General features: G+C 40.3%; 5 protein-coding genes and 1 pseudogene across 7 annotated transcripts; 4 read left to right on the forward strand and 2 right to left on the reverse strand.

The window, feature by feature from the left end:
• Positions 1-9,721: 9,721 nt before the first annotated feature.
• LOC122033789 lies at positions 9,722-12,888 on the reverse strand (annotated as a pseudogene).
• A 37,028-nt stretch (positions 12,889-49,916) lies between these two features.
• LOC122033790 lies at positions 49,917-77,957 on the forward strand. Its single transcript, XM_042592949.1, has 11 exons — positions 49,917-50,151; positions 58,552-58,646; positions 68,576-68,674; positions 70,913-71,044; positions 74,804-74,928; positions 76,487-76,679; positions 76,746-76,855; positions 76,943-77,080; positions 77,495-77,552; positions 77,621-77,780; positions 77,842-77,957. Exons 1-11 carry the CDS (start codon positions 49,917-49,919, stop codon positions 77,955-77,957), a joined length of 1,461 nt encoding a protein of 486 aa, XP_042448883.1.
• A 6,769-nt stretch (positions 77,958-84,726) lies between these two features.
• On the forward strand, positions 84,727-88,675 carry LOC122034941 (serine carboxypeptidase-like 51). Of its 2 annotated transcripts, none has more exons than XM_042594300.1 (13): positions 84,727-84,936; positions 85,024-85,118; positions 85,199-85,306; positions 85,408-85,648; positions 85,733-85,773; positions 85,838-85,905; positions 85,991-86,096; positions 86,167-86,363; positions 86,465-86,534; positions 86,622-86,672; positions 87,815-87,867; positions 87,971-88,112; positions 88,416-88,675. In XM_042594300.1, the coding sequence occupies exons 1-13, from the start codon at positions 84,816-84,818 to the stop codon at positions 88,485-88,487; spliced, it is 1,365 nt and encodes a 454-aa protein (XP_042450234.1). In that variant the 5' UTR covers positions 84,727-84,815; the 3' UTR covers positions 88,488-88,675. The 2 variants fall into 2 exon arrangements, with proteins under 2 accessions (XP_042450234.1, XP_042450233.1); XM_042594299.1 differs by having other exon boundaries at positions 84,730-84,936; positions 85,733-85,776.
• A 2,038-nt stretch (positions 88,676-90,713) lies between these two features.
• Positions 90,714-92,266, reverse strand: LOC122035220 (probable xyloglucan endotransglucosylase/hydrolase protein 32). Its single transcript, XM_042594635.1, has 4 exons — positions 91,887-92,266; positions 91,714-91,814; positions 91,420-91,637; positions 90,714-91,346 (listed from the first exon to the last, which is right to left on the reverse strand). Exons 1-4 carry the CDS (start codon positions 92,092-92,094, stop codon positions 90,980-90,982), a joined length of 894 nt encoding a protein of 297 aa, XP_042450569.1. The 5' UTR covers positions 92,095-92,266; the 3' UTR covers positions 90,714-90,979.
• On the forward strand, positions 92,199-116,029 carry LOC122033791 (probable pectinesterase 15). The gene is made up of 3 exons (XM_042592950.1): positions 92,199-92,264; positions 92,360-92,454; positions 115,594-116,029. The coding sequence occupies exons 1-3, from the start codon at positions 92,199-92,201 to the stop codon at positions 116,027-116,029; spliced, it is 597 nt and encodes a 198-aa protein (XP_042448884.1).
• LOC122034828 (probable pectinesterase 15) lies at positions 115,795-117,210 on the forward strand. Of its 2 annotated transcripts, XM_042594183.1 has the most exons (3): positions 115,795-116,536; positions 116,612-116,871; positions 116,950-117,210. In XM_042594183.1, the coding sequence occupies exons 1-3, from the start codon at positions 116,066-116,068 to the stop codon at positions 117,161-117,163; spliced, it is 945 nt and encodes a 314-aa protein (XP_042450117.1). In that variant the 5' UTR covers positions 115,795-116,065; the 3' UTR covers positions 117,164-117,210. The 2 variants fall into 2 exon arrangements, with proteins under 2 accessions (XP_042450117.1, XP_042450116.1); XM_042594182.1 differs by having other exon boundaries at positions 115,800-116,536; positions 116,612-117,210.
• Positions 117,211-144,179: the final 26,969 nt, after the last annotated feature.

Consider the following 144,179-nt stretch of genomic DNA (forward strand, 5'->3'; position numbering starts at 1 on the left):
GATTTCACCCCTCCTGTCGATGATGGTGATGTTCCTCAGTGTGAGGATATTGATTGATACAGTTTGTTTGTTGACTGTCTGTATTTTGGATGTTATTTGTTAGTCTTTATGTCTGACCTGGATGTTTGCACTTCTGATGCTACTCATGTATTTATGCTACTCATGTATTTATGCTACTCAGTTTTATATTTGCTTGCTCTTTATTATGCTTCATTTTCTATCGGTTATTAATATCCTGTTCACTTGCATGTCTTGTTTGTCCTTTATTTCCTTATTACTGTCTTATAATACACTTAGAGGGAATTCTCAGTGCTTTAAAAAACAGACAGTAAGGGTTAAGGGGGAGTTCTTTAAGTTATCTTACCTTATTCGCACCTTTTCGGTGTTTGACAAAGGGGGAGAAGATAACTAAGCAACTAAGTTTAGATGAATGCAAATTTTGATTTTAGAAGACCCTCACATAGTGTTGTATCCGTCTTAGGGGGAGGATCTTGATTCCCCTAAAATTATGAAAATTTGAACAATTCTGATCTAAACTTAAATCGTGTTGTCAAACAACAAAAAGGGGGAGATTGTTGATACAGTCTGACCTGGCTGTTGTTTGATGTTGACACTGATTTAAGTTTGTATCAGATATTGATTAAACTAAGAATGACTACTGATCGAGGTTGATCAGTTGGGAGGGAAAGTCCTGGTGAGTAAAGCCAGGCAAGGGAAATCCAGATGGGTCAAGACATCTGGTGAAAAGTCCAAGCAGGGAGCTTGGCACGGGAAAAAGTCCAAGTATGGTGACTTGCACGGAAGGTCGGAGAGGGCTCGGTAGCTCGTTCTCCGAACCGGACGGAGTCGGAGAGGGCTCGGTAGCTCGTTCTCCGGACTAGGTCGAGAGGGCTCGGTAGCTCGTTCTCTGGACCGGACGAAGTCGGAGAGGGCTCGGTAGCTCGTTCTCCGGACTAGGTCAACTCGAGGGCCTTTATTGATTACATAACCGGGACCGGCATCTCGATCCAGTTTGAACACATCAAAGGCGAGATAATCAGGTGGCAGATGCTCTGTCACGACTAATCAATTTACTGATTTGGACCGAATGACAGATCCAAGAAATGAGTTGACTAGAGATGGTAGCACCAGCCCAACAAGAGCTAGAGGAGCGACCCAATCACGAGGCTCAAGCACACCTGATAACGACCCTCAAAGCCTGATCAGCCTCGTTGAGCGATACCAAGAACAGCTCAACAAGCTACATGTCTACCCAATTGCGCTCGAGAAAGACCAACAACTCCGACAACACCTTCATGATCTACAACATGGGGCGGCCATCCAAGCCACTGATGCACTCCACAGATTGTATTCGCTGTATCAGCGATTCCTTCACTGCTTTTGATATACCTCATTCATTTATGTGATATAATCCTCTGTGCTGTTAGCTTTTGAGTTTGCAGGTTAACAGGTATCATTCCAAGCCTAATTTCAAATTAAGTTCATAAGAGGAATGCGACAAATGGTCTTTCTGCTGGTTTCAGCGATCAGGCATCAACGGATACTGCTGTGATCTGGCTGCGATCTGCTTGACTCCTGGGGATTGGTTCGAGCTCAGAAGACGCCAGTGATGACTGTGATATCATTGGTGTGAGTTCAGAGCACCAGGTAAGGAGGAAGAGGGATTGGCTGCAGCGCTGATTTGCGCAGTTTTGGACCAGATCGGTGACAGCAGAGATCAGGTTTGAGAAGCAGTAAAAACAGCGAGAGGAGAGAATAGAACAACAACAAGAAAGCTTGAAAGAAAAGTCTATGTTGTTGTGCGAAGTTCTTGAGCTCTCGGGTGAACTGCGATCTCCGTTCTGCTACTGATCCTCGCGTGGTTGTAAGCATTTTTATTCTCCTTTGCCACCGAGTTTCTGTAAGTCTCGTGCTTTAACTTAGATATTTCTTGAGACGCTGTGGGGAGGTTACTCCACCGAGAAGGAGGATTTGTAGCCGGAAGTTATCCGGGGTGCGATCTACCGAAGATCAAGGAGTCGTCCACCTTACGGACACGCCGAGGAGTAGGGGCAAGTTATCCCCGAACCTCGTAAATCCTAGTGTTAGTGTGCTTGTGTTTTTCTTTCCTTTAGTTGTCTAATTCCGCTGTGCTAACAATTATCTGTGTAGAAGTTTTGTTTAAGTTTTTAAAGGGACTATTCACCCCCCTCTAGCCATCTAAGATCCCAACAAGGACTTCTAATACCTAGCTTTACTCACTAGATCTTCACTGCCTAGTCCTGCTAGGACTTTCATTGTCTAACTTCACTCACTAGGGCTTTTTCATTATCTAACCTTTAGTTAGGACTTCCACGACATAACTTCACTCACTAGAGCTTTTCCATTACTTAACCTCTAGTTAAATTTTTTCATTAAATTATCTAACCTCCAGTTAGGACTTCTCGTTGTCTAACATCTAGTTAGGACTTCCTATTATCTAACATTCAGTTTGGACTTTCTCAGACAAGTATCCGGTCCTCCCTTGACCTATTTGACTTTTCTCTCACATGTTGTTAAATATCGAAACTCTAGTTCGAGCCAATTCGAGATTAGTTAAACTGGTCATCCCTGACTCAAGGATGATTGCACTAATAATCTCTCCCTTTTTAATGTTTGACAATATGTTTAAGTTAGGCTAACCCATATTAGCCCAACTCTCTTCTTCATCCCATGTCAAAGTATAAATGAGGGTTTCCTAACTTGAACCCTATATTTTTCTCCCCTTTTGACATACATCAAAAAATCTTCTCCCCAAGATTCATCCTTTTATCATTCAAACTTCACAATGAAGGTCCAATACCCTTCCATTGTCTCTAATGCTCAACCTTAAGCATACATCCATCATTATGCCTTTAAGGAGAACCTTCCCCTTAAAGCATGCTCCAACTTCTATTATTGCAACAACAATAATTTGGAATACTTAAATGTTTAGGAAGTTCCAAAATTTAATCTCATAAGGATCAAAATTTAATTTTGAATCTAAATCTTCTCCTTAACTCTAAATTAGTCTCCTTTAACTATATTTTCTCATTTTCATCAAGAAAATTACCTTGAAATGCTTATCTATGCACTTTATAGGGTTAAAAATAGTTAAATGACCTAAATATGATTTAATGAATTAAAATTAGACCATTTAGTCATACACAACCGCTCCTAATTGATCGGTTTCAATTACCAATTGATTTTGGCATGTGCTAATTGATTGGTGTTATCTCTTAATCGATTATGGCCGTACCAACGATTGGAAACAATTCCCAATAGATTAAAGTGTCTTATTTCTTTGATTTAATTTTAGACCAAAATTTATAAATCTAAAAATAATTCTACGATATTCAAAAAATTATGAAATTTTACGTAGACATTATTTATAACATACTATCAGGGAAAAATAGTTTCTATGAAAATATATCTTATTTTCAAAGAATGATTGAAAATTAGAAATCATTGAAAATTTCAATGTTTCATTCTAACTTTGTATCTACTAATCAATCGTGATTCCTATCAACAAAAAGACTTTACCAAGATTTTTAAAATGATTTTCAAAATAAATTTTCAACCATGATTTTTGGGCTAAATACACATGACTTGTACATTAGTTCTTTTTTCATGATTAGACTTCACAAAATCATTTATTTTGATATAACTAAAACTTAATTAGATACACTAAATCAATATTTTGAGTCTTGTTCATCCTCCTAATATCTCACTTGTATCTAATATGTTCAATACATATACAAGTCAACTCTATAGAGACTTTGTGAGATGTAAAATAGATTTTTTTTTACAACTAAGGGATCATGTATATCTATCTAGGCATTTTAACTTTGATCATCTTACCTAGGATGTCAATTTATGTCATTGTCCTTAATTATAAATAATTTGAAATAATACATGATAATGATTATGACATACATCAAATGAGTATTTTTTTAAAAGAAAAACTATCATAACTAAATGATGTATGTATGACATGACATATAATATTTTTTATAGCAATATGAATGCAAAGTATGATGTCTTAACATATAATAGAGCACACAAAACATGACAAGTATCTCACAAAATGACTTCTAAGATTCTCTAGCTAAGCATCATCAACTAATCTCTAAATTAAAATAAGCCTAAGTTGCCCTCATTTCCTTAGAAAATGTTAAAGTCCCAACTTGGCATTCCTTTGAATTCTATCCTATTTGTGTCAATCTAATCAAGCTCAATACTTCCAAAATTTGATTGATGCACTTTTACTCTTCAAGAGTAAAAATTAACTTTTCATTTTTAAGATTTTACAATATCTTGAAAATTTCTTAAAGTGTCAATTTCACTATAGTTGAGTTAACTATCCTTCCAATTAGAGTTAATACACTCTAAATCTATTTAGTGTGTAGAGAGCAAACTCTTAGAAATTTAAAATCTATTGATGCTTCTTGGGTGTTTTATGTACTCACTAGGGATAACTTTTCTAGATATCTTCTAACGACTTTCCTAGGCTTTTTAAAATCCTTAGTCACACTAGTCTTTTCAAAGTCAACTCTAAGGATAACTTTCTTATAATCTTAACTTGACTCCTAGACCTAAGGTTAGTTTAATAGTCATATGGAACTCTATGGTATGATGACACATCTTCCTTGACTTTGGGTTTATATCCTATACATTTCTTTCCCTTAAATGATTCTTACCTATTTAAGTCTAGGTTTTTTCTTCTTAGACCTTTTGACTTTATTTGTCATTTTCTTAAGAGTCTTCTCTAATTTATCAAGTCTTGAACTTAAGACTTGATTCTCGATCTTTAATTCCTCAATATGGATTTTTCATAATTTCCTTGGATATTTTTCTTCTTAGGAACATATCTAACTTGCCTAAGTTATTTTCTACCTTTCTATCCTTAGGTAGGATTGTTCTAGCATAATATGACCTATAATTCTCCTTAGAATTATCGTGCTTCCTATTTTCATGATAGCATGTTCTAAAATCATAAAAGTTATTTCTAGTATGTATTTTATCATGATTTAAATAAGTATCATTAACAAATGATACCTTAGTTTTGCCCTTAGAAGTTCTCCCTTGATTTGAACTTCCTCATTTTTTCTTGGTTGGATTCCTTCCCTTTGGACATTAATTTCGATAATGTCCCCTTTTTATTGCAAGAGAAACATACAATGTGTTCCTTTCCCTTTCGTATCACGGGGTCGACCTCCTTTGATTCCTCTTTCATCTTAGGTGCCACTTTAGCCTTTTTCTTGACTAATCTTAGACACTTACTCTTGTAATATTTATTCTCCCTACACTCAAAGTATATGATATAATTTTATTTTTACAAATTAAAATGTTTATATCTTATTTACTTGTAGGGGTGACATATGATTCTTCATTTGATCCGGATGTCAATGCTTCTTCTCGTTTTGGTATCAATGAACTATGCTTTCCCTCAATCCTTGAGATGGATCCTTCTTCAACTTCATCCTCGGATGTTGAGCATCTCTCAACCTCCAAAACCTCTTGTTCTTGATCCAATGAGTTTCTCTCTTTAGATTTGGCTTCATTTGGCGCCGAGGTCAAATCTTCATGAAGTTTTGTCAACTTGCTCTATAGCTCCTTGGCACCTTAATATTCTATAATTTTGCACAAGATGTTGCTTGATAAAAAATTAACCAAAAATTTGATTACCTTGTCATTATCCTCTCATCTCTTGATTTGCTACTCGGTTCATTCCTTCTTCTTGAGGAATTTTCCTTTGCTACCCATTGTAGCTTCAAATCCCTTCATTAGAGCAAATCATTGATCTATGTTCATTATGAAGAAAGTTTTTACCCTTGATCTCTAAAGAATGAAGCTTCCCAATCCAAATGGTGAAGGTGCGTAGATGTCGTGATCGAATCCATCTTGAAAAACCATTTTGAAGTTGAGCTCCTTTGATGATGATTATTTGATTTGTTGAAATTTAGGACTTCAACTTTTAACTTCTTCTTCTTCCTCTAGCTCTTACTTATTTTGGCGGTTAGTCCAATGCAGAGCGGTCTCGCTCTGATGCTACTTGTTAGGACATGTAGAAAACTGGAGGGGGTGAATAGCTTTGTTCGCCTCTTTGAACTTGATTTGCAGCAGAAAACTTGAAGCAATGCTAGCACCTTCGTTTTAAGGTGACTAATGCAAGAGTTCACTCCTCACTCTCACAGATGCACTATGAAAACCTCCTTCCCAGAGGCGAAGAAATCTCGTACAAGCTCAAGCACGATAATACAACAAGAAAACACAAACTAGGTTACAATGGAAATCGAAAATGACTTTACAACAATGAACCTTGCTTTGCTTGCTTGTTTTTTTTTACTTTGGTTAGTCTCTTGATACTTGGAAAATGCAACAACACTTCTCGTCAAAACCTCAAGAACCAACCGAAACAAGTCTGCTTCAAATCTTTGTGAAAATCCCTTTTCTAGGGTTACTTTGACGTCTCCTAATCTATTGGTTTACTCTAATCGTTTACCACATCAGCTTGATCATTTAAAACTTATAGAACCACCCTTTTTTACCCTTTTAATCAATTGGTGAGTCATACCAATTAATTCGGCAACTTCCATTCGATTGCCCCAATCAATTTCAAAGTTTTCTGTTCTTCGTGAAAACACTATAGTTGATTAGTCCAATTGCTTAACTCCAATCGATTCCAACAATTCCTATGTTCTTCGTGAAAATCCATCAATCAATTTCTCAATCAATTCTAGCACCTACTATGCTTCGAGAAAATCTACTACCAATCGATTGGTCTAGCCTTAATTGATTCCCCCAAACGATTGCAAGCCCTTTTATTCTCATGCGAAAACACCCTTAATTGATTGTCCCAATTGATTAACATAAGACCTAATCGATTAGTTAATCTAGTCAAAGCCTTACTATGCTTTGCAAATACCTCCCAATCAATTAGGCAATCAGCCTAATCAATTGGAACATGTTCCAATATATTAAGCAATCTACGTAATCAATTGACCTTGGGCTAATCAATTGAGCTAATCGATTGCCCAACCCTAACATCTAAACTTGAGTTTAGAGTTCCTTTTCCCAACCCCTAAAGTCATTCGTGACTAGTTGAGACTTTTCGTTGCCTAACATTTGATCACCCTTGACCTAGCAAGGCTTATGCACGAAGTGTTCAGTCAACCTGTGATCCACTTAGGCTTTTCATCTTGTGTCAACTTCTCATTAGACTTCCAATCACTAAAAGTGCAGTCAACCTTTGATGCACTTGGACTTTTTCCTTGCTTGATAAGACTTTCATTGCTTAGTTATCAACTAGGTCTTCATTGTCTAGCCCCGCTAGGACTTCCATTGTCTAGTTTCCAACTACGTCTTCACTTCCTAACTCCGCTAGGAATTTCATTGCATAACTTCACTCACTAAGTCTTTAGTACGTAGCCTCGCTAGGACTTCCACTACCTAAATTTACTCATTAAGGTTTTTCTGTTGCCTAACCTCCAGTTAGGACTTTCACTACCTACCTTCACTTATTAGGGATTTTTCATTGCGTAACCTCCAGTTAGGACTTCCTATTGTCTAACCTCCAATTAGGATTTCTCATTGTCTAATCTCTAGTTAGGACTTTCCCAGACAAGTATTCAGTCCTCTGTTGACCTGCTTGACTTCCCTCTCACATGTCAAACATCAAAACTAAAACTCGACCAAACTGAAACTTATTCAAACTAGTCAACCCTAACTTAAAGACGATTGCACAAACACCCCCGATAAATTCAACGGGAAGATATTGAATGTTGAGTTTGGTTACCAATGACCAATCAAATCTTCTAGAGCAAAGACCACCAGTACGATCCACGATATGATAGATATGTTGAACTTTGCTTTTGATGAAAGAGGACAACTATAAGGAGATGATGAGCTGCTGTTTAAAGGATGGAATAGAGAAAAGATTGCTACAATTTGGTGGCTGAATATACTGGAGTAGAGGAAGAAAATTTACTGTTATATGCTAAGTAAAAATTAGAAAAAGCTTGCTATTAGGCGCTAGAAGATAGCTAAAAAGAGAATTCTTGATGGAGAAAAGCCAACTTACAAAGCATCTATTGTTGAAGAGGTAGAAGGAGAAGAAATGAGAGAAAGACAAAGAGAATGAAGTGTTGGTGCAGGAAGCACCAGACGATCAAATCTGTGTTTTGATAATGGAAAAGGATTCAAAAGTTAAGATGTCTTGTTGTCTAACAATTTTGAATGGGATTGCAAGAAAGTTCTAAGTGTTCTTAGGCAAAAGTCCTACCTGCGGTTAGGAAGGTGGAAACCCCTAAGGGACGATAACCCTAGATCCTAAGGGGTGGTAACCCTAGGTGGAAAGTCTTGGCGGGTCGAGCTCTTCGGACAAAATCCTAGAGTCGGGGACTCTAGGTTGAAATCCTTGTAGTCGCGGATCGGGTGGAAGTTTGGACGGATCATGGAGAGGACGTCCAACATGAAGATCAGAAGCCTCGGACACTGAGTAAAAGTCCAGTCGGTCTAGAGGACCAGTCTGGTAATAGGTAACTTTTCCTGAGAGGAGTACGTGAGGACGCATTCCTTGAAGAGAGAACAGTAGACATCGGTTCGACCTAGGATTTCTGGAGGCGAAATCCGAAGTAATAACCGGACAGTCCGGAGACTGTCAAAATAACTTATTTCATATTTTATTGTGCTAACTCTATTTTGCAGGATATGTTTTATATTTTGGACTAACGCATCTTGCAGGGAGAGAAAATGACTTAAAAGCCTCGAATGAACAGTTCCCGAGGCGCCCTCCATGGAACTTAGAGGTGCCTTGGGTGCCTTGGTTGAAAGCCTCACGTAGCAAGGCACGAAGGCACCTTCCAAGGAGATGGAAGGTACCCTCCATGGAGCTTGGAGGTGCCTTCAAGTGGATAAGCGGCGCAGGCAACAAAGCTTATCGGCATCACAAAAATGGGGGATAGAACCTTGGTTGAAGGCGCCTTCTATGGAGGTTGGAGGCGCCCTCAATGGCTTACTTAAGCCTAGTTCGAGTAGAGACAAATTAACAATAAGAAATTAGCAAGTCTTCTTCTGTGTGCTGCTCAAAAGATATTCCGACAAAGTCATAGCACTATTCCGGCAACCTAAAGCTCCAATTCCAGATTTCTTAGTTGTTGGTATATTTTTACTACGCTTAATTAACTGTAGTTTAATTTGTAATATTTCGGATTGATAGTGAATTACCCAAAGTAAACACTCAACGAGTGTGAGTCTTGGAGTAGGAGTCGTCACAAGCTCCGAACCAAATAAAATCAACTTGTGTCATTGTTTTCTTTAATTATTCTTATTCCGCTATAATTTACTCGATTCTTTTAAAACGAACAAATTAGTCATGAGCGCTATCCCCCCTCCCCTCCCCTCCCCCTCCCTCCCCCCCAAAAAAAAACTTTTCGATCCTACATGAAGTAGTTTGTTGTCCTTGAAATAAGGAAAAGTAAAGTGATGTCGCACTTGCTATGAGAAAAAAAAAGAAAGAGGAAGAAGAAAAGAAGAGGTGGAATTTGCTACTGCTTTTGAGAATTTGAGAACCCGATTAAGTAGGCGAAAGAAATAGTAGGATGAATGAACCATCACAATTTTGGTCAGAAACATGTTGGGAGTTCTAAATAAGCTACTTTGCAAGCATTAGGATTATAACTCGTCGGAGTAGGTGGTGCAAATACTATGTCCTCTTGATGATCTATGAGAATGTTCCTATCTCCAAGAAGTAGGTGCTTTGAGTGCCACTGCCATGTTGATTCCCAATCGCTCGCAGGTTCATAAATTCTATTCCTTGCACAGGTATTGTGAAGAATAGACTTGATTGTTCCATATTGCTTCTCCTTGAACCTTTAGCAGGTTTAGCTGCAAGTTTTCTCTACGCTTGAAAATTCAGTCATATCATATTACCAAAAGAATTTATATATCTCTATAATAGTATAATATTGTCCATTTTGAGTCTAATCTCTCTTGAATTTATTTTTGGCTATACTCAAAAGATCTCGTACCAATAGAGATATCTTCTATCTTTTAAACCCATGATATTTTCCATATATTTCAAATGTAGAATTTTGATTGTATTTCCAACAATCTTCTTCTCAAACGAAGGACCATTATTATTTTCATGGTCCGAGCCTTTCCTCAAGCATCTGATCACTATTGACCTGATTCGGTCTTCCCTCAAGCATCCAGTCATTATTGACTTGCTCTAGCCCTCTAAGACTTTTTCACGACATAGGATTTATTTCTCAGGATTTCCGTCAAGCATTCGGTTACCCTTGACCTATTTCAACTTTTCACCACCTAGGGGTCATTCCCCAAGGGACTTCCGCCAAGCATCCGGTCACCTTTAACATGTTTGGACTTTTCGCTTAGAGTTCATTCCTCTGGGAGCCCCCACCTCTTTCGTTCAAGGTCATTATTCCACCCACATGGCTTAATCTGGACCATGACTCTGATACCACTTATTAAATCTTGTAAATCCTACTCCACATGAATTATAGAAAACCAACCAGAACTCAAATAATAGGAAATGAAATTGTAGCAAAAGTTAATTACGCTCACCCCAAGCGCCCCTCATATCTCATCTCCAGGTTATGTGAAAGGAGGTAAATCACAGGGTCAGTTTATAGTTGACCGTCAAGTGACTAGGGATGAGAGAAGTTTTTTCCAAGGGGATGCGTCCATCGGAAATTGATCTCTGCCCCAGTATAGCAAATCTGTCACCCTTTAGCCAACTGAACACCCCCGTGGGGACACTAATAGTATATACAATTGTAGCAAAAGTTGATTATGCTCACCTCAACCGTTCTTCACAGCCGGTCCCTAGGTTATGTGACGGGAGGTACATCACAATATTAGCTTATAACCGACCGTCAAGTACTAGCTAGAGGGTGGGAGGAGTTTTTTTTCTTCGAGGACATGCGTTCACCGAAATAATAGGAAATACAAGAATAAGGATCTAGTTCATCAAATCTTATGACAGAATAGAAATTAAGTAAAACTAAAATTCTGAGATGAAGAACCTGAATGTAACAGAATCGATGTCGTCTCAAAAAATGTCACCCGCATACCGAAAATCCTACAAAAGAAGAAGGAGAAGCATATGGTAGTCTTTTGGAGGAGTTGGGGTGATGACACCGAAATCTCTATGTCAATGTGGAATGCAAAAATCAGTCAAATAACTAATCTAACAAGGACCAACCTATATATATAGTGAACCCACATCCGTTATTAACTCATTGATGATAACGAAGCAGACTAATAGGTTTTACACATCTAACCCACATCAGATGCCCCAAACTCTCAATAAGTATAAATTAGATCACTTAATAGATTTGATATTTTAACGGCACGATCCACATGACAGATCACATGCCAGTGTAGTCAATTTCTTTGCCCCAAGAAGCTGAACGTTACAAGCGGACATTTTTGCTAATGCAGACAAACCACCAGCAATGCCCATGAGTTTATCACTGACTGCGCTTCCAACATTGTTGAAAAAAGATAGATCCGCTACCTTAGCGACCCTCCTAGTGCTGGCCCCACGGATATGGAGGGAGGTTTATGCAGATACACAGGCCATAGGCGCATGAACCAACATTGTTGAAAGATTGGGTGCAATATAGCCCATTCTAGTCTCAACTAAATCAAGCACTTTGTATGTGTGTGTGTGTGTGTGTGTTTTTTTTGCAAGGTCGAGAGAACAGGCTCTATCACACACATCAACGATTGTTTTATTCCGATAGTGTTTGGAAAGAAGAGGCCTCCCGCTTGTGGTTGATGCTGCCATAGAAATAATCATAATAATATAAAGCTGAGGGCCTGAGGCATGTCCGAGTATATCTTCTTACATATTTTGACTATCTGGACTAATAGTTAGTAGTCATCCGTGATTTATCTTTTTCATGTTAGCTTAAGGACGGGTTGACAGGGGCGCTAAGGACGAGCAAATAGCCTTTTGCCATGTGAATATAGAAGAAGACCCTCCAAATCAACAAGGGTTAAATCCACTTCATTTCCAATTAATCTTCTTAACAACACGAGCATAATTATCAATTGGATGATGAACAAGGGTCTCGAGCTCTGAAAATTTTCAATATCCACAGATCAAGCATTACAGTCAACAATGAGTTGGTACTCTGGATCATTTTCAATATCTGTTCCTTTCTCTAGTGCATTGTCCACTTTCTGCATGATATCATTGTATCTTAATTTGTGTCTTTTAATTGCAACTTTGAAACACTATCAAGATCAGCATATTTTAGAGATTCAATGTCATCTTCTTCCATAGCTGCAGCATCAGGATCCTCATCATCAAGATGGGCGGCTTCAATGTCAGATGACTCATCAAGATCAGCCAAGAATAATGAATCTGCAAGGCTAATATATAAAAAAATAATTGTCTAATAAACCTATTTATATCTATGATTAAAATAATATATAAAAAACATTATGATAAATATGATAATATATTAGGGTAATAATAAATATATAAATATTATCATGATACTAATCTAAGCATGTTAAATCCTTAATAATTGAAACCAATTTTTAAATAGTTTGAATTACTATCTTTGTTGACTATTGATATGGTAAGTAGAGATAGGAGGGGCATTTTTGTCATTTTACTATAGCAGTCTTTATTAGGGCATCGTAGACGCGTGAAAGGGGGAGGTGGGTTTTGGGACTTCGGGGATTTTTCGGGTGGTCGCCGCCGCCACATGTAGGAGGGGCAGATCTCTGTCCACACACGCCACCGTCGTCGTCACCTTCTCCCTCGTCACCGGCGAGCCACTGCTCACTTTCTCTTCTCTCTCCTTCTCCTCTCACCGGCAGACGCCTCCAGCCGTCGCATCTGCCAGGCATGCCAACGCCACCTTCGCGAGGACGCCGATCGCCACTCCCCTTCTCCTCCTCACGCCTGGATCTTGCCCATGCCACCTCTCTCGTGGAACATAGCCACTGTCAGACGCAGAGTAGAGACCAACGGAGCCTCTCCTCTTCTCCCCCAAATTCGTTCACGCCAGAAACACCACCGCCACCTCCCCCATGATCTATGACACCATCGTGGCGCCCCTCTCTCACGCTCTCTCACCATCGACGCCCATGGGAGCACACTGCTGGAGCATTGCCTCTGAATCCGACCACCGCCGAGGCTGACTGCCCCTTTTCTTCCTCCTCACGCCGCTTCCTCTGCCGACGCTCTGCCGACAATTACCACCCCGCCGATCTCCCCCTGTCCAGCGCTGCCTGCCTCTCTCTCACACCAGCGGCAGCCCATATACCTTCTCCTCCCTCATGCCACTGTTAGCCGACACTGCCTCCAACGGCTTACGCCGCTCATAGCCAGTCGACGATATCTTCAACAGCTAACAATGTCCTCTGGACCGTCCTTGTTATCGCAAGCCCCTCCAATTCATCCGATCGTACATGTTTGACGACGATCCAGCATTCCGCTTGGCCCCTTTGATCTAGTCTGTCTCCAGTTTGTGAGTCATTGTTGTTCTCAGCCTAAGTGTCATTGTCACATTTCAGCCTACGTGCTACTGTCATATTTCGGCCTGTATGCCGCTATCATATCTCGACATAGTACCGCTGTTATATCTCGGCCTACATGCCAATATCATATCCCGATTTGTGTGCTGATGTTAGGTCCTGGCCTCCATGCCGCCTTCTGGGCCCAGGTCGTGTTCGGCTCCATGCCATCAGATCCAACTCCTCATCTGGCTTGCACGCATTTACTCTTCCGGGTCACGACAACTTGAGTGGCGTCTCGACCAGCTCACCGATCCACCAGAGGGTGCTCCCCTGGGCCAGGGTACGTTATCGTACCCACTCTACATTCATTTCATCATTTCACTATTAGCTCATTCCCTATATATTCGTTGGATCTACCTCGAGCATCAGGGTACCAGAGACCGGAATGACCCGGTCGCTGGCTGTAGGTAGCATTGATCAAGGGACTTCTGATGACTTGGTCAACGTAGAATCCATCTCAACATACCCCCTCCGAGCCATTGAGATTTAGTCAATATTCTAGCCACCTCACCCGGCGGTCCATCTGACTCAGTTTTCGGACAGGATCAATTTGGTGTCGTCTGTGGGAATCTTCTCCACCTGTTCTGGAACGTGAAGATGGATGACATCGGAAGGTTCTCTACCATTATCACAACCCCAGAGGATCCTGACGAACATATTATCTTCTCCCCTCGCTCCATGAGTATTCAGGAGTCGAGAGATTGACTTGGAGCTTCAACTAGTTGACAGGTTAGTTTTTTCATTATATTTTTTCCCTGACTCCACAGGTATTCGGGAGTTGAGGGACCGAGACAGATCCTCATGTTAGTACGGCTCCAAGATAAGGTATGTTACAAGCTCTGCTCCCTTTTTACGGTCATAGGATTTGCTATATCTCCCTGATAAGAGAGTAAGATCCTAGTCCCTTAATCAAATACTAGGGCCCTAGATCTTTGATTAGACACTAGGGGCACAACTCCCTGATCAGACACTAGGGGCACAGCTCCCGAATCAGAGACTCGTGGTATAGCTTTTTGATTAGGATTTAGGGGTCTCGCTCTTTGATTACAGGCTAGGGGCTTTACTCTCCAATCAGGGACTAGGGCCTCAGCTCCCTGATCAGGTGTGCCATGGGCTCTACTCAGACTCTGCCACGATCTTCGCATTTGCTGATATCAGGGCTCCGCCTCCCCCGTTCGAGGTCGAGCTATCTCCACTGGTCTCGGTCCAGAGTATCACCATCAGTCTCAGACTAGACTATCATCACTGGTCTTGGACCAGAGTATCACCACCGATCTCGGACCGGACTATCGCCACTGGTCTTGGACTAGAGTATCGCCACCGGTCTCGGACCGGACTATCGCCACTAGTCTCAGATTAGAGTATCGCCATCGGTCTCAGACCGGACTATCGCCACTGGTCTCAGACCAGAGTATCGCCATCAGTCTCGGACCGGAGTATCACCAACAACCTCTCGGTCAGGCTCCATACTCTTGCCCCAGTGAGAGTTGCGAGCAAAGCTCTCGCAACCAATAACCTCTCGGTCGAGCTCCACACTCCTGCCCCAGTGCGAGTTATAAGCGAGCATAGCTCTCGCGACCAACGACCTCTCGATCGGGCTCTAGACTCTCTCTCCAATGCGAGTTATAAGAGAGCACAACTCTCGCGACCAATGACCTCTCGATCGGGCTCCAGACTCTCACCCTAGCGCGAGTTATAAGTGAACACATCCCTCGAGACCAACGACCTCTCGGTCGGATTCCAGACTCTCGACCCAATGCGAGTTATAAGCGAGCATGCTCTTGCGACCAATGACCTCTCGGTCGGGCTCTAGACTCTCACCCTAGTACGAATTATAAGCGAGCACAACTCTCGCAACCAACAACCTCTCGGTCAAGCTCCAGACTCTCATCCTAGTGTAAGTTATAAGCGAGCATGCTCTCGCGACTAACAACCTCTTGGTTGGGCTCCAGACTCTCACCGCAGTGCGAGTTATAAGCGAACATAGCTCTCGCGATCAATGACCACTCGGTCGGGCTCCAGACGCTTGCCCCGGTGCGAGTTATAAGTGAGCATCCTTTCGCGACCAATGACCTCTCAGTTGGTATTCCAGACTCTCGTCCCAGTGCGAGTTATAAGTGATCATTCTCTCATGACCAACGACCTCCCGATCGGCTTCCCAAACTCTTGCCTCAGTGACCAACGACCTCTCAGTTGGGCTCTTGTGACCAATGGCCTCTCAGTTGGTCTCTCCAGATCAATGACCTCTCGGTTGGGCACAACAACTAGTCGGTCGGGTTTGCTCCTCTGTCCAGCACCCACACTCGCCGCTTTGATTGACACTCACTATTCGCGTCTCACTCGGTGCTCTTCCTGACACTGGTTGCTCAGTTATCACTCGTCCCACTCTCCGCTTGGCTCACAGGCTTCGTGCCCACTCGATCTCATGGGTTGCACGCCCACTCAGTGCAGCGACGTTGTTTTTCGACCTCTCGGGATCTGTTCCTAACTCAGCTCACAGGGTTATGCACCCGTTTGCACTTTCGTTCTCACAGAGCTTCGCTCTTGCTCGCACCCAATCCAAAGGCTCTGCCCTCTTTTAATTTCGATCTCTTGAGATCCTTTCCTAACTCAGCTCACAAGGCTCTATACCCGTTTGCACTTTCGTTCTCACTAGCATTGCTCTTGCTCGCACTTGATCCACAAGGCTCTACAAGGCTCTATACTCGTTTGATTTTGATCCCTCGGGATCTGCGCTTGACTCAGGTCACATAGCACGTAAAGTTCGTGCCCACTCAACATTCTTTCAAGCGCCTAGTCACATTCTCCCTATTACCTGGCCGACATTTTTAGGCTGCCTGGTCGCATTTTTCGGCCGCCTCGTCGACATTCTCTTAGCCGAGCCATCAGTATCGCCCGACCATCCATTCAGCCACTCGCTTGTATGGCTTGACATTCTTTCGTCTGCTTTGCATCTGCTCAACAAACACTCGATCGTTTGCTTTGTTCCGTGTATACGCACACTCAGCATTCTTCCATCCGCTTGGCATCTGCTTAGAAAACACTCAGTTGTTCGCTTTGTTGCATTTGGTTGTATGCTCGGCATTCTCCAGGTTGTCGGTCGGCATTGTATCGGTAGCTCACCTGACTTCGACCCAGTCATCTGCTCAACATTGCCCGACCGTCTTCTCGATATCACTCGGTCTCCCTTGGCATTCGACTGATCGCTTACTTGGCATACTCATGGTATTATTTGTTATGTTGATCCGCTCAACATTCCTTACGTCACTCATCTTAGCACACCTTTATTCGATCAATCGCCCCTTAAGCATCCACTCGATCGCCTGCTCAGCTTTCTATTCCTTGTTCAGCTCGGCATCCTGCTTGCCACTTGGTCAGTAATCGTTTGACTTATTGCTCGCTCAACATTACTTTTGCTGCTCACAAGGCATCGTCATGGCTTGTAGGGCATTGTTCTCGTCGCTCATTCAACATTTGCTCGATTGCCTGCACGACATTCTCCCTATCACCCGCTCGACATTCGCTCAATCACCTGCTTGGCATCCGCTTAGCATTATTTTTCATTGCTCGGTCAGCATTGTTTTTCTCGTTGCTCTGCCAGGTGCTCGTCATTCATCACTATTCGTTTGATGTTATACGACAGGCCCAGTGATCTGACTCTTTATTCTGGAGTGATTCCACTTTATTTTAGGTTTGGCATGTTGGACCACTGGTGGGGCCAGCAAGAGGAGGGGTGAATTACCTATCAACAAAAACAACACCCTTCTCATTCTTTTAACTCTAATTAAAAGAAACAATAATAGTAAATTAAATTAACAACTAAAAAGATGAGGCCCAAGATTTACTTGGTTACAACGTAGGTGGTTGTTAATCCAAGGACAATGAAAAAACTCTAAAATATCTCCTTCGATGAAGGCAGAGAAGCCTGTTACACTCGTTAATTACTCAGATAGTTGCTAGGAAATGAATACTGGAGTTAATGTTTATTTCCTAGGTCCAGGGGTCTTTTTATAGCCCCTGAAAAATCTTATCCAGGGCTGGAAGGCGCCTCCAACAGGCTAGAAGGCGCCTCCTGCGAGGTGCCAAAGGAAAAAGCTTTATCCTTTGACAACTACAATATTTTCTTGGTCGAAGGCGCCTTCCATGCATATTGAAGACACCTTCTATGAAAGCTTGAAGGTGCCTTCCAACAGAAGGCTTCAGCAGCTGCCGAACTCCAAGTTTCTTCTCTTGCTCTTTCGCTGCTTCTCTCACTCAGGTGATTTAGGCCAACTGAAATAGGGCTCACCTGAACCCATTTTTCGATCTTCTCCTCGAGCAGACTTCCTCCCCGGCTTCTCATCCCTCAGATCGCTGCGCATAGCCTTCTTGTCTGCCGGTGTACTCTTTCGCAGCATATCATCCCTCGGATGCACCGAACCCCTCGATTCTCTTCCCATGCCATCTTTCTCGCTAGCTGCGTTTTCCGCTCGACTTTCTGTGCTCCTAAGTTCCTGCACACTTAGACACAAAGATCAAATACTAATAGGACCTAACCTGATATGGTTGATCACATCAAAATTGTCATGGGGTTCCAATAATCTCTCTCTTTTTTATGTGATCAAACCCAAGTTAGGGTAAACTATAAAAAGAAATAGTTTTTTTTTAAATTAAAAACTTTGCAAGTACCCTCCCCTAGACTTGTTCTTCACTTCTCCCCTTTTTAATCACATTAAAAAAATAGGGTTCATTAAAATGTCTAAAAAAAATTCAGAAAAAATATTAAGGTGTAAGCCCAAAAATTTAAGTCAAAAGAAAACATTATGAAAATTTTTCTAATTGTTAAAAAAATATGTGATGAAACAATTTCTAAATAATTTCTGATTGAATTTTTGATAAACATTGAAAGCATTAGTTAATTTAAATGCTTAACAGTTAGTCAATTAAATATTCATTTCATTAACTTGGTTTCAGGCTGTGGCAAGCCACTAAGCCTTCTTGGTTATTGGAGCAACAACCACTTTCTAGACAAACCATATTAAAGAAATTAAACATTTAATTTTCTCTCTGAAAGCTCAAAAGAAAATTCAATCTAAATATAATTTTGGAACCTAACATAGGTTCCTTTCTACCGGGTTAATTAAAAATTTAGGGGATTTATAACTTATGGGGATTTTTCTAAGTTGACCCATGTGAAATTGTAAATACTAGTTTAGCCTACTGATAGGTTTAACATTTGAATGATTATAGGTATTTGAGCATGCAAAATTTTGTTTGAATAATTCTAGTTTTTCTTTTAATTTTTCATTTTCTAACTTTAAACTATCAAATAATTCTAATGGGCATGTCTTGGCTAATTGCCTTTTCAAACCAATATTTTCATTTTCTAATTTGCACAAATTTTTAGAAAATATTTTGATAAATTGGAAAGATTGTTCGGGTGAAAAAGCACGTACCTCACTTATCTCATGAACTGATGCCCCCTTCATCAGAGCTTTTCTTTGATGATCCTCCCTTTTCATCGATGCCCATTTTTGAATTACTTTCATCTTCTTCTTGGTGGTCAGCCAGTAGAGCTAGTCTGACATAAGCTTCATCTCGGACTCGGAGGATAACGATTCATCCCATATGACCTTCAAATTCTTGTGTTTTGGTTTGTTACATTTGTCATTCTCCTTCTTCTTTAGTTTGGAGCAATCATCCTTGATGTGCCCTTCTTCATTGCAGTTGTAGAATCAGACCTTCCTTTTATTCCGATAGTCCCTGTTCGTTTGCGACTTAAATTTATTAGGTCAAATAAATTTATTAAATTTCCTTACCAATAGTACCACTTCATTTGTGTCGATGGATGTTTCAAAGTTTGAATCTGGTTCACCCATTTGGTTGGCTTTTAGTGTTTGCACATCTTGATTCATGAAGTTCAAAAGTGGAAAAAAGACTTTCTAATGAACTTATTTTGAGGTCTTTAGATAAATAAAATGAATCGACTATAAATGTCCACTCGAGTGTCCTAAAAAATATGTTTAAAGCATACCTTAATGAATCTTGGTTCGTTACCTTTTCTCTGAGATTCGTGAGTCCAGTGATGAGTTCTTTGATCCTCGAGTGCAGATGTGTAACTATTTCACTTTCTTCCATCCGGAGGTTCGTCAGTTGGTTCTGGAGCAGGTCCCATCTCGCAAGCTTTGCTTCGGATGTTCCTTCGTGCAACTCCAAGAACTTCTCCCAAAGTTCCTTTGCTGATTTGTAATCTCCGATCCGATTTACTTCCTGGGGTGGAAGTACGTTGAGTAGATGGAACTCGACTCGTCCGTTTGCTACGAAATATGCTTGCTCCTTCTTGGTTCATTAGTACTCTTCTTTTTCATTTCCTTGGAGGTCTTTGGGAGCTACAAAATCATATTTAATTATTAATAAAATTTCAAAATCAGTTTAGAAAAATACATCTATATGTTTCTTCCATGACGCAAATTTTCCCTCGAACTTCGGTTGGAAGGTTGTCGGTCTAGCCATTGTTTCAGTGCTTTAGTTGGCGATTAGTCCTTCTGAGGTGGTTGAGCTCTGATACCACTTGTTGAACCACTAGTGGGGCCTGCAAGAGGGGGTGAATTACCTATCAACAAAAACAACACCCTTCCCATTCTTTCAACTCTAATTAAAAGCAACAACAATAGTAAATTAAATTAACAACTAAAAAGACGATGCACAAGATTTACTTGGTTATAACCTAGGTGGTTGTTAATCTAAGGACAATGAAAAAGCTCTAAAAGATTTCCTTCAGTGAAGGCAGAGAAGCCTCTTACACTCGTTAATTGCTCAGACAGTTAATAGGAAATGAATACTAGAGTTAATTTTTATTTCCCAAATCCAGGGGTCTTTTTATAGCCCCTAGAAAATCTTATCCATGGCTGGAAGGCACCTCCAACATACTAGAAGGCGCCTCCAGCAAGGTACCAAAGGATAAAGCTTTATCCTTTGGCAACGACAATATTTGCCTGGTTAAAAGCACCTTCCATGCACATTGAAGGCGCTTTCCAGCAGAAGGTTTTAGCAGTTGCCGAACTCCAAGCTTCTTCTCTTGCTCTTTCGCTGCTCCTCTCACTCAGGTGATTTAGGCCAATCGAAATAGGACTCACCCGAACTCATTTTCTGATCTTCTCCTCGAGCAGACTTCCTCCCCGGCTTTTTGTCCCTCGGACCGCCACGCACATCCTTCTCATACGTCAGTGTACTCTTCCGCAACACATCGTCTCTCGGATGCACCGAGCCCATCAACTCTCTTCCCATGTCATCCTTCTTGCTAGCTACGTCTTTTGCTCTACTTTTAGTGCTCTTAAGCTCCTATACACTTAGACACAGAGATCAAATACTAACAGGACCTAACCTAATTTGGTTGATCACATCAAAACTATCACAGGGTTTCAACATGGTCTAGTCAGTCGGACTTGCGCCTCCTTCGACTAGACTTGAAGGGGAGGCTTGTGATGTGGTAAGTAGAGAGGGGAGGGGTATTTTTTCCATTTTACTGTAGCAGCCCCTTTTAGGGCACTGTAGATGCGTGAAAGGAGGAGGCAGGTTTTGGAGATTCAGGGTTTTTTTGGTGGCCGCCGCCACCACAAGAAGGAGGGGCAGATCTCTCTCTCACACACGCTGCCACCGTCGTCACCTTCTCCCTCTTTGCCGGCGAGCCACCGCTCCCTTAGTCTCCTCTCTCCTTCTCCTCTTGTCGGCAGATGCCTCTAGCCGTCACCTCTGCCAGGCATGCCGACGCCACCTTCGCGAGGACGCCGAACACCACTCCCCTTCCCCTCCTCACGCCGCTAGGATCTTGCCCACGCCGCCTCTCTCGCAGGATGCCGCCACAGACGGAGCCTCTCCTCTTCTCCCCCAAATTCATTCATGCCGGAAATGTCGCAGCCACCTCCCCCGTGATCTCTGACACCATCATGACACCCCTCTCTCACGCTCTCTCGCCATCGCCGCCCACGGGAGCACACCGCTAGAGCATCGCCTCTAACTCCGACCGCCGCCGAGGCTGACTGCCCCTTTTCTTCCTCCTCACGCTGCTTCCGTTGCCATCCCTCTGTCGGCCAGCACTACCCCGCCGCTCTCCCCCTATCCAGTGCTGCCTCCCTCTCTCTCACACCCGCCGGCAACCCATACGCCTTCTCCTCCCTCGTGCCACTGTCGACCGACATTGCCTCCAACAGCTTACGCCGCTCACAGCCAGTCGATGCCATCTTTAGTGGCTAACGTTGTCCTCCAGACCGTCCTTGTTATCGTAAGCCCCTTCGATCCATCTGACCGTACATGTCTGATGATGATCCAACATTCCACTTGGCCCCTTTGATCTAGTCTGTCTCTAGCCTGTGAGCCATTGTTGTTCCCGGCCTAAGTGTCGTTATCACATTTTAACCTACATGCTGCTGTCATATTTCGGCCTACGTGCTGTTGTCATATCTCGGTCTGCGTGTCGATGTCATATCTCGACCTGGTGCCGATGTCATATCCAGGCATGCACATCGATGTTAGGTTTTGCCCTACATGTCGCCTTCTAGGTCCAGGTTGCTTTCAACTTCGTGCCATCAGATCCAGATTCTCATCCGGCTTACACGCATTTACTCTTCCGAGTCACGATAACTCGAGCTACATCCCGACCAGCTCACCGATCCACCATAGAGCGCCCCCCGAGGTCATGGTACGTTATCATACTCACTCTATATTCATTTCAATATTTCACTATTAGTCTGTTCCTTATATATTCGTTGGATCTGCTTCAAGCATTGGGGTATCATAGACCGGGGGTGACCCGATCACTGGCTGCATGTAGTGTTGACCAAAGGATTTCTAATGATTTAGTCAACATAGAAGTCATCTCAACATACCCTCTCCGGACTATAGTGATTCAGTTAACATTCCAGTTACTTCACTCGGCAGTCTGGCTGACTAAATTTCTGGACAGGATCAACTATTATCTTCATTGTCATTAGTTGTTGGGATTGTGAAAAAAATTAGACAGAAGGAGAAAAAAATGATAATCTCAGTTAACCTCATTGATTATCCCTGGGGTGACCGGCCCAGTCCCATGGAAGTTTTCCACCGACCACCAAGGAAATCGAGAAGCACACGCGACGGTCAGCCCAGAAATCCAACATTCTTTGATTACATCCCCTATTTAAGGAAAAATTCTTATAAATACATCATAACTGGAGTTCGAATCATGAGTATCTGGATGACAATCTGAATATCCTATCGTAGTATCATGGCCGCGTGACATAGAGAAGGAGAAAAAGAAGCAACGTGTAGAGGATTGTACGTGAAGTTTGAACTGATTTAACTTAATTAAATTTAATTCAATCATAAACTAAGTCTAACTTATTCAATCATAAATTAAGTCTAAATTAATCTTAGTTTAAATCAATATAATCTTTATTGATAGATTTTGTTCCACAATAATCTGATTTTAATTCAAAATCTTCCATAATTTAATTCATTCATTCATTTATTTTTTTTAAATAAATTCAATATTTAATAAAACTTATATATGAAATAAATAGGACGGATGTTTCTTGAAAAGAAAAATAAGGACGGATCAGGTGGGCTATAACCCAAATAGCCCCTATCCACTGGATCCGTGCTAAACATAATAATTAATTATCATATAATATCTATGTGGATTAAATCTTAAACCTGTCATAGGGTCTTTGTGTAGATCGAGTCTCGATTCAGTCTTGAACCCTGTCATATGACCTTTGCGTTGATCGAGTCATGATATTAATAAATAATGATAAATCAAGTTAGTCCTAGGATCAATTCGATCTTATAAAATTTTTATATTGATTGTAAAATAAATCAAGCGTTCTTGACGGATAGCTAAGAAGTCAAATATTTTTTTTATTACATGTCTTATTTAAAAAAAATTATAAGTTTAACATATCTAAAAATTAAATTGTTAATATATAAATGATAATTTGAATATTCTATTGTTCCCTCGTTACCCAGGGCTATCCACAAATAATGTTTCTTATTCGAGCTGATGACGATAATGCAATATAGTATAACATCATTTAAAATCCAGATTACGATTAGATTCTATCGTTTAAAGATGAATTTATTTCCCATACAGTGCTAGCTCATAGAATATAATCCTCTCTTAAGTTATAATATCAGTGCTATAAATCATAAAGTGCATCAGAAAGTGTCCAACATTAGTTCGTTTGCTTGACTTGTCCGGACTCCGGACAGCATTTAGATCTCTCAGACAGTGAATCAAATATTTAAAATTTAAATCCCAACTACGACATAAGTAAAATTATTTTTTCCAATGTAACTGATCTGATAACGATGGATGTACTTAAAAAAAAAAAAAGTTAAAGTAAGAAAGACGGACTAATGTATAAAATAAAGTAAAATAAAGTTAACTGGAATGTTTAAGTCAGTTGAATAGATTGAGTATGGCCGATAGATCAAGTAGTCGAGCGGGTCAAGTATGGCTGAGTAAATCAAGTATAGTCGAGCGGACGGTACAAGTTTATGAGATAAGTAAGTCATGCATTTCTCGGCCGAGTAAAGATAGTCCTCCAACCATAAAGAAAACTAAGCAACAGCTGGTCTCGCTGACTGAGCTCTACGATCGATCAGACGGAGATAACCAATGACGGTCAGGAAGCAAGGAAAATGATAAGCTAGTAGGTCCGATGGACATTGTCGAGCGGGGGCAGCCCGACCAAGCGAACTCCGGTTGACCGCATATGGCCCCACCAAATATCCTATCATATCCTTTTGGGAATTTATGCCACTGACAGCAGGGCATGTCCAGCAGGTAAATCGTTCTTTAGAAGCTTCCAGGCTATCACATTAGAGGATTACATGACTACATAAGGAATGATGTCAGGAACACTTTTTCAACTTATCTTTTCCTGGGATACCTAGAAAAACATACCTACACACTTTCACCGCTATAAAAGAGGATTCCCATCTAACGAGGAGTATGCGCAACTTCATTTTCTACACACTTTATCTACATGTCTTCATCCTTTGAGATCACCAGAGACTGACTTGAGCATCGGAGGGTCAATGTCGGGAACCCCTTCCAGGCTCAGCACTGACGTTTTTTGTGTTGTAGGACTATGTGGAGTCTTCACCGCGTCAACTTTGGAGTCATATCCCCGGCTTGCCATCTTCATTGTGTTGAGCGATTTCTTCCTCCAAACCGCCTGGGAGCGATTTCTTCCTCCATATCCGCGTCAACTTTTTGTGTTGTAGGGCTATTTGTGGGAACACTACCTGTAGTCGAAATGTGAAAATGGAGGATACTGGATGACTCACCATAGTGACGTTGACACCAAAAAAGTTGGACATGTTGATACAAGCGCGAGCTACAAAGATATTTCCAACAGCAGGCAGTGGTTGGTCGTCGAGCGGACGAGCCCGCGGCGTCGGCAACAGGACAACAAGCAGATCATAGAGGCCGAGTGAAAAACCCTGCCACTCGCCAGTCGAACAACAAATCGGCTGACACATTTGGAGACACACCGAGTGCGTCGATCCCTTATCACCGAGCGATATTCCTCACTCCTTTAGAGGAACAAGACCGAGTAGATAGGGCACAAGGATCTTCATCAGAGGATACACCTGGCCAGGACGAGGGAAAGGGCAAAGCGCCAAGACTCGATGATTCTCTTGAATGGATAAATAGATAGTTCTCGCAGGAAATCCTGAACGATCGGCTGTTGCGACACTACGTTCCATTGACGATCGAAGAATACATGGGGGCGACCAACCCTGAAGACCATCTAATTAAATTCAACAATATGGCAACACTTCATCAGTACACCGACGGAGTCAAATGCTGGGTCTTCCTCACCACGCTCTCTGGATCAGTGCAAAAATGGTTCAGACGGCTACTGATCGGATCGATTTGCAATTTCAAAGACTTCCGCTCCCAAGCAAGGGCCCAAGGAAGCATTACAGACTTACATTAAAAGGTTTAACCAAATGACCATAGAAGTTCCATCAGCCACATCAGAGATCTTGATAAGTTCTTTCTCCCAAGGACTTGTAGAAGGTGAGTTCTTTCGGTCACTCATCCGAAGACCTCCTAGAGACTTTGATCACTTGCTTGGGCAGGCTACCTAGTATATCAATGTTGAAGAGGCCCAGGCGGCTTGGAGGAAGAAATCGCTCCTAGAGCCAGTTGTTGTCTCGGAGCGTCAAATGACCCATACACATCAACCACCAAAGGGGCCATGAGTAGGAACAATACAACAACACCAAGAGCCCCGTACACATGCAGTCCGTCATGTGGAAGTCGAGCGGATGAGGTCCACGAAAGGTCAACCATCGGCGCCGCTCTTCTGCTCTTATCATCGAGTAGCAACGCATAACACCAAAGATTGCTACAGTTCAAGCCGAAGCCCCGCCGAGCGGCTTCACCAAGATCGCACCATTGCTCCCCATCTCATGACCGACATAGTTTCTGCCAATAAGGAGGGTGGTGCGAAGATAGAAGGTCGGCAACTTAGTCGCACCAACAGTCGGCCTAATGTGAAGACTATGAGGGGCTCTCCAGGGCATCAGTTGAACAGTCTCATCCGTCTGCACAGGAAGAGGAGAACCGCAACAACTCCACTTGGGGCAATATAGGTATGATCGCAGGAGGCTCAACTGATGACCACTCCAATCAAGCCCAGAAGTCACATGTCTGGTGTCTCGAAATCCACACCATCGGGTGTAGTAGAGCAATAGCATAAAGACTAGAAATCCCTCGAGGATTAACCACTCGAGAGGACAATGACGACAAAGTTCATTGTGGTGGACATCCCGTCCGCCTACAATGTCATACTCGGTCAACTGGCATTGAATGAATTTCGGGAGGTCATCTTCACATTTTTCTAGAAGATCAAGTTCTCCGTCGAGAACTCGGTCGCTGAAGTAAAGGGCGATCAGTTCAGCGCTTAGCGATCTTACATTGAGATGGTCAAAACTAAGTCGAAAGCCACTTGAAAGGCCCAGCGGCTAGATGTAAACACAATCTTAGAGGAGCCTCCCGTGCTGGTCTACAAAGAAGGGAGGAGGTTCGAGTTGATCCTAGCCGGTCGGAGGCTACTACTTTCATAGCGCCGACCTAGCTGCAAAAAAGAAGGAGGAGCTAGTTGCCTATCTTAGGCAAAATCACTATGTGTTCGTATGGGTGGCACACAAGCTCCCAGGTATTTCACCGACCATACCACAGCACGAGCTACACGTCCGATCGGATACTAGGCCGGTGAAACAAAAGAAAAGAGACTTCATCTCAGAGGAAAATTAGATCATCCTGGCGGAAGTAAAAAAACTACTAGAGGTCGGCCATATATGTGAAGTATAATTCCCGAGCTGGCTAGCTAATGTGGTGCTAGTCTCCAAACCGAGCAATAAATGGTAGATTTGCATTGACTTTCGAGATTTGAACAAGGTCTACCTGAAGGATTACTATCCGCTGTCGCTCATTGATTAGATAGTGGACTCAACGGTGGGCTACAAGTTAATTTGCATGCTGGGTGCGTACCAGGGCTACCACTAAGTGTCATTCGCTAAAACAGACCAAGAGAAGCTTAGCTTCATAACAATCGATAGTACCTTCTGCTATAATGTGATGTCATTTGGACTGAAGAACGTTGGAGCCACCTACTGGAGGCTAATGAACAAGGTGTTCCGAACATGGAGGTATACGTCGATGACATTTTGATAAAAATCCCTCCGAGCCACTGATCTCATCGAGGAGACTTGCTAAACGCTGAGAAGGTACGAAATCAAGCTCAATCCAAGTAAATGCTTGTTTAGAGCAAGGAGCGGGTGCTTCCTCGGTTGCAAGTGAAAGCACTCTATGACATGCCACCTCCACACAACCTAAAGGAAGCTCAATAGTTGACCAGACGGATTACCACCCTATCGAGATTCATATCTAAGTCATCCGATCAGAGTCACCCTTTCTTCAAGGTTCTGCGCTGAGCGACGAAATTCTAATGGGACGCTGAGTCCAATAAGACACTGGAGGAGCTCAAGAATTATCTAACTTCTTTACATGTATTGGCAAAGCCCATCACTAGCGAGCCGCTTTGGATGTACCTGTCGTCCAGAGAATGTGCGATTGGTTCAACATTAGTGTGGCAGAATGCCACTGAATAACAATCAGTGTATTTTTTAAGCCATATATTGAAAGATTCTAAATACCGCTACACCTGTCTCAAGAAGCTAGCATACGGGTTGGTCCTCGCCGCTCGGAGGTTACGCTTATACTTTTTATTGCTATAATGACCTGGCCCCTCGACCCCTTGGGCGGTCCAACTGGCGACCCATTTGGCGGCCCCTTGGCGGTCCCTTGGGCGGCCCAACTGGCGTCCCATTTGGCGACCCCTTATGTCGTGGCCAGTGGATTTTTGCCTTCCCCAGGATTCGAACTCTAGACCTCCAGGATAAGTACTAGAGTTTATGAATCCTAGTAGCCAAGTGAGTGCCGCTCACTTGACTACCAGGATTCATAAACTCTAGTACTTATCCTGGAGGTCTAGAGTTCGAATCCTGGGGAAGGCAAAAATCCACTAGCTAGGGGTGGGAAGTCCTAGTGAGTAACGGCACAGCCGAGGGTCGTCGGTTGACGACATAAGGGGTCACTAAATGGGTCGCAGTTGGGCCGCCCAAGGGACCACCAAGGGGCCGCCAAATGGGTCGCCAGTTGGGCCGCCCAAGGGGTCGAGGGGCCAGATTGTTACAATAGAAAGGCACCTTTTTATTGTAACGACCCGGCCCCTTGGGCGGCCCGACTGGCGGCCTCTTGGCGGTCCAACTGGCGGCCCAACTGGTGACCCCTTATGTCATCGACCGACGACCCTCGGTCGTGCCGTTACTCACTAGGTCTTCCCACCCCTGGCCAGTAGATTTTTATCTTCCCCAGGATTCAAACTCTAGACCTCCAGGCTAAGTACTAGAGTTTATGAATCCTGGTAGCCAAGTGATAGCCGCTCACTTGGCTACCAGGATTCATAAACTCTAGTACTTAGCCTGGAGGTCTAGAGTTCAAATCTTGGGGAAGGCAAAAATCCACTGGCCAGGGGTGGGAAGACCTAGTGAGTAACAACACGGTCGAGGTCGTCGGTTGACAACATAAGGGGCCGCCTAATGAGCCGCCATTGTCGCCGCCCAAGGGGCCGAGGGGTCGGGTCGTTACAGTTGCACCCCATAATTGTATTGACTAACAACACTTTAGGATAGATTCTCCTTAACCCTGAAGCGTCTAGTTGATTAATCAAGTGGAACATGAAGCAAAGTGAGTTTGACATACAGTACCAGCCCCGATCGGCAATCAAGGCACAAGCCTTAGCTAATTTGTGACAGAGGTACAAAATGCCGAGCCGAAAGTAACTTAGAAGATCTATGTGGACGGGTCATCTACTCAGTAAGGTAGCGGTATGGGGATACTTCTGACATCACCCCGCGAAGATTGGATTTAGCTATCCGTTTGGCTGGACTATAGAGCAACGAGCAACAAGGCGGAGCATGAAGCATTGGTCTGCAAGCAGTGAGGCATATGGGCGCCACCCGAGCCCTCATCCACTCATACTCTCAACTGGCGTCCCAATAGCTCTCGGGTACCTTCGAGATAAACAATACCAGAAAATGGAAGGCCGGATTTCAAGAAGTCGTTATCCAAAAAATCCCCCAAGTGATGAATCAACATGCAGGCGAGTTGGCAAAATTAGCAAGCTCCTTAAGCCCGGTTGTATTAGATAAGCCGATTGAGTAGGTAATGTTGGTAGCTCACATCGATAGGTCAACCAGAGGAGGAACATCAAGCGACTGGAGAATGTCTCTAATCAAATTCCTTCAATCGGGTAATATTTCGTCTGTTCGAGAACATGCCCAGTTACTAAACAAGAGGGTCAGACGGTTCACATTAATTAGGGGCCACCTATATAAGAGAGCCTTCTCAAGGCCTCTGCTCAGATGCATCAGATCGAAGGATATTCAGTATATCCTGCAAGAAGTTCACCAAGGCTCATACGGAAGTCATCCCGACAGTCGTTCATTGGCAAGAAAAATCCTACTAATGGGGTATTTCTAGCTTAATCTGCAAGCCGACGCCGCGTGGACAGTAACAATCTGCCTAACTTGTCAAAAATATCAGAACATGTCGCACAGGTCCACTAAGGAACTAAGGACATCCATGGTCTTTTGTCCATTTGACCAATGGGGCATGGATATTGTAGGGTCATTCTCGATAGCAATCGGACAAAGGAAATTTCTCCTGGTGGTGGTAGACTATTTCTCCAAATGAGTGGAGGCCAAGCCTCTCACCAAGATAATCGAGTAGATGGTTATAAAATTTTTGTTGCAGAATATCATTTTTCGATTTAGCATCCCTCATCGACTCGTCTCCGACAATGGAAGGCAGTTTCAAAGAAGGAAGCTCAGAGAATGGTGCGCCAACTATGGTATAATGCAGGCCTTCACTTCGGTGACTTATCCATAAAGCAATGGTCAGGCAGAGGTCACCAATTGAGAAATCCACCAAAGACTCAACACATGGCTCGACCATGTCAAAGGGAGCTGGGCAGATGAATTGCTGAGCGTGCTATGGGCCTACCGCACCACACCTCTAGAAGACATCGACATTATCTCATTCCACTTAGTATACGGAGGGAAAGTTGTGGTGTCGATCGAAATGGGAGTGGAGTCCAACCGGGTGCAGCTCTACGAAGATGACAATTCTGAACGATGTTGCATGCAGTTAGATTTAATAAAAGAAGTTAGAGATAAGGCAGCCATTTGGCTAATGGTGTACCAGCAAAGGATGAAGCAAAACTACAACAAACAAGTGATTCCCAGATCATTCCAGGTCGGTGACTTAGTCTAGAAAAGAGTCAAGACGATTGGTGATGTCGGCAAACTGGAGGACCATGGGGAGGACCCTATAAAGTAATTCGGAAGCTTATCTCGGGGTCTTATTATTCATAAGATGAAACGGGGAGAAATCTAGAGCGGCACTAGAGTGCGAACCATTTACAGCACTATCGGGCGGGTAGTAAGTTGGTGACTAAAATTATGTAGCCTATAAAAATGTTCATTCTACCAATGTAGGAAGTTTTGGATGAAAAATTACCAAGTGTCAGAGACTCTTGAGCCATTCGCCCAAGTTATAAGTGAGTAAAGATCTCGCGCCAAGTGTCAAAGATTCTCGACCTAATCAGGCGAGTTATAAGTGAGCGGAGCTCTCACGATTCTAGACTCTTGAGTCGTTTGGCCAAGTTATAAACAAGCGAAGCTCTCGCATCAAGTGTCAGAGACTCTTGACCAGATTGGGCAAGTTATAAGTGAGCAGATCTCTCACGACTCTACACTGTTGAGCCGTTCAGCCAAATTATATGTGAGCGAAGCTCTCACGCCAAGTGTTAGAAACTCTCGACCCGTTTGGACAAGTTATAAGTGAGCGGAGCTCTCACAATTCTAGACTCTTGAGTCATTCTGCCAAGTTATAAGTGAGCGAATCTCTCGCACCAAGTGTCAGAGATTCTCGACCCGATCGGATGAGTTTTAAGTGAGCGGAGCTCTCACGATTCTTGCCTCTTAAGCTGATCGGCCAAGTTATAAGAAAGCAAAGCTCTTGCGTCAAGTGTCAGAAACTCTCGACTCGATCGGGCGAGTTCTAAGTGAGCGGAGCTCACACAATTTCAAACTCTTGAGTCGTTTAGCCAAGTTATAAGTGAGCTAAGCTTTCACACCAAGTGTTAGAGACTCTCGACCTGATTGGGCGAGTTATGAGCAAGTGACGAAGACTCTTGACCCGAATGGGAAAGTAATAAGTGAGAGCCTATGAGTGTTAAACGGGAGCGTATTGATTCATACTTAGAAACTACATGAAACTTTTGAGCAGAGGACAACAAAACTATGCTTGGTGGTACAACAAAAGGCCGAAAAACTTAAAGAAGAAAACTATGCTATGTAATCGAGAACATCATTCGGGAGCGACTTAGAGATCTTCTCCTTGTTTATAATTTTGCTTGTCAGATCGGGAGAGAGAAAGCCACTGTTCTTCTGATGCTGGAGGGTCCCATCGATGTCGTAGTTAAAATGGTGAATAGTCCTCTAGTCAAAGAATATGTCATTGAATTCGAGGGAACAAAGGTACTTCACTCGAAAAGATTCCTACCGATCGGGTTCCGCCTTCTTGAACTTATTAAATTTCTCTCTGGACTCCTCTAGCTCAGCCTTGGACAACTCTAGAGTGGCCTTTAGTGAAGCTATCTCGGCATCTTTCTCGTCGAGTTAGAGCTTGCTCGTCGCTCGTTCTACAGTTCGGCCATCCCGCTCGGCCGCCAGTGCAGCTTTTGCCTCTTTAAGATTCTGGGCTAAAACCCAAGCCTCCTTGTTTTTGATATCGATGTCTTTAATAACTTGGAGTTTCTTAGTGTTGGTAGAATTTATGTTCAACTCAAAATGGTCATACCACATTCATGATGATTACAAAATCGCAATCCTTTCTGCCTATGCTCGCCCTCATATGTTTTTGGATGACTTCCTCCCTTTCTTCAAAGATCAGTTCTACGCCAGTCTCCAATTCCCTATTCCTCCCTTTTTTTTCGAAGTTTGTAGGTACTTACACATTCCCTTGTACCAGTTGGTACCTAACTCCTTTAGATTACTGTGCGGGTTGTGAAACTATTCCATCTATACAAAAATCCTCTTTTACCCCACATTTTCCACTACTTTTATTATCTAAAATTGTCTGAATTGGACATCTTTCTCTTCCAAGCTTGAGTGGGTGTTGTTTACTTTGACAAGATATCCTCATCTAATAAGGGTTGGAAGGATCACTATTTCTATGTTCGACTTCTTGACCGGCCTGCTTTCTAGATCGGTTGGCAAATGGAGCTGCCAATATCCCTCGCACGGGGAAAATATCATTAGGAGTCGTCCTACCTCCAAGCAGCCACGCACTTGGCCAGTCAGAAATATCACATCCATAAATTACTGTTGGAGGGTATTCTATATATGTTTGGGCTGAGTCTTATCCGAGCTCGGCTAGCCTGCTCTTGAGGTAAGTCATTTCTATATCTATTGTTTTTTAATATAACTGATTACTTTTTCTTTTTTGTAGCTCAAGTCATGTTTAAGTCGATGATGAGCAGCAAGGGAAAGCTAACCAATGTAGAGATCCATGCCAAGGGGGTGACCATGCTGGAAAGTCATGGGCATCTGTCGATCGGCACATTAGAAGAGCAGACCGGAGATGCAAGCCGAGCGGCAGGAAGCAACGCTGTGGCTACCACATGTGAGCTTCCACCCACCCGACCCTCCATGGTCCCAGTAGCAGTCCCTTTCGAGCAACAACCTCCGATGAGCCCCTAATCCAGCGCCAACAAAGGAAGAGCCTTTGATTGGAGGCTTCCTCCTGCTCGGAGGCCTCTAATCTGCAACCTTCTGCAGCCGTGTCAGCTCCTAGGCCTCCATCCAAGTGGGGTGAGAGCAATTCATCCACTATCCTTGAGAGGACGGTCGGCCTGCCGACCCCACCATCGTCAGATCAGACTCCCTCCTTGTCCGAGCTGCCAGCTGGGACGACGATAGTGTAGCCGATTTCCTACCTGCTGTAGAAGCTGGCTGACCCAGCAACCCATAGTTCAATTATCTGTTCCTCCCCTATGTCCAAGGGTAAAGGTACTTCAGAGCCTTCAGATCCGAGCGGCCATAGGCATATTATGACCATCATCAGATTACCTACCGACAACTGTCACCATTCAGACGACGCTAAGCCGTGCTCCCCAGGACATCAGATCAGGATACAAGGTCCCCTGGCCTAGACCTGGGTAGATGCTAGGGCCAGGGCTTTGACTATCCCACCCGGGGAGCTTGCTGATAGTTTTAGTCAAAAATCTACTGGGGTAAGCTTATATGGAATTTCTTATTCATTTTTTCTAATCGATCTTAATTGACTTCGTTTACATACAGTTCTTGGTAGAAAGCTTGGCCATGTGCCAGAGACTGGTCTTCCTAGAGACTGGCCTTCCTTGAACATGAAAATAAACAACTGTAAGCTCCAACTGGGGAGTCGGGCGCCTTGCAAGCCATGGTCGATAGACTCACTACTAAGGAGATTCAGCTAAAAGAAGACCTGGAGAAGACCTCTAAACAGTTGCTAGGGTCTGAGAGGGCACTGACAGTTGAGAAGAATAAAAATCATGATTAGGCCCTCTAGCTCGACCGATTAACCAAGTAGGCTCGTACCTTCAAGGCCAAGCTCAACTCTGTGAACACCAGGAAGTTCTGAGCCATCGACGACTTAGATATTAAGGACAAAGAAGCCTGGGCCTTGACCAAGAAACTTGAGGAGGCTAAGGCAGCTTTGGCTTAGGAGCAAGTTAGTCGAACGACTGAATAGATGGCCAACGAGCTCCAAATCGAAGAACACCAACAAATAATCGCTAGAAAGGACGTCGAGCTACAATCACTAAAAGCCGAGCTGGAGGTGTCCAAGGCCCAACTTACCAAGTTTCGCGAAGATGAGCCTACCCAATTGGAAACCTTCAGGGTTAAGTATCTCCGTTCGGAGGGCTTCAATCAGATGCTGACCAATCAGTCCTTTTGACTGTTCGACTATGGCATCGATGGGACCCTTCAGCAGTTGAAAGAGGGCGGCTACCTTTCCATTGAGGTCTTGAACAAGATTATCTAGAGGGAGAAAATTGTAGATTCGCTCTGAGACAATGTAACCCTCGATCTGGCCTAGCTTTATTTAACAACAACTTTTGTAGCAACTCAGTAGATTCTATAAAAAATTTTCTAAGTATAATTCAATATGCATCCTCTCGGCATTTAAGAGTTCTCATCCCTTCTAACATTTATGTTTCATGCCTAGAATTTACTTAATGTGAGTGCTATACAAAACATGAGAGCTACGCTTGCCCAGAACTCGACCAAACGACTCGATATTCAGGGATACTTTGAGTTAGGGCTTTGCTCACTCATAATTTGGCTGAACGACTCAAGAGTCTAGAGGCGTGAGAGCTTAGTTTATTGGTAACTCGCTCGAATGGGTAGAGAGTCTTTGATGCTTAAGTGCGAGGGCTTTGTTTGTTTATAACTTGGCCAGACGACTCAAGAGTCTCGAAGCATGAGAGCTTAGTTCACTTATCACTTGCTCGAACGGGTTGAGACTCTTTGACGCTTAGGTGTGAGGGCTTTGCTCCTTTATAACTTGGTCGGACAGCTTAAGAGTTTGGAAGTGTGAGACCTTAGTTCACTTATAATTTGCCCGAATAGGTCAATAGTCTTTGACACTTAGCGCTAAGGCTTTACTTTCTTATAACTTGGTCGAACAACTCAAGAGTTTGGAAACGTGTGAGCTTAGCTCTCTTATAACTCTCCCAAATGGGTCGAGGGTCTTTGACACTTAGCACGAGGACTTTACTCGCTTATAACTTGGTCAGACAGCTCAAGAGTCTAGAAGCATGAGATCTTAGCTCATATATAACTCGCCTGAATGGGTCGAGATTCTTTGACACTTAGCGCAACGGCTTTGCTTACTTATAACTTGGCTGAATGACTCAAGAGTCTGGAAGCATGAGAGCTTAGCTCACTTATAACTCGCCCGAACAGGTCAAGAGTCTTTGACACTTATCGTGAGGGATTTGCTCCCTTATAATTTGGTTGAACGACTCAAGAATTTGAAAGCGTGAGAGCTTAGCTCACTTATTACTCATCCGAACAGGTTGAGAGTCTTTGACACTTAGCGTGAGGGTTTTTCTTACTTATAACTTGGTCAAACGGCTTAAGAGTCTGGAATCTTGAGAGCTTAGCTTACTTATAACTCGCTTGAATGAGTTGAAAGTCTTTGACACTTAATATTTTTTCATTCAAAACTTCCTGCATTCATAGAACAAATATTTTTACAATTTACACGAATTTAATCGTAAACTTACTATCTAGCCTAGTAGGGCTGTAGATGGTTTGCGCTCCAAGGTTGGTCCAGCTTCCTTCTATTTTCATCTTATAAATAATAAGATCCTGAGCTGAGCTTTTGAATTACTTTATACAGTCCACCCTATAGGGCCTCCAGCTTGGTAACATCATCAACTAGCTTGACTCTCTTCCAGACTAAGTCACTGACCTAGAATGATCTGGGAATCACCCTCAAGTTATATTTCTGCTTCATCCTTTGTCAATACGCCATTAGTTGAATGTCTGCTTTATCTCTGATTTCATCTATCAGATCTAATTTCATAAGACGCCGCTCGAGTTTATCTTCGTCATACACTTGTACCTGATCGGATTCCATGCCTATCTCGACTGGCACTACCGCATCTCCTCCATGTAGGTGCAGCGGAGGCCGGCAAGACGGGGTGAATTGCCTGAAAAAATAAAAGTATACCCTCCTCGTCTTTCAACTCAAAAAGATAGCAATAATTAAAAATTAAACTCAACAGAAATAAAGAAAAAGAACACAACAATTTACTTGGTTACAACCAAGACGGTTGTTAATCCAAGGCATAAGTAAAGCGCATTGAAAGATCTCCTTCTCTGAAGGCAGAGAATCCTTTTACACTTTGGAAGCTTAGAACTATTGCTAGAAATAACTACATAGTTGATTGCTTGAGTTGATGTCTATTTCCTAGCTCCAGGGGCCTTTATATAGCTCCTGGAAAGTCTATCCCAAGGGTCCAAGGCGCCTCCAACAAGGTTCAAAGCGCCTCCAACTCGGTGAGTGGATGGAATTCTATCCGGTGCTCAAACGGTCATTTTGACCTGCTTGGAGGCACCTCAAACAGTGTTGAAGGCGCCTCCATTGTTGAAGGCGCCTTCAACACTTGTTGGAGGCACCTCCAAGGTAGAGGTCTGTGCAGGCGCCTCCAGCACTTCCTTTAAGGTGCCTACAGCTAGCTCTTTAGCTCCTTTTGACTTTGTTTCAGCTTTCGATGCTCTGATAACTTGGGTGATTGCGGCCAACCGGAATAGGACTCACCTGAACCCAATTCCCGGCATTTTCATCGAGCAGCCTTCCTCCCCGACTTAACGTCCCTCGAACGCCGTGCACGTTCTTCTCGTCCACCGGTGTACTCTTCCACAGCTCTCTTGTCCTTCGGACGCACCGAGCCCGTCGGCTCCCTTCCCGTGTCGTCCTTCTCGTTAGTTGCGTCTTCCGCTCGACTTCCTGTGCTCCTAAGCTCCTGCACACTCAGACACAGGGATCAAACACAAAGCAGAACCTAACCAACTTGGTTGATCATATCAAAATACCCACGGGGTCCAACAATCTCCCCCTTTTTGATGTGCATCAACCCAAGTTCAAGTTAGGGTAAAAATAGACAAATAATAATTTTTAAAGAAAATTACTAAACTAACATGTTAAGCATAATAAATAAAATTACAACTACTTGATTAAGAGTTTAAACAGAATTTTTTAAAAATATTTTTAAATTTAAAAAATTCTCTCCCCCTAAACTTGTACCTTTCTCTCCCCCTTTGATCACAGCAAAAACGGGATAAGAATATGATATTTTAAAAAATATTTAGTAAATTTTTAAGTTAGAAAAATTTCTGAGCAAGATGAATTTTTCCAAAAATTTCTAAGCAAAAATGAATTTTTAGAGTTTTCCAGAAAAAAATTTCTAAGTAAACTGAATTTTTAGAAATTTTCAAGATAATCTCTAAGTAAAAATGAATTTTTAGAATTTTTCAAAAATATTTAAAAAAAACTTTCAAAGCATTATTTAATTCTAGTTTAATGTTTTTCAGAAAGTTAATTAAATATTTTATTTCAATATTTCAGCTTTCAGGTCGTGCCGAGGCACTAGGCCTTCTTGGTTATTGGAGTAACAACAACTTCCTTAGAAAAAGCTTCATAAAGAAATTTTAACGTTTAATTTTTCTTCTGAAAGCCTTAATTTAAAAAAAAATAATTTAGCACAGATTTTGGAACCCAATAGAGGTTCCTTTCTACTGGATTAATCAGAAACTTAGGGGGTATATAATTCTTGGGAATTTCCTAAGTTGACCTTGATGATGTTTAACATATCAGTTTAATTTTCCATAAATTTTAAGTTTTGATTTCTGAAAAACATTTGTTTTTAAACATGCATCATATTTCAATTTTTCAATTTCTAATTTCAATTTTTCAATTTCTAATTTCAATTTTGCATTCTCTAATTTCAAATGTTCATTTTTCTTTTCTAATTTATCTAACTCTTTAGAAAGGGCTTTAATAAAGCGAAAGGACTGAGTTGGGTTAGATTACGTACCTTACTTACCTGACTTAGTGATGCTCCCCCTTCACTACAGCTTTCCTCTTCCTCTGATGTTCCTCCTCCTTCATCTATGTTCATCTCTGAGCTTGACTCTTCTTCCAGCTGATGGTTAGCCATTAGCGCTAACCCCGAGAAGGCTTCAACGTCTGATTTGGAAGAAGACGAATCTGACCAAGTGGCCTTCAGGTTCTTCTGTTTGGAGGAAGATTGTCGTTTTCCTTTACTCTACCCTTTTTCTTCAATTTTAGGCGGTCATCTTTGATGTGCCCTATCTTCGTTGCAGTTGTAGCAATGAACCATTCTTCTCTTTCGCTCATGCCTCTTTGTCTGCGATCTAAATTTATTAAAATTAAAAAATTTATTGAAACGCTTTACCAGTAGTGTCGCTTCCGATTGGTCAATCGAGGCTTCGGAGTCAAAATTGTTTGTTTTTTCCTTTAAGACAATGTTCTGACTTGTTTTCTCCACTTCATTGGGCTCTGTAATCCGAGATTCGTGAAGTTCAAAAGTTGAAAATAAATTTTCTAAACTACTTACCTCGAAGTCCTTAGAGATGCAGTATACATCTACTAAGGAGGCCCACTCTGGAGTTCTGGGGAAGGCGTTGAGCGCATACCGGATCGAGTCCCGGTTTGTTACTTCTTCTCCAAGGTTGCTCAGTTGAGTGATTAGCTCCTTAATCCTTGCTTGGAGTTGTGCTACCTTCTCTCCTTGGTTCATCCGGAGGTTTGTAAGTTGTGTCCAGAGGATGTCCCGTCTTGCCAGTTTTGCTTCTGATGTGCCTTCGTGGAGCTCCAAGAATTTTTCCCATAGGTCTTTAGCGGAGTCGTAGCTTCCGATCCAACTTACCTCCTAGGGCGGCAAAACGCTGAGTAGGTGGAACTCGGCCTTTCCGTTGGCGACGAAGTCTGCTTGTTCCTTTTTTCTCCACTAATGCTCTTCTTTGTCTTTCGGAACTTCAAAAACCATATTTCAGAGTTAGTAAAATATCGAAGTCGGTTTTAAAAAATACCTCCATCCGGCGTTTCCACGTCGCGAAGTCTCCGTCGAACTTCGGGGGATGAATATTCGCTCCGGCCATCGACTTGATCGTTGTGCTTCAGTCGGCGGTTAGTCCTTCTGAGGCTGTTTGGCTCTGATACCAATTGTAGGTGCAGCGGAGGCCGGCAAGAGGGAGGTGAATTGCCTGAAAAATTAAAAGTATACCCTCCTCGTCTTTTGACTCAAAAAGATATCAATAATTAAAAATTAAACTCAACAAAAATAAAGGAAAAGAACACAGCAATTTACTTGGTTACAACCAAGACAGTTGTTAATCTAAGGCAGAAGTAAAGCGCATTGAAAGATCTCCTTCTCTAAAGGCGGAGAAGCCTTTTACACTTTGGGAGCTTAGAACTATTGCTAGAAATAACTACACAGTTGATTGCTTGAGTTGATGTCTATTTCCTAGCTCCAAGGGCCTTTATATAGCTCATAGAAAGTCTATCCCGAGGGTCCAAGACGCCTCCAACAAGGTTCAAGGCGCCTCCAACTCGGTGAGTGGATAGAATTCTATCCGGTGCTCGAACGATCATTTTGACCAGCTTAGAGGCGCCTCAAACAGTGTTGAAGGTGCCTCCATTGTTGAAGGCGCCTTCAACACTTGTTGGAGGTGCCTCCAAGGTAGAGGTCTGCGCAGGCACCTCCAGCACTTCCTTTAAAGCGCCTACAGCTAGCTCTTTAGCTCCTTTTGACTTTGTTTAAGCTTCCGATTCTCTGATAATTTGGGTGATTGCGGCCAACTGGAATTGGGCTCACTCAAACCCAATTCCCGGCCTTTTCCTCGAGCAGCCTTCCTCCCCGGCTTAACGTCCCTCAAACGTCGCGTACGTTCTTCTCGCCCACCAGTGTACTCTTCTGCAGCTCTCTCATCCTTCGGACACACCGAGCCCATCGACTCCCTTCCCGTGTCGTCCTTCTCGCTAGCTGCATCTTCCGCTCGACTTCCTGCGCTCCTAAGCTCCTTCACACTCAGACATAGGGATCAAACACAAAGCAGGACCTAACCAACTTGGTTGATCACATCAAAATACCCACGGGGTCTAACACTCCATACATTAAGTGGAATAGAGTTATACCAGTGGCTTCTCGAGGAGTGGTGCGATACCCCTATAGTACACTTGGGAGTTCATCGACCAGCTTCCCCCGAGATGGTCAAGCCAAGTTCTGAGTCCTCTAAGGATTTCTCTATTGGTGACCTCCGTCTGACCATTGCTCTAGGGGTAGGCCACTAAAGTGAAGGTCTATAGAATACCATAGCCGTCACACCATTCTCTAAGCCTCCATCCTTGAAATTTCCTTCCATTATCAGAGACGAGTTTATGAGGGACACTGAACCGGCACATAATGTTTTGCCACAAGAACTTAATAATCATATGCTTGGTTATCTTGGCAAGTGGCTATGCTTTCACTCATTTGGAGAAGTAGTTTACGGCTATAAGAAGAAATTTCCTTTGATCGGTCGCCATGGGGAAAGATCCAATAATATTCATGTCCCACTGGTCGAAAGAGCAAGAGACAATGGATGCCTTCAGCTCTTCAATATGTTTGTATAGTATATTCTGATATCCTTGACAAGCATGTTACTACTATTTGAGTGACACTGGCTTGCAAGGTAGGCCAAAAATATCCCACCAGCAAGATTTTTCGATCCATCGAATGGTCGCTCGGATGACTACTACAAGAACCTTGGTGTACTTCCTGCAAAATATATTGATCGTCCTCCGATCCAATGCATTTGAGCAGTGGTCTTAAGTAAGCTCTCTTATACAAGTGATCTCCTATTAATGTGAATCGTCCGACTCTCTTTTTTATCAACCGAGCTTGCTCCCGGTCGACCGACATGCTGTCCGATCGGAGGAACTCAATCAAAGGTGTCCTCAATCACTTAAGGCTCCCATTTCAGCTGTTCTCTCGATGTGAGCTACCAACATCACATCCTCAATCGACTTATCCAACACTATAGGGCTTATGGAACTTGCTAACTTGGCCAGCTCGTATGCATATTGGTTGTCCACGGGGGATCTTTTATACAATCACCTCTTAGAATCCTACCTTTAATTTTTCGAACACCTCGACATATAATTTTAGTTTGACATTATTTATCTCGAAAGTACCTGAAAGCTGTTGAGCCGTCAGTTGGGAATCTGAGTGAATAAGAACCCTTGTGGCTCCCACATGCCGGGTTGCTTACAGACTGGCGATGAGAGATTCATATTCTGCCTCATTATTTGTAGCTTGGTAGTCTAGTTGAATGGACAACTGCATTTTGTCTTCTCGTGATGATATTTAGAGTATTCCTACTCCACTGCCTTACTGGGTAGATGATCCATCCACATATATTCTCCGAGTCAGCTCTGGCTCGATGTTTTGTACTTTAGTTATAAAATCGGCTAAGGCTTGCGACTTGATCGGCGATCTTGGCTAGTATTGTATATCAAATTCATTTAGCTCCATAGTCCACTTGGTTAGCTGCTCGGGACACCTCTAGGTTGAGGAGGACTCTCCCTAGTGTGTTATTAGTTAATACAATTATGGGATGCAAGAGGAAATAAGGGCGTAACCTCTAAGAAGTGAGGACCAACCCGTAAGCCAACTTCTCAAGACAGGTGTAGCAACATTCGGTATCTTTCAATAAGTGGCTTAAAAAGTACACCAGTTGTTATCCAGTGTTGTTCTATCGCACCAACACCGATTCGACCGCTCACTCTATGAATGATAGGTACATCCAGAGCAGCTCGTTGGCGATGAACTTTGTCGGTACAAGTAAAGAAGTTAAATAATTCTTGAGGTCCTCCAGCTCTTTATCGCACTCAGCATCCCATTGAAACTTGATAGCTCGACATAGAACTTTGAAGAATGGGCGGCTCCAATTGGATGACTTAGAGATGAATCTTGATAAGGCTGTAATCCGTTCGGTCAACCGCTGAGCTTCCTTCAAGTTGCACGGAAGGGGCATGTCTTGGAGCGCCTTCACTTTGCTCGGATTTTCTTCGATCCTCTGTTCGGTTACGATGTAACTGAGGAATCATCCACTCTTTGCTCCGAACAGACACTTGCCAGGGTTGAGGTTGACTCCATACTTCCTTAAAGTCTGGTAGGTATCCTCTATATTTGCACAAAGGTCAGCAACTCGGGGGGATTTTATCAATATGTCATCGGCATATACCTCCATATTTTTGCCGATCTACCTCTCAAACATCTTGTTCATCAATCTTTGATAGGTGACACCAGTGTTCTTTAGCCCGAACAGCATGACGTTGTAGCAGAAGGTCCCATCTGTCGTGATGAAGCTGACATTTTCTTGATCTTCCTTGGCGAACGGAACCTGATGGTAGCTTTGATACGCATCCAACATACAGATCAGCTCGCAGCCTGTCGTGGAGTCCACTATTTGATCTATGCAAGGCAACGAGTAGTAGTCTTTTGGGCAAGCTTTATTTAGATCTAAAAAGTCGATGCAGATCGACCATTTGTTACTCAGTTTAGAGACTAGCACCACATTGGCAAGCTAGCTCGCGAACTATAGTTTGCGGACGTGACCGACCTCTAGTAGTTTCTCCACCTCCGCTCAGAAAATTTGATTCTATTCCAAGCTGAAATCTCTTTTCTTTTGATTCATTGGCTTGGCATCTAATCGGACATGTAATTCATGTTGTGCTATGGTTGGAGAGATACTTGGGAGCTCATGAGTTACCCATATGAACACATCATGGTTTTACCTTAGACAGGCAACCAGCTCTGCCTTCTTTTCCAAGCTCAGATCGATCATGATAAAGGTAGTGGCCTCTAGTCGACTGAGATGCACTTGAACTTCCTCTTTTTCTTCATAGACCAGTGTGGGAGGCTCTAGCAGAATTACATTTACCTCCAACCTTTAGGTCTTCCGAGCGGTTTGCAACTTAAATTAAATTAAAATTAACTTAACTAAAAATTAACATAAATTAAAATTAAAATTAACTTAAATTAAAATTAAAATTAACTTAACTAAAAATTAAATAAAATTAAATTAATATTAACTTAAGTAAAAATTAACTTAACTAAAACTTAACTTAAATTAAAATTAAAATTAACTTAACTAAAAATAAACTTATAAATTCAAATTAAATTAAATTAACTTAAAAATTCAACTTCAATTAAATTAACTTAAAATTCAACTTAAATTAAATTAAATTAACTTAAATTAAACTAAACTAACTTAAAAATTTAACTTAATTAAAATTAATATAAATTAAATTAACTTAAAAATTTAACTTAAACTAAACTAAATTCAACTTAAATTAAATTAACTTAAAATTCAACTTAAATTAAATTAACTTAAATTAACTTGAAATTCAACTTAACTTAAATTAAATTCAACTTAAGGTTAAAATTAAACTTAAAATTTAAAATTAAAGTAAAAATTAAACTTAAAAATAAAATTAAACTTAAACTTAAACTTTAAATTAAATTAAAACTTAAATTAAATTAAACTTTAACTTAAATTAAAACTTAAACTTAAATTAAAACTTCAAATTAAATTAAATCTCCAACTCAAACTTCATACCCTAACTATTTAATCTAATCATTTTTTAAAATAAAATTATCACCCAATCAAATTAAACTCTAATCAAAACTGAATTAAACATATGGTAATTATTTTTTAAAAAAATCCTTTAAAAATTATTTTAAAAATATTTTAATATTTTTCTAAAAATCTTTTAAAAATTATTTAAAAACTTTTAAAAATTGTTTGAAAATTGTTTTTACGACTTAGACACTTAATTTAAAACTTATTAATAAACAATTAAATCAATCAAAATTGAATTAACTTAAACTTTAAACTTTATTAAATAATTAATAAGTAAATAATTAAAATTTAATTTTTTACTCTAACCTTATTTAAGAACTTAGGTTGACTTGATTAGTACCTTAATTTAGCATAATTAAAACATTAGCTTTACTCGAAGTCATTGTAAAATAAACCTGACTGTACATTAAAATGTTAATTAAAATTTTAACTTTACTTTAATTAAATTATAATTTATCTCAATTAAAGATTGACTTAAATTGAACCTTAACTTTACATTATTTAATAATTTTAACAAATTTAACTCTGAATTAATACTTACTTGGTTAATCTAAGTTAAATCTAATAAATAGGATGATGTAAATGAAAAATTAAATTATAACTTAGACTTTCATTAAATCAGTCAATTAATATGAAATGTAAGTTATTTTAATAAAATAAGTATTAACTTTTTGAATTGAATCAAGTAAAAGTTAATCAATAGGCCATTGATAATGATTAAATTAGTATCAAATTATTTCATTCAACTTTAAACTAAAGGTTAACTTCATACACCTAAATCTAAATTATTTAATCAAACTTAAGTGAACAATCATAATAAGGTGATCCTGTCTGAAATCTGCGAAGACATGCGCTAGCTCCGGTGAACAATGCTTCTCGCTGAAGATAACCTCTTGGAGATCTGGAAGAAGCCCTCCACGGCCCTACGCACAGCGAGACAAACCAACAAAGCATTAGTGACCTAAGATCGAGGTGAGGATCTCTGGCTAGGCCCTCCGACGCTTAAGTCAGTTTCTCTCTCAAAGGTGGAAGAAAGGAATAAGAACAATAACTGAAGTGAAACAGAGCTTAGATGCTAGAACTTGCGTACCTTGTCAACGGAGAGGATCCCCCTTTTTATACTACCTCATGTGACCTCCGTAGTCATGAAGTAGTCCCTGGTTCGTTAGAGTTTGTTAGGAGATGAAGTCATTTTCTATACTTCGTGCAATAATCCTTTAAAGAATCTTTTTTTACCCCAGATGTACCTCTTTTATCGTTTGTGATTTATATTTGTGATGGGGATATGTCATTATAACTGAAAAAGCTTCTAGAAGATATTTCTCGCCAAATCTGCTAGGTTATTATATTTTCAGCCGTCCCTTTAAACTGGTCACATATATAATAAGAATATCATCTGTTAGGTGTGTCTTGGCTGGTCATTCAAGCCAGCCGCATATGTTAAGAATATCTCTTGTTGGTCATGTCTCGGTCGGTTGTTAAGACCGGTCGTATATACGAGCTCATGGGTACCTTCTTGTTAAGAATCATATATAAAACTAAGTGTCTTTATGCTCGGGCAGGCTTTGCCTGGCTGAGCATATATGAGTATGTAGGTGCTCGTTCGGTCTTCAATTGGTTGGTAACATGTTAAGAATCATATATTAGGCTAAATGTCTTTATGCTTAGGCGGGCTTTGCCCGGTCAAGCATGTACAAGCACGTGGGTGCTCGTTCGACCTTCGATCGGCTGGTAATATGCTAAGAATCATATATAAGGATAAATACCTTACTCTCGCGAGCTTTGCCCGGTCGAGCATGTATGAGCACGTGGTACTCATTCGGCCTTCGGTCGGCCGGTAATATGCTGAGAATCATATATAAGGCTAAATGTCTTTATGTTTGGGCGGGTTTTGCCCGATCGAGCATATACGAGCTCGTGGGTGCTTGCTCGGCCTTCGGTCAACCAGTAATGTACTAGAAGTAATACATAAGGTTAAGTGCATTTACACTGGGGTGGGCTTTGCCCGGCCGAGCGTATATGAGCACATGAGTGCTCGCTCGGCCTTTGGTCGACCAATAATATGCTGAGAATCATATATAAGGCTAAATTCCTTTATCCTCGGGCGGGCTTTGCCCGGTCAAGCATATACAAGCTCGTGGGTTCTTGTTCGGCCTTCGGTCGACCAGTTATGTATCTTTCTTATCCTTCTCGACCTCGATCCCTCCTTCACTCGCCAGGCCGACCTATCATGACCCGTATCATAAGGTATAAATAATTTTGATGAACATTAGTATTATGAACAGTAAATTCCCTAGGCACTAAGGTATAAATCCTTGTTGCTGACAAAGATAACCAGAAGGTGCTAGGTTAAGGGAGAGCAAGGGCCTTAAAAATGTGTTGCATATTTTAACATACTCAAACCCTAGTATAAATTCAAGGGGAGTATCAAATTCAGGGGAAGGATCAAATTTCTTTAAATATTTACTTATAAAATTATTTCCTTAAGCTTTTTATTAAAAATTCCTTATAATTTTTTAAATTATTCCTTATCAAATTTCTCTTTAAAATCTCTTTTGAAAATCCTACCTAGATTTTTTTTAAAATAAATATTTTAAAAATCTTGCTTTAAATGTTTTTTTTATAAATATTTTTAAAAGCCTTATTTCAAAAATAATATTAAACACTTCTTTTCAAAAATCTTACTTAAAAGTTTGTTTTGTATAAATTTATTTTAAACTCTACTTAGAAAAAGTTCTTTGTGAAGGTTTTTGATCTATTTACGCATTTTTGAAGGTTACTTAAAAACTTTTTAGTTCCCTAAACTTCTTAGAAAATATTTTAAAAATATCTTTGAAATATGTTTTTAATCTTTGAACATATTTTTTTGAAAAGATTGATTAAATTCTTGCAAAAATCTACCTTTGAAATATATTATGTGTTTTCAACAAAAAAAACATTTGCAAAAATCTATGTTATACAATTTCCTTAATTTTAAATATCTCCTTGAAAATATAACTTTCAAATTTGTTTTTAGCAAGTATTTTGAAAAATATTTTAAAAATTAACTATTAAAAGTTGCTTAGACTTTCAAAAGTTACCCTAACAACCAACTTTGAAAAATCAGTCTGCAACACCTCTTTGAAAAATTATGTTTTCCGAAACACTTAATTATATCTTTCAAATATTATTGTTGGTGCAAAAATCTAATCGAGAGTAACTTTAAGTTTATATCCTTTTGATGTGTGCCAAGGGAGAGAATGATCTTAAGTTAGAAAAGTTAAAGGAAGAGAGTTATCTTAAGTTAGAAAAGTTAAAACATTTCTAATCTCTCAAACTTTTCGAATCTCTCAAACTTTGAGAATTAACCCTTAAAAACCCAAACCTAATTTAAGAAAATTGTCAAATATCAAAAGAGGAGAGATTGTTGGTGCAATCGACCTCTAGGGTTTCGATGTTTGACAATATACCTAAGTTTGGTCAATTTGACCAAGGGTTGTTCCAAACAGGACTTAATGTTTGGAAGAGAGAAGTCTAGTCAGGACTAGATGACTAGCAAAGGTAAGTCCTAACCAAAGGATAGGCAAGTGAGAAGTCCACTAAGTGACTAGTCCTAACTGGAGGTTAGGCAAAGTGGAAGTCCTGGTGAGTGAAGTCGGGCCCTAGTGAGTGAAGCTAGGTAGTGAAAGTCGTGGTGAGTGAAGCCAGACCTTAATAAGTGAAGCTAGGTGGTGGAAGTCTTGGTGAGTGAAGTCGGACCCTAGTGAGTGAAGCTAGGTAGTGGAAGTCCTGGTGAGTGAAGCCGGGCCCTAGTGAGTGAAGCTAGGTAGTGGAAGTCCTGGTGAGTGAAGCCAAGCAGTGGAAGTCCTAGTGAGTGAAGTTAGGCAGCCCTAGGGGAGGTAACCTTAGGTTATATGTGAGGTCGACCGGACCAACGAATCTTGAAATCTGTTAACACTGTCTTACTTTACTATTTTATCTATTGTGCTAACTCAATGTTGCAGGGAAGTCCAGATAGGCCAACGGGTCGATCGAATAGCTGACATGAAGTTCAGACAGGTCGACGGGCTGACAGGATGTTTGGCAAGATGGTAAGTTAAGCTAAGTCACTGGAAGAGAGTGATTTTGTGAGGACACGTTCCCCATTTAAGGGAACAGTAGGTGTTGATCCAACTTAGATCCATTTGAAAAATATAAGTTGAGATCTTGACTAGATTTTGGTCTCGAGGAGACAAAATCTAATTACTACTCTATTTATTATATTGTGCTAACTTTGTTTTGCAGGGTAGTATAATTTTTATTGCCTCGGACTAACCTTTTCTTGCATGAAAAAGTTTTATTGGAAAAAGTGGTCCGGGCGCCCGGAGCTAGTCTGGGCGCTCGGAATGCAAAAATCTATCTCGTCGCAAATGTGGAGCACGTTGATTGGTTGGGCCGATGTCACAATCCAGGCGCCCGGAAGGGATCCGGGCGCTCGGAACTGCTTATATAAGCAGTCTTCCACCAAGAGCCAAACACAACTTCTTCTACGATTGATCTCTTGCGCGCTGCTCCAAAAATGTTCCTGCGACACTGCGAAGCTCCTCCAACAACCTGCGACTCAATTTCATTTTCCTTGTTGGTATTTTTTATAGTTCATGTACTAAATTGTGTAATACTTTTTGTGAATTATTAGTGATTGCCCAACGAAAGCACTCTCACGTGCGGACCTTGGAGTAGGAGTCGACAAAGTCTCCGAACCAAGTAAATTAGTATGTTAGTGTTGCTTCAATTTTTCTCTTCCGCTGTGTACTCGATTTAATTTACGATTTTCGACGAACGCTATTCACCCTCCTCTAGCGAACTATACGATTCAACACAATCTGTCCGCTGGACATGATCTATTGTCAGTAGCGCAAACCTCCAAAAGGGTGCAATGAGATATGTAAGTGGATCCCACTATATGCTGACCCAAGGTTGCTCGCCCGGGACATCCCAGCTCGGTCATACTGAACAGAGTTATCTTCCTTCACTCGATTTTTCCATTGTTATATGACCGGCCATAACGTCTGATTGGTCAAGACGGTAGTCCAGGGGATTCACTATTGTCTCTAAACCTCAGTCGCAGGTTTCAGAGTATGACTGTTCGGATATGTTGTTTGTCCGGCACTGCTCATTCGCTTGGATCGGACATGTCGTCCGTCCAGTCTTGTTGCCCCGTTCGATTGATTTCACCTGCTTTATGGACCATGTCTCTTTGCTTGTTTTGACTTTGACCTCTACATCAATCACTCTTCCCTATTTGATCCATCTTTGGTGGACCCCCTACTTGATCCATCTTTGATGGATCCTTCTTTATCATCGAATAAATTTTTATTATTTTATCTCTGTTTATTTGTGAGGATAGAAATGAAAATTATGGAAAAAAATTTATGGTGAAAAACTTTTTCTGTTTACTTCATTAAAACAAAATATATTTCTTTCTCCAATTTACTTAATAAGTAGATGGATGTAATTTTCCATTCTCCATTCTTACAATAAGAAAAGGTTGTCTAATTTTTCTTCTCAAAGATGCTTATGGTCCAGCTCGCAACCGCAAACACGCCCCACGTGGCCACGGGCAACAGCCCCGAACGGGGCCATGAGTGATGGCCCCATGAACGGTCACACCGACACTCTAACATGTTTGGGGTACAACTTGTAACCGTGAAGATCCGGGCCAGCCCTTGATTTTAAAGGATGCAACGTAAAATAAAATAGTTCTTTTTATTTTTTTATAAAAAATAATAAAATTAATACTATAAAAATAATTTTATTAATTAAATATATAAAATAATTTATATTAAGGAATTTTAAATTTAGAGAGATAGAAATAGACAGGAAGAAAATGTCTGTATATGATTTTTTTTAATACTTTTTACAAAAATTTAGGATGTTTTAGAATTTATAATTAAATTATTTTTATTTCATTTTATTAGTCTTTACTTTAAAAAATATATAAAAATTATAAAAAAGTGGACCGACCTTTTTAATTTATTTTTTTTCAACGGCATTTACTTAAAAGAAAATACTAAAAAATTATATATAAAAAAAAGTGTACCTCCCGTCAGCGCCACCTCGATCCCCAAGGCCGGTTCTGATGAACACGCCTCGCGCAACACGGGGACAACCTCGAGCGGACATCGACAGCCCCATTTTTTTTTTCTGTCTTTTTAAAAAATAATAATATTATTACTTTTTTTATTCCTTTCGGTTGCTCTTTTCTTTCCGTATTGAATTCTTTGTCCTCGCACTTTTCCATCTTTCGGAGTAAACAGAGCTTTAGTCTGGCAAGCATCGAAGAATTCAACAGGAAACACAATACGTGGAGGGAAGCGATTATAACACATGGATTTCCTCCAAAACCTCGTTCTTCAGGCCGAAAACATGGGACTCCAGCACACCGGATTCATCCCGCCCTTCTCGCCTCCTTCGCAGCCTCTATAAATCAAATGCTCATCCACGAGCCGCTCTCACTCGCCCACTGCCCCAGCTTCATGGACGACATTTACATGCTGGAGGAGTACCTGGCTTGCCGGAGGAGGGAGAAGGCAGCCGCCGCCGCCCAGGCCGCGGCAGCGGCAGGAGAGAGGAAGGCGGCCGCTGCTCGAGAATCCCTGGCGGAGGTCGGCAAGGAGAAGAGGAGATACGAAGGCTCTGCTCTGAGAGTTATTGAGAGCGGCAGTAGAACCAAAAGTAGTACTGTTCTGGGCGAAGAAGAGAATGTCTTCGGTTGTTTCTCTGCATAGTGCACAGCGGCGGTAGGGGTGGAGATAGAATATTGAAAATTTTAGGGGATTGGATTTAGAAGTGAACATTTTGCTATATTATTAAGGGTTTTCTTGAAACAACTGCAATGCTTTAAGTTGATAAAAAAAAAAAAATCAAAGGCTAAGTAATTAAATTATCAGAATAATAAAAAAATAATAATAAAACCTAATTAGTTATTTTTTTTATTCGAACGAATATTGTAATAACTAGTTAGTAGTTGAAATGAGCCTGCAACAAATTTTTATTTTTCAATTCGTCTTATTACCTAGCTACATTGGTACTCTAGTCTATGATACTTTGCTCTGGTAACCTTAGAAGTAGGGATGACAATAAATAAAATTTAAATTTTGTATTCATCTTTATTTATTATATTAGTCCTTATTTTCATATTTGTTAGATGTGTTCTGATAAATAATATGTTATCAGATATTTTTAGAAACTTAATTGAATTTAAAATTACATAAAATTTAAATTAAATTTACAATAGAAATGATCTGAGCGGATAATCTCAGGATGCCAGTAGAAACTATTATTACTACGTGCCGAAAAGCGATAGATCGGACTCAATCGTCGATCGGACAGATCTGCTAAGCAGGAGGTCTGTGTTGCTGAGTCGAGCAGTCGAGAGCACAAAGTCCGATCGGACATAGCAGCCGTCCAACCAGAGAGACCGATCGAGTAATACGGTCGGACGGGCAATAAGGCCGATTGGGCAATACAGTCAAGCTGACAGGAAGGCTGACTGGACAGTAAGGTCAAACAGTAAGGTCGACCGGGCGGTATGGTGGGGTGAGCAGACAGGTCTAGCAAGAGACAAGTCGGGCGAGCAGACAGGCCTAGCGAGAGACAGGTCGGGTGGGCGAAGCGACAGGTCAAGCGAAGTAACAGGCCGGGCATTCGGGCGAAGCGACAGGTCGGGCGTTCGAGCGAAACGACAGGCCGAATGGTCAGAGAAGTCGATCGGGCGGACGAAGAGACCGGCCGAGAGAGTGGAGAGGTCAGTCGAGCGAAGGGGTCGACCGGGCGGACGAAGAGACAGGGCGAGCTGACCGAGGCCTGTGAGAGTCGAAGTTTCCTTGAAACAGATTCGCCCCACCTCCGGCTGTGCTTCGAGGCTTACTAGGGTCGTCTGTTTCCCAGGATATAACGGTTGACTGTGAATCCCACCAAGCACTGGTGGTCACAGTGAACTGAGAGGCACCTGATTGCTATCACGAGCACTCTGCCGAGCTGGAGTTGCACGACAGAGGAGGAGAGAACATAGGTGGAGAGCTTTTGTTAATTTCTATGTGTCTTCTGCCTATGATCGTAACCTCCTTAAATAGGAGCTCATATCAATGGCAGCGTTAATGGTCGATTAAATATCATTACTCGTCGAGCAGTGAAACGCAAACCGTTTCACTCATTATCACTCGACTGTTTCGATTCTACATTAATCTTGAATTAATGCATCCGTTATACGGCAGCAGAAGGTCTACGTGGCAAAATGTTAGTTGTTCCACTTGGGCAAATTTTGCCTCGGCCGGTCAAGCATTCGACAAGCGTAGGTCGTGCCCGCACACGAGTCAACATGGTTCAGTGCAATCTGGGCCCTGAATTTACACCCCCCCCTAGGCACCCACGCGTGAGAGAGAGCCTCTCTCCATGCATTTGTTCACATCCTCAATGTATGTGAATCAATATAAACTAACCAACATGTCTTGAAGCTCCCAATGTGGGACTAAAATCTCATTCACAATAGAGCTTCTATCCTCTTCCACCTCTTCTCCATTAACACATATTCAACAATCCCCCACATGAATGGAGATGGGGTATGTGATAGCATTCAGCAGTTGCATCAAGTATAGGATAGATAGGTTTTACCCTTTAAACCTTCCTTTATGAAGATTTAGTTGTTTACTGGTTGATAATAGACACGATGTCCTTGAACTGTACTACCGTCTGTGTAAGCAGTGACAAATTTCACCCAAGACTCTCCTTAATACAACTCAATTCTCATGAGTGTGTTCGTTCTTGGCCATGAACACGCCTAGTTCTACGAGAAACTCTAAGAATTGTGCCTCCAATTCTCTTCGAAGCGGCCCCACTTCTTTTTCACATAGGTGATCCCTCAAGAGTTGTCATCTACTCTTCGAAGCGACCCCACTTCTTGGTCTAGTCACTGTTTCATTAGGCTATCCCGCACAGTGTGTCTAGTCAATGCAGATTAGTTGTCCCTTTGAACTTAGTTCTTGGGATCCCCAGTCAGCATAGGTTGGATGCCCTCTCACTGATCGCTGACAACGACATCAAGTCCATTCCTCGTGATGAGCTTGCAACTAACTCTCGATTTAACCCTTTGATTAGCGGATCCGCTAGGTTATCTTTTGACTTATAGTCAATAGTGATAACTCCCATTGAAAGTAGTTGTCTAATGGTATTATATCTACGACGTATATGTCTAGACTTATCATTATACAGATGGCTCCGTGCCCAACCAATTGCAGATTGACTATCGTAATATATTCAAATTGCCAATACAGGTTTCAGCCATCATGGAATATCTTCTAAGAATTGTCGTAGTCATTCAGCCTCTTCACCACATTTGTCAAAAACTACAAACTTAGATTCCATTGTGAATCTGGTTATTACGGTTTACTTAGAACATTTTCGAGAAATGGTTGCACCGCTATGAGTGAATATATATCCACTCGTAGATTTGAAGTCTTTTATGTCAGATATCCAACTCACATCGATGTATCCTTCAATCGCAATAAGATATCTCGTATAATGCAAACCATATTCACAAGTATATCTTAAGTATCTCAGTGCTCTTGTTATCCCTTTCCAGTGCTCAACATCGGGATTACTCGTGTATCTACTCAGTTTACTTACTGTGTAGGCTAAGTCTGGTCGTGTACAACTCATTAAGTACATTAGACTTCCAATCACTCGAGAGTACTCTAGTTGAGAGATACTTTCACCTCAATTTTTCGATAGATGTTGACTTGTATCTATCGGCATTCGTGCCAACGCAGTATCACCCTTGGTGAATTTCTCAAGAATTTTGTCCACATAATGGGACTGACTAAGAACAAGTCCTTCTGTGGTTCTAAGAATTTTGATTCCTAGAATCACATCAGCTAGGCCCATGTCCTTCATGTCAAATCTTGAGTTCAACAAATTTTTAGTGGATTTGATTATCTTATCATTACTCCCAATGATAAGTATGTCGTCTACATAGAGACACAAGATGACATAGTTGTTAGGGTCGAAATGTGCCAGAAGGGGGGGGGGTGAATAGCTCGCCGCGCTTCTCGTAGCTTGCTTCTTTGATGATGATATGCAGCGAAATGAACTCGAAGCAAACTTACAACGCTAACAGAAAAGATTTACTTGGTATCCACCTCAAGAAGAGGTGAATAATCAAAGAATCCACACACGCCAGCACTCTCCACTAAGAAAATACTACTTTACGGTAACTACCGAAAGCGGAGAAGCCTTACAATACTCTCAATACAAGAAGAAAGAAAGAGAAGCAAATACAAGTAAAATCTTACAAGATTTACACTGAAAAACCCTAACCCTAACTTCTTCTTGTTGTAGAACGCCTCTTGACCTTAGAAGTGTAGCAATACTTTGCTCCAAGAAAGCTTTAAGAACTGGCATCGATAGCCAAGAGTAATCGCTAGAGAGAGTTGAAGGAGAAGTGCTCGAAGCCGTGTTGAAGAAATTGCTCGCCAACGGCTATAACCTACGCAACGGTCGGATCCCAATCGATTGAATGACTCTCAATCGATTGGGGAGGCTTTAAATCGATCGGTCGATTGATTCAGAGCGCCTCTATGTTCTCTGGAAATCGCCTGAATCGATCGCCTAATAGATTTAGCTTCTGTGCATGATTTCCAATTCCCCAATTGATCGGCCGATCGATTGGAGGTGCCCAATCGATCAGTTGATCGATTGGGAACACTTCTGTGCCCGCGATATAAGCTCCCAATCGATCGACCGATCGATTGGGCCACTGCTTGTCGCAGCACAACCCCAATCGATCAGTTGATTGATTGAACCCATGTTCAATAGATCGGCTGATCGATTGGTCTCCCTTTGACTTGCTTAAACCAAGTCTAGGTTCCCAAAAAACCAACATCCGGTCAACCGTGACATGTTGGGACATTATGCTTAGCATCCAGTCAACCTTGACCTGTTAGGACTCCTTCACCAAGTGTCTGGTCAATCCTTTTGATCCACTTGGGCTTTTCTCCTCGTGTCAAATGTCCGGTCAACCTTGACCCATTTGGACTTACCGTCTCATGCCAAGTGTCCGGTCCTCCACGACACACTTGGACTTCCACCAGATGTCCGGTCAATCCTTAACCCATCTGGATTTCCTTGTGACAAGTATCCAATCAACCCTTCGACCTACTTGGACTTTCCACACTAGGTGTCCGGTCAACCTTGACCCACCTGGATTTCCACGTGCCTAGCTTCACTCACCAGGACTTTCACGTAGCTTCACTCACTAGGGTTTTCACCTGGCTTCACTCACCAGGATTTTCCCACTGCCCGACTTCACTCACCGGGACTTTCACCTGCCTGGCTTCACTCACCAAGACTTTCACCTAGCTTCACTCACTAGGGTTTTCACCTGACTTCACTCACCAAGATTTTCCTCACTGCCCAGCTTCATTCACCGGGACTTTCACAGTCAAGTATCTGATCAGTCTTGACCTACTTGACTCTTCTTCACACCAAACTAGTTAAATCCTGACCAGAGGGGAATTGCACCAATAATCTCCCCATTCGGATGATTGCACCTGTAATCTCCATATATTGTCAAATATCGAAACTCAAACATCAAGACTCGGGCTTGAACCAACTCAAGTCTAGTCAACCTTGACCCAGGGGATATTGCACCAACAATAGTCACTCTCTGTGAGTTTCATGGAGACGCATTTATCACATTCATTAATCCTGAATTCGCATTCCTTCATGGCATTATCAAATTTCTCATGCCACTGCTTCGGTGCTTGTTTCAAGCTATATAATGACTTCACCAATCTACAAACTTTATTTTTCTATTCTAACATAAAAAACCCCTCAGGTTGCTCTATGTAGATTTCCTCTTCTAAATCTCCGTTTAGAAAAGATGTCTTTACATCCATCTAATGTATTTCGAGATTTCATAGAGCGGCAATAGCCAACAGTACTCTAATGGAACTTATTCTCGATACCAGAGAATACGTATCAAAGTAATCGAGGCATTCTAATTATCGGTATTCTTTGATTACCAATCTTGCCTTGTACTTATCAATTGTGTCATCTAACTTTATTTTCTTCTTGAAAATCCACTTGCACTCTAGTGGTTTACTTCTTGGAGGAAGATCCACAAATTCTAAAGTATGATTTTGCAAGATAGACTCTATCTCAGATGCAATTATCTCTCTCCAGTGAGGTCCATCAGATAAGCTTACTGTTTCTGAGTAACTTCGGGGCTCACTTTCCAACATAAAAGTGATAAAATCTAATCCGTAGGATTTTTCTACCCGAGCTCTTTTGCTCCGTCTAAGCTCAGCCTCGACTGGTTCATCATCATCTTCTTCGCCTTGTGTTTCATATGCCCACTTTGATGAGCTAGTATCCTCTCAGGTCTTATCCTCTCAATTCTATTATCGAGTTCTTGTGTATCTATGATATTTGTGATTCATACACAACAAACTGATAAGCATTGTTGTTCTGTGCATATCCAATAAATACGTAATTAACAGTCTTTGGTCATATCTTAATCCTTTTCGGATTAGGCACCAATACTTTGGCAAGATATCCCCACATTCGTAAATATTTGTAGAACGATTATCTTCCACTCCATAACTCATAAGGTCTTTTATCTATATTCTTCTGGGGCACTTTATTTAAAAGGTAATTAGCTGTTAACACAGCTTTCCCCCCCCCCCCCCCCCTCACATGGACTCTAGTAATCCAAAGCTCAATAGAAGAGCATTCATCATCTCCTTTAGAGTTTAATTCTTTCGCTCAGCAACTCCATTTTGTTAAGGAGTATAAGGAGTTGTTGTTTCGTGTCTGGTCCCATGTTCAGCACACAACTCAGTAAACAGTAATATATATTCACCACCTCGGTCACTTCGAATCACCTTAATCTTTCTATTAAGCTAGTTTTCAACCTCAGTCTTATAAAGAGAAAATTTCTCTATAACATCATCCTTACTTTTGAGAAGATACACATAACAATATTTTATATTATCATCTACAAAAGTGATGAAGTATTTATTACCACCATGTGTTGGCGTACCTTTTAGGTTGCACACATCAGTGTGGATTAGGTCAAGTGGTTCGTTATTTCTTTCAATATGTTGAAAGGATGACCTTGTCAGTTTTGCTTCAACACAAATCTCACACTTGTGTTTTGGGTCAAGGTGGAATGCAGGTATGCTTTTCATGTTTGTTAATCTATGTAATACATCGTAGTTAACATGTCCTAGTGTACCATGCCACAAACACAAAGACTCAAGCATATAAGTAGAAGAGCTTTCATTTTTATTTATCTTGGGTCTAATGGCCATTACATTGAGCTTGAATAGCCCATCAGATACATAGTCCCTTCCTACAAAATCCCATTCTTGGACAATACAACTATATCCGACTCAAAAACAATGTGAAAGCTATACTTGCTTAACAGTGATTTGGATACTAGATTCTTTCGAATCTCTGGAACATACAACACATTGTTCAAAGTAAGGTCCTTGCCCAAGGTTATCTTCAGCACAACCTTTTCTTGGCCCATGATGTCCGAGGTTGTTGAGTTCCCCATGAACAACTTGCCTCCAGTGACTTCTGTTGGAACCCCAAGGTTGTTTTGATGTGATCAAACAAGTTAAGTTAGGTCATGTTGGTTTTTGATCCCTGTGTCTAAGTGTGCAGGAGCTTAGGAGCACACGAAGTCGAGCGGAAGATGCGACTAGCGAGAAGGATGGCACGGGAGAGAGCCGACGTGCTCAGTGCGTCTGAGGGACGAGGCGCCGCGGAAGAGTACACCGGTGGACGAGAAGAACGTGCCCGACATTCGAGGGATGAGAAGCTGGAGCGGAAGCCTGCTCGAGGAGAAGGTCGAAATTGGGTTCGGGTGAGCCTTATTTCGATTGTCCGAAATCACCCAAGTGAGCGGAGCCGAAGCGGAAGACCCGGACCGAGGTGAGCAGCACCAGAACAGAGAGCTCGGACCAAAAAAGTCAACTTTGTTTACTTTAAGGGCCCGGGCCCTCGGAGCGATTCCGGGCGCTCGGAACTTGATTCTATCCAGATCATGTTTGACCGCAATCCGTTATAGAGGGAATAAAGTTTTATCCCCTTCCAGGCGCCTGGAACCCTTCCAGGCACCCCGACCAAGGCTATAAATATAGCCTTGGTCCAAGAAGCTACAACAACAAGCATTCTTGCAACAACACTTGTACACGTTCTAGTTTTCATTTAGCTTCTAATTTTTTATGCTTACACTGCTGTAAAGAGGCTTCTTCGCCTAATGGAGAGTTAGTGCATTTCACTTCCTTGGATTAGCAACCTCCTCGGTTGTAACCAAGTAAATTCAGGTATCTCTTTCTTTTTAGTACATTTTCTATCTTTATGCAAGTGTTCTTTTAAGTCCGAGAAGGGTTTGTCTTTTGTAGGGCTATTTAACCCCCTTCTAGCCGGCCCAATCGGGGTCCAACAAGTGGTATCAAAGCCAGGACGCTTCAGGAGGACTAACCACCGATAGAAGCAAAGATGATGGTTGGACCGAGCATATACCTGCCGAAGTTCGAGGGGGAATTCGCTAGTTGGAAAAAGCGAATGCAGGTATTCTTTAAGACCAACTTTGAATTACTTTTAATAATGAAGTTCAGTTTTGTTACACCCGAAGGTAAGGAATAATACCAATGGATGAAGAAAGAGAGGTCGACTACGTGGTAAACGGCAAAGCAGAATTTCATCTACTGAGCGTCCTTCCGTCACAAGAAGTCAACTGGATCGACGTTTACAACTCAGCAAAGGAGCTTTGAGAGAAGTTCCTTAAGCTACATGAAGGGACGTCCGAGGCCAAACTCGCGAGACGATACTTACTCCGCAACCAACTGACGAACCTACGGCTTAAAGAAGATGAAACGATTGCACATTTTCACTCAAGGACTAAGGAGCTCATCACCGGACTTTCGAATCTCGGAGAAAAGATAAGTAACTGAGATTCGCTAAGGTACGCTCTTAATGCATTCCCTAGAAATACCAAATAGGTATCATTAGTAGATGCCTTCTATATCTCTAAGGACTTAGAATCTATTACCTTAGAAGAATTCTTTTCAACTTTTGAAATGCATGAATCGAGATGTGTAGGTATGAAGGAGCTGAAACACAACATCGCCCTCAAGGTAACAAGAGACGAACATGGGTCAGAATTTTCTCTTAACGACGAGGAAATGGTGATGATGGTAAGACATTTTAAAAAGTTATGTAATTCAAGAAAACTAATCATCCGCAGGGTAGAAAGAAAAGGATGATTAGATGCTATCACTGCAATGAAGAAGGGTACGTTAAAAACAACTGCCCCAAGGTAAGGGATAAGGACAAGGGCATAGGAAAGAAGTCTATCCAAATGAACAAGTACAAAACTCTAAAAGCGATTTGGGATGATACGTCGTCCGAATCAGAAGTCGAGACTTTCTCCGGACTTGCATTAATGGCAAATCATCAAGAAGATGAACATGAAGCAAGCTCGTCTAAAATGAGCATCGATGAAGGGGGAGCTACATCGGAAGAAAGCAACAGTTCAGGGGAAGCTATGAATAACGAGATCGACAAGATAAGTCAGGTACGATCTCTCCCACCTAACAAGATGTTTAAGTTTGTAAAATTATTAACCAAAGATTGTTACAAACTTGAAAAAAAAAAAATAATTTTAGCAAAATCTTACCTATTAGAAGAGTTTGACAAAATAAAATTAGAAAATGAAATTTTGTAAAAATAAATAAGTAACTTGAAAAATCATGCATGCTCACATAATACAAGTTTTAGAAAATTCAATAAACTAAATTGGTATTTTAGATATCACAAAGGACAAATTAGAAATATTTCAAAGAAATATGTTCCTAAGAAATACCTAATTAATCTAGTTGACTGGAACCTATATTGGGTTCCTAAGTCTTGCCTAACTTGAACCTTATTTAGACTTAGAGCTTTCAACGAGAAAATTAAACAGTTAATTTCATTATGTGACTTTGTCTAGAAGTGGTTGATGATCCAATAACCAAGAAGGTCTAGTGCAACACCACAGCCTGGAAGACAAATATTGAAATAACATGTTTAATTGACTAACTGTTAAAGCATTAAATTGAAATTAGATAATACTTTAAAAAGTCTTTCAAACATTTTTCTCTACTTGGAAATTTCTTTAAAAAGTTACTAAATTTTCTTTTGGAAAATCATCAAATTCTTTTTACAAATTTGGTTAACTTAAATTTTTTTTCCTTTTGCAAATTTGTTTAACTTAGGATTTTTTTTACGGGTAAAACTTAGGAAATTTTTTATTTTATAAACTTTACTTTATCAAACTTTATTTTTACGGTGCATAATTTTTTTTTCTGCCTGAAATTTTCTTATTTAGAAATTATTTTCTGCAACACTTAAAATATTCTAAAAATTAGTGCCAAACATTTTATATCAAAAATAATTTCCAAAATTTTTTTAAAGTTTTCCAAAATTGTTACCCTTAGATTTTTCTTTGTACCCCATTTTTATATGATCAAAGGGGGAGAAGGGAAAGATTAAGTCTAGAGGGGGTAGCTTAAAATTAAATTTCTTATTTTTTTGTGCTTTATTGTAATTTTTTTTTACTTTACTTTATGTCTGTTTACCCTAGCTTAACTTGAGTTGTTCATATCAAAAAGGGAGAGATTGTTGGAACCCCAAGGTTGTTTTGATGTGATCAAACAAGTTAAGTTAGGTGTTGTTGAATTTTTATCCCTGTGTCTAAGTGTGCAGGAGCTTAGGAGCACAGGAAATCGAGCGGAAGACGCGGCTAGCGAGAAGGACGGCATGGGAGAGAGCCGACGGGTTCGGTGCTTCTGAGGGATGAGGCGCCACGAAAGAGTACATCGGTGAACGAGAAGAACGTGTGCGACATTCGAGGGACGAGAAGCCAGAGCGGAAGCCTGCTCGAGGAGAAGGCCGAAATTGGGTTTGGGTGAGCCTTATTTTGGTTGGCTGAAATCACCCAAGTGAGTGGAACTAGAGCGCAAGACCCGGACCGAGACGAGCAACATTGGAGCAAAGAGCCCGGACTGAAAAATTCAGCTTTGTTGACTTTAAGGGGTTGGGCGCTCGGACCAGTCCGGGCGCCAGGAACCTGATTCTATCTAGATCACATTTAATCGTGATCTGTTGCGGAGGTGATAAAGTTTTATCCCCCTCTAGGCGCCTAGAACACTTCCAGGCGCCCCGACCAAAGCTATAAATATAGCCTTGGTCTAAGAAGCTACAACAACAAGCATTCTTGCAACAACACTTGTACACGTTCTAGTTTTCATTTTGCTTCTAATTTTTTTGTACTTACACTGCTGTAAAGAGGCTTCTCCACCTGAAGGAGAGTTAGTGCTTTTCACTTCCTTGGATTAACAACCTCCCCAGTTGTAATCAAGTAAATTCATGTGTCTCTTTCCTTTTAATTCATTTTCTATCTTTATACAAGTGTTCTTTTAAGTCCGAGAATGGTTTGTCTTTTGCAGGGATATTCAACCCCCCCTTCTAGCCGGCCCAACCAAGGTCCAACGGCTTCTTTAAAGTTGTGGAGCAGCTCCTTATTGAAGCATACATATCTGGTGGCTCTAGTATCGATCCACCATTATGGCGGGTTTGAACCGTTCAAGTTCAACTCAGAGACCACAGCGCAGAGGTTGTCCATTTCTAGTCTCTCATTCACGTTGGCCTCCTGCTTCTTCTTCGGCTTCCTGCACTCCGAAGATTTGTGACGCACTAGGTCACAGTTGAAGCACTTCCCAGAGAACTTATTTGTGTTGATGCCTTCTCTGTGTCTCATCTTGGAAGACTTAGGGTTCTTCCGTTTCGAGCTTTGACTGTGGTCGACCACGTTGGCTTTCACAGTAGCTTGAGAGAATAATTTTCTCATTGAACTCTTGTTGTCTTCTTCGATGCGAAGTCGAACAATGAGTTCCTCCACATTCATCTCTTTCCGCTTGTACTTCAGATAGTTCTTGAAGTCCTTCCAGCCGGGAGGCAGATTCTCAATGATAGCAGACACCTAAAAGGTTCCACTCAGAACCATCCCTTCTGAGTGGATCTCGTGCAAGATCACCTGAAGCTCCCGGACTTGGCTTATCACCGTTTTGGATCCAACCATCTTGTAGTCCAGGAATTGGCCCATGATGAACTTCTTGGCCCCTGCATCCTCCGTCTTGTACTTCTTATCCAGGGACTCCCACAGCTCCTTAGTCATTCTCTTCATGCTATACACAGCATACAACGAGTCGGTAAGGCAGTTGAGGATATAGTTTTGGCAAAGGAACTCAGAATGGGTCCATGCCTCCACTACATTGATGGTATGCGCATCAGCATCCTCAGCACGTTTGGGAGGGTTTTCGGTCCAGAACCGAGCCAGATTGAGCATGGTTAGGTAGAAGAGCATCTTCTACTGTCACCTCTTGAAGTTCAGTCCACTGAACTTTTCTAGCTTTTCCCGGTGGTAGATTGGCATAGCTCCAATCAGGGCGAAGGGGGCCTGCACTTGTTGAGTCTATTGTACCTCAACATTCCGTTATGTGGTCATCTCAACATAATCGAGTCTGTTTCAAGATTGTTCCCAAAAACAATCTGTTGATAGATCAGAGCAAGCAATAAAGGGGGTGGGGTGAATATCGCTCGTTTTAAAACTCTTCTTTTACTTTTAAATCAGAATTGTGTAGCGGAAATAAGAAAAGAGACCAAGTCGTTTACTTCGTTCGGAGCCTAGCTCGACTCCTACTAGAAGGTCCGCTGTCCTTGACTGCTCCGATGGGCAAAACACTATAACCCTTCTTTCCGAAATCCTCGGAAAGAAGTGGATCGTACAAAAACAAAGATGTAAGATAGTAACACTCCTACTATCTTACATGAAATTAAGTGCAGTACAAAATAAGATATACCAACAATAGTAGATGAAAGTCGAAGCTCGGTCGGTACTATCGGATGAAGTAGCTTGCAGGGATGACGAAGGCTTGTATCACGAGCAGCTTGCAGAAGAGCACTTGAGTTAATCAGAAGTAGTCAGTCCTCTATAACCTCAGACTTCGAGCCTCCTTTTTAAAAGTGTCAATGGCGTTCGGTCGACCGATCCCTCTGTTCGGTCGACCGAAGCCGCACCCTTCCTTCCTGGCTGAAGTCTGACGCTGGCTCGACCTTTTGCATTTATTGATCTTTAAGGGTTCGGTCGACCGATCATGCTTTTTGGTCAAACGAACAGGCTCCTTCCCTATTCGTCGAGATTTGTCTTGATCTGCATTTACTGCGCCATTAATATTGATTGGTTCGGTCGACCGATCCCTCTGTTCGATCGACCGATCAGCTCTATTTCCTTTTGCTTCTAATCGATGTTGATGAGCTGGCCTGTGCTGAGTCAACTTGGTTAGGTCGACCGATCCGGCCGAACCTGTAACACAGAATTAAATAAAGTATCCCTGTAACACAAATGTTAGCACAGTAATATAATGCATGAGTAATATTAGACAGTAATACCGTCTTGATCTCAACTTGGAAACCTTCCCGGTTTCTTCAATTGGATCAGCGACCTTAGGTTGTTCCTTTCAGGAACCCAAGCTCACTGTGGCTCCTCCAGTTGTTTATCTCAACTTACCTGCCAAACATGGTCCTCTAGACATGTTTGGACTTTGCCTGCTCAGTGTCTGATCACCTGATCCACTAAGACCTTATTGGATTAACTCCTCCAGTTAATCATGTCATGCTTGACGTACTCTCCGGATTCAAGTTCGAACTCATTTTCGCCTTGATTTTCTAGCCTTGACGAAGTCTCGTGAAGCTTGATCAATTTGGTCCACATCTCGAATGCATTCTTGTAATCTTCTAATTGACACAAAATATTATTAGGCAAAACACTAATTAAAATCTCTATTACCTTCGTGTTTGCTTTAGAGTTTTGAGAAGATTGTCTCAGTGCGATCCAATTGTCAAAATTGTTACTTCCAACGAAGCATTCCATCATTTGCCTCCAGGAATTGAAGTAGACTTGATCGTACGGCGGAGGGTCATAGATACTTCGCCCTTCTTAATATGACATTGACATTCTTGCAATCAAAGAATTAAAAGAAAAATATTTCCAAGACTTTCGTCTTGGGATTAGTAATGCGGGAAAAAGAGAATGAAAGAAAATTCAAAAAATAAATAAATGAAAGAAAAGTTTTAAAAATGTTCTTTGAAAAATAGTTAAGTAATTTCAGAGCTAACGAGACTCTGATACCAATTGACAGATCGAAGAAAGCAATAGAGGGGGGGTGAATATCGCTCGTTTTAAAACTCTTTTTTTACTTTTAAATCAGAATCGTGCAGTGGAAATAAGAAAAGAGACAAAGTCGTCTACTTCGTTCGGAGCCTAGCTCAACTCCTACTCGAAGGCCCGCGGTCCTTGACCGCTCCGATGGGCAAAACACTATAACCCTTCTTTCCGAAATCCTCGGAAAGAAGTGGATCGTACAAATACAAAGATGTAAGATAGTAACACTCCTACTATCTTACATGAAATTAAGTGCAGTACACAATAAGATATACCAACAATAGTAGATGAAAGTCGAAGCTCGGTCGGTACTATCGGATGAAGTAGCTTGTAGGGATGATGAAGGCTTGTATCACGAGCAGCTTGCAGAAGAGCACTTGAGTCAATCAAAAGTAGTCAGTCCTCTATAACCTCAGACTTCGAGCCTCCTATTTATAAGTGCCAATGGCGTTCGGTCGACTGATCCCTCTGTTCGGTCGACCAAACCCGCTCCCTTCCTTCCTGGCTGGAGTCTGACGCTGGCTCGATCTTTTGCATTTACTGATCTTTAAGGGTTCGGTCGATCGATCATGCTTTTCGATCGACCAAACATGCTCCTTCCCTGTTCGTCGAGATTTGCCTTGATCTGCATTTACTGATCCATTAATAATGATTGGTTTGGTCGACAGATCCCTCTGTTCGGTAGATCGATCAGCTCTATTTCCTTTTGCTTCTAATCGATGCTGATGAGCTGGCCTATGTTGAGTCAACTTGGTTTGGTCAACCGATCCCTACGTTCGATCGACCGATCGAGCCGAACCTGCAACACAGAATTAAATAAAGTATCCCTGCAACACAAAGGTTAGCACAGTAATATATATTATGCATGAGTAATATTAGACAGTAATATTGTCTTGATCTCAACTTGGAAACCTTCCCGGTTTCTTCAGTTGGATCAGCGACCTTAGATTGTTCCTTTCAGGAACCCGACTTCACTGTCGCTCCTCCAGTTGTTTACCTCAACTTACCTGCCAAACATGGTTCTCCAGATATGTTTGGACTTTGTCTGCTCAGTGTCTGATCACCTGATCTACTAAGACCTTACCTGCAATACTATATTAGCCAATAGCAATAATAGTAATATAGAATATAATGGTAAACCTAATCCTAGATTTACCGAGATCCGCTGGTCCGGTCGACCGCGGAAACCATCCAATCAACCTTGCTTGGAGTTCACTCCTCCAAGACTTCTCGTTACCTAAGGTTACCACCCCATAGGATTTTCTCCACGTGGCTTCACTCACCAAGACTCAGTATTCGGCTCCCCAGGGATCAGGTCCTCCAAACCTATCCACCTGGCTTCCACGATATACTGAGATTTCCCTTGCCTCAGTATTCGGCTCCCAGAGATCAGATCCTCCAGACCTATCCACCTGACTTCCATGATATACCGAGATTTCCCTTGCCTAGCCTCCAACTAGGACTTCCCTTACCTAGCCTACAATTAGGACTTCACTTGCCTAGCCTATAACTAGGACTTCCATAAATCAAGCTCCATTCTTAAACATACTTAAACATATTTGTCTGATATTAAAACCTTAGAGGTCGATTGCACCAACATATGTTGTCGGAGATTTTTGGGGACTTAGCTGAATTTAAAATTACATAGAATTTAAATTCAACTTACAATAGAGATGACCTGAGTGGATAATCTTAGGCTGCCAGCAGGGGCTAGTTTCTGCTACGTGTCGAAGAGTGGCAGATCGGACTAAGTCGTCGAGTGGGCAGATCTGCTGAGCAGCAGGTTTGTGTTGTCGAGCTGAGCAGTCGAGAGCATAGAGTTCGATCGGACAGAGCAGCCATCCAACCATAGAGACCAACCAAGCAGTATGGTCGGGCGGGTAGTAAGGCCGACCGGGCAATACAGTCGAGCAGGCAGAAAGGCTGACCAGGCAGTACGGTCGGACAGTAAGGCCGATCGGGCAGGCAAACAAGCCTAGCGAGAGGCGGGTCAAGTGAGCCGACAGGCCTAGTGAGAGGAAGGTCGGGCAGGCGAAGCGATAGGCCGAGCGAAGCAACAGGCCGTGCAAAGCGACAAGTCGAGTGAAGCGACAGACAGGGTGTTCGGGCAAAGCGACAGGCCAGGCGTTCGGGCGAAGCGACAGGCCGAGCGGTCAGAGAAGTCAGTCAGGCGAACGAAGAGACCGACCGGGCGAGTGGAGAGGTCGGTCGAGCGAAGGGGCCTACCAGGCGGACGAAGAGACCGGGCGAGCTGACCGAGGCCTGCGAGAGTCGTAGTTTCCTTAAAATAGATTCACCCCACATTCGGTTGTGCTTCGAGGCTTACTAGGGTCGTATGTTTCCCAGGATATAACGACTGATCGTAAATCCCACCAAGCACTGGTAGTCACGACAAACTGAAAGGCACCCGATTACTATCACGGACATTCTGCCGAGCGGGAGTTGCACGACAGAGGAGGAGGGAACACAGATGGAGAGCTTTTGTTGCTTTCTGTGTGTCTTCTGCCTATGATCCCAACCTCCTTATATAGGATCTCAAATCAATGGTAGCGTTAATGGTCGATTAAATACCATTACTCGTCGAGCAGTGAAACGCTTACCGTTTCACTCGTTATCACTCGATCGTTTTGATTCTGCATTAATCTCAAATTTAATGCATCCAGTAGACAGCAACAAAAGGTTTACGTGGCAAAATGTTGATTGTTCCACTTGGTCAAATTTTGCCCCGACCGGTTAGGCATTCGGCACATGCAGGTCGTGTCCACACACGAGTCAACATGGTTCAGTGCAATCTTAACCCTGGATTTGCACCCCCCCCTCCTGCGCACCCACACGTGAGAGAGCATCTCCTCATGCGTTTGTTCATATCCTCAATACATGTGAATCAATATAAACTAACCAACATGCCTTGAAGCTCCCAATGTGGGACTAAAATCTCATTCACAATAGAGCTTCTATCCTCTTCCACCTCTTCTCCATTCACATATATTCAACAATCCTTCACATGAATGGAGATGGGGTATGTGATAGCATTTAGCAGTTAAGTCAAGTATAGGATAGGTAGGTTTTACCCTTTGAACCTTCCCTTGTGAAGATTTGGTTGGTTACTAGCTGATAGTAGACATGATGTCCTTGAACTATACCGTTGTCTGTGTTAGAAGTGACAAATCTCACCCAAGACTCTCCCTGATACAACTCAGTTCTCATGAGTGTGTTCATTATTGGCCATGAACACACCAGGTTCTGTGAGAAGTTCTAAGAATTGTATCTCCAATTCTCTTCGAAGCGGCCCCACTTCTTTCTCACATAGGTGATCACTCAAGAGTTGTCATCTAGTCTTCTTGATCATTAAAAGTCCATCGGCTTACCCTGGTCTAGTCACTGTTTCATTGGGCTATCCCCCACAGTGTGTCTAGTCAGTACAAATTAGTTGTATCTTTAAACCTAGTTCTTGGGATCCCCAGTCAACATAAGTTGGGTGTCCTCTCACTGATCGCTGTCAACGACATCAAGCTCATTCATCGTGATAAGCTTGCAACTAACTCTCAATTTAACCCTTTGGTTAACGAATCCGCTAGGTTATCTTTTGACTTCACATAGTCAATAGTGATAACTCCCGTTGAGAGTAGTTGTCTAATGATATTATGTCTATGACATATATGTCTAGACTTACCATTATACAGATGGCTCTATGCTCGACCAATTATTGATTGACTATCGCAATATATACAAATTACTAGCACAAATTTTAGTCATCGTGGAATATCTTCTAAGAATTGTCGTAATCATTCAACCTTTTCATCACATTTGTCAAGAGCTACAAACTTAGATTTCATCGTGGATCTGGTTATTATGGGTTGCTTAGAAGGTTTCCAAGAAATGACTGCACCGCTAAGAGTGAATGCATATCCACTCGTAGACTTGGAGTCTTTTATGTCAGATATCCAACTCGCATCACTGTATCATTCAATCATAGTAGGATATCTCGTATAGTGCAGACCATATTCACGAGTATACCTTAAGTACCTCAGTACTCTTGTTATCCTTTTCCAGTGCTCAACACCGGGATTACTCGTGTATCTACTCATTTTACTTACTGCGTAGGCTAAGTCTGGTCATGTACAACTCATTAAGTACATCAGACTTCCAATCACTCAAGAGTACTCTAGTTGAGAGATGCTTTCACATCGATTTTTCGATAGATGTTGACTCGTATCTATCAGCGTTCGTGCCAATGCAGTATCACCCTTAGTGAATTTCTCAAGAATTTTATCCACATAATGAGACTGACTAAGAACAAGTCCTTCTGTGGTTCTAAGAATTTTGATTTCTAGAATCACATCAGCTAGACACATGTCTTTCATGTCAAATCTTGAGTTCAACAAATCTTTAGTAAATTTGATTATCTTATCATTACTTCCAATGATAAGTATGTCGTCTATATAGAGGTACAAGATGACATAGTCACTCTCTGTGACTTTCATATAGACACATTTATCACATTCATTAATCCTGAATCCATATTCCTTCATGACATTATTAAATTTCTCATGTCACTGTTTCGGTGCTTATTTCAAGCTATATAATGACTTCACCAATCTACAAATCTTGTTTTTCTGTCCTGGCACAAAAAAACCCCTCAGTTTGTTCCATGTAGATTTTCTCTTCTAAATCCCTGTTTAGAAAAGTTATCTTTACATTCATCTGATGTATTTTGAGATTTCATATAGCGGCGATAGCCAACAGTACTCTAATAGAAGTTATGCTTGACACCAAAGAATATGTATCAAAGTAATCGAGGCCTTCTAGATGTCAGTATTCTTTGATTACCAATCTGACCTTGTATTTATCGATTGTGCACAGTGGGCTCATGGGCATATGGACTCCTCTTCTAAACGGGGTGCAATGGATGAGGATGATCGGGGATCAAGTAGGGAACAGTCTCCTGACCTTCATGACGAGGTAAGGGAGAGGGTGTGACAGATAGTTCGCGGTTGAATGATGGAGAGTGAGATTGCAAAACCAGCAGCTAGGATTGGCCATAGTATTGACACTCATGGGGTGCATGGGCTAGGGGATCTTGAAAGGGAGAGAGTGAGATTAGTGAGAGAGTGGGTGATGACTAGTCAGCAGCCAAGAGGCATTCGTGCTAGTCGGAGGGAGGAACGACAGAGGGAAAGAAATGAGTTTGTGATAGATAGCCAACCTGAGTGTGTAAGGAGGGAATTGCTGGGCTTGAGAGGCTGACAAGCTCGAGTTAATCACAAGGATGGCATCGGAAAGGCAGAACGAGCTCCAAGCATTATCAGAGCATCATGCAGTCTCAGAGTTCTCTCACCGCAATCACATTCAAGGTGACAAAAGGTGAATACGTTTGCCTCCAGTACTCCCGCTAACTCATCCCAGGATCAACACGGAGGAAGTAAATCACAGGCGACTACTAACCTTTGGAATAGTGACTAGTACATAAGAGAGGCATTTACCTCAGCTTTGCCGAGATTCGAACCTCAGACCTCATGATGATAATATCTCATGCGCTAGCCACTAGACCCATCCGAGGAGACATCCCCCACCGCAATCACATTCAAGTAATTTGATCATGTTATATATTTGTACAAATTACATAGCATCACTTGGGCAGTAAGGAGCTGACTGTCAGCAGGAACCATTCTGAAGGGTAACTACTTCAATAAAAGAAACAACCAAATCATATGACTTTACAGAAATGGTTGACTTTTATTCTGTTATAAAAGAATGATTAAAGTGCCAAAGTTCTGTAAATCATAAAAGTAAATTGCATGTTATTAGCATGTTGTTTGTTTGATATATGCATTGAAAAACTAAGATCTTTAATTCAAAATCAGAATAGTGATTTTAGGTTATAGGATAAGTAAGCATTATGTTTAGTTTCTTTATGCTAGATTTTTGTTTAGTTCTTAATTCCCCTTTGTTTGTCAAACTTATAGTTTGGGCTATTTTATTTCTTGTCAAGTTGTTTTTTCCTTTGTATAAAAAAGGTTTTATGTATCATTCTTTTGAAGGGACAAAGTTCTTGTCTTCTACTTCATTTTTGTGATTAATGAAGCACTACTTAACTTTTTGTTTGCATAGATACTGTAAATCTGCATTGAACCTCAAATTGTTCTTGAATTCAGAGGCAAGTTGAGGGTGTGCTGAACAATCAAACTGTTTAACTAATGAAGAGGAAACCAAACTTGGAAGTAGGAATATCCATATATTAATATGAAAGTTTACTGCATGGAAGTTATTGTTGTAGAAAACAATAGATAAAGAAAAGAAATAACATAAAGTTATTTTGATCATTTTATTACTAAAGTCAATAGGTTTATTTATACAAGTTGTCCAAATAATAATGGAAAAATTAAATAAGGAATACAATCGTAATAATTATAAACATAGTAATATAATAAACTTGGAAATATTATTTTTCCTATTTGATTCATGTCAATCTTGATTGTGATGTCAAATATAATAAATCTTAATTGATTGAAATCAATTAGAGATTATTTTCATTATTATCATTACCCTCGACAAACTCAACGGGAGTGCCTGGACGTTGAGTTTGAGTGCTAACTTTGTAAAACGTTGTCTAGATAATGACTTGGTAAATATATCAGCAATTTGATATTCCGTAAAGATGTAAGAAATCGAAAGTTGTCGAGTCACTAGACACTCGCGAACAAAATGAAAATCAATCTCTACATGCTTGGTATGAGCATGAAAAATAGGATTTGCCACAAGATAAGTTGCTCCAATATTATCACACCAGATTTTAAGCGTAGAAGTTTAGAAAAAGTGTAATTCCGAAAGAAGAGATTGTAGCCAAATAATTTCTGACGTTGCGTTAGCGATAGCTTTATATCCAACTTCAGCACTTGAGCGAGAGACTATAGGTTACTTCTTTGAAAGCCAGGAAATAAGATTTCGCCCAAGAAATATAGCATATCCACTAGTAGAACGTTTATCTTCGGGAGATCCAGCCCAATCTGCATCACTGTAGGCAATCAACTCTCATGAAGACTGACGATATAAATGAAGACCGTGTAGAATAGTTCCATTGGGATATCAAAGAATTCTCTTAATACCTTCCCAATGATGTTCAGTAGGAGCATGCATAAATTGACAGACACGATTCACAGTGAAAACAATATCAGGTCATGTAATTATGACATATTGTAGGACACCAACAATGCTATGATAGATCTGGGGTCGGACATTGAAGAGGAGGATGAAGGTGCAATGAAACCACCCTCGATTATTGGTGAGGAGATAGGACGTGCACCATCCATTTTAGCTCGTTGCAGGAGTCCAGTAATATATTTGCTCTGAGAGAGAAGAGAACCTTCAGAATGTGAGAGAAATTCTATGCCAAGAAAAAACGAGCATTGCCAAGATCCCGAATAGGAAACTCTTGACAGATAAAATGTAGTAAAGTAGTAATATTATTTTGATCAGTACCAGTTATTAATATATCATCCACATAAACCAGAATAAATATTAAAAATTCCACATTACATTTGTAAAATAGGGAAGAGTCTGTTTTTGAGCTAAAAAATTCCTGAATATGAAGCCAGGTAGATAGACGATGAAACCATGCACGAGTTGCTTGTCGAAGACCATATATAGACTTCTGAAGTTGACACACATGTGTTGAAAGTTGCCGGTGGATGAATCCAAGAAGATCATATAAACAGTTTCTTCAAGGTGTCCATGAAGGAAAGCATTTGAAACATCTAATTGGTGTATTGGTCAATTGGAGCTTACAACTATAGATAGTAGCAATCTGATAGTTGTAATTTTAAGACTGGACTAAAAGTATCATTGAAGTCAATACCTGGTTGTTGATTAAAGTCTTTAGCAACAAGGCGAGCTTTGTAACGTTCAATAGAACCATCTGCACGATACTTAATTTGGTAAACTCATTTAGAGCCCACAATATTCATAAATGGGGTACGAGGGACTAAGCTCCATGTTGCATTACGAAGAAGAGTATCAAATTCTATAGCCATCACAGCACGTCAATTTGGATCTTTGACTGCCTGTGTAAAATTAGAAGGTTCAACAAAATTTGAAGAAGCAATAAGAGCACGTGGAAGAGGATAACGAGTGGAAATTGGTTGACATTGTGCATAAATATCGCTTAGAGGAAGCATCCGTCGAGGAATATCATCATCAGAGCTACTCGGAGATGAGTGATTGGACGGATGAGAATCAGAACTAGAGAGTGGATCACCACAAGCCGCCGAGTCTATAGGAACTTGTGGAGATGGAGTAGGACCCAAGATATCATCCCCCCTTGTACTTTCAATATATCCTGATGAATCAATATGTGGAGCGTCTAGTATATTTCTTGGTGATATTAGATAGTTTCCTTGATTATCTGAAGGAGGGTCTAAGGTAGCAACTACAAACAGAAATAGAGATTCATCAAAAGTAATATGTCGAGAAATATATATCCGATCGGTCAAAATATGGAGGCAACGGTACCCATAATGCAAATTACTATAACCAAGGAAAACACATTATAAAGTGTGAGGGTTTAACTTGTGCTTAGAGTAAAGTCGTAGCTAAGGATAACATGCGCAACCAAATATACGAAAGAAGGAGTAATCTGGAAGACAATTATAAAGTCTTTCCAAGAGACACTTATTTTGAAGTAGTGGAGTGGATAAATGATTGATAAGGTAGACTGCAGTTTGGACGATATCATTCCAAAATTTAAGTGGAACTGAGGCATGATTAAGAAGAGCTAAGGCAGTTTCAACCACATGACGATATTTTCTCTTGTCAGATCCATTTTGTTCAGGAGTGTGGGGACAAGAGACTCGATGGATGATGCCAAAGGAAGTAAGATGACGATGAAACGCTTGATACTCTCCACCCCATTAGAATGAAGGGAGAGGATTTTACGATTAAAATAGTGCTCAACTTATTTTTGAAAGCGACAAAAAATATCAAAGAGATCAGACTTTCTTTTCATAGGAAAAATTCAAGTAAACTTGCTGAAATTATCAATAAAAAAACACAATAAAGAAAACCTTGATTAGATAGAATCGGAGCAGGACCCCACACATCAGAGTGAATAATTTCTAAAGAAAAACTAGAAGTGCGAGAAGAAGACACAAAAGGTAATTTATGAGATTTTGCTTTCATGCAAGTTTCACATAAATGAGAAGAGGAGGCTAAAAAAATTGGTAATCATACTGCTTAATGATATTCTGAACAACACGTAGAGACGGATGATCAAGACATGCGTACCAAGAGAATTTATCAGTGTGTTCTCCAACGAACGCATTAGTATAGGTGGTCTGAAGATGATAAAGACCGTCTTTAATATTTCCTCGAAGTAGAATATTTCCTGTTGTGGGATCCTCCACAAGACAATGATGAGGATGAAATTCAAATAACACATTATTATCAAGAACAAACTGATGGACGAAAAGTAATTTTTTAGTAATAGAAGGAACATGAAGAGTATTGCGCATGCGAAAAGTACGACCGCATGAGTGAAAAGATATGTTTCCAATGTGAGTAATTTGCAAACCTGAGCCATTTCCTATTTGTACCATGTCAGGTCCATCATAAGGTAAAGTTTCTATGAGAATATTATATTCCGGTGTAACATGATGAGTTGCTTTAGAATCCGGATGTCATCCTGGGTTCTCAAGAGTCGATGAATGAGATGATCGAACTGTAGAATGCCAAGAAGGTGGTGGTCGATTTGAAGATACATGCTCTCCTTTTGATATAGTTGGTTGTCCCAATGCTACAAGACCACCAGCAAAATTTGAGTCAAATCGTTTAGGACATTGAATACCAATATGTCCAACTCTGAGACAAATTTAACATATTCTCCGACTATAAGACCAATCAAATCTTCTAGAGCAATGAATACCAGTATGACTAGCGATGTAACAAATTTGACATCGATCTAAATCTTGATATCGTTGAGTATCTAACATCGAAAAATAAATAATTAACTCCGACGAAAAGGATGAAAAGTAGCGGAGATGGAACCCCGGGTTGTCAGGAGCAAAGGATATCGGTACCGAAATCAACAGAAAAAAGTATCGGTGTCGAAATTAGCGGTGGCAGGAAGAAGACAGGTTGCTTTCCCGTATTAATGTGGTTATTGTCGACGACTGGCGTCGGCAAAGCTAGCAGCGGTGGAGAAACAACAAATTTCCTGTGTGAGTCACTCCTTGTTGTGGCCGAAAGCAGCCGTCGACGGTGGTGATCGCAGGAAAAAAAAAATAGGAAAGATGGAATACTGCTGGAAGAACAAGGGAAGGAAAATAAAAAGAAACTAAAAGCAGAGAATTAGAAAAGGAAACAGAGAATTAGAAAAAGAAACATGAAAGAGATTTTTTTTTAACAAAAGCAGGGAATAATAAAATAAAAGAAAAGTAAAGAGAGATAAAAGAAAGATGAGAATTAATCAAAAACACAGAAATAACATAAAGGGAAGAGGGATAATTAAGAGAAATTAATTAAGAAAATGAAGAATAGGAGAACGGTAGAGAGAGAAAAAAATAGAAAATAATAGATAGAAGAAAGAAATAACATAAAATTATTTTGATCATCTTATTACTAAAGTGACTTATTTATACAAGTTATCCAAAATAATAATGGAAAGATTAAATAAGACATACAATCGTAATAATTATAAACATAGTAATATAATAGATTTGAAAATATTATTTTTTTCTATTTGATTCATATGTCGATCTCAAATATATTAAATCTTAATTGATTGAAATCAATTAAAGATTATTTTCGTTAATTGTGGCCTAGCTAGCTATTCACTGCCTATGACATTGATTTAATTCATAGCCGTAGTTTGGTTTCTTTAATATGAATTACCACATTGGCCTTTTGAGTCTGATATTTTTATGCCCCTAAACCTACTTTACCTTGAGTATTCTATGTAGCAATATCCTCTCAGCATTTCCTATTGTGTTCTTTGATTCTCTGATATAAATTACTTTTACTTCGAGAATGCGCGTCTACATGAATAATTCATGAGGTTATTCATGTGGCCATCTAATCTAAACATCTCTTATTTCACAGGCATTATTGAGGGGACGATTTTTAAGAAATGGTGCAATGACACATGATGATCAAGAGAGGTTGCCTTCAATTGCAGAAAGAGAATTAGGCCAGTTAAGGCAACATCATCGTGTCTCTGGTCTAAGGTAATGCTATCTATTAGTCAATTCATACTTGACCATATTACAGTGACCAATTTCTGATGCTTTTACTTTATAATGTGTAGTTCTTATGGTTGTAGTTTATTTTATCTATCCTCATAAGTTTGTCTTTTAATTCTAATCATTGTGCCAATGAAAATTAGAACCTTTGGTTGTATTCGACTTTGCAACTTGAGTAGGGTGTTTTGTTCTAATTATATGCTGTTTTGTCACCTCTGAATAATGGAGTATCCATGCTCAGGATGTCAACACCTCTCTGCATATTAAATGAATAGTGAGTGTGGCTAATAACTACCACTTCAGTTGATAAGGTTCTAAGTTAAACACATCTTTCCTATGGTGGCAAAAGATGATTACACTCGCCTCAGTACTCCCGCCAATCTGTCCTAGGTCAACACGGATAAACACATCTTTCCTAGAGTAGCAAGTTAGTTGGCAACAGTGAGGTACTTATTAATCTGTCAACAATTGGGTTGGAAGTGCTTGTGTTTCATGTGATAGAACCTAAAGCTGATTTTTGTCAACCTTGTACAAATAGTAAGCTTAGATTGACTTCTATCAACCTGGTAAAGATAGTCTCTCCCTATCGAATCAAATGGCACCTTGAATACCTGATTGAAATCTTTGACATTGGTCTTGATTAATGTTGCATAGTCGACAATGGTCAATTCAGTCAATTGTCAAGCTTTGTAGTTGTTCTTATTAGTCACTTTGTTGATGTCCTTTCTCCTTTATCCTTTTTCATTCTAATTTTGATGTATGATTGAATGTATAATGGCAATAATGATCAAGAGAGTAAAATGTTTTTTTCTTTCTATTTGGATTAAATTATGCATAACATTTAATTTAGAGTAGATTCTTCCCCTGTTAGATTAAATGAATGGAATGAACTTATGAAAATGTTTGTCTTTTGAACAAGTTTTCACCTGCTCATCACTAGTAGCTAGCTTTACATAGAGTTGTTTGAAATACCAGTAGCTATCACTATTCTGCCATAATATCCATGTAGCTGTTCAAAATATTTAGGAAATGACTTCTTGTTGTATATTCAGTCACCTCCAATGAGAGTAAATATGAGCAGATCAAGGTTGTTTTATTTTGTCTTTCCTCATTCAATTCACTAAATTATTGCATAGCCATGAACTCTGTATAACTTGTGTATCTCTCCTTAGTATTACTTGAGATCATTAGGTTATGAAGCTTCTTTCTCATTATACTGGTGATTCCCTATACATCTTGCTACATGCATTTCATATTCACATATGCTCCGTTAATTTTATATTCTACATTGTTACATGAGGTCCTTTTGTAGATTAATACTTTGTTGAGGCATACATGATGTGGAATGTCATGTTCTTTCTCATAATATCATTGTTTTTGGTATTGAGATATAATGTCTCATGTGAACAGAGAGGGTATTTACTTTCAATTAGAGAATGCCATTCATGATGAAGCAACAAGCCAGCCTGATTCTTCAGTTGATCGAATTTTTGTGATGGATCAATTTCAATTTTCAAGCCAGTAGTGTAACATATTTATTTAGCATCAACACTGAGGTAGAGGCTCAACCTAGTGAGGATGTTAACATTAACCGAACTGTAGAGAGAGAGGAGATACTTGAGTTGGAGAGTAGTCATCGTCATGATACTCATGATATTCATGAAACTCCTGCTGATGTTGCTGAGCAACAAGAAGATACAGGACAAGATAGATTAGGCTGGGAACCAAATATTGTTGTTACTATAGCTGATTGACCTGAATCAACTGGGGAAATTAATGAGGATTTCAATGCAAACTGGCAGGAAAACATGGAACAGGATTGGCCACTGGAAACCGCTGGGCATGATTTTGAAGAAGATAGTCCTCTACTTGAAGTTCATGAAGAATGGCATGAGGATGAACTCCTTAGTAGGTACGGCATATTCTTTTAGCTCCTTGTATTTAACCATCACTGGCTACTGTACTTCCGTTAGTGTTGTGCTGAATTACTTTGTTGCAGGAGGAGTGTTTCTAACCTTCTTCACAGCGGATTTCATGAAAGTTTAGATCAATTAATACAATCCTATCCTATGTTCAACGACAAGGCACAACTCCATTCAACTGGGATATGGGCAGACCACTGCTTACACTTACACCGGTAGAAGATGGGGATGAGAGAAGGGATGGTCCAAATCAAGCTACTAGGAGGTCTAATGTGTTTCCACCACTATTTTTGCCTCCAAGATCACCACTGTGGCACTCTGGGATGCATCTAAACAATTGGGTGAGGCAAAACATGCATTGCTCAGAAATTGTGTGCAACCTTTCTTCTATAGTTACACAATAAGTATAGTCAATATAAACAACCATGAAACTAGTGTTTTGTAACTGTACTTGATTTCCAAATATTATTTATTGTTATCTGCTCTCTTTTTTGTGGTTTGTACTCTGAAATTTGTTGGTTTCATCATTATACCTTCCATTTCAATTGTATCCTTATCTCATGATTTCCATTATTTTTAAATTTTTAGTGGTCATGCGACTTTTTGTCTTGGATTTTTGGTAAATACAGTGTTTTGCCATTTTCCTGGATGGGCATCACTGATGTCATTTTAAGTGTGACGTTAAGGGTATTAGAAATATTGTTATATATCACGTGTTTTAGCATCCAAGCTAAACATAATGGTAATTTGTGCAGGAATGGGATGCTCTCAATGACTTAAAGGCAGAAATGGCTAGGATGCAACAGGGAATGAATAATATGCAAAGAATGGTGGAAGCTTGCATGGAAATGCAAGTGGAGTTGCAACGTGCAGTTAGACAGGAAGTCTCTGCAGCGTTGAATCGGTCTTCTGGAGGTCAGTTTTATTTATTCTAAGTTTTGTCATTGAATTACTGCAAACACTTGTTCTCTTGAAGCCCCTGTGAAGATATTGATATCAAAGTTTAAAGCATTTTGCACCAAGCATTATCCCAAACCTCTTTATTGCATATTTGCAGCTCTAATTCCACTGTATGGTGTTTTGTTTCCATGATGGATTGAAAATCTTTTAGTGTCTGTGGTTAGCAATATATTATTATGTCTCTTATGCATATTATCTATTGAATGAAATGATCAACTCTTACTTTGCATAAACTCATGCTTTACAAGGACTAGATGTAGCCCTCCTAATTTGTTCTCTTCTGTTGATGTTTGAAGCCGAAGTCCTTGACTTATTTAAGTAGTCATCCTCTTTTATTTTATTTGTTGTTCCTTTGGCGTGAAACATGTTTTCTGAAATGAAAACCAATTTGATTTAGAGCTTTTTAAGGGCTTTTTCTTGCTTTATGTCTACGATTGAGCTTAATCCAAGTGGATTACCTTCAGCTACATTCTTTGGTATTTAAAGCTAGCTAATGCAAGTTTGCAAGAATTTTCATTTGTTTTATTTTGATAATAACCCAGGGCATATCTGCATCTTGCTTATGCTAACACCTGAAGCTAAGGTCCCACTCATTTCGTCTCTTAAAAATCTAACGTCAGGCTGTGGCACGATGCAGGCTCCAGTGAGGAAGCATCCGTGGATGGATTCAATTATATTGGAGTCAAGTTAGACAAGGGGCTTGCTGTGTCTGTTGCATAACCATATCGAGTCTCTTCTTTACAGGTTTGAATCCGTTATTCTATAGACAGTTTAAACCTCATTATGCTCACATTTATTTTTCCTCGCACTGAACAGATGTGACCGGCCATATGTGCACATGCTCAAAGTGTGCTCGTGACTTAGTCAAAACTGGAGCTAACTGCCCCTTGTGCCGCGCACCCATTTAGAGGTGGTCAGGGCCTACTCGATTAACTAGTGTAAGAGCTCCCCTGTGATGAAGTGGAGAAAGCCTCTGCTTCCAGAATTTTGTGTTTGGTAAATGTTCTACAATTTTTAATGTTTATATATATGTTCATAGTTCGCTGGGGTTTTTTTTAAAAAGATTTTTTCCCCCTGGTGTTACTTTCGTTTTGTTGTTCTGTGTTGTTCAGCTGTGTTTTAGCTTGTTTATTTATTTATTAAAAATTCATATATCGACACTTTAATAGGAAATAGATAGTTTAATCTTTTATGAGTTCTTCTGGAGATACTACAATTGCTCCATGACGTAACGTAATAGTGGATGTATGACATTTTTAGTATAATTAAGGTTGAAGAGCGTAACAGAGATAGTGGATGCATGATATTTTTAGTATAATTAGGGTTGTAAATAAATTGAGCTGAGCTTTGGGGTGTTCAAATTTATTTGATAAGGTAATCGAGTCAAGCCGAGCTTAAAACGAACCAAGCTCTAGAAATGATTGTTCAAACTTGGCTTGATTTATTTTTTATGAGCTTGAGTTTGTTTGAGCTTGGCTCGAGCTTGGTTCGTTTAGATGCTATCAAACTCTCAAGTCAAAATTATTTGATTGCTTGAAAATTTTACTTGTTTGATTGGTTATTGACTTGAGAATTAAAATTTATTTATTTATTTTATTTTATTATTTATTTAACATATTGAAAAGAATTTTATTAATGAATAAGATTCATAAATATTCTTCACAAACGTTATTCATGAACATTAATTAACTGAATTTATATATGTTCAAGTTTATTTATATAACGAGTTGTTCACGTCTGTTTGTTTAATTAATCTTGTGTATATTGAACGAACATAAATAAACTTTTACCAAGTCGAAGACTAAGTTTGTTCATGAACGCTTGGTTCATTTGCAGTCATAGGTATAATAACCAAGGGTCGTCGATTCCTAGGAATTGATGATCTGCATGGTTTATCTCATTAGGCGTCTTCCGTCTATGTACTTATATTTATCTTTTTCTATATCTGTGGGCCAACACTAGATGTTGTTGTCATAATGGATACTTTTTTTTCCTGAAAATACTACAATTGCTCTATTTCATTGCCCGAAAATAATTTAGCATATCAACTCTCATAAAGTTGTTATCCTGTCGTTTTCTTATTATCTATTCCTTTCATAAATTGACAATCACACCAATAATAAAACTTCTCTTATATGATTGAAGCATTGGATTATATTATATATTATATCATTATTTATATTTAAATATATTTTATTTTATTTTATTTATTATTAATAATTAAGTCTTTTTTAATCTTTATATTTTTCGTTTGATATACATATACTTGTTATAATGTCTGATCTTTCCTTTCATAAACAAAAACAATATTTATTCCTAAATTATTTTAGAACGTAGTTTCTTAAGAAAATCAGAAACTCAAACAATTCTAGAGACCTAGTTACAACGTACAAGCTTGGCATGGAAGGCCGGTCAGGTGAGCTCGAGCTAATTGAGTTAACTTGGAAATGGCAAGTGAGTTAGGCGAGGCGAGTCGAGCGATTAAGTAAACATGACGATATGAGTGAGACATATTAGAAAGATTGACTGGATTAGATAATCCAAGTTGATTAAAGAATTTGAAAAATCATAAGATAGTTCACTTCAGCGAATTAAACAAGTTTAGTAGGTTGGATGGTGTGAATAATCTAATGAATAAGACAATTCAGACAAATCAAGTTAGGCAATTCGACTGAGCAAACTAGGTTAAAGGGGCCAAGGAAGTTGAAGATAAGCAAACAAGTAGTCTAGATTCCTTGGAATATAGTTTGAAATTGTGAACTAGAGAACAAATGCAAAGTGTTCATGGAGTTTAAATTTAGGTTTTTCAGTGTTCATAAAAAACAGCTTAAGGAATATGAATAAATTTTTGTGCAAAGTGTGATATCAATTATTTTTATCTTTTGTTCTTTGTTTAGATTATTCTAATAAAGAAGGTGAAGATTCTACCATGTCTTAAATAAATATTGTATTTTAAATAGCATAATTAGTTTAACTTGTGTAATTATAAAATTTATTCATCATTTTTTATCATTTAAATATATATACTCTCATTTTAATAACTCGAGAATTATCAATATCATGGATATCACATGGAATGAAACACTTTTAGCATTTGGATGATCAATTGCGTGAGTTTTGTACCTTATGGTCACATGGATATCACATATAGTAAGAGTCGGAGAAATAATGATCCCTATAAATGGATCTTCAACGTTCTCATGTGAAGATTGAGGAAAGATAACCAACTCTTACTTTCTCGGTTTATATTGATTGTAAATGCGTTACATAGATGTCTATTTTTTAGTTTGATGGAAAGACTTTTTCTTACGCACACCTAACCCATTGAACAGATCCGCAATTGATCAAGAGGCGTATTTAAGATACACTTGGGGGTGTTTGGTTGATGAGTTTGGGAATGAGGGAATGAAATGATAGTAAAAGATAGTATTTGGTTTGTTGGTTTGGGAATGATAATTTGGAAATGATTTCTAGATTTTTGAGAATCAACAAAATCCATATATAATTAGATGGGTTTTATTTCCATTCCTATTCTCATTCCATCTTATTATCAAATCTATACCCATAGTCATTCTCATCATTTAACCAAACGCCATTGTTTTTCATTTTATCTCTCTCATCAATCATTATGGTGCTGCATTATAAAATCCACCGTCACCACTTGAATGTTGAATTTAAAATAATAACATCACTAGGGTGCTACATAAACCTTAAAACCAGTACCATTGCGGGTGGTATTGTATTTTGAAAATAAACACCATCCTATTTTCGAAGAAGTTAAAGGAGAGTGAGTGGCTCTAGATTTCAAAAACTAGCACTTCGAATGTGTTGTTGGCAGGAGGGGTAAAATAGAAAATAAGTTCATCTTTTGAAAAATCTAAAAGTTTGATGTACCTTTTTAGAATTTTATAATTCTAAATGCACTCTTCCGTCAATTATGATTTTAAGATTTCTCAATCGTACAAATTGTGAGTAATATGTTAGTGTTTGCACAAATTGATGAATTCTACATATTATTCTAAATCTTTGTTGTTTATTCAAGAAGTTTTTAAAGATCAAAAGTAAGGAAAGCTACAAATATTCGAAATATGACTCATCACAACACATAAGCAAATTTAACAGACGTGTTTCCATAAGAAAGGAAAATTTGTTTCCACATTTTCTTAAAAAGAGAAAGAAACCAAATCATGGCACCATATAATGCCATTTCTTCCTACATTAAAATTCCCATCTAAATCAATTCGATATCTATATAAACAAAACCTCTCTTGTAATATGATACCTAATATATATATATTTTTAATGCCCGGTCTTGAAATAATTGTCTAATTGCTCCACTAGTGCATTTCTAGTGTAATATAGTCCATGGACAGGGCGGCTCCACTATGGAGGCGGGATCTTTGGATCATTTTTATGGTCCAAGTCTAAGGATCCTCTTTTTACATGTATTAATAAGGATAAATAGTTTTCATTAGGGGTGAGCAGTTAATTCGTCAAATCGATCAACCCATTTATATTGATCCGAATTGAATTGAAAAAAAAATCCGCTGGATATAGGGTTGAATATAGGGTCTTGATATTGCATTATCTGATCTAATAGGATCGGATAATTTTTTATCCCAATAATCGAACCAACTCGATCCGCGATCACCCTTACTTGTAGCAACTTATCGACAGTAGTTGCTACACGTTATAGTAGTTACTGCCGATAAGCTGCTATACGTTGTAACAGCTACTGACGATTAGCTGTTACAACGTATAATGAATAATGTCTATTATCATTTTAAAATATTTTGTTGTTATTTTATATTTATATTTTATATTTCATTGAATATAGGGTCGGATATTTGATACATAATAACCGTCGGATATAAGATCGGATGTAGGTCTTAATATTATATCATCTGATCTATTAGGATCAGATAATTTCTTACCCTAATAATCGAATATCCATAATCATCCCTAGTGTCCATCTATTTTACAAGTGAAAATTATCTATCTCTATTAATATATATAAAAGGAACATCCTCTCTCCACTATGAGATAAGGGAAAGTTATCCTTTAAATATTTTTATATAAAATAATAAACTACTATAAATAGAGTTATATTAATAGTATCCTTATATTTTAAATAAGTTTTACTAATATATTATTTATAATTATTACTATAACATCATTATGTTTTAAAAATTTTACATATAAATTATAATTAATAAAATATCTTCAAAACTCTACATTAATGTACAGTCGAATACGTGAATTAAAAAAAAAATATTTTTCTTCCTACACTTTATCGATAGTTTTAATTAATTAACTTTCATTATGTTATAATTTTTTATATATATTTGTGATATTTATTTTTTAGTTAGAAGATGATAAATTTGATACAATAGAATGAGAGATTTGACAGAGTTAATATAATAGAGCAAGAGATTAAATTTTAATGAATGTATGTTCTCGAAAAAAAAAAATTCTTCTAATTAATTTGATGATTAATTATAAACGGACCTAGTAATTTATCTTTTTTCATGTAACATAGGGACGTACTATAAGAAAATTCATTAACCCTCAAGAACATTACTGTCTATGAAAGATGGGTAGAGGTATGTTTTTACATGAATCCTGGCTTAAGAGCTATAACGGAGCTCCTTGAGTCAAATAAAAAGAGCTCTCCCTCAGTCGGGGAGCTCCTTTTACAAACTTTAGGAACGGTTCTACTCTTTTTTAAAAAAATTAAAATCATTTTATAATTTATTTTTGTATTTTTTTTAAATAAATAAAATTAATATATATATATATATATATATATATATATATATATATATATATATATATATATATATATATATATATATATATATATATATATATATATATATATATATATATATATAAGTCAATATTCAATGACTAATTTTTAAATTTTTTAAAAAATTTATCTATAAATGCATCTTTAATATTTTATTTATTTATTCATTCTACCCCTTTATACTTTTACTTTCTTATTCCTTTCCAACTATATGTATATTTTCATTCGAGATAAATGGAAATTTCATTATTTCATTTACAAATGTGTTTGCTAGAGAAAACACATCTGCCTAAAATGCTCAAATTCATAAAAAAAATATCCAATATTCTCAATTTTCTTCTCACGCCTATAATACCTTCCAATTTTTTTTAAAATATTTGATAGGTTCCATAATATTTCTAAAATTGATTGATTGATAAAAAAAATTTATATCAAATATCATTAATATGTATATTAAAAGTAATAATTTTTTAAATACAAATCAAAATTTTTAATCCATTAATTTAGTGTAGTAATAGATTTGTTAAAGTTATGTGATCATGAATAGAAACTTTAATTAATTGCTACAATATAATAAACTATCAAAAACTTTTAAAAAAAATTAAAAAGCATTCTATGATTAAAAAAGTTTACTGTTCTCAATACAGTATATTAAATTGATATTTAAAATCATAAATATTATCAAGAGAAATAGATGAGCAAAATAAATTATAACTATAAGATATTTAATTATTTAATGGGTATATATATATCCATTAGAGATCTTATATTCGATAGATATAAAAATATAAAATATAAAATTCAAACTTGATCCATTATCACCCTTAACAAATATAATAATATAAATCACATCTTATATATTCATCTAATTCTCGTTCTCGAACAACAATTTGATACATGAACGTAATTACCGTTCTATCTTCTATCTTCGCATCGAGTCCTTTTGACACGTGTATGATTTGTTTGCGGAAGAGCTGTCAGCGAGTTCGGATGAAGTGATAGAATATCACCGTAATAATAACTTTTATAATTAAGGACATGAATAAAGACGGCCTTTTCGAGGAATTCTCTCTTTCACGACTTGTTGCCTACTTCCAATAAATACTCGCTTTTTGCCTTCCCACATCGAATGACCCTCCCTCTCCATTTTTGTCTCCTCCTCCTCCTCCTCCTCCTCCTCCATGGCTAAATTCCTCCTCCTTTTCGTCCTCCTCTGCGCCGCCGTCCACTTCACGGTCGTCGTCGCCGCATACGGCACCGCCGACGGATCCGAGCAGTGGGGATACGTCCAAGTCCGGCCAAGTAATCGATCTCCCTTCGCCGGTTTTCTATCGGGTTCACGCCTCAATCGCTATTTTTGTTTTTGTTTTTGTTATTGTTTTGATGCAGAGGCGCACTTGTTTTGGTGGCTCTACCGGAGTCCACAGAGGACGGACGCCGGCCCGACGCCATGGCCGACCGTGCTCTGGCTCCAGGGCGGACCTGTAAGTTCACGCTCCTCCTCTTCGGAAGATCGACTTCGAGATCTCCGACTCTGATCTCAAGTTCTGTTTTCCCTCTCCAGGGCGCCTCCGGCGTGGCCATCGGGAACTTCGAAGAAGTCGGGCCGCTGGACGCCAATCTCAAGCCTCGGAAATCGACATGGCTGCAAAAAGCTGACCTCCTTTTTGTGGTGATTCACTCGACTGCTATTCCTGCAGTTTTCTTTAATCAACGTTCGATCGATCTTGATCGTCTTGATGAGAAAGGGGGAAAACAAATTGGATTTGTCAGGACAACCCGGTGGGCACAGGGTTCAGCTACGTGCAGGACGAGAGCCTTTTTGTGAAGACCGACTTGGAGGCCGCCACGGACTTGACGACGCTTCTCAAGAAGCTCTACAACGGCAATGCGACATGGCAGAAGAGCCCGCTCTTCGTTGTGGCAGAGTCTTATGGACGCAAGTTTGCTGTCACTGTTGGTTTAGCCATTTTCAAAGCCATCAAAGCAGGGGAACTGAAGCTTAAGTTTGGAGGTACCTTTTCTTCCCCCTTCCTCCATCCCTTGATTCCTTGTCCTCCTAGCCAAAGAAACAAGTTCAATTTGTGCTTATTGACAGGTGTAGCTTTGGGAGATAGCTGGATTTCACCAGAAGATTATGTGGTAAGCCATCATGATTTCCACTGTATTAGACAGACTGTTCATGCAAATTGTTGCACCGCAGTTCTCTTGGGGGCCTCTCTTGAAGGACGTCTCAAGGCTCGATGAAAAATCTGCAGATGAATCGAACAAGTGATGTTTGCTGTTCTCAATTGCAGAATATTAAACTTAATTCTACCAAACTATTAACTATGGATGATCGTGTTGTTGATTTCAGCATGGCTGAAAAAATTAAGCAGCTGATTGCAAATGGGAAATACAGTGATGCAACAGATGCATGGAGTAGTCTTGAAGGCTATATCATTTCTAAGAGCAATGATGTCGTAAGTAACAAAAGGAACAGTTGTTAAAGATTTTTTTTTTATGACTCGACTTGATTCTGAACGTTTGCAGGACTTTTACAATTTCTTATTGGACTCTGCAAGCGATCCTGTTTCACTGGCTTCAACTAAAGAAGCAGCAAGGAAGTTGGTAATGAAGACGTATACAACATACCTGAGCTCCAAGGCTTCGTCTTCAGATGGTGACATATCAACCCTCATGAACGGCCCAATCAGGAACAAGCTCAAGATAATTCCCAGAAATGTGAGGTATATTTTACATGCTCTTCAATTGACTCAGAAACAATTAGTCCATAGCATCCAGCTTGGAAAAGATTGGTGTAATAAACTGTTTGTTGTCTTAAATGTAGCTGGGGAGAACAGTCTGGTCTCGTCTTTAGTTATCTTTCTAATGACTTCATGAAGCCAAGAATTATTGAGGTAAACCACTAACTGAGCAATAAAATTAGCTACAGAGAAAGTTCATGTTCTGATCATGTTCCGTTTGAATGATCTGTTCTTTTACAGGTTGATGAGCTCCTTTCCCTGGGAGTCAATGTCACTGTTTATAATGGGCAGGTATGAATTCATATCTCACCATATATGAAGGATTCAAAAATCATTTCCGCCACTCATTATAGATTTCCCATATTTTTAGAAAGTCTCCTTGAGATTCTCATATCCAGAAAAACCTTCAACTAATAATAATGAGTAGGGGTCCAAAGAACACTATAAATTGGCTCTTTATTCGAATAAAGAAGAGGACATAAATAAGAATAAGATGCTTCAGGCATGCCAACTGCCAAGTACAAAACCACTTATTTAAGACAAAATAGCTTCCAAAAGATTTGTAAGAGACAGAAAAGTAAAAAGTGGGAGTGAGATCTATTTATTTTTTACCTTCAACAGGCTGAATTGGTTTTCTTCTTTGCTCAGTAGATTTCTCAACATAAATACAACTAATAATGCAAAAGAAGTCAAGAATACTACATAAATACTACTTGCTAAAATAACATTTAGTGGTCTCTTTAAGTTTGATCAATGAGTTATGAAACCAATTAGGTTGGAAACTCTAAGTACGTTGAAACAAAAAAGGACACTAAATGATCTCTTATCCTACCATTGCATGTGTTGTCAGATTGACTCTGTAATGAGGAGAAAGGTGGCAAAGTTGTTGACCAGCAGTACTGGTGAATAATAATGCAAGTGGACCACAAACTAAACTTTGTTCATGGAAACTAGTTGATAGTTTTAGGGTATGAACATGAGCAATAGCCGATTGGCACCTCATATTGAAGACAAAACCTGACCTGTCCTGTATTCTGAACCTAGCCTATTAAAAGTGAATCCAGATTCTCTTCACATGTCAAAGTGTATTGAGGTGATCTTAAGTGAATAAATAATAATAATAATAAATGGCTTAGATGCTTTAGTTTATTCTGTGGTTCTTGGAAAGTGCCTGCCATGTTTAAGCAAGTTTCAGATTATAATTTGCTCCTCAATCTTTGATATGATGTTAGATTGAGCCCTCAAAATTCACATGTAGTCATCATTGTCCCTCTTCATCATAACACAATGTAAATTTGTGAAACATCATTCAAAATTTATAATCTTTCCTTTGATAAACAAAATACATTGTGAAAAACAGAGACTATAGTTGTGCCATAGTATTTATCATTTTTTTATATGAAAATTGTAATATGCTCTGTTTCTGGGCATAGGTTGATCTAATTTGTGCAACCAAGGGCACTGAAGCATGGGTACAAAAGCTGAAGTGAGAAGCATAAAACAACTTTTGAATTTCAGTCTATTATTCTCTTTATTTTCAACATGGAAATATTTCTCTGGTGAGAAATTTCCTACCTTTTTACTTGCAGATGGGATGGTTTAAAGAGTTTCAACAACATAGATCGAACGCCTTTATATTGTTCTTCTAGTGAGGAAGCAGAAGCCACCAAGGGCTTCCTGAAATCTTATAAGAATTTGCACTTCTACTGGATTCTTGGAGCAGGACATTTTGTAAGTACTCTTTCTTTGTTGGTAGTTTTACAGGTAAAATGGCTAAAAGCATTTTTTTTTAAAAAAAAAAAATCTTTCTATTTACTAGATATATGATTTCTCTCTCAGATGCCAAGAAAAAGCATCTGACTTTTCCTTGGAACTTAATGCTAAGTTCAATTCAAGGAGAAGAAACCACTTGTTTATCTCATTGCGATCGCCCATGGCTTGACTACTTTGAATAATTTGCTAACCAAAACATTTTAAAATTCTCTCTGAAATTAATTCAACTAAAATTGGAGTGTATTCCTGTTCTTTATGCAGGTTCCAGTGGACCAACCTTGCATTTCCCTAAAGATGATTGCTGACATTACTAATTCTCCAGCTGCTTCTTAGCATTGATCATAAGTTTCCTGATCAAAGTCGCTCTTTTTATTTTTCATGTCAATTGTTTCGGTGAAAAGGGAAAATAAGAAGAATTGTTCAAAATCAAACAATGATTTGTTTATAGTGATCAACGTGTTTCTAAATCATTGTGGGAGAACTACAATATTCCTGATATATACTGTGTGTTCTTCACCAACTACGTTTATGAAAGACTAGATTCAGGGACGACAACAAACAACAGCATCAATGACAAACAATACTGAATTATATATGAGAAGAATCGATCACAAAACAGAACCAACATTAGGGCTATAAAAATAAATTTAGTGTTCAACTTGGTAAAGCTAATTATTCAATATATACAAGATTAATTGAATAAATAAATTTGAAAAATTCATTAAATTAAATTAATAAGTTTGAACATATACGTGTTGAGCTTATTAATGTTTGTGAATTTCATCAATAATATTCGTGAAGAACGTTCTCGACTAATGTTTGTTAACAACGTTCTTGAATAACGTTCTCAAATAATATTTGTGAACTAAGTTCATAAATAAAACTCTTATCCACGTGCTAAATAAATAAATAAAAATTTGAATTATAAAATCAATCAAATAAGTTTAAAATGTAAAAGTTTTAAACAATTAAACAAATTTAAATTAAGAGTAAGGAAACTAATCCAAATTTGAACAATAATTTCAACGGCTTGATTCACTTAGTACTGTTTGGGAGGGGATGAGGGAAGGGTAAAGAAGAGGAGGAGAAACTTGAAACCTTATTTGGGAGGAAATGAGCTACGGAAAGGAAGGTAAGGAAGGGTAAAGCTTTAATCTTCCTTACCTATGAAACGAAAGAATTTCTTACCCTCCCATTTGGGGTGTAAGGAAGGGTAAGGAAAATTTAAAAAAATTATGTTCCAATTTTATACATGTTTTATTATATTAATTCCAAAAATCATTCTTTTAGATATTCTTTGCGTCGTGATGAAAAATACTCACACTGCTCGACTCGCACCGGCTAATGCTCGCACTTTGTCGACGTCGACGTCGATTTTGATGTCGACGCCAACTTTGATGTCGATGCCGACACGGACTTTGACATCGACACTGATTTCGACGCCGACTTTAACAAATGAGCTACAAATGTTTGAATGCATAATTCTTAACTAATAAATGTATGCAAAATGCATTAGGTTCTTGAACACTAAGTTTTTAATAAAAGTAAGGGTAATTTTGTTACTTTATATATTTAACTTTCATTACTCTCACTTTCTCCCAAATATGGTAACACATGTTACGTTAATGAACCTTCCCTCCCTTTCAAACAAGGAGAATATAAATACTTTATTTCTTCTCCTTTTCCCTGTCTTCTCCTCCCTTCCTCTTCCGTTAATGAATTTTCGCTCACCCCATCTAAAAATAAGGTTAGGTTCGGTTTAACTTGACTCGATTATCTTATCAAATAAATTTTAGCATCATAAAATTTGATTTGTTTGATTCGTTTGCAATACTACTTTTATCCGATTTACTATAAGATAGGACACCGATTTCTATCAACTTGTTATTGCACTACAAGTAAGCATCAATTCGTCCCCTCGGACGAGTCTAGTGGCTAGCGCATGAGGTGTTGCCACAATGAGGTCTGAGGTTCGAATCTCGGCAAAGCCGAGGTAAATACCTCTCTTATGTTCTAATCACTATTCCAAAGACTAGTAGTCACCCGTGATTTATTTCCTCGGTGTTGACCTTGGGACGGGTTGACGGAGGTGCTAGGGGCGAACGTATTCACCTTTTGCCACAACAAGTAAGCATCAATTCGTGACAGAATTAACTGATCGAATTAAAATTTGCAAATTAACGATAGGGCAAAGTCATTCGGTAGTTGCAATTGCTTTAGCTCCAATCCATCGAAAAAACCCCACAGAACATCTGAAAAAGATTCACGTAGAAGATCGCCGAAGAACAACACACTGCAATTACAATCACTGGATGCACACAAGAAGTCAGGGACCTCGTCAGAGAAGGAACATGTCGCTCCTCTTTAGCTAAGACAAAGTTCTTTTAGGACGGTCTAGTAATTAGTATTCATCTTTTATCATCATGTGTAAAGAGGACACAACAGTTTTCAGCTAGACCTGATCCCGGAAATAATCTTGAACCGAATGTGAACCTACAATTTGAACGGTTTGGAAGTATTTCCAAAGTGATTTTTCTATCAGGTAAAAAAAAACATTCATCGATCAAAAAGCTTCCATCCTTTTTCATTCTCTGATACGGTAGAATATTTAGATTGGAGCACCAAGCCAACAGTCAGACACTGAGAAATGACAACAGAAGAAGAAGACAACAGGAACCCTAACATTATACTCTATTACTCTGCACTTTTCTTACTTTACCTTTGAATTTCTCTCCTTTTTTATTTTCTCCATCGCTTACAGCTTGAAGAAGCTGACAATGGCGGATGATAATAATAATAATAATAGTTAATTACATCCTTCTTTTTCAGGATCGGCATTCAGGGATGAAGGAACGATCTCTCTTTGGATCGCTGCAGTAGTTGTAGACCATGTAGTTCTTCTGAGCCCACTGCATCGCCGCGTTCTGGCGCGGGCTGAGCCCGGCGGCGCCGCTCCCCGACGGCGGAACTGGGAGGCAGCCCGGCGGCGCGAAGGCTGAGCAGCCGTGGAGGGTGAACCGTGTGAACCGCGCCACGAACGGCTGGTACCGGTAGTCCGCCTTGTACTTGCCGTCCTCCGTGGCCCACGAGGACGCGTCCCAGATGGATCCGTACAGCCACATCGGCCTCATCGGGTACGTGCCGGCGTTCCTCCGCGGGTACCGCCGGATGGGTACGTCGTCGACGAAGAACCTGCGCCGCCGCCGCCGCCGCATTTAGTTGGCTCGATCAAGAAAAACAGATCGCAGGAATGGAGGCCACTTACACGATCTCATTTGGATTCCAGAGAATGGCGTAGTGGTGGAAGCCGGCCGTGGGATCGAACCAGAGGTGGAACTTCATCTCCCTGCCGATGACCGTGCCGTCGCCGCTTCCTCTCACGTACACGTTCGTCTGCAACGTGTACGGCTTCCCGGGCGTCGTCCCCAGGAACTCGATGTCCACCTCGTCGTGAAATCCGGGATGCGCTTGGTTGTTCGAGAGCTGAAAGTCCCCAAAATCGCGTCTTTTTTAAACCTGAAACTGAGCATTCTGACTGAAACAGAGCAAAGATTCTCACGTAGAAGGCGGTGTTCACTCCGGCGGTGTACCCAGGCTGAAGCTTGATCGACGCGCTGAAATATCCGTTTCGAAACGGCTTGATGGATTTGAATCCGCTCCCTGCGAAAGCAGAGAATGAGGCATTGATGCTTCAGACAATGATTCAGGCACGGGAAGGAACCAACCAGCAACCTGAGTGGCTGTCGAGCCAAATGGTGACGGAACGCTGGTCTCCGGCGACGATCTGGTGCTCCGGGCCCCACAGGTTGTTGAACCCGCGGTAGAAGCCCCTGAGCGGCCGGTACCGGTAGCTGGGGAAGTAGCCAGGGGAAGGCTGAGCAGTGCTGCAATGCACCACCAGATGAAGAAGAAGAAGAAGAAGAAGAGGAAGGAGATCCATGAAGAGGAAATGCTAAGGCAGTAACACAACGTGATGCAGACGCAATAAATAGCAAGGTTCGAGCTCTGGTGGGGGACAATGGAGTTAATGGATGGAGGGTAGAAATGGAGCAGCAGCAGCGGTGCTTCTACACAGCCTACACCTCCCTCACCACCATTTTTAACAGTGCTGTGAGTTTGAGGAGGAGGAGGAGGAGGAGGAGGAGTCGAGTCGCCCAATTTATGAGCAGGCCAATGATTGAGGTCTGACTCGTTTGACCCAACAGCTATTTTGCTCCAATTTAGATCTCGTGGGTGGGCCAGGGGATCCAGAGAGCCAGGGGCTGGATTCGTTGAAGATCCATCGAAGCCCTGTGAGCAGGTAGCCGTTGGAGGGTTGCATCAAATGTCGTGCATGCAGTGAGAAGGTGACGACGAAGAAGAAGGAGAAGCAGATGAGATGAACTGAGATGAGAGAGAGAGAGAGCCGTTGGGGGAAGGAAGGGAAGTTGAGAGAGGTGGAAGTTAAAGTTGAGATGAATGTAATTAAACTTATTTAAATTAGGTCTGGCATGTTAGAACTAGCCGCGAGCTCATGGCCTCCCTCGGAGATCTTTGCCAGGTTACTTTCTCGTGAGCTGGTTGTAAGTTCGTATCCTTCGGTGTGTCATTGGTAGATTGTAAATAAATCAAACGTTCATGAGTAATTATGATATTTAGCTGGATAAGAATTGATTTGTCTTCTTGGGACGGTCTAGTGGTTAGTATACAAGGTGTTATCATCATGAGATCTGTGATTCAAATCTTGATAAATTCGAAGTAAATACCTCCCTTATGTGTTAGTCACTATTCCGAAGGTTAATAGCCGCATGTGATTTACCTCCTCCGTGTTGACCCTGTGATGGGTTGACAGAGGTGTTGGGGTGAGCGTATTCGCCTTGTGCCACCTTAATAAGAATTGATTTGGTCCCCTCGGGTACCTCCTTCGTATTGACTCTGGGACGGATTGACGGTTGCGCTGGAAGCAAGCGTATTCGCCTTGTGCCACCTTAATAAGAATTGATTTGGTCCCCTCGGGATGGTCTAGAGACTAATACATGAGGTATTGCCACCATGAGATCTGACGTTCAAATCTCGGCATAGCTGAGGTAAATACTTCCCTTATATGCTAATCACTATTTCCAAGGCTAGTAGTCACCCATGATTTACCTCCTCTGTGTTGGTCCTGGAACGGATTGTCGGAGGCGCTGAGGACAAGCGTATTCGCCTTTTGTCACTTTGATAAGAATTAATTTGTATTCGTTTAATATACATAAAATTAATTAAATGAATAAATTTAAATATATATGTGTTGATCTCATTAATATTTATGAACAATATTCATGAACATAAAAGTTTTAAACAATTAAAGAACACCTAAACAAATACAAACATTAATTGAAAATTTATAAAAAAATATCAAGATAACTAAGTTCAATTTGACATATAACCTTAATCATTGAGAGGAAAAATTGAAAATTGTTCTATTTATCTTTATATTAGATGAATAGAATCAAACTTGAGCGGTCTTGCCACAAGCTCATAAAGGCCACCTAGTCGCTAGCTCTTGGCTAGGTTGCTTTCTCATGAGGTTGTGATTAGGCTATTGCTAGCTCGTAACCTCCTTATGAGTTTGTGATGAATGCACTAACACCGTTGCAAACTCGTAGCAACTACACAGGTGGCTTCACAAGTTCCATTCTCGTGAGCTCACGGAGGTCGTACCAATACTCCTCTCTTCTTTTTTTGATTTCTTACGGTATACCGATAGTAAGCATTTTAGTTTAAAGGTTTTATGTGAATTAGAAGATGAATTTGATCATCATAATTGTAATGACATGACATGGTTTTGTCCAGCTCGTCCTGTGGTGCAACATGGGCTCGTGACTCGTGAGCCCCACTCTCCCAATGTGTTTTTGTCAAGATTCCTATTTTGTGATATATATGGTATTTATTTTGACTTGAAAATGACAGTTTTGCCCCCAATAATAATAATAATATATAGATTTGTCTGTGGCAAAAGCGCGTGGAAGCTGGCAACTCTTAGGATCTGTTTACTTGGGCGGAGCGGAGAGGAGAGTTCTGATTATGAGGAGAATGTGTTCAATCTATTTATTTTCTTATTTAGCTCATTCAATATTGTTAAATGAAAAATTTATCAAACTCAAATTTAACTTAACGTGTTATCGAACTCACCGACATTTATTTTCATAAAATATTAATGATATCTAAAATTTATAGATTTTTTTAATATATTAAATAAATATAAATAAATTTTGATGTATGATTACTTATTGTATAGTGGTAAAACACTTAGAGGAATTATAAAAGAACTAAGTTTAAATTTTCAAAGAGATGAATATTCTGAAGATTAAAGAAAACATCATCTACTCTTAGGGTTAATTGTGCGAAATCTAACACTTAGATTACTAAACAAAATGTTTGATTCATTTACAACATTAGCACGATAATAGGTGCGATAACAAGCCACGAAACACACACAAATGATGGACATGACAAGTAAGACTTGGATGCGATGATGGATGGAGAACGAGGTGCAAACCATGCAACGACAAGCACACCAAACGTGATAACTTTTAAAAAAATGGAAAGGAATGGAAAGGAAAGAAAAGAGAAAAAAAAAACAAAGGATGAGGAAGAATTTTATCTATATGCAAATTGACTTTTGATTTCTTGGTCGGCAAATAGATCTGCCGACACTTACTATTCCACCAGAAAAGTGACAAGCCACTCCTTCAGTGATCAATTTGGACCTACAACAACTATTTATTACTCAACTTTTTTACTATACAAAACCCTTTTTTTTGTGGGGTGTCTAAGATGATCAATAGTTTTACTTTAAAAGGCTTAAACACTAAACATTAATTGTCAACATTTTATTCCTAAACCCTAAAGTCTAAACAGTAAATGCTAAACTGATATACTTGGTTATGATTACATTAGAGAAATTATGAGAGCTTCAATCCATGAACATTTGAGTTAACTTCTCAATAACTTTGATTTAGAACCTTATGCACCCTTCGCCAAATTGGGCACTTCTCAACAACTTGATGCCACACATATGTCATGAGTAGACTGTGCTACATTAATATTGCCCCCTAAGTCTAAACAAAGGCATTAATATACTAGACCAATCTATTATTCATAGAAGGTACTACTAGCATTAGGGCATTCACGAATCTTAGTTTTCACTCTAATAACTTTGCAAATTTCATCCTAAAGAAACTTCACTACCTTCCTAGAGAGACAAAACTCAATATTGGGCCGTATAGATAAGGGTTGTACCTAGTTGTAGGTATATGACAAACTCAATTTGTCATTGGCAAGTCCTTTAATAATACACATGTCTAGGTACTCTTTGATGACTATTACCTTTGATGAACTTATTGGGCCAAGTGTTTTTGGCCCTAATGCGGTCTGGGTGAACTCAGCCGGATCATCATCCTATCAAAACCTTATATACTCAATCGATGTCCCTCACAACAATAAAGGCCCATCAAGCCTTGACCTTCTCTACCCAGTGGCCATAGAAGTTATAGGATAATGAGGGATCTTGAGCGGGCTCCCTCGAACACCAGCCTCTGGCAATTCCTTATGTAAAATCAACCCCAACAAGGCTACCCACCTGGAAAGCGACATTAGGTTACCGACCAGACATTACCAATAGTATGGATAGACGGTTGTCACCCCTAGCGCAACGACCACTCATGTGGTTGGTCGATGGGTGGTGTCTCGCTCATGCGATCAACCACTTAGCTCGTTTAGGGCTCATGTGACGATCTACGTGAACCTCCCACTTCCACGGCTAGTGCGATCAAACAGGGCAACCCATGGTGGGGCGGGCTGACTCACCAAACCATCATATGGTGGGGCAGAGTAGGTCAGCCCGTCATTTTGGTAGGCTTCCAACCCAACACAACCTAAGGCACGTTGCAGGTTAGATGGGTCAACCCATGAGCCCACCAAAAATAAAAATAAAAAATAAAAGGTTGAAGTTTTTTATGTTTGGGTTGTGGATTAGGTGGGTTAAGCTTACGAGCCCACTAAAAATTAAAAAGTATATAGAAAATGTTGAAAATTTTAAATTTGAATGCGGATTAGACAGATTAAGCTCACAAGCTCATTAAGTTTTCCACTTTAGCCTTAAATTTTAGAAGAAAAAAAAATTCTCAACCCACGGGTCAACTTGAGCCCACTGAGGGTCGACCCACATGGTCGAAGGCTCGGGCAGGCCAGTCGACCTAGATCCATCTTAAAATGAGTTGATAAACTTTTAATCCAACTGACTTAAATTGTTTAATGGGGTGGGTCAATCCAATGGGCCCAACCCAAATTGACGGCGCTATCCACGATTATATAAGGTTCCATGTAAGTGTAGGTATGAGTTTTTTTCTCACACACAGAGGCTAATCTTCTCTGTTTTTCTCTTAAACACTCGCTCACACACAAGAGCCTTCCTCCTTTTAGGCCATCGCTAACTTGACAGGGGCAACACCGGCAATGCCAACCTCTGACTGCCTTGATCCATATAACTCTAGGAGCGGATTCATTGGAGGGCAACCATCACCGTTGTCTATGAGGAAGGAGAGGAGGTATCCAAACGGGTGAAGAAGGATTCCATCAAGCCCTAATATAGAAATTGGATGCTTTTTTTTTATTAAATCATGTATCTAGCTCGTCGAACCAATTAATCATGGAGGTGACAGACCTAGTTCCATGGAAGTTTTCCATTGACCATCAGGATAGATTGAAAAGTACTCGTAGTTGTCCGTCAGGAGCGACCAACATTCTTTGGTTTATCATCCCACTAGAAAAAAAATATCTTACAGTGCACTATAACTAGAATTCAAACCTTAGATACCTGATTAACTGCTAAAGTGATTGACTGCTTAACCATTGCCCCGGGGGCTAACTAGATGCCCCTCTAGTATCCTCTCTAAGAGTTGGTGTGCTTGCAATGTAGAAATAATCAATATCCCTTGATGGTAGTTACCTTAACATGTCAAAGATAGTGTGCTTGGATACAATTACACCCACACTTTAGTTAGTTCTTTGAGCTCCTCCTTGATATCCAAGTATATTAATTCAATCCAAGTAAAATCTCAATCCAAGCCTTCAAATTTTGAGTCCATCGAACTCCTTGAGTTGATAATCACCACATCCACAACTCGTTTTCATTAAGTCTATAATCTCTTGAGTCATTAAGTATACGATCTTCAAGATCACCACATCCACTTGATCCAACTCTCAAGCACGCCATCTCCATGATAACAATGATTCATATATCAAAAATACAAAACAAACGGACTTAAATAATTATTGGAAAATTGGTTTGGTGATTAATAGGGATAAGATGACTATTTCGCGAGTAGATCATCGTAAATTAATTTTTCGAGTGAATGAGAAATTAATGTCTAACGAAGAGTTGATCCGGACGAAAATTTGATTCGCATACGAGTTAAATTCATAGATGAACGTTAACTCAAGTATGTTGAACCATTAAGGGGTATGAAATTATACTTACTTTTATTGATTGATTAAAAGATTAATCATTGTGATATTAATTAGTTGATTAATTAATATTTACAATAGATTAAGTAAAATAATTAATCATATTAATCAATTAAATTAATTAATCATAATGAAAAGGTTTAAATGAAAAGGTTTAAGGGAAAAGACACATCCCATATCCTTTTACCTCTTGAGAGTAACCCTTCACCCCTAAAAAATAAATCTCATTCCTTCCACTCAATATACTCAATTCTCAAGTTGTGAATTCTCCTCTTGGGTTCTCTTCTCTCTCTCCTCTCTCAAGAGTTTCAAGGCTTCGAAGAGTTCGACAGGGCTTGAAATTTGAAGTGCACCTATTTTAAGACGTAAGTCGTTGTATCTTGGGAGACGATTGCTAATAAATCGTAAGCATCTGGGCGGGGCAATATCATATTAAGGAAAGAAGGTCTAGCCTTCACCTCGACTTTAATACTCTTATCCTTAGGGATAAGTTTACCCAAAGGGGTTGTATTGATATCCGAAGGGATAACTTGACGATGGACAAAATTAGGTCGGTAGCAATGATACCAAGAAGAGTATGTCTCTTACCCAAATATAATGGGTACTTCGATAACCGAAAGGGAATGTCGAGAGTATAAATAGGACAAGGTCTACATCGCCATATAGAGCTCCACCGGTTAGAGTCATCGAATCATCGTCGAGATGACTAATTGGGCCCAACTGTTGAATTTTAACACCGAAGATCAATATAATTTCTTAAGAAAAATATCCAACAATCTTAAGACAATACTAGCGATTATGGTGACCGTGGGTCCCATTCCTACTAGAGAGAAATTGGAGAAATTCTCCGTAATTATCTTCAAGTGATGACAGTAAAAGATATTGTATTACTTGAAGAAAATGTATCTTTTAAGATTACTATCAAAAGATGTCCTAGCACATCTAAAAGTGAATCTCAAGTAATGTGAGAGTTATGCTCGCAAGGAAGAATAGAATTTTCCTATGTGAAAATCATGCCTTAAAAGGATGGACAACAAAATTATACCATGAGGATAATGATGGTCAAGGATTTGTTAGGGGGTCATTTGACTAAAGTCACAAAGTTGAGGATAGTGAGTTTAAACTATTCAGAAAGAGGGCTAATGAAGATCTTCAGATAGAAGATTAAGCCCACTTAGTAAAAAGCTAGACTTGAGTCTAACTCAATAAGACCTAAGTGGAGGTTAAAATAGATGAGTTAGAAGGATTACATTACATATGTTGCAAATGACTAAAAATCGAGTCAAGTGTCTCACGATGAATAAATGCAATTATAGTCAACACTCCAATCAAACGACTACAACTATGGCTCGATAAGATTGGAAGACGAAGGGATGTATACTTCTTGAGTCGAGTATCTCTAGAAGAGTAATACAATCTTGGTCAGTACTCCAATTAGACAATCACAACTTTGTCTCTATAAGATTGGAAGACCAAGGGATGTATACTTCTTGAGTCGAGTATCTCTCAAAAAGTAACACAATCTTGGTCAACAGTCTAATCAAATGTCTGCAGCTTTGGCTTAATGAGATTGAAAGACCAAGGGATATATACTTCTTGAGTCGAGTATCTCTCAAAGAGTAATATAATTCTGGTCAGCACTCCAATCAAATGACCGTAGCTTTAGCTCGATGAGATTAGAAGACCAAGGGATGTATACTTCTTGAGTCGAGTATTTCTCGAAGAGTAGTACAATCCTAGTCAGTACTTCAATGAGATGACTACACTTTGGCTCAATGAGATTGGAAAACCAAGGGATGTATACTTCTTGAGTTGAGTATCTCTTGAAGAGTAATACAATCCTGGTCGACACTCTAATCAAACGATCGCAGCTTTGGCTAGATGAGATTGGAAGACCAAGATGCTTCTTGAGTTGAATATCTCTCTAAGAGTAATACAATCCTGGTCAACACTGCAATTAGATGATCATAGCTTAGTTGAGTGAAATTGGAAGACCAAGTGATGCATACTTTCTAGATTGAGCACTTTTTTTTACAATAAGTGGAATCGTGATCATCATCCTGATTAGACAACTACAATTTTAACTCGATGAAATCAGAAGATTGGAGTTATGGAGACTTGCTTTTAAGAAAGATTGAGGCCCTTGAAGTATTTTATAAAATACTAAAAATATGGTTACAAAAATTAACTAAGCAAGATCATCCATGGTGATTGAGGGAGAGAATGTAGGATATTGCTCAAGGAATGTTTCTCAAGGAAGAGCAACATTCCAATAATTGACTATATCACATTCACCTCAATTCAACAATAGTGGCTTAAACATTGAGGAAATTATAAAAGGTATGTTGATAGGTTTTGGGTTTATCTTAAAAATTATGGGAGAAATTATCCTCTCAGTAAACCGTAAGCCTTAGTGAGATAGAAATGAAAAATCTCTATAAGGCATTGAAAGGTCACAAACCTTCTAATGTGGGAGTAAGTCACTGTGCCGATATATATGATACATTATGATATCTAAGACATTATGAGAATGACACTAGTATAAAATGGTAAGTTTTGAAATGACTTAATATTATTAAAGCAATAGATCTTTAGTGATAAAATATCCATTGAATATGGAGAATTGTGCTGATCCGCTAGGCCTACGAAGAGATCAATTATACTGCATGTCTAGGGAAATGAGTCTAAAACTCAACATTTTGTAGGATAGAAAGAATGCAATAGAGGGGGGGGGGGGGGGAATATCACTCTTTTAAAAACTCTTTTCTTTATTTAAAATAAAGTAACAGAGTGGAAAATAAAGACTAAGCTTGTTTCGGTTACTTAGTTCGGAACCTACGTCGACTCCTACTTCAAGACCTGCGATCCTTGATCGCACCGTTAGGCAATTCACTAAAACTCTTCTTTTTGAAAACCTCGGAAAGAAGCAGTGCGTACAATGAAATGAGTAAGATAGTAACAGCTTACTATCTTACTAGTAAATAAGTACAATGCAAGCTTTAAAGTAAATGTGTACAGACAACTTCGTTACTTCCTCAGACCTCGAGCTCCGCTTTTATAAGAATCGACATTGTTCGGTCAACCGATCCCTGGGTTCGGTCGACCGACCCTCTCCCTTCCTTCTTCGCTGAGATATGATCCTCAAGCATAAATGATGCTTAATGATTCGGTCGACCGATCACTCTGTTCAGTCGATCGAACGGTGAGCTTTCCCCGTTCGTCGAGATTCTTCATTAATGCGCCATTAATATTTTTATTGTTCGATTGACCAATCCCCTGGTTCAGTCGATCGATCAGGCAATCTTCCTTCTTTGCTTTGGCTCGAACTGATCTATGCCACATCATCAAAGTTCGGTCGTCCGATCCTTTTGTTTGGTCGACCAATCATGGCTTGATCAAACTTTGCTCTGCTTTGGTCTAAACTTGTATCTGCTCTGAGTTAGCCTCGTTCAGTTGACCGATCCTTTTGTTCGATCGACCGATCAGGCCAAACCTGCAAAATAGTGTTAGACAGTATACTCTTGCAAAATAGAGATTAGCATAGTAATAATATATATGATGCATGAGTATTATTAGACAGTATAATTGTCTTGATCTCAACTTGGAAACCTTCCCAGTTTCTTCAGTTGGATCAACGACCTTAGGTTGTTCCTTTCAGGAACACAATCTCGCCATCGCTCATGCAGTTGCTTACCTCAACCTACCTACCAAACATGGTCCTCCAGGCATGTTTGGACTTTATCGCTTAGCATTGGATCGACCACCCATGACTTTCCCTTGATCTACGGTCCTCCAAACCTATTGAGTTTCTCTGCCAAGTGTCAAATCCTCTCGATCCATTTGGTCTTTCTTCCTAGCTTCCTCGATCTGCTAAGTCTTTCCTGCCTAGCCTCCAACTAAGACATTCTCTATTGAGTAAACATCTTGCACACTTGGTTAACTTGTTAGATCACAACAAGACTTAACTTGAACCTTTGACAACATCAAAACTCATGTTTGATTCTGGTGCATCCTGCATCAACACATTTAAATCGAGTAGTGGTAATCCAACCATGTTGACTGGAGGTCCCAAGATCATGGTTCAAAAGGGACAACTAAGCTACAAGATTCGAGGCACCTAGGAGTAATTACTCCAACTCATTCTTGGAGACAAAAGGTGCAACCTATGAAATGAGTAAAGGATGAACAAAAGTTCTTAATGATTCCTATATTATACCATAAAGGGTATAATAGGGTATTGCAGGATACTCTTAATAGGAGATCACCTATATAAATGTGAAGACAGGCCACTTCAATGAAATACTTATGAATCCCAAGCTTTGTTCATGGCCAAAACGGACACGATAGAGAATTGGTAAAAGCTTAGGGGCTATTGTGTGGATATAATTGTTTTGGTTTACACCAATGGCTAAACAATTCAAGACATAGTTCATTAGGCAACTAAGTAAATCTGATCATATTCCACTATGGAAGCTAAGGTTCAAAGCCACAAGTTACCTTTCCTAATGCAATAGTCTTCCGCTGAAACTCTTGTTTGAGACTTGAAACTTATTCATGATTTCTATTCATGTGAGGGATTGTTGAAAAATTCATTTGGTTATCAATAGGGATAAGACGATTATTTCGTGAGTAAACCATCATAAACCAATTTCTCGAGTGAATGAAAAATTAATGTTTGATAAAGAGTTGGTCCAATATGATCGGATGAAAGTTTGATTCATATATAAGTTGGATTCATGGATGAATGCTAACTCGAGTATGTGGAACCATTGAGGGATATGAAATTATAATTAATTTCATTAATTAATTTATTGATTGATTAAATGATTAATCATTGTGATATTAATTAATTGATTAATTAATATTTACAATAGATTAAGTAAATAGTCAATCATATTAATTAGTTAAATTAATTAATCATAATGAAAAGGTTTAAGTGAAAAGGTTTAAGGGAAAAAACACATCCCATTTCTTTTCACCTTTTGGAAGAAACCTTTCATCTCTTGGGAGTAACCCTTCATCCCTATAAAATAAACATCATTCCTTTCACTCAATACACTCAAGTCTCAAGTTGTGAATTTTCCTCTTGGGTTCTCTTCTCTCTCTCCTCTCTTAAGAGTTTCAAGGCTTCAAAAAGTTCGACAAGGCTCAAAATTTGAAGTACTCCTATTTCAAGACACAAGTTGTTGTATCTTGAGAGACGATTACTGATAAACCATAAGTACCTGGGTGGGGCAATATCATTTTAAGGAAAGAAGGTCTAGCCTTCACATCGACCTTAATACTCTTATCCTTAGGGACAAGTTTACCCAAAGGGGTTGTGTTGATATCCGAAGGGATAACTTGACGACCGACGAGATTACGTTGGTAGCGACGATACCAAAAAGGGTATGTTTCTTACCCGAAAGAGTACTTCGATAACCGAAAGGGGATGCCGAGAGTATAAATGAGACAAAGTCCATATCGCCATACCGAGCTTCGCCGGTTAGAGTTATTGACTCATCGTCGAGATGACTAATCGGGTCCAACTGTTGGATCTCAACATTGAAGATTAATATACCCATAATTTTCTTAAAGAAAAATATCTAATAATAATATGGTCGACACATCAAAATAACATAGTCAAGCTCAATCTTAAGGCATGAGTCACTTTCCAACAAAGTTGACTTACACAAGCATATGCTTACTCATGGGAAATTGGGTTGACCTATATAGTTTTATGGGTTTGACCTAGATTGGTTGACAGATCAAAGTTGGTTGACCCAAATGTTTTGTTAGGTCATCCTAGGCACTTGGATATTGTAGTTGGAGCTTTAATATAAAAGATTTTTTGATGATTATGTTGGCATTGGAAAAAAAGTGAGCATATCACTAATCATCCTCTATCTTTGTTCAAATACTAAAAAGATGTTATCTTTGATTTTGGAAGCTCGTTTAGCAATTTTCTTACCACCTAGAAGATAGATCTCAATCAAGAAGGGTGAGTTAGAAATGATTTAACTTCTATATTGTGCTCATTTCATATCACCTTGCGAGGGCAATTGCTTCTAGTTGGGATCTAGAAGCAATCAATTTGTCTTGTTGCCTTCTCTAGTCTGTAACAACAAGAATGGGTCATGTTGGTGGTGAAAGGAGCGTTTCCCTATACTACCGACAAAGGTCATGAAAAGTGAGCAAAGTACTAGGTAGATTGTACATTAGGAAAATTTAGACCAAGAATGTGTTTAGAATACAATCAAAGTCCCATGTTAAAAATTCATGGAAAGATATCATACTATTATAAAGATATGTCAATTGATAAGAGACCTTTTGAATAGAACCAAAAAATAAATCTATGAGAACTTAGACCCAAAGTGAACAATATCCTACCATTATATAGATATATGAATTCTTTTGGCTATAACAGAATGTACTTCTATTGGAAATGTGAATGGAAAATAGATTTCAACTGGTATGAAAGTTTAGTTCCATATTGGGAGTTTTGTGGCATGAAAATTGATTTAAATAGAATCACAATTGTGAATGTTATGAACACGCATGCCCTAGGGTTGTACTTAATCTAGGGTCTAAATTGTACTTAATTCAAGTAGATTGCCCAAATGAGTAAAGCAGGCCATGAAATGGCCAACCATTAATGGATGACTACTAGCATTTCAAGCCAAGTGGGCAAAGACAATAATGACCTTTATTCAATCATTAATCAATCAATTTAATATTAGTGCAACCGACCTCAGGTCAAGGTTGACTAAGATGACTAGGTTCAGATTGACTCATAATATGTAAGAGAGAAGTCAAGTAGGTCAAAGGAGGACCAGATACTTGACTTGGGAAGTCCTAATTAAAAGTTAGACAAAGGTGAGAATCTACCGAGTGACTAACCTTAACTAGAGATTCGGTAATAAAAAGTTCTAACTAAAAGTGAGAAGTCTATCGAGTGACTAGTCCTAACTAAATGTTAGGAAAGGATAAGTCGTAAATGATGTTAGGCAAGGAAAAGCCCTAACTGGAGATTAGACACTAGAAAGTCCTAACTGAGATTAGGTAAAGGAAAGTCCTAATTGAAGGTTAGACAATGAGAAGTCCTAATAGGAGGTTAGGTAGGTGAGAATTCTATCAAGTGACTAGTCCTAATTGAAGGTTAGATAAGGAAAAGTCTAACATAAAGGTTGTAAAGAAAAAGTTCAAGTGGGGCAAAGGGTGACTAAACAATTGGTGATCGGAAGTCCAATAGGAAGTTGACAAAGGAAAGTCCAAGTGGGTCAAGGAGAATCGAACACTTAGCGAAGAAGCCCTGGCAGGTCCAGGTTGACTAGATGCTAAGCAATATAATGCCCAATGAGTCACAGCTGACTTTAGTGTTGGGCAAAGGAACCCTAAACTCGGATTAGAGATTAGGGTTGGACAATCGATCAATCGATTGGTGCAATCAATTGAAGGCCTTATTTAGGTGCACAATATGTTCCAGAATCGATTGGCTTAAGACTAATCGATTGACCAATTTCTTGTTATATCACAGAAGGTGCTAGAATCAATTGTGGCAATCGATTTAGTAGGGTTCAATCGATTAGGCTAATCGATTGAAGTACTTTTTGTAAAACAAAAAGCTTCCAAATTAATTGGGTCAATCAATTAGAAGCTGATAATCAATTGATATGACTTACCAATTAATTGGACGAGCGAAAAAGAGTCATTTTACATGTTTTGAATGGTTGATCTGTAATCGATTGGGAGCCATTGTTTTTAGCCCAGGAGAAACCCTAGAAAAGGGAGTTTCATGATGTTTTCGAGCCGCTGGTTCTTTATGTTGGGTTGCAAGGTTACAAACAAAGTCCCACATTGAAAATACATGGGAAATATCATGGGTTTATAAGGGAAAGATATCTCCATTAGTATGAGACCTTTTGGGTAGAACCCAAAAATAAAACCATGAGGTCTTAGGCCAAAAGTGGGCAATATCATATCATAATGGAGATATCTAAATCCCTTTTGGTCCTAACAATTGGTATCAGAGTCCGGACTGCCAGAAGGTCTAACCATCGACTGCGCACAAGAGCTATGGTCATATTGAGCCATGTGAGTAGAATATTGACCTCGAACAAAGGAAGTGGAGGCTCCCATGTCTGGATCAAGAGGATCAGACATTAGGCAGGAAGTCCTAGTTGCGGCTAGGCAAGGAAGTCTTAGTAGGTCGGGTGGACCAAGGGGCAGGAAGACCTGGTGGGTCAAGGATCGGTCCTTCATTTGAAGAGAGATTGTTGGGTTGCAAGGTTTACAAACAAAGTCCCACATTGAAAATACATGGGAAAGATCATGGATTTATAAGGGAAAGATATCTCCATTGGTATGAGGCCTAGAGCCTAAAAACAAAACCATGAGGACTGGTGTAGTCGATTGGTTCAGTCGACTGGTAACAAACAGAATATTTATGTTTGCTCGGTCAGTGTGGAGCAATCGACTGCTAGTTTTAGCAGTCGACTGGTATCGAGCTGTTGGGATGTAATGGTCGAATTTTCACAGAGGGCAGTCAATTGCATATTTTGGCAGTCGACTGGTAGGCGGGGTTTTCAACCCGCGACCTATATAACCAAGGCTTGGAAGCTTGGTTATCCCTGATGAAATTAGACTTGGTTAAAATCTAATTAGAAGTCTTTTATGCTCAAGAGATCTTTGTGTGCCAAGAGGTCTTGGTTGAAGTTATGGTGAGGTTTCTCCACCCACAAGGAGGTTGAGCTAGCCGGAGTTTGCCGGAGACTAATCCACCGACGGATTGAGGGATCGCCCACCTTACGGACACACCGTGGAGTGGGAGCAAGTTATCTCTGAACCACATAAACTAACGTGTTAGCGGTTTGGATTTCCTTTCTTAGTTTTAGTCTTTCTACTTGCTTGTTTGTATTTCCGCTTGCGCACTAACTTGTAGGAGAAGAAAGGATTTGGGGGTGTCATCTATCCAACTCCTCCTTCAAGTTGGCCACCGATCACCAACAAGTGGTATCAGAGCGAGGTTCGCACTTCACCGGACTAACCGCCGAGAAGAGCAACTACAAGAAGATGACCGGCTTGATTGAACCTCCAAAGTTTGAAGAAGGAAGCCTTGGGGGCATCACATTTTGGATGATGAAGATGGAAGTCTTCTTCGACATGGATTGGGACACTAAGATGGTGATCAAGGGCCCGTTTGAAGTCCCAAGAGATAAGAAGGGAAACAGACTCCGACCACGACATTGGACGGAAGAGCAAACATCACGTTCGGAAGTAAACTCAAAGGTAATATCAATCTTAATAGATATATTGCCGTCTAATGTGATAAGTGGTGTAGGTGAATATAAGAACGTCCACGATTTGTGGAGCAAGGTGAAGATGGTTCTATGGGAAGAACCTAAACTTACACAAAAAGAAGAAGAACCCAAGGAGATGAGTTTAATTGCTCAAGTTGAGGAGGAGCAAATGGAAGTTGAGTCACGCTCAACATTCGAGGAGGAAAAGGAAGATGAGATATCATCTACATCCTCAAGAATTGAAGAAAATTCCAAGACAAGTGAAGAAGAAGAAGAGGTCTTGGAAGTGGTCAACCTAGCAAGCACCTCCACCGAAGCAATGTCAAAGGACCACATTGTATACTTCCGGTGCAATGAAAAGGGACACTACAAGAGTAGATGCTCATTGAGTAAGAAAGAGGTGTTGGTTGCTACTCGGAAAACCCAATGACTCCACTGTACAAAAATTTTATACGTGATCTGAACCTTTCCTAGCTACCATGTGTTCTTTTAAGTTAAACTTGTATCTCCTGCGGAACTTAACACGTTTGATTCCAAGTTTAACTTATATGTTCTTTTAGGTTTAGATTTGGGTCTCCTGCGGAACTTAATACGTTTGATCCAAATCACCTAGGTTATAAATTCAATTAAATATTAGTTTCTAAAATTGGCTTCCAGTACTGCATGGTGAGGCACTTAGTCTTCTTGGATATGGGAGCAACCACCACCGACTAGACAAAGCCTTTTAAGGAAAGTTAATATTTAATTTCCTTATATAACTCTAGGTTAACCAAAAGGAACAATCAAATCACAAGGAAAAAAGAAAAAGAACACAACATCGAAATTAAATTCGTAAAACAAGAATCGAATGCCTCTTGTATTTAGTATTTATACAAAGAAAAATTAACTAGTATGATGCGAAAATTAAATACTAGTTATACCTCTTCCTTGTATGCAAAAAACCTCGAGATTTTCTGCCGTATCCCTCGCCTCCTCTTGGACGTCGTGTGGGCGACGATCCTCCAAGACGAACACCACCCGACTCCTCCTTCTCTAGAATTCAGCCACCACCACCACAAAGGAGTAAAAGAGAGCAAAGGGAAGAGAGGGAGAGGGGCCAGCCACTTGATGATCTCCAACAACACAATATCAATTGTTATGTTTTTCAAGGCCTCCCCTTCCCCCCTTTTTATATTAGTTTCCCAACGGAAAATTATGGAAAGAGTTTTATAAAAAATTAGACTCATTCCTATTTCCTTTTTTTCTTTTTCTTTCCTTTTAATTAATCAATCCTAGATTGATTTATTAATTAAACAACTATTTGTTGATGTTTAATTATTTGACCGGCCCCTTGCTTGGGCACCAAGCAAGGTGGCCGGCCACTTATTAAAAGGGAAAGAAAGAAATTTTTTTTTTATAAAATTTTAAAAGAAGAAAACTTCTAATAAAATGTTACAAACTCTCTCTTTTTTTCTAATGTGGATATTAAAAGGAAAGTTTTAAAATTTAAAACCAAGTTTTAAAATTTAAAACATCTCTAATAATATTTCTTTTTAAAAGAAAGTTTTATAAATTTTACAACTCTCTTTTAAAACCTTGTGGCCTAATTTAAATTAGGAAAATTTTATAAATTTTTAAAATCTCTCTTTTTACAAATTGTAAATATCTGAGGAAATTTAAAAATTCAAAAACAACCTTCCTAATTTAAATATTGCGACCGGCCCCCTTGCCCACGACAAGGGCCAACCATTTCTAGAGAATATGTGGCCGGCCATTGCTTGGTCACCAAGCAATGAACCGGCCCTTTCTTGGACACCAAGATAGACTTTTCTTTGGATGGACTTGAGGCTTTATTGAGGCTACAACAGGGATCTAGAGGAGAAATTGGTTTTGACCTTCTGATGAGCTTGAGTATCCCGTGCTCGCCCCGAACACACAACTCAAGTTCATCGATAATAACTCATTCCACTAGAGAGTTATTACCGCACTACCGCACCAATCCCAAATTACATTATGGGCTCCTTCTTATCATGAGTGTGTTAGTCTCCCTGTGTTTAAGATTACGAATGTCCACTAATTAAGTGAGTTACTGACAACTCATTTAATTAATATCTAGCTCCAAGAGTAGTACCACTCAACTTTATTGTCATGTTGGACTAGGTCCACCTGCAGGGTTTAACATGGCAATCCTTATGAGCTCCTCTTGGGGACATTCTCAACCTAGATAACTAGGACACAGATTCCTTCTATAATCAACAACACATACTATAAGTAATATCATTTCTCAACTTATCGGGCATATTGATTTATCGAGCTAAACCTCACCCTTTGATAAGTCAAAGAAATAAATATTAAATATACATGCTTGTTATTATATTATGATTAAGAGCACACACTTCCATAATAACTAAGGTATAGTTCTTTTACTAAGTCAGTACAAAAAGAACTTACCTAAATGATCCTACTCAATACACTTAACGTATATTAGTGTAATTTATTAATCAAGATAAACTAATACTTAATTACACTACGTCTATTCTGATGGTTTGTTCCTTTCCATTTTAGTCGTGAGCAACTGTTTATAATTTATAGAGAACCGACAACATGATCTTCTAAGTGTGACTCCACACTCCATGTTATCTACTATATAAATTAATTGAACAATTACATTTAACAAATAAATGTAAACATTTGACCAATGTGATTCTTTATTTCAAAATAAATGTGTACAAAAGCTAAACTTTTAAGTATACACTCCAACAAGAGGTATCTCCTAAACTCAAATCAAATTCTTTAGAATCTAATTTGAGTTGTAGGAAGAAGAAGGAGAAGAAATTACACATAGTGTGCTTCACGTGTGGTGAGCGGGGTCATTACCACACCAAATGCACAAGGAAGAAAGAAATAAAAAAATTGGCGCATTTGAAGAAGGAGGAGAAGAAGTGGAGGAAGAATAGAGGCTCATGTCAAGGGGGAGCTCCAAAAGTAAGGGTAAGGTAAACCCTAATTTAAATTTGAAGTCAAATTCAAATTCCTCCATGCATGCAAAAAATAATTACTATTATTTACCCATGCATAATTTTGGTTTTAAATATCATGATAGGAGTAGGGTAAATGTGGATCATAACCCTAGGAAATCAATTCATGATAACTCTAGAAATGGTAGACCTAAGGAGACCCAAGGCATTAATCCCAAGAAGGGGAGCATATGCCTAGAAAGGGTAGGTTTAGGAATGTCCATTGTGGACATGTTGATTCTAGGTTTAGGAACCTAGAAAGGGAAAATCAAGCTTTGAAGGCAAAGCTTGATCGTTTGGAGAAAACCCTAGAGATTCAATGTTGGATCTAACGATTTGTGCATGGTGTTGGGTAGCCAAAGACCCAACAATGATAGATCGGGTTTGGGATACCGATCTAATGTCTCCAATGCTAAGGAAAAGCCTTATGATATGGTTGCATTTGACTATAGCAAGGAGAAGCCAATAAATGGCAAGAGAAAGTCATTTAAAGGTAAGGTTAATTTAACCAAGGACAAGGAGTCCAAGGTTAAAAAGGTTAGGTTTGTAGGCCAAGTGTCACCGTAGGTGTACCGATGTGTCCTAGCCATTGTAGATGAGTCACCTAGAGAGGTGGCTAAGGTTAAGAGCCCTAGGGGGAGCTCTAAGAGTCAAGTTGAGACCCATGGAAAATGGATCTCAAGTGGGTACTACTTGGGAGTCTAGGTTGGGTCATGGAATGTGCCAAGTGGTTTAGAGACGGACTTGAGTCTCAAACCTAGGGAATTGGCACAAATGAGATGTGTTTCATGCTTAAGAATATGACTTTGGGGTCATATAGCATGATAATTGGTTTTGGATATATAGATGTCATATAAACCAATGCTAGGGATGCATTGTGGGCAAATACATCAAGAGGAAGTCAAAACTAGGAATTTAGGTCAAGGTTCAATTGAACCATTTAGCTAGTTTTGGGGTTTGTGTCAATCTTGAGATTGGTGATAGATACATTTTTGAATATATTTTTCCCAAGTAGACATGGGTAAAACAGATCTCTCCATAAAATTTGGAAATTTTTGGATATCGGTGGAATTATTGGCGCATTTCTGTAATTGGGTTCAGAATGTTGAAAAGGGCTGAAACAACGTACCAGCCGACTGGTACAGTTACCAGTTGACTGGTAACAGTGAAAATCGAGCATAGAATGGTTTTGTGTGCTGTTTCGATAAGGGCAGTCGACTGGGACAGCCGACTGATACTAGTCTGAAAGTATTTTCGGCACTGGATTGTGACCGGGTCAACTCGTTGAGGTGTATAAGATCCATGGAGGATGAATACATGATTTTAGGGTCAGTTGGATGATAAGTTTTCAACAATTGGGATATTGTTGGAAAGCTTTTTGGATGTTAGGCAAAGGGGGAGAAGTAAGGTTTAGTTGGGAAAACCTGAAAATATCTTTGCGTAGGGGGAGCCTTGGGATATGTTCTTAAAAAGCCCTGTGGGAAAATCCTAGCTCAATGGGGAGCATAGGTGTAGGGGGAGCCTTGTGATAGGTTCTTAAAAAGCCCTGTGGGAAAATCCTAGCTCAATGGGGAGCATAGGTGTAGGGGGAGCCTTGTGATAGGTTCTTAAAAAGCCCTGTGGGAAAATCCTAGCTCAATGGGGAGCATAGGTGTAGGGGGAGCCTTGGGATAGGTTCCAATGCATGGTGCATTGATTCGGCGTTGTAAGTCCAAGTGTATAACTTTGGCATCGTAAGTTCATTCGGCGGTGTAAGTCCAAGTGTGTAGCCTTGGCAACGTAAGTCCATTTGTTTTAGCATGTTTATTTGCTATTATGTTTTTCCTAACTTAAACGTATTGACAAACATCAAAAAGGGGGAGATTATTGAAGCAATCCCAATGGTCCATGGGACCATGTGTTTTGGTGTTTGGGCAAAGGTTTTAAGTTAGGTTCACCTTTGTATTTGATATGTGTACTTGAGTTGTGCAGGACTGCAGGATACACATGTGACTCAGGTTGATGGCTTCGGGTCCGATGAAGGATGACATTGGGGACGAGCTGCAGGCTTGTATGCATCCGAGGGACCCTGGACAAGACAGCGAGGACAAGCGCCGAGGGAAACGACTTCGAGGTATACGTGAAGGATGGCATTGGGGACGAGCCGCGGGCTTGTATGCATCCGAGGGACGAGAGTCAAAGGAAGTAAGGGAAGAGATCAAGACTGCAAAGAAGCGTCAAGTGAGTCGTAAGGGTGAGGGTCTGAGTGCTAAGAGAATGTACTCAAGTACCAGTCGACTGCTGATTTCACCAGTCGACTGGTGCAGTCGACTGGTTCAGTCGACTGGTGCAGTCGACTGGTTCAGTCGACTGGTAGCGAATAAAATATTTTTGTTCGCTCGGTTAGTGTAGAGCAGTCGACTGCTAGTTTTAACAGTCGACTGGTATCGAGCTGTTGGGATGTAACGGTCGAATTTTCATAGAGGGCAGTTGACTGCATGTTTTGCCAATCGACTGGTAGGCGGAGTTTTCAACCTGCGGCCTATATAACCAAGGCTTGGAAGCTTGGTTATCCCTGACGAAATTAGACTTGGTTAAAGTTTAATTAGAAGTCTTTTGTGCTCAAGAGATCTTTGTGTGCCAAGAGGTCTTGGTTGAAGTTGTGGTGAGGTTTCTCCACCCACAAGGAGGTTGAGCTAGCCGGAGTTTGTCGGGGACTAATCCACCGACGGATTGAGGGATCGTTCACCTTATGAACACGCCGTGGAGTAGGAGCAAGTTATCTCCGAACCACGTAAACGAACGTGTTAGAGGTTTGCATTTCCTTTCTTAGGTCTTTCTACTTGTTTGTTTGTATTTCCGCTTGCGCACTAACTTGTAGGAGAAGAAAGGATTTGGGGGTGTCGTCTATCCAACCCCCCTTCAAGCTAGCCACCAATCACCAACAATCTCTTCCATCTCATTTTAAGTTTTCATAAATCCGAGTCTCCTAGGTCCATCAATGGATTTTGGTCAAAATTCATTGATAGATCTAGAGAGCTTTGATCAGAGTTATTCCAACTCCTATGGGTTTATTAGGTGAATATGATTCCAAATATACCCTCATTTACTTTTTTAAGGCTCTCACAATAATATTCAAAATGATTTGAAACTTTCATAACACTATGGTGTTGGTATTTGAAAATCAACACCGCAATGATATTAATATTTAAGATATGGTGTTGATTTTTGAAGATCAATATCAAAGTAATTTTTATTTGATTTTTTTATTTTATTAATAAAAATATTTTTTTATTTTATTATTCTTTTATAATTAGATATTAAAAATAGAAGATATTTAAAAGTAGAAAAAATATTTTATTAATTTTCTTATATATATATATATATTTTATTAAAATTTTAAAATTAAAATTATAAATAACAATAAACAAGTGTCGTTTAAACATATTAATTTCAATTTTAGAGAAGATAAGAGAGGAAAAAGGGCGGACGATTATTCAATGTAACTGTTGTATGTAAATAAGAGAAGATTAAAAAAAATTAAAGTGTAAAATGTGACGTTTGGTTCTTTCCTAGAAATTAGAATAAGAATGAGAATCATAGTATTATGAAATGGGAATAGACATGAGTATGGATATCATTCTTAAAAATAATGTTTGGTTAATTGAATATTGTCTATCGGAATAAACTATTTTTTTTTTAACCTTTAAGAAAAATAAGAGAAAAAATAGATGTGAGAGAAAGTTGAATGTGAGAGAAAAATATAATGAGAGAGAAAGTATAATGAGAAAGAAAATATCATGGAAAAAATGAAGAGAGGGAAAGTGTGATGAGAGAAAAAGAGGAAAGAGAGTATGATGAGAGAGGATAAGAGAGAAAATATGATGAGAGAGAAAGTGTGATGAGAGAGAATAAAGAGAGAGAAAGTATGATGAGAGAAAATGAGGAGAGAGTGTGTGATAAGAGAAATTGAGAAGAGAGAAAGTGTGATGAGAAAAAATGATGAAGATAATGTGATGGGAGAGAAACCATGAAGACAAAAGATGATGAGAGAAAAAATGTGATAAGAAAGAATAAAGAAAGAGAAAGTGTGATGAGAGAGAGTGTAAGATGGGAGAGATTGAGGAGAGAGAAAGTATGATGAGAGAGAAAGTATGATAGTAGAATGAAGAGAGAGAAAATATAATTAGATAAAGAGAAAGTGATATAAAAGAAATTTTGAACAAATATATTAAGGGTATTTTCATCCAAAACTTAATTCTTATTCCCATCAAAACCTAAGGAGGAAGGTGAGTTTCATTAATACTCAAATTTTTGGGTTTCATTCCAAAATTTTAATTTCATTCTCATCAATCAAACATAAGATTTGATAATGAATCGTGTAAGAGACTTCGGACCAAAATTTCTCACCATATCTCCTTTCTACACATTCACGTCTTCCGTCTCATTTTAAGTTTTTATAAATCCGAGTCTCCTAGATTCATCAATGGATTTTGGTTAAAATTTATTGATAGACCTAGAAGTTTTGATCAGATTTATTCTAACTCCTATGAATTTATTAGATGAATCTTATTCCAAATATGCCCTCATTTATTTTTTTTAAGACTCTCATAATAATATTTAAAATAATTTGAAACTTTCATAACACTCCACTATGGTGCTAGTATTCGAAAATCAATACCATAATGATAATGATATTGATATTTAGGATATGATGTTGATTTCTAAACATCAATCTCAAAGTAATTTTTATTTGATTTTTTTATTTTATTAATAAAATCAGTTTTATTAATTTTATTTTATTATTCTTTTATAATTAGATATTAAAAATAGAAGATATTAAAAAGTAGAAAAATATTTTTAATATTTTATTAATTTTATTTTATATATATTTTTTAAAATTTTTATTAAAATTATAAATTATAAATTATAAATAACAATAAAGAAGTGTCGTTTAAACAGATTAATTTCAATTTTAGGGAAAAGAGCAGACAGAGGAAAACAGGGCGGGTAATTATTAAATGTAAATGTTGTATGTAAATAAGAGAAGATATAAAAAAATAAAAGAGTAAAAGTCAATAGTTAAGGTAAAAATATAAATTAAGTGTGCTTTTTGAGAATTCTTAAACTTGGGTGCCCCAAAATCAAATTTCTGAAGATGCAAGAATCCCAACAGAAAGCATTAAACAATATTTCTGAAAAATAAAAAACTCTCCTTTTCTTCCATCTACAGAGCATCTGCTCGCATCATCACATCACTGCAAGCTTCTCTCATCCTGCACTCTGAAGAAACAACTTCTGTCCTTCCATTTTCAGAAGCAACATCATCTCTGCAGAATAAACCCTAAATCCTCCAATCCATACAACTTCATAATTTTGCCTTGCAAGATATTCAAACTCCACTGATCAGTGTTTAATTTAAGGAACAATTTTGAGTTGATACAGCCATTGAGTAGGTAGAATAAGGATTATTCCGAAGGTAAGTTATCATCGAAGAATTTCAGAGAAAAACAATTCCATAATATTATCTAGGACTCGATCTTTTTCTGCTTAAGTCATGGATTACACCCAAAGGAAAAGAGATCTTCTAGAGCTTCATCATCACTGTGCCACTGGCAGTCTCCAACCTCCACCGGAGCTCACTTTGCTTCCCCTTTACGATTCCCCTGAGCTAGTAGGCGAATAAATATATTGTAGCTTCATCGCCGACGGCGTCAAAGCTACCACCGTCATGAGTACTCCAATTATGAAGCCGTTCTTCTTTTGGACCTCAGCGGTCGCCGTCGCCCTCGTCTCCATTCTCCTCCACCTCAACCACGTTCTCCCTCACGGCCTACTGGTACTTCCTAGCGCCAACACCGCCAGCAATGCGCTGAGCCCGTCACTCCTATGGCGGAGCGGCCGCCACCGCCATCGAAGTCACCACCGGAGGCGGCCGAAGACAGGGTGGTGTGATAGTTCCAGGTGGGCGTCGCCAATCGCTTCCGAGCAGAACGTGACGCTGGTGCTCACCGTGGATCAGCAGGGGTGTGCAGATTTCAGTAGCGTGCAGATGGCAGTGGACGCTGTGCCGGAGTTTAGCCTGAGCCGGACGCTTATCATCGTCGACGCCGGCATCTACAGGTGGTTTTAATTTTCTAAATTCTTTGAAAAAACTAAATTTTTGATTATGACAGAGATCAATTTGAGGCAGGGAGAAAGTGGTGGTGTGGGCGAACAAGACGAACATCACCATGCAAGGCAAGGCTACTTGAACACGGCCATTTCATGGAACGACACTGCCAATTCCACCGGCGGAACGATTTACAGCGCCTCTGTTTCGATCTTCGCTTTCAATTTCATCGCCTACGACATCAGTTTTCAGGCAAGCCGAATCGAATTGATTTGTATCCAATTTTTCAAGTTAATTTACGTACGATCTCATTATCAGCAGAATGCTGCTCCTCCGGCACTGCCGGGAGACGTCGGAGCGCAAGCGGTGGCGCTCAGGATCGCCGGAGACCAGGCGGCGTTCTACGGCTGTGGATTCTACGGCGCGCAAGACACGCTGCTCGATGAGCGCGGCAGACATTACTTTCGAGGCTGCTTCATCGAAGGCTCGATCGACTTCATTTTCGGCAACGCCAAATCCTTGTACGAGGTAAACAATTAATCACGAAGAAATAACTCGAATCTGCTTCCTGTTTCTCTCGTATATGATCAGTTCTCGTTGCAGGACTGCACGATCAATTCCATCGCGAAGCAAGCGCCGGCCGACGAGGGAGGGATCACGGGATGCATAACGGCGCAGGGGAGGGCGTCGATGGAGGAGGACACGGGGTTCTCGTTCGTGAACTGCAGCGTGGAGGGCAGCGGCAGGATCTGGCTGGGGCGCGCTTGGGGAGCTTACTCCACCGCCGTCTTCTCCCGGACGTACCTGCCCGGCATCGTAGCTCCGGAAGGGTGGAACGACTGGAACGATCCGTCGAGAGACCAGTCGGTGGTCCTCCTCTGCAATTGCATGAATTTGCTCTCTCTCTCTCTCTCGTTGGCATTTTATCGAGCAGTTTGCAGGTGGGTGTACTTCGGGGAGTACGAGTGCACGGGACCAGGCGCCGGCTCCGCGATGAGGGCGGCGTATGCGAAGCAGCTGGGGCGATGCGAGGCTGCTCGGTTCATGGGCGCGTCGTACATCAACGGCGAGGAGTGGGTGCTGCCGCCGCAGTCAGGCGGATGGAATGACCCGTGTGCAGCTTCGATGGCTGGAGATCAAATTGAGGAAATGTGAGCGAAGATGACGGTGAAGGGGCTTTTATTATAGTTGTCGATTTGGCAATTGGCAGTTATATGTGTTCAGTGAGGAGTTAGATTAGATCTGTTGTTTATATAGCATGGACAATTAATACAAATACTTAATAAAGATAATTAATAAAGATGATTTGAATGAAAAAGATTGCTACCATGTCTTCATTGATTATTTGTCAAAATGCAAGGGGTGTTACATATTTACTACAATAGGGCATAGATCAGGCGCATAGTATATTTAATTTTTATATTTATTAAAAAAATATCTATTTTTTAAAATATTCTTCCATTTATTTATTTATATTGATTTTCATATTTGTGACAAGTGCTCATGTTTAGACATGTCCATGGTTCGAAATCGATAGTTTGAAGATTAAGAATTGTCGATTCGACGGTTCGGAATCATCAGTTCGATGGTTCAAAATCGCAAGTCCGACAGTTCCTCATAAGTCGACCCTTAATCTTAACCATCCAAGATGATTACGGTTCACAGTTCGGAACTGTTAGTGCAGTAAGCATCAATAATTGAATTTAGGTCTTAATGAATGACAAATATATTAAAGTTAGATGTTATGTTATCTAACATTATTACCAAGTGTGCATGACTTAATGAGTCTGGAGGATCTGACATCAAGTTGAAATTCAGCTAGGTTTATTGGAGCTGATAGCTGGTAGGAAGTCTAGATGGATCAAAGAGTGATTCAATATTTGGCGAAAAGTCCGGCTGAGTCTGCAGGACTTGACAACTGGTCGAAGTCCAATTAGGTCTGTGGATCTGACAACTAGTAGAAAGATCTGGTAGGTCAAAAGGCAAGTCAAGAGACTGTAAATAGTAAGTGAGATAAGTCACTCGATGAGAGTGATCCAGTGAGGAGGAGTCCCAGTGGGACTATAGATGCTGGTCTAGTTTAGGCTAATTTTAGAAACTTAAATTGAGATCATGACTAGATGCTATTCTTGAAAAGACAAAATCTAATTAATAATCCCTTGTATTTTATTGTGTTAACTCTAACTCTGTTTTGCAGGTTTTATTTCTGTGCACTAATATGCCTCGCAAGAGTTAGAAGCTTGGATACTGTTCATGCCTCGGAGCAGCTGGCTGAAGCCTCTGCATTGGAGCCGTGGAGGCGCCTCAATGGTAAGGAGGTGCCTTAGTTTGGAGGCACAGAGGCGCCTTAATGGTAAGGAGGCATCTCAGTGTTGGAGGCGTCGAGGCTCTTCAGGAGGAAGAAGGCGCCTCCCCGTGAGGATAAGAATTGCGACCGTGAAGGATAGAGCCTCGACAAACCGAGGTGCTTCCAGTGGGAAGGAGGTGCCTCTGTATAGATCAGAGCCACTGTCTTCAGTGAAGATCAGATCAATCGGAGGCGCCTCCAAGGAAAGGAGGTGCCTTAGATCATCTATAAAAGAAGCTGTCAAACAGTGCATTAAAGACAACTCATTCCTGAGCTACTACGACTCTTCTACTGCTCCGAATACACCATACTACTACTACGCTACTATTTCGAGACATTCGACTACTACCGATAGACCAACATCAATACACGCGAGCTCTAAACTTCGACAATCCAGTGTTGGTAAATTTTAATTAAAGTCATTTACATTGTTATTATTCAAAAGGCAGTGTAGGTTGTTACACTATTCTTTATTTCTGTACTTGATTCACTCTTCTAGATGTTCTAGAAGAGTTTTTTTAGTGGATTGCCCATTGATGTGATCTGAGGGATCATAGATCTTGAAGTAGGAGTCGACAAAGGCTTATAACTAAGTAAATTGCTCGTGTTCATTTTTTCTGTATTCGTTCTTACTTCTAATTCCACTGCGCACTCACCTTCTTTTAAGTTTCGAAAAAGATAAGCATTTTTAAAATACATGTGATTTAACCCCCCCTTCGTTCCTTGATCCTACAGGAACCGTCGGTTCACCACGGTTCACTAAGGTTCAAGATTATTATATTAAAAAAATTAAACTTAAAATTAATTTAAGAAAAAAGCTTGCACTTATTTAAGTTGCCTACGTATTCCCTTAGGGTATAGGGGAATCAAAGTCCACGTAGTTTTTTTATATCTTTACCCTTTTACATTAGGAAGTGAAGTTGTTATTCACTTCCATTTTTCGTTCTGTTGTATTGATTTATTCGATATCAAATTCTTCGACTTTGTCATCAAAAAGTTTTATTCCTTGGATTATTTTCTCTGCTCTGATCCAATCGTCGAGTAATGCTTGAGCTTCCAATAAGTCGGGAGACAAGGTCGATCGTCATTTATCTAGTATGTTGCCGTCGGCACTGAATGCCGGCTCTATAACGACATTTGACATTAGACAAGCTAAAATTTCTTTGGCGATCATAGAGAGGACGAGAAAGCTTTGAGCTTTTTGTGACCACCACTTTTAAATATCAAGATTTTCGCTATATGCTTCACTAAAATCAAAAGAAGCTATAAAATAACTCTCAAGTTCCTATGTGGAACTTGAGGATCCACGTAGATATTTTGTCCGTTTTTTTAATAAAAGTTGTGCTTTTGTAAGTTTAAAATTACTATTAGTAGTTTGTTATGTTTTAGAAATATTATGTTGTACTCCATATTTTACATAATATTGATTATAAATATCATATAAATAAATTCTAATGTTATATGTAATATTAACTGGATCTCTAAGAAGATAAAGATTAATTATTAATATGTTCATTTAAAACTAATATTATACTAGAAAAAATTTCTAAAATTAAATGAGTAGTGGGATAATAAACACCGGAAAGTTGTTCGGTTGCATTATTAAATACTTTTAAATTTTCACAAATATTACTACAAATATTTTACTATTGTGAAAATAAATATATATTAGTATTAGTATTTTGTGAAAAAAATAAATATAATAATTTTTTATATTAAAATGAATCTCGTAATAATTGATATGTTGAATTCAAACGTGCTGGTATACCATGTGGAAATTTTTTAGGTCTCATTCCATTAGTTTTACAAAACTTATTGATCTGGCGGTAAAAATCCGGAACCCCATAAGGAGTCAACGCCGAGGGGAGGTCACAAGGTCCAATGGCTCGCCGGAAAAGGGCGAGCCGACCGGACTCAGAAGAAAGGAAAATCTGATAGTAAAAGGCACCCTGGTAGGGACTAGGGGTCCGACGCTCAAATAAAGCAGTGCGTAATGACCGAGCGGAAGGAGGTGCCGCCTGGACGGCGCAAAGAATCAAGGCCGCCCGGACGACGTTCATCGCCCGCTCGGCGGGCCGGGCACCCTAGTCAGACGGTGGGTAAAAGACGGGGACATCTTCTGACAGCCGTCAAGTCGTATGGCTGTGCCATACTTCTAGTCTGACAACGGGTGGTCCTGCCGTCCCATCAAAGAACATGCTCGGACTGTGGCAGCATGGTGTCAGGTAAGCTCTCTGACAAGTGCATACCGTGGTATGGGTTGCTGACACGTACGCACCTCGGTGGGCGTGCATCGGTTCCTTCTCCGTCTTATATAAAGAGGCTATTACTTCGCCAAAGGTACGCAGAATACGAATTTGGCAGCCACTTTCTCCAACACTTACCTGACTTGAGCGTCGGAGGACCGTCGCCGGGACACCCCTCCCGGCTCGGTTTTGTTGCAGGTTCGCCGGAGCACTCGAGGATCCAGCAGAGAGCGCCACGTGCCCAGCGTCCACTGACTCTTGATTCGGACAGGATCAAATTGGCGCCGTCTGTGGGAACGCTCCTGCATCCGATCGGAGACAATGGACGAGGCTGGACGACAACACACGGTGACGCTTTCAACAGAAGAACTCGATGCTCTGGTCGAGATAAGGGCCGCCAAACTCATGGAGCAAAAACAAAAAGCATCCGCCGAGCGGGCGGAGCAACAAGCAACATCTGCGTCTGGTGGCCGAGCGGAAGCACCTCCAGCCACCGTCGCATTCCATCGGGCCTTATTTCGCACCCCTGAAGCCATACCAGCCCGAAGAGATAGAGGATCTTCCTCAGATGAAATGCCAAGGCGGGATGACAGGAAGGGGAAAGCTCCCCGAGCGGACTCCTCCCCCGAGCGGATCAATCGCCAATTTTCGGAGGCTATCCTACGAGACCCTCTGCCCAAGCACTACGTGCCTCCGACGATCGGCGAATACAATGGAACAACAGACCCGGATGATCATCTGGGTAAGTTCGACAATACAGCCACGCTCCATCAGTACACAGATGGAGTAAAGTGTAGAGTCTTCCTTACCACCCTCTCGGGATCGGCTCAACGGTGGTTTCGGAGGTTGCCGGACGGATCCATCACGAGCTTCAAGGAATTCCGAATGGCTTTCCTCCACCACTTCGCTAGTAGTCGGCGTTATCAAAAGACAAGTGTCAGCTTATTCGCCATCAAGCAAGAGCCGAGAGAATCGCTTCGAGGCTATATTCAGCGATTCAACCAAGTGGCGATGGATATCCCCACGGCCACATCGGAGACGATGATGAATGCCTTCACGCAAGGCCTTGTGGATGGGGACTTCTTCCGGTCGCTCATCCGAAAGCCGCCCCGAGATTATGATCACATGTTACATCGGGCCAACGAATATATAAATGTGGAAGAAGCGCAAGCCGCTCGGAAAAAGGAAACTCCAACCGAGCGCGCACCTGTTCATGCCGAGCGGAAACAGCACACCGCCCAGCAGCCACCCAGAGGACCGAGGGCCGAAGCAATTAAATCCCCTCACGTCAGATCGCACGTACAAGAAGTGGCTGCCGCTCGGCCCAAGCGAAAGAAGAGGTGGACCCCTATGTTCTGCAAATTCCACCAGACGGATACGCACAACACGAGGGATTGCCGAAGCCTTCCCTTTGTGTCGAATCCTGTTCCCAGGAAAGCCGAACGATGGTCGCCTCCCATCGACAGGAGACGTAGGACTCATGAAGCTGACCGGACCCGCACCGAGGGGCGACATCAGCAGACACCCGATCGGCACCGATCCCCAAGGTAGGAGAATCGCCGGGCGTCCAGAGAACGGTCACGACCGTCCGCTCGGGAGGAGGAAAATAGGAACAATACTTCTCGGGGCGAGATCAACGTTATTGCTGGTGGGCCGACCGGAGGAGATTCCAACCGAGCCAGAAAGGCGGGCGTCCGGCAGCTGCAGATCCACGCGGTCGGCTGCAGCCAAGAGCGGGCAAGTGGACCGGAAATCACTTTCGGATCCGGGGACTTAGAAGGAGTAGAAGTGCCCCACGACGACGCGCTGCTCATTAAAGCAGTAATAGCAAATTACACCATTCACCGCATATTTGTTGACACAGGGAGTTCGGTCAACATCATATTCAAGAAGGCGTTCGATCAGCTGCAAATTGATCGAGCCGAGCTGCTGCCCATGACGACCCCGCTCTACGGGTTTACGGGCAACGAAGTTCAGCCGGTCGGACAAATCCGGCTAGCCACCTCACTGGGAGAAGAGCCGCTCAGGAGGACAAGGACAATAAACTTCGTGGTGGTCGACTCTCCCTCATCCTACAACGTCATTTTGGGACGACCGGCGCTCGGCGAATTCCGAGCGGTTGTCTCAACCTTCCACCAGAAGATAAAGTTCCCCGTGGAGGACAAAGTAGGAGAAGTGCGGGGAGATCAGCTAGCAGCTCGGCGGTGCTATATAGAGATGATCCGAGCAGAAGCTTGTTCCGCTCGGAAGGCGCCCCGAATTGAGGTACACGCCATAACCGAGAAACCTCCTGCTTTAATTTATGATGAAAAGGAGGAAGTCCAGATCCATCCGACCCGATCGGAGGCCACGACTTTTATCGCCTCTGATCTGGAGGAAGAACAGAAGGAGAAGCTGATCCAATGCCTCCAACGAAATCATGATGTCTTCGTCTGGTCGACACATGAGTTACCTGGAATTTCGCTGAGCCTAGCGCAGCATGAATTGCATGTCCGACCGGACGCTCGGCCAGTGAAGCAGAGAAAAAGGGACTTCAGCGCCGAGCAGAGTGCCATTATCCGGGCGGAGGTGGAAAAACTTCTGAAGGCCGGCCACATACGCGAGGTGCAGTTCCCGAGCTGGCTGGCCAACGTAGTCTTGGTCTCCAAGCCGGGCGGCAAGTGGAGGGTCTGCATCGACTTTCGAGATTTAAACAAGGCATGCCCCAAGGATTTTTATCCTCTGCCCCGGATAGATCAGCTGGTAGACTCCACGGCCGGCTGCGAACTAATTTGCATGCTTGACGCTTACCAAGGATATCATCAAGTACCGCTCGCCCGGGAAGATCAAGAAAAAGTAAGCTTCGTAACTGCTGACGGCACATATTGTTACAATGTGATGCCGTTCGGATTGAAGAATGCCGGAGCCACCTATCAACGCTTGATGAACAAGGTGTTCAAGGAGCAGATCGGGAGGAATCTGGAAGTTTATGTGGATGACATTCTTATCAAATCCGTCCGAGCGGCCGATCTTTTCAAGGATATGGAAGAAACCTTCCGAACGCTGCGCAAATATGGAGTCAAACTAAATCCCCAAAAGTGCCTGTTCGGAGCCAAAGGAGGGCGTTTCTTGGGATATATAGTGACCGAGCGGGGAATTGAAGCAAACCCCAGCAAGATTAAAGCACTGCAAGACATGCCGCCCCCAAGAAATACAAGAGAAGTGCAAAGGTTGACCGGTCGGATAACTGCTCTATCGAGATTCATCTCCAGAACCGCCGACCGGAGCCTGCCGTTCTTCAAGATCCTGCGCAAGGCTACTAAATTCCAGTGGGATGAAGAATGTGACTGAGCATTTGAAGAGTTGAAGACATATCTTAATTCTCTACCAGTGTTAGCCAAGCCGGTCGGAGGTGAGTCACTTTATATGTATCTGTCGTCAACTGAGCATGCTGTAGGCTCAGCACTTGTGAGGGCGAACAGCGGAGAACAGCCGGTGTATTTTCTAAGTCACATTTTAAAAGATGCTGAATCTCGTTACACTGGGCTCGAGAAGTTGGCCTTTGCTTTAGTTCTAGCCGCTCGGCGCCTGCGACCGTATTTCTTGGCTCATACCATCATTGTCCGGACGAACAGCCCACTTGGAAGAGTGCTGTTGAATCCAGAAGCGTCCGGACGGCTTATCAAGTGGACGACAGAATTAAGTGAATTTGACATCCAATATCAGCCCCGCTCGGCGATTAAAGCCCAATCCTTGGCTGATTTTGTGACCGAAGTACAAAGGCCAGAGCCGGAAGCTATGTGGAGAATATATGTGGATGGATCCTCCACTCGGCTTGGAAGTGGGATCGGAATATTACTACTCTCACCTCAGGAAGAAAAGATGCACCTATCCGTCCGGCTAGATTACAAAGCTACTAACAATGAAGCAGAGTATGAGGCCCTCATAGCCGGATTGCAGGCAGCACGGCATGTGGGAGCAGGTCGGGTGACACTCTATTCCGATTCGCAGTTGGCCGCTCAGCAACTTTCCGGCACCTTTGAAATCAACTGTGTTCGGCTCAAACTCTACGCTGAGGCCTTTGAAAAACTCAAAGCTACTTTCCGAGAGGTGCTTATTCAGAAGATCCCACGAACGGAGAACCAGGCGGCCGATGAGTTAGCCAAACACGCCGGTCGCCATTCAGCAACCAATTGAAAAAACGCTGCTGGTGGCGCATGTCGACCGGATGCAAGGCCTCGCGTTTCCAAGTGACTGGAGGACACCTATTATAGAATTCCTCCGTTCGGGCACCACACCATCCGATGAATATGCAGCCCGGCTCCTCAGAAGAAGAGCCGGTCGGTTTACACTCATCGGAGAGCAGCTTTACAAGAAAGCTTTCTCGTGCCCTTTGCTGATATCCTCCAGGAAGTACATCAAGGGTCATGCGGAGGTCATCCGGGCGGACGCTCATTGGCCAAGAAGATCCTCTTGGCCGGATACTTTTGGCCAACCTTACAAACAGATGCCGCTCGGACAGTATCTACATGCCTTTCATGCCAGAAGTATCACAACTTCTCCCACCGACCGGCAGAGGAGATGAAGACATCAACCATCTCATGTCCGTTCGATCAATGGGGAATGGATATTGTGGGTCCATTTCCGATGGCGACCGGGCAGAGGAAATTTTTACTAGTGGCGGTAGACTATTTCTCCAAGTGGGTGGAGGCCGAGCCGCTGGCAAAGATCACTGAACAAATGGTTAAAAAATTCATCTGGCAACACATCATTTGTCGGTACGGCATCCCTCGCCGACTAGTGTCCGACAACGGGCAGCAGTTCACAGGGAAGATGTTAGAGGATTGGTGCAAAAGCTACGGCATTGAGCAACATTTCACGTCCGTGGCCTATCCTCAGAGCAACGGTCAAGCTGAAGTCGCCAATCGGGAAATTCTTCGTATTCTGCGCGCTCGGCTCGACCATTTGGGAGGGAGTTGGCCGGATGAAGTGCCGAGCATCTTATGGGCCATCCGAACGACGCCAAAAGAAGGGACGGGAGTCACACCGTTCCATTTGGTATATGGCGGTGAGGCTGTCATACCGGTCGAAGTCGGCGTTGAGTCAGCCCGGATCCAGAGCTATGATGATGACAACGCCGAACGAAGAAACATGGAGCTGGACTTGGTAGAAGAGGAGAGGGCAAAGGCGTCCGTCCGGCTGATGACATACCGTCAGCGGATGAAGCAAAACTACAACCGGCGCGTAATTCCCAGATCGTTCCAAGTCGGCGATCTTGTCTGGAAGAAAGTCAAGCCGATCGGCGACATCGGCAAGCTTGAAGCTCCATGGGCAGGCCCTTTCAAAATCATCGAAAAGCTCCGCTCGGGCGCGTATTATCTGGAGGACGAGGACGGACGGCAGCTAGATAGGCCGTGGAGCGCGAACCACCTCCAGCCTTACCGGGCAGAGTGAAAGGTGTATCACTGTAGATCACCCTGTGTATTTCATTTTTCGACTAAATACTTGAAATGCAGAGATGAAAAGTCAAAAGAGCGAATATAAGGCATTATCATCGTGAACAGAAGGTCCCCGAGCCGATCGGCCGGGAGGTTTATATCCGAGCGGAAGGCCGACGAGCACCGTCGTTAAAGATCGAGAGCCGCGCCGATCGACTATAAACCTCCGCGCCGACGAGCACCGTCGTTAAAGATCGAGAGCCGCGCCGATCGGCTATAAACCTCCGCGCCGACGAGCACCGTCGTTAAAGATCGAGAGCCGCGTCGATCGGCTATAAACCTCCGCGCCGACTAGCACCGTCGTTAAAGATCGAGAGCCGCGCCGATCGGCTATAAACCTCCGCGCCGACGAGCACCGTCGTTAAAGATCGAGAGCCGCGCCGTCCGGCTATAAACCTCCGCGCCGACGAGCACCGTCGTTAAAGATCGAGAGCCGCGCCGATCGGCTATAAACCTCCGCGCCGACGAGCACCGTCGTTAAAGATCGAGAGCCGCGCCGATCGGCTATAAACCTCCGCGCCGACGAGCACCGTCGTTAAAGATCGAGAGCCGCGCCGATCGGCTATAAACCTCCGCGCCGACGAGCACCGTCGTTAAAGATCGAGAGCCGCGCCGATCGGCTATAAACCTCCGCGCCGACGAGCACCGTCGTTAAAGATCGAGAGCCGCGCCGATCGGCTATAAACCTCCGCGCCGACGAGCACCGTCGTTAAAGATCGAGAGCCGCGCCGATCGGCTATAAACCTCCGCGCCGACGAGCACCGTCGTTAAAGATCGAGAGCCGCGCCGATCGGCTATAAACATCCGCGCCGACGAGCACCGTCGTTAAAGATCGAGAGCCGCGCCGATCGGCTATAAACCTCCGCGCCGACGAGCACCGTCGTTAAAGATCGAGAGCCGCGCCGATCGGCTATAAACCTCCGCGCCGACGAGCACCGTCGTTAAAGATCGAGAGCCGCGCCGATCGGCTATAAACCTCCGCGCCGACGAGCACCGTCGTTAAAGATCGAGAGACGAGCAAAGGATGGTTAATCGGAATTAAAGAGGCAAACAAGTTTGCGCGCCGAGCTGTTGATTAGGCGCGTAATGAGACATTGAAGATAATTTGTTTGTCTGGCATAGCGAGGTGCCGAGCGGAATGGTTATAAAGAATACTTAGTAAGTTCTTGCTACAATAAAAGGTGAAAGGAACAGAAGATCATCTATTACGCAAGCTAAAAAAGTCATTACAGAGATAGTCCGGGCCGAACGGCTGGAATACAAAAAAGTTTATAAAAACGCTCCTCAGACATCAAAATCAAAGAGAGCGTCGGGGATGGTGTCCATCACGCTCGCTATATCTTCGGGGGGGATGGTCAACTCGGCAGGCAAGTGACCTTTGGTCTTTAGATATCCCACCGCCGCCTTGATCGCCTCCTCGAACGTGAGGGATATCTTATCAGTGAACTTCTCTCTGAAGTCCTCCGAAAAAAGGAACGCTTTCCTCACCTCGTCAGAGCGGGCCGACTCCCCCTCCTGGTATTCCTTGAGCGCGGCATGGGCGGCATCGCTGGCGGCTTGGAGCTCGGCCAGATCTCCGTCGAATCTTTGGAGATCCGCCGAGCGGCCCTCCTTCTCGGCGGCCAACAGGGCGTCCAAGTCTTTGATGCGTTGTTCCAACCCCCTGATCTCCACCTTCATACGGTCCATATCATTGATGGCCTGTTGCTTCCGAGTGGTCGCCGTTTTGAGCTCCTTCTCTCGTTGCTTGATCATCGTTTCGAGCCGAACGACTTTGCTCGCCAAATCGTTAGCCCTTTTCCGTTCGGCATCTAGCGATTTTTTGGCCTTCGCCAGAGCGGCAGCCGACTGCCCGTTACCCCCAACGGTTTCTTGTTTTTTCAACTCGGCCTCCAGCTCGGCCAATCGATTGCTAATAGCAATCTGCTCCACCCAGTTCTACCAACAAATGTCCACAGGTTAGAAACCTAATTCGAATATGCAAATAAAGAAAAGGAGAGCATACCCCGGTGGCCTGTTGAAGGTTGCTATCGCCGAGCTGCCCGGGAGTCATCTTGGCTATGCGACGCCGAGCATCTAGCCAAGCTTGGGCAAGAGGGCCCGTCAGAGTAATCTGCTGCTCGGGGACCACTGGCCGATCGGCAGCAGCCATGTACGCCTCTGAGGGGAGGCGCAGAACGGTCTTTATCAAGTTTTGGCCGCTCGGCTCGTTCTGAGAATCAGCGGCCTTATCGGATGGCCCACCGGCAGAAGAGGAGGGAAGCTCACCTATACGCCTGATACGGCGCAAAGTTCTGGAAGGGCTGGACGGCGGCATCTCCGAGCTGGCCCTCGGAGAGCCCTGAGGAGTTGGGGTACTCTCGAGGGAAACCGTCCCGGATAGCGCCGGTGCGCCCGCGCTCCGCTCGGGCAGTGGCTCATCAAGATTAGAGGCAGGGGCAGAGGCAGGAGTAGATTCTGGTTTTCGGCGCTTCCGAGTGCGTAGTGGCGCATCATCGGCCGAACGACCCCCTACTTCAGCCTCGGTAGGAGGTTCCAGGTCACCCGCGGCCTCATTGTGAAAGGCAGGGACATCTGAGGCTTCGGGGACAGTTGGTGCCCCCTCACTTTCTCCGCCGGTCGGATCGGATGGAGCAAGGCCTCGCTCGGCGGCCTCCTTGTTCGTCACCTCCTCAATCTGAGCAGCTTTCAGTTTGAGCTTCTCGTCAGCTGCAGAAGCAAAAAATAAATCAGTTAGAACAAAACAAATGGGAAGATAAGGAAACTTACTCATGCTGTAGGGCAGATCGGCGGGGATAGAAGACAAGCCGAATATATGCATTACTCCCGGAAGGAGCATCTCATCAATATGATAGCGCTGACCGACTAGCCGTTCGGCTGCATGGAGATAGTCCGCGTCACCTCTAAACTTGCCGAGCTCCGGTTGGTCGTCTGCCACTTGGTGCGGAAAGTCGGCCGCTCGAGAAAACGTATATAGAAAAAATGCTCCTTCCAATGTTTGTTGGAGCTCGGCATATGATCAAAAAGCACGAAGCCTATCCTAGACTGGAAAACAAAGGTACCCCACTCGGCTTGCTTGGGATAGTAAAAGTAATGGAATATTTTTGGGTCCAAGGGGATGTTGTTCAGCTTGAACAAAACTATCACTCCGCTCAGCAGCCTAATAGAGTTGGGAACTACCTGGCCGAGCGGAATGCGGAAATAGTTGCAGACTTCTAAGAAAAATTTGTGAGGTGGAAAACGCAGTCCGGCCAGAAATTGGTCTCGGAAGAAAAGCACTGTGCCGGACGGCGGTGCATGAGGCCGATCGGCTGGTGTGGCTAACACTATTTGGTGGTCGGTCGGCAGGTCATAAGTCCGGACGAGACGCAAGGCGTCTTCCTCATCAAAACGGCTCTCCATGGTCGTGTACCATAGACCTGGAGCGCCGCCAGTCGACTGTGAAGTGCTAGTCATGGTCAAGGGACGAGAATATAGGATGCCGAGGGAAGGGGTGAGCAAAGAAGGGAGAAGAGGCCGATTGAAGGAAACGGGTAACAAAAAGAAGAAAGCGCTGGGAATAAGAGAAAAGACCTTACAAACAAAGAAGATGATCGACGAAGGGCCGAGGTTTGCCGAAGAGTTGAGGGGCGAGGTTGCCGGAAGAGAATACGAGCAGAGAAGCGCCGGAGAAGAGTGAAGCAGCGAGGCGGCGGCGGAAGCGGAGCCGCAAGCTTTATATGGCCGCCCGGAAGCAACCTCCACCGTCCGATCCAGGTCGTCGATATCGAAGTTGTCATCGGATCGTCCGTTTCAAACGGCGGCTGTCCCATCGGAAGTGACGTAACCGCCATACTCTGACAAATGTACGGTCGCCACGTGTCAGCCGGGTGCTAGCCGCATTTAATGAGCTCCCCTTACCTCGCGCAGAGCACGTGATGGGTAGTATGGGAGAACAACGGACATCGATTCCCAGAAAATACAAGGCATGGACAAAGTATCGCCGGACAGACAGATATTGCCGCACGGATGAGCATCTTTATGCCTGACCGAGCGGCCTAAGGCAATGATCATTGTTCGACAGATCGGCAGTCCAGTCAGTCGGACTTTGCCTCCTTCGACTAGACTCGAGAGGAAGGCAAGTGATCCGGCGGTAAAAATTCGGAACCCCATAAGGAGTCAACGCCGAGGGGAGGTCACAAGGTCCAATGGCTCGCCGGAAAAGGGCGAGCCGACCGGACTCAGAAGAAAGGAAAATCTGATAGTAAAAGGCACCCTGGTAGGGACTAGGGGTCCGACGCTCAAATAAAGCAGTGCGTAATGACCGAGCGGAAGGAGGTGCCGCCCGGACGGCGCAAAGAATCAAGGCCGCCCGGACGACGTTCATCGCCAGCTCGGCGGGCCGGGCACCCTAGTCAGACGGTGGGTAAAAGACGGGGACATCTTCTGACAGCCGTCAAGTCGTATGGCTGTGCCATACTTCTAGTCTGACAACGGGTGGTCCTGTCGTCCCATCAAAGAACATGCTCGGACTGTGGCAGCATGGTGTCAGGTAAGCTCTCTGACAAGTGCATACCGTGGTATGGGTTGCTGACACGTACACACCTCGGTGGGCGTGCATCGGTTCCTTCTCCGTCTTATATAAAGAGGCTATTACTTCGCCAAAGGTACGCAGAATACGAATTTGGCAGCCACTTTCTCCAACACTTACCTGACTTGAGCGTCGGAGGACCGTCGCCGGGACACCCCTCCCGGCTCGGTTTTGTTGCAGGTTCGCCGGAGCACTCGAGGATCCAGCAGAGAGAGCCACGTGCCCAGCATCCGCTGACTCTTGATTCGGACAGGATCACTTATCAAATTATTTTATTATAGATGGATGCGACCATAAATAAGAAATTGCAGTTCTAATTGGCTTAATATGATTTTCTAGACTCTCTAATCCATCTTGAACACATAATTAAAAAGATGACATACACAACGAATATAAAAAAATAAATCATCAATAACAGGTTGACAAAAAAAATTTAGTTCTTCTATACCAGCAGTATTTGAATTAACATTATCTAATGATATTGAAGAAATTTTATGAGTTAATCTATATTTTTCTAAAATTAAACATAATAATTGTGCGGTGTTATGAGCAATATGTGATTCATTAAAAACTCTATAAGCTAACAATTCTTTTTGGAGATTCCAAGAGTTATTGCCAATGATAAGTTACACGCATATACGAATGTGTTTGCCAATGATTACTCTAAAAATCGGAACATAAAGAAACTTTATTATTTAATTTACTAAATTCATCAATTAAATTCTTTTTTTCCTTGTTTTACTAAATTTTTAATTATACGAGTAAGTAGTCCTAAAAACATATTTAGCACATGGATTAAGAGATTCTTTATAAAAATCTTCAAATACGCATTTAGTCCAAAACTAAAAGAAAGATATTTTACAAAAATAAATTTAACTAATAATTCTTTTAATTTAATATCAAAATATAAAAATAAATCGAAATTAATACTATTTCTAGTTGAAGAAAATCTAGATAATTATGTTTGAAATTTATTGAGTCTATATTCTGTCGGGTGCTTCATTTTTACGTGTAGTTTTGACGACCTATAACCGCTATCGACTTAGAATTTGTAGGAAGCATTACAGTACTTATATTTTGTATGCAATTCTCCTGACGAAAGAGTGACTTTCTCAAAATGTTTAGTGAAAATAGAAGATTTTAGAGGACGAATTTCGCAAACTTTAGAAGTAATTGCATCAGTACTTCCTTGTGTTATGGTGTTAGAATCGGAAGGTGCTCGGTCTCATCATCGGTGGATTGAATGCTGGGGTCCTTGTACGGATTTACTATTTCCTTTCCCCTCCGAGATCGAGATAATGAACCTCCACAACCTCCTTCTATTGTAGTTGAAAATTGGAAATGAAAATACATATAAATAGAGACTTGGAGTCGAAAATGGGTAGAGAATGTGAAATTGAAAATGAGAGTAGAGAAGATGTCTATGAAAATGATAAAATGAACTCCCTGTTTATAAAGTTTGGATAGTAAAAACGGTCAAATGATCTTAACCGTTAAAAAAAATACTCCATCCCCTCAATGGCTATGCCTATGAACCGCCAGTTCCAACGGCTAAGAACCATAGGTTCCATCGGTCCTAAAAAAACCAGTGGACCGAACCAACGGATCAACCGATTTTGGGGGGCTTGAAATCGAAACCGGCCCGACATCCTATCGGACTAGTTCCATTTTGGCACTAACTTGGCATCCTGCCCAGTAGGTTTCAGTTCAATCCGACGACCTAAGTCAACAAGTAACCAGCACGTTAACCTAGCTAGTTGAGGGCCTGGGACGGGGCTAGGCCGGACCTGGCCCGAGGTCAGGTCAACTCATGTTGATCACGAAATCGCCCATGCATGCTCTTGGAAAATTGCCCATAAATGCTAGTGGTCTGAGACTCAGAGCACAAAATTGCGCGCGGCAAAGTGGTCGCAAACATACTACTATAATTTCACGGCCACTGACTCTAGAGAGCTCGTTGTGGCTGTGAGTAATGAGTTCATGGTTAGACAGTTAGCTCGCGGTCGGCTGGTTACGATTTCATAACTCCTACTCCTGAGCTTTGCATCTTGACCACAAAATCACGGTTGCCTCAGTTGGCTAATTGTGATTTCACAATCACGGCTGGCTACACACTCACAATCACCTATCTTTCAATGGTTGGTCTAGACGACCGTGGGTTGCAGGAGTTTTTTTTTTTCCTAGAGTAATTTTTTTAGCTCAATGTAGTTCAGTTAGAAAAAAGAATGATGCAATAAATGAATATTTTGAGAAATAAAAATGTTTTTTTTTTGGAATATTAAAGGAAGATTTTTTTTTAAAAGAAATTGAGTGTCTTATTGTTGATGATGCTCTATAATCTGTAATTATTAATGATGGACTTGAATAAATAGCTTCAATTATTCAAAATTATTATTATTATTTTATATTACCTCACATTTCCTTTTCTAATATGGTATTAGAGTACTAAAACTTAGTAGTCCACAATCGAGCCGCCGGCATCTCTCACAAAAATTATTCCCAACAAGTAACATCACCGGCCACTTGCCTCTTTTTACTTTAATCGACGACGACAACAGCACCTTCTTTCCGTCAACAACAACACCTAGTCACTTACGGTAGCAGTCGTCCATCGCAAGTCATAGTTGTCTTCTAATTTAGATTTGTTATTCCTTCGTTTCTTATTTTATTTTTTTTTTATTGTTGTTAAAGGGAAAAAATGGGAAAAAACAGAGTGCAAAAAATTGTAAAAAAGAGAGAAAAAAAACATATATGTCTTCTTCAAATTCGACTGAGGTCCCTCTATCATCACACAATACCTGTTTTCTTATTTATACGATTCTTTCTTTTTCCGTTAAATTTGATCATAGAAATTATTACTTTAAAAATTACAATTTCTTCCTTTTGACTTAATTAATCTCATCAATTATTGAGTATATGCTTCCTATATTTGATGGGCTCAACACCTCTAGTCAAGTTTGGGAAGCTCTCAATCACTCTTTTGCATCACATTCTCAAGTACGAGTTCTCCAAGCTCGTCTACAACTATAGTTTATACAATAAGGAGATGCCTCTATCAATGACTATATGCAATCAGTCAACACTATCACCAACAACTTAGCTACAATTGGACAACCAATCTCTAATTTAGAACTATTAATGCATGTTCTTGCAGCTTTAGGTTCTCAATATGATAGCTTTATTGTGATGACTCACATGGATCAAGTGTCGCTCGAAACTCTTTATAGTAAGCTATTACCTCATGAAAGACTTCTACAAATATAATATTAAAGAATGTCAGATTCTCTGTCTTTATTAGCACATGTAACTAGCAAAGCTCCACAACTTGATTGACATAATTAGCCTCCTTCGCGACATGATCATCAAAATGAGAATGGAGGTATCAAAGATCAAAGTCAAGATCGAGGCCGAGGTTAAGGACATTGTCAAATTTGCCTCGACTATGGTCATTATGCTCAAAATTGTTATAGAAGGTTTGATTCAATTTTCTAGGAGGACTGCATCATCAAATTAACCTCCTCTCTCATCTTGGCAATCTAGTACGCAATCATCTCACTCTGGATCATTCTCACTCTCCATCGCTTCTAATATAACATCATCGGCTCCTAGAACCCCGGGATGACATCTGGATTCTAGAGTGACTCATCATGTTATACTGAAGTATTATATTCTCACAAAAGCTTTTCCTTATCATGGACCCAAATGGTACAAATAGGCAATGACTCACGTTTGCAAATTGTTCACTTTAGAAACACATCCTTTTATTCATATGGTCGTACTTTTCGCTTGCATAACACTCTTCATGTCCCTTCTATCACTAAGAATTTACTTTTCGTATGTCAATTTACTCTTGATAATAATGTGCTCTTTGAATTTCATTCTCATCATTGTCTTATGAAGAATCCCACGACATGAATTATTTTACTCTAATAGGGCATTAAAAATGGCCTTTATCATCTTCAACCCAGCCTTCTCAAAGCCTTTGTTAGAGAATGTATGGACAAATTCTCTTGGCACACATGTCTTGGTCATCCGTCTCTACGTCTTGTTCAAGATATGATTAATCTCTTTGGTTAACCAACTTCTAGCTATATCATTTCATTTGTGTGAAGCTTGTATGAAAGCATAATCTCATAATCTACCTTTTGTGTCCTCTACTTGCACCTCTAGTTTTCTTTTAGAAATTATTCACTTTGATGTATGGGGTCCTGCTCCTATACTATCTAATTAGGATTTTCTTTATTATGTTATTTTTATTGATAGCTTTAACAATTTCACTTATATTTTTCTTATAAAAATAAAGTCTGATCTCTTCGATATTTTTTATCATGTTTAAAATCATGTTGAGCACTACTTTGATTGTAAAACACTCTCCCTTCATTCTGATTAGGGAGGAGAGTATCACATGCTTCATCGTCATCTTACCTCCTTTGACATTTTTCATTGAGTCTCTTGTTCTCACACTCCTGAATAAAATAGATCTGTCGAGAGGAAACATCGTCATGTAATTGAAACGGCCTTAACTCTTCTTAATCATGACTCAGTTTCACTTAAATTTTAGGATGATGCCATCCAAACCTCAGTATATCTTATCAATCATTTATCCACTTCACTACTTCAAAACAAAAGCCCATTGGAAAGACTTTATAATCACCATTCATATTACTCATTCTTTCATATCTTTGGTTGCACATGTTAAACCTTACTCTAAACACAAGTTAAACTCTCACTCTCAATAATGTGTTTTCCTTAGTTATAGTAATTTGCATCATGGGTACTATTGCCTCTATATTTCGATCATGCGAATAGATATTTCTCGATATGTTTTTTTTTATAAACCGCTTTTTTCCATTTGTAGCTACCACCTCGAACCCTCCAAATAATTAAGATACATTTTTATTATTACCGAGTGATATACTAGAAACTCCACAAAATGCTCCAACAAGACATATTGAAAGTACAAGGACAAATGGTATCTTGGGTCCCGCTTCATCTTTATTAATTTTTACAGACTCAACAACTAGTGGCGATTCACTCCCTAGTTCTTATTCCCATTAGTCTGACCATAAATCTCCAAGTAGCTCTGATGATGATACTGTAAGTACCCCGAGTAAGTTTTGATGTGATCAACCAAGTTAAGTTATGTCCTGTGGTATTTTGATCCTTGTGTCTAAGTGTACAGGAACTTAGAAACACAAGAAGTCAAGCGGAAGATGTAGCGGATGAGAAGGATGGTATGGGAATCAAGTCGACAAACTCAACGCATCCGAGGGACGAAAAGCCATGGAAGAGTACACAGGTGGAGTGAGAAAGAGGTGTGTGTTACTTCCAAGGGACAAGAAGCCGGAGTAGAAGACTGCTCGAGAAGAAGGTTGGAGTTGGATTTGGGTGAGCATAACTCTGGAAGGTTGGAGGATCACCTAAGCGACCGGAGAAGAAGCCAGCGACCGGAGAAGGCGCTAGATAGTTAGCACATGACTGACTGATCCGGGCGCTTGAACCACTTTGGTGCCCAATGGGTGTCTAGTCACAGTGGATCAACTTTGAGTCTACGTCAGTAGCGGTCTGGACACCTGGGGAAGGATAAATGTTTATCCCTTTACCGTTACGAAGCGGATTGAGATGGACAACTAGACGACTAGCTGGGGGCACCCAAATCGGGTCCGAGCGCCTGGATTGTGGCACATCATCAAATGGTCACTTTAACAGTGAGCCTATAAAAGGAGCCCTGGTGCTCGAGATTGAAAACAACACTTATATTCTAATCATTTCTTTCTATTTTCATTGTTCACTACAAGAAAATGCTATAATAGCGACAGATTTAGCGACCGAAATAATTTCGGTCGTTAATATAACAACCGCAATAAAGTTGGTCCCAAATTTAGGGACCGAATATAATTCGGTCGTTAAGTTAACGACCGATATAATTTCAGTCCCTAAATTAGCAACGAAACGACAAACTAAATTTGAAACGTAAAATTAGATGCCGATTTAGCGATTGCTTTAATTTTTCGGTCTCAACCAGAGAGACTTGTAAATTATTGCGACCGAAATTAAAACTTCGGTAGGTAATTAGCGATAAATTTCAGTCGCTAATTAGCTACCGATTCTAAGTAGCAGTCGCTGATGTCTAAAGCTTTCACCCCTTCTTTCACGAATGAATTTCAATTATTTCATTAAATTAGGAGATCGAAATTAATTGTTGTAGCTACTTTACAAATAACGTATTCAAATGCGTTGAATAATTAGCTATCATTATATTTATCTTTTAAAGTTTAACTTAATTTGTTATTTAATAAGATTATTTATGGCTAATTGGTTAATAACTTGTATAGATTGAAATTAAATTTAATATCGATCTCTAATTTAACGATGCAAATAAATTATTTTACTTGTTAAATTATTAAGTGAATTCCGTTAATAATGTTATTCATAAAATAAATTAATAAATAAATTTTGTAATTTAAGTGTGGGTATAATTTTAATTTTGTGCATTTTTAACTACTAAACTTTAAATTTGGTCACAAAATTGAGACCTAATAAAATATTCGGTCGCTAAATAGCGATCGAATAATTTGAATAAATTATTTGGTCGCTATTATCTCCCAAAAAATCCCCGTCGCAAACCCTAAATCCCGAACTTTTCTTCCCATCCTGTCTCCGCCGATCCCCTTCTCCCGTCTCCACCCGATCTCCTTCTGCCGTTGCGATCTCTCACACGTGATCACTGTCTAGCCGGCGATCTCCTCCGGCGTTAGCTTTTCTCCAGCGCGAGTAAACATCTATTCCTTCACTCCTCCTCGGTGCCGCCTCCTCACCGTAAACGCAGCCTCCGACCTTTCCTTGGTCGACCTAAGCTTGGCCGGCCTGAGCTCGACATTTTCTTGGTCGGCCTGAGCTCGGCCTTTTTTTGGCCGACCTTTCCTTGGCCGGCGTGAATTTGGTCAGCCTGAGCTCGGCCTTTTCTTGGCCGGCCTTTCCTTGGCCGGCGTGAACTCGGTCAGCCTGAGCTCGACCTTTTCTTGACATGTACATTCCTTGGCCGGCCTGAGCTCGGCCTTTTCTTGGCCGGCCTTTCCTTGGCCGTAAAGATTAGTTAGGGTCTGCCTTCATGTTTTCGACATAAGAGACGGTGAAGATTGCTCGCCCTGCTCTATGTGCCACTATGCAAAGTTATGAAAATACAATAATCAGAATGCACAAGTTATGAGTTTCTCTTGTTTGTGATCCTATGATGAGAACATATTTGGACTTAGACAATATATATAGCGTAAAACTGTAGTAAAACTCATTCGAGTAGAAGGTGTTGGCCCTACACACCAACATTGGTAAAGAGCATTGCTTTGCCCGTTGCAACTTTCGTATGACTTGGGTACATTTTTTTTACTGTTATCCTTCGCTATATTTGTTTGTCAATTACTCAAGAGAGCCTTCATTATTCATAGATGAATAAATTGAGGAGTTTTTCCCTGCGTCTAGTATATAATGATCTACCTATTAATTACTTCAAGTCATTAGTGTATTTTTTTCCTTACCAACTTTAACTTACTGTGGTCACTAGGCCACTAACATACTTTGCTCTTGGTTAAGGAGAATCTCTCTTGCATTGGAGAATAAACCCTTACATCTGCTTTGTTTATTCATGAAATTGCTCTCTATAATCCCAAATCTTCCCACAGTTTCAAGATAGCGTGGCAAGTAAAATACAAGTATTTGACACCCTTGACAATACCATGATTGCAATTCTATAGAGCAAATGCTAAATAATTTTCTATAAAAGGATGAGTCCTGTACTTGCTGTGACATCATTTTAGAATAGAAATTGCTTTTTGCTTAACCAACTTCCTCTCTTTTCTTATTTCAGGTATGTGCATTGTCTAAATTTATGACACAATTTTTTTTATTATTTCCTTTTCAGTGATATTGTATTTTTAGGTATATTTCATTTAATACTAACATTGATTACTATTAATAGAATTACATTATGTTTTATTGATAGAATTGTTATACATCTTTATCTTTACACGTTTAAATAATATTGCAAATTTTTTTAGGTTACAATGTATATGAATAAAGCTTGGATGTACAATAGGTTAGAAAATGGGTTTATTACAGGTGAATTTTATGCTGGAGTTGAAGAGTTTGTCAACTTCGCTAAGCGTCATCCAGAATGTTTAGATGGCGATAAGTTAAAATGTCCATGTAATCATTGCAAATGTAGAAATACAATTTTCCGTGATGAGGATACTGTGAAAGTACATATATGTAAAAAAGGATTTGTTCCTAATTATTACAACTGGTACTGTCATGGAGAACCTTATGTGTTTGAGCCAATTGGATATTCTAGTGCTTCGTCATCTGTCTCTATTGGTCAACCAGAATTATCATTTAATGACAATACAATGCAATCAATGGTTTACGATACAATGAATGCGTTTGATCATAACAATGTTGATGAAATACCAACACCTGAAGTACAACATCTATATGACATGTTAAAGGCTAGTGAAAGAGAATTGTGGGAAGACATTCCTTCTGGTCATTCTCAACTATCAACTACTGCAAGGTTGTTGAATATTAAGGCGGAACATCATTTCTCATAAAGATGTTATGATGACATTTTTCAATTAATGTCAGAGTTGCTCCCTTTTGATAATATAATGACTGATGGCTTCTACAATACAAAGAAATTGGTTAGAGGTTTAGGTTTACATATTGAAAAGATAGATTGTTGTATAAATAACTGTATGATCTTTTGAAATGAAGACAATGAACTAGTTGAGTGCAGAACATGTAATCACCCTCGTTATAAGCAGCATAGTCGCATATCAGGGAAGAAGATTAAAAAGTTACCATGGAAAGTTATGCACTACTTCCCGTTAACTGCTAGATTGCAACGCTTGTATGCATCTGCCGCAACTGCAAGCCATATGAAGTGGCATCATGAGCATGCACATGAAGGAGATTTAATGTGTCATCCCTCTGACTCACCTGCATGGAAACATCTTGATACAATATTTTCCTCTTTTGCAATGGAACCACGTAATGTAAGATTGGGACTTTCAGCAGATGGATTCCAGCCATTTGGTCAATCTGGACAGCAATATTCATCTTGTCCAGTTATATTAATGTCATATAATTTACCGGCATGGATGTGCATGAAAGATGAATTCATGTTCCTTACTGTGCTTATTCCAGGTCCAACGAATCCGAAAGATAAGATAGATATTTTCTTACAACGTTTGATTGCTGAGCTGAATGAATTATGGAATGTAGGGTCTGAGACTTATGATATTGCAAGTAAAAATAATTTTATCCTACATGTTGCTTTATTATGGACGATTAGTGATTTTCCAGCGTACTCAATGTTGTCAGGATGGAGCACCGCAGGTAAATTAGCATGTCCACATTGCATGACAGAGTCTGATGCAATTTCATTACCTTGGCTCTCAAGCACGAGTCGCATATGATCGTGAGATGGCTCCTAGGGCCAGGGTCAACCCAGTTCTTCATCCACTGGTATTCAAGGCTTACGCCAAGAAAATCAAGATTTGAGGGATCGGGTCACAGCAGTAGAGGCATCAATAGATGATCGGGTCAAGTCTGCAGTAGAGCAGTCTGAGAGATTGATGAATGATCGATTCAAGGCGGCAGTAGAGCAATCTGAGTGATCAATGGATGATAGGGTTAAGGCAGCCGTTGAGCGACAAATGTGAGAATTCTTTGATCGCTATTCAGTAATGAGTCCTTCTGCTTTTCCAACACCGCATCATTTTGATTCACAAGAAACTCAAGACCCAAATCATCCTGATAAATAAAAATTATGAGGTGTGTTGGGCCTGATCTAGTAAGGATCGTAGCACTAGTGTTTTTTAGCATGTCATTTACCTTGATTCTAATATAAATTTTAATTTGTGATTTTTTGTAGATTTACCATCACTCCAGCAGCAAAATGAGATGCAAACGGGCGTATCGTCCAGTTGAACTTCTCTGTCCTCTTCACTACCGGTAAGCTTCTATTCAAATTTTAGATCCCGTTATTAAAAAAATTCTTAAAGAGTTTTAGATTTAGAGTTAACTTGACTCGTATCAAGTGCATATATATTGCAAGTAAGAGTTAAGCTCTATATATATGCAACATGTATTCCATGATCCATATTTGTTAAACATCTCTTCCTTTGTTTGTTTTATCTATTATTTTTTGCCCGTTATTATAATATTATATCCTATTTTTGTTTTAATTAATAACATATTGTATTTTATTTGATGCAGGATTGGATAAAGAAGGTTGTTATTTTATTTTTGAGCACGTTGACATGTTTATCATCAATGTCTGGATATCGTCTATTTTATTGTTTTTGTTTTGTACTGGATTTGGTTTGTATTAACTGGATTTGATTTGCATGTATCGTACACTTTATGGTTTGACATTTCTATTGTGAGTATATGTTTGTAATATTGGTTGATGTTAAAGTTTATGATAATGTTTGTGTTGTCATGGTTGATTGTGAAGTTGGATGTGTTTGTATCGTGTGTGATATTAGTTGTATTGTTTGTGTGATATTTTGTTGTAAATAGGATACAATGAATAAAATAGGAGATGCTGTTTTTTTGCAAGATTAGCGATCGAAATATAAATTCAGTCGCTAATTGCAATCGGAAAAGAAATTTGACCCGACTGATAGTTAAATCGCGGTCACTAAATAGCGATCGAACAATAAATTTCGGTCACTATTTAACGATCGCGATTTAAACTTCGGTCGTTATTTAACGATTGATATTTATATTTCGGTCATTATTTAACGACCGATGTTTATATTTCGGTCGTTAAATAACGACCGTGATTTATGCCTCGGTTGTTATATTCTTGTTAAGGGAAAAAATTCCGTTGATTATTTTACGACTGGATTTATATTTTCGGTCGCTAAATTTAGCGACTGATTAAATTTCAGTAGCTAAATTAATTATCGAATGAATAATTCAGTTGCTAAAACACCCTGCGACGGAAGAAATGCCGACTTTTATTTTCTGTCGTTGATCGGTCATTAAAGAGTATTAGCGACTCTTTAGCAACTGAATATTTGGTCGCTAAAACTGATTATTTTTGTGGTGGTTCTGAGCTGTAAATCATTGTACGAGGCTTGTTTGCCTCTAAGAGTTTGCTTGAAGGAGTTATACTAGTGTACTTCATTTGTTTTGGATTAGCAATATCCCCGATTGCAAACCAAGTACATCTGGTAGTCTCGTTTCATTTTATGCAATTTAGTTTTATTTTTCTAACAAGTGTGTCTAATTAAAGTCCAAAGTTCCGAGAAGGGTGCATTTGTAATTTCAGGCAATTCACCCCTTCTTGTCGGTTACACCGGGACCAACAATTGATATCAAAGTAAAGACGCTTCAAAAGAACCAACCGCCTACTAAAACACACAAGAAATGGTCAGACCAAGCATCTACCCACCTAAGTTCAAGGGGGAATTAGTGACTTGAAAAAAGGAGGTATTCTTCAAAACTGATTTTGAATTATTGTTAATAATGAAATATGGTTTTGTAGCACCTAAGGATCAGCAAGGAGCCGACAAAAAAGAATATTTGTGGATGAATAAGGAGCAAGCTGACTTTGTTGCAAACAGCAAGGCAGAATTTCAGCTGCCGAATCAACAGCCTTCAGATGGAAGAAGATGAAACAGTCGTACATTTATACTCGAGGATCAAAGAATTGATCATCGAACTCACGAATCTTGGAGAAATTGTAACAAATCGAGATTCATTAAAGTACGCTTTAAATGCATTTCTGAGAACATCCGAGTGGACATCCATAGTTGACTTGTTTTACATCTCTAAGAACCTCGAGGTTAGTACATTAGAAACTTTGTTTTCCACTTTTGAACTTCATGAATCGAGATATGTAGGCTTACGAAACAAAGAAGAAAAGATGGCTTGAAACCTAGCAGTGAAGGCTAACCAGAAGGGCGAATCAGATTCAGACACATCACTTGATGAAGATGAGGTTGCATTTATGGTAAGAAAATTTAGTAAATTCCTTAAAACTAACAAATTTAACAAGTCATAGGCTAAGAAACATTCATGAAGCAAATGAAAGATGAAATGTTATAACTGCCAAGAAAACGGGCATATAAAGGACCACTGTCCAAAATTGAAGGATAAGAAAAAGAACAAAAGACTGACCTAGATGAAGCACAAAAATCTAAAGATGATGTGGGATGAAAAGTCATCATCAGAATCAGAAATTGAAGCCTACACCGGACTTGCAATGATGGCAAGTCACCAAGAAGATGACAAAGTGAGCTCATCCGTAATGGGCATCAAAAGCATCGACGAAGGGGGAGTCACTTCAGAAGGAAGCAACAATATAAGGGGAGCATCTAATAACGAGAATGATAAGGTAAGTCGGGTACGATCTATACCTCCTGACAAATTATGCTTTCTAAAAATTCTAGTCGGTTAGAAATTGAAAATAAAAAATTTTAAAAGGAAAATGCAAAATTAAAAATAACATTAGCAAAATTTGTCAATTAGAAGATTTTGACAAGTTAAAATTAAAAATAAAAAATTAAAACACCAAATATAAATATTGAAAAGGAATGATGCATGCCTAAATCTATGTTCTATTCAAAATTCAAAGTTTAGAAATTATGCTAGGCTTAGTATTTTAGATACCATAAGGGTTAAATTATAAAATTAAATAGATAATTAATTTTCAAAAAATATTTGGTTAATTCAGTACGAAATAATTTATTTTGGATATCAAAATCATGCTTAACTCAATAAATTAATTTGATATGCATGCTAGAAAATTAATTTGATTTATTTATTATTTTTTGATAAAATCAATTATTTCGTTAACTTTTTGGTCATATTTTTGCTCAAAATTTTATTTGTGAAAAATAGAAATATTTTCTACTAACATAAAATTTTTTGAAGCTTTTTGATAGCTATATTATTTTTTATAAATTTCTCAACAAAAGATATATTTTTAAAATTAAAATTATTTTGTAGATTTATTTTTTTTTAAAAAAATATTTTTTTGTGATAAAATATTATATTTTCTATCAATAAAAAGTTTTTCAAAAATTTCTGACCATTAATTAATTTCCTACAAATTTTTTTATCAAAATATTAATTTTTAATATTAAAAATTCTTAAAAAATAATCTTCACAAATTTTGTTTTTTTTTTATAAATAGACTCTTCGTTTTATATATATATAAAAAAAAGTATAAGATTTTTTGAGTTCAAAATCTATATTTAAATATTTTTTTAGAAAATTACATATCTCTGAAGAAAATAATTTATAATTTCTGATATTAATCTACTTTACTTGTGAAAATTTTATCATAATTCTGGATTATTGTATTTGATAGTGACAAAAATTCTCAGAAATTTTTTAAAGATTAAAAATTATTTTAAAATCATTTGTTCAAAAACTAGTTTTTAAGTCATGAAAATTCAGATTTTCGAAAAATAATTTTTAGAGTTTTCGTAAGTGTTAGTACGGTTTTTTTGTCCCTTAG

The sequence above is a fragment of the Zingiber officinale genome, chromosome 11B, assembly GCF_018446385.1.
Source record: "Zingiber officinale cultivar Zhangliang chromosome 11B, Zo_v1.1, whole genome shotgun sequence".
NCBI classification, from domain to species: domain Eukaryota; kingdom Viridiplantae; phylum Streptophyta; class Magnoliopsida; order Zingiberales; family Zingiberaceae; genus Zingiber; species Zingiber officinale.

Coding starts and splice junctions, on each gene's coding strand:
- LOC122033790 (XM_042592949.1), top strand. CDS start 49,917: ATGGACGACATTTACATGCTGGAGGAGTACCTGGCTTGCCGGAGGAGG. Junction 76,680..76,745: donor GCTGGGAACCAAATATTGTT/GTTACTATAGCT, acceptor GCAAACTGGCAG/GAAAACATGGAACAGGATTG. Junction 77,781..77,841: donor GTTGAATCGGTCTTCTGGAG/GTCAGTTTTATT, acceptor GTTCTCTTGAAG/CCCCTGTGAAGATATTGATA.
- LOC122034941 (XM_042594299.1), top strand. CDS start 84,816: ATGGCTAAATTCCTCCTCCTTTTCGTCCTCCTCTGCGCCGCCGTCCAC. Junction 85,649..85,732: donor ACTGAAGCTTAAGTTTGGAG/GTACCTTTTCTT, acceptor GCTTATTGACAG/GTGTAGCTTTGGGAGATAGC. Junction 86,097..86,166: donor TTTCTAAGAGCAATGATGTC/GTAAGTAACAAA, acceptor GAACGTTTGCAG/GACTTTTACAATTTCTTATT.
- LOC122035220 (XM_042594635.1), bottom strand. CDS start 92,094: ATGGATCTCCTTCCTCTTCTTCTTCTTCTTCTTCTTCATCTGGTGGTG. Junction 91,638..91,713: donor GAGTGAACACCGCCTTCTAC/GTGAGAATCTTT, acceptor GGGGACTTTCAG/CTCTCGAACAACCAAGCGCA. Junction 91,347..91,419: donor TGGAATCCAAATGAGATCGT/GTAAGTGGCCTC, acceptor GCGGCGGCGCAG/GTTCTTCGTCGACGACGTAC.
- LOC122033791 (XM_042592950.1), top strand. CDS start 92,199: ATGGAGCAGCAGCAGCGGTGCTTCTACACAGCCTACACCTCCCTCACC. Junction 92,265..92,359: donor CCACCATTTTTAACAGTGCT/GTGAGTTTGAGG, acceptor TTGACCCAACAG/CTATTTTGCTCCAATTTAGA. Junction 92,455..115,593: donor CATCGAAGCCCTGTGAGCAG/GTAGCCGTTGGA, acceptor AATATATTGTAG/CTTCATCGCCGACGGCGTCA.
- LOC122034828 (XM_042594182.1), top strand. CDS start 116,066: ATGACAGAGATCAATTTGAGGCAGGGAGAAAGTGGTGGTGTGGGCGAA. Junction 116,537..116,611: donor ACGCCAAATCCTTGTACGAG/GTAAACAATTAA, acceptor TTCTCGTTGCAG/GACTGCACGATCAATTCCAT.